This window comes from Lutra lutra, chromosome 4 (assembly GCF_902655055.1).
Source record: "Lutra lutra chromosome 4, mLutLut1.2, whole genome shotgun sequence".
In the NCBI taxonomy this organism is placed as follows: domain Eukaryota; kingdom Metazoa; phylum Chordata; class Mammalia; order Carnivora; family Mustelidae; genus Lutra; species Lutra lutra.
In genome coordinates, this window is record NC_062281.1 from 114,812,900 (window position 1) to 114,957,078 (window position 144,179).

At 34.8% G+C, this 144,179-nt stretch overlaps 1 protein-coding gene across 4 annotated transcripts; it reads right to left on the reverse strand.

The window, feature by feature from the left end:
- Nucleotides 1-1,128: 1,128 nt before the first annotated feature.
- Nucleotides 1,129-90,852, reverse strand: PTBP2 (polypyrimidine tract binding protein 2). 4 transcript variants are annotated; one of them, XM_047724661.1, is made up of 14 exons: nucleotides 90,642-90,852; nucleotides 88,914-88,944; nucleotides 64,255-64,330; nucleotides 40,161-40,333; nucleotides 39,157-39,300; nucleotides 33,392-33,556; nucleotides 33,190-33,300; nucleotides 27,192-27,387; nucleotides 9,947-10,101; nucleotides 8,451-8,484; nucleotides 7,941-8,033; nucleotides 3,011-3,227; nucleotides 2,817-2,894; nucleotides 1,129-2,643 (listed from the first exon to the last, which is right to left on the reverse strand). In XM_047724661.1, exons 1-14 carry the CDS (start codon nucleotides 90,647-90,649, stop codon nucleotides 2,511-2,513), a joined length of 1,614 nt encoding a protein of 537 aa, XP_047580617.1. In that variant the 5' UTR covers nucleotides 90,650-90,852; the 3' UTR covers nucleotides 1,129-2,510. The 4 variants fall into 4 exon arrangements, with proteins under 4 accessions (XP_047580617.1, XP_047580616.1, XP_047580615.1 ...); XM_047724660.1 differs by having other exon boundaries at nucleotides 1,129-2,640; nucleotides 9,947-10,086; nucleotides 90,642-90,774; XM_047724659.1 differs by having other exon boundaries at nucleotides 9,947-10,086; nucleotides 90,642-90,774.
- Between the last annotated feature and the right edge of the window lie 53,327 nt (nucleotides 90,853-144,179).

A 144,179-nucleotide genomic window follows, 5' to 3' on the forward strand; every position in this document is an offset into this window, starting at 1 on the left:
AGTTCTCTTAGAAGAAATTTTGTTCAGTTACTATTCATTAGCCATGGTATTTATTGGTTTTTTATTTTAGGCACATCTGCTGTTGCTTTGAGTGCTTCTGCTGTATAATCCCATTTTAAGAAGAAAAAATACAAGATCACCTAGCTTCCAAAGAACCCCAAGTTGTTGACTCAAATGTAAAGCAATTGTTTTATCTACTAAAGTCTTCTTTCTTGGAGATAATTGAATTGTTGTATTAATATAGCACATTTACAGTTATCGCCTACTCCTTCATTTGTTTTTTTTAATTCTCCTACTATATGAGTTTTGCATAATTCTTAGTTATATCATAGCAAAACAAACCTATGGAACATGTATTAACTCCAAAGTTACCTGACACCAATATATTTTTAAAAAGTGACCAAAAATATTATGAGTTACACATAATAGCACCCTAGATGAACTCCTTAAAAAAAAAAAAAAAAGTGGAAGTTGTAACATCTCAATTACCCTTAAGTTTTAAAATACCTGAATGTATTATCTTCCCACCCATGGCAAAAAACAGACCAAATGTTACCGTTTCTTCCCAATAACATCTAGTACCCTTTGTTAAAACTCACAAAGTAATCTTAAGATTAGCAGGAAATCTTTAGCAGACACAAAAGATGAAAGATGAAACTGCAGCAAGAGAGCATGGCAAATCCAAAAGATCTATTAGTGCATAAATCTACTGGAAAAAAAAAACAACAACAACAAAAGAGATAGAATTAACAAGATACAGTAAAAGTTATGTCTTTAAAGCAGTAGATTATAACAGGGTGGGAAATGTTTAATATGTGTCCTCCTGAAAAGCAGTTACCATCTTTTAAATTAAAAAGAAAACCAGCTGGTATATTTTCACAGCATCTAGATTTATTTATGGTATAAAGCCATAGAATTGTAATATTATTACTCCTTTCCCACCCTGGCAGAGAATAAACATGAATTCAGAAGCACAGTGGAGTGAAAAACAAAGAAGAGGAGAGAGAAAAGGCAGCAGAGAAAGACAGAAAAGGTGAATACAGAGCTACAGAAGTGTTTATTGAGCATGCTACAGAGGTAAGCAGAGTACACACAAAAGGAAATTAAACAACCATCAAACCTCCCAACTTTGTTAGAAAATTAATTTTTAATTGTGCCACTTTCAAACTATACTGAATTTTACATTTCTAAAGATGTAAAAACTCAACTAATAGAAAATATACATGACCATTCTGTCTACATAGATAACAGAATCTATGAATCTTGAAACTAAGTACATCAATTTCAAAAAGTATTGGTCATTTAAACAGAATCAACAATTCAGATTGACAAGAACTGTTCAAATTAATTTGACCTGTAGATTCTGAGCCATGTTTTTATTAAAGTCAGATCTATTCCTAAATACAAAATATTTTGAAGATTTATTAAAACTGAATATTACAATGCAAGGTAAATTAAGACTAAAGGCACATAAACTTTGGTCCCACCTGGTTGTCAGTTTTAGAAAACTGCCACAAAATTAATCTTCCTGCAAATTTTCGCAGTACACTTTCTTTATCTTTGAAAAATACATGCACCAGTTCCTGAACTAGCTAGACCAGTCTGCACATGCTCAGAAATCCACAACCATATTCCAAATCTTAATTACAAACTAAGGATGGCAATATATATTTAAATGCACGTAAGTCATGTCAACTTCAAAAACATCTACGAAAAATATTCAGCCACAAACAAGACATTACTTAGTGCTGACATTTATATGATACGTCCCACAAGAGTGTGTACAAAAAGGTTAAGATTCCACAATGCTTTCCACATAGGGCTCAAACTTACAGAAATCACTTTGTTGTCTTAAGAAATTAATACTCTGCATCTTGTTAATTTTAACTAATGCCTACATTCATAACTGAATCTAGACCAGAATTGTGAGATACAAAAGGCCAATGTTTTTTTAAAGCAATAAAGCCTAAGGTAGTAAAAACTTAAAAAAAAAATGCTGCTTTAATTCTTTCAGTATCATGTATCTTATTTGATTAAATAGAAAGAAATGTGACAAGCCAATAATTCAAAATAAGTTCCAAGCAGGAGAAACAAAAACTTAACCTTTTTACACACCCCTGCCTAAACATATTGTAATTCCCATATAACAATGTGCCCTAGACAACCAATTCCTTTTTCCTAGTAAATGCACAATAGCAACACTAGTTTTCCTTTTTAAGGCACGTATGTCAACTAAGTTGAAAAAGGAAAGTATAATTAAACTAAAATCATAAACAGACAATAAAAATGGCCTCCCTATAGAACAGATGAAATACAGCAGTTAACAACTCTGCCTTTACGTATGCCATTTCATTTTATAACCAAGGAATGATAACAGCATGGGGAAAAAAAAAAAAAAAAAAAAGGAAACAACAACAAAAAAATCAAACTCTGGTCCCCACTTTTCTGAACAGTCAATAGGTGATGACACCAAACAATGTGATACACCCTCAAGCTTCACCTCCCCCTTTTTAAATTGTTGACTTAGAGAAAGACACTCTCAGATGATGGTTTTCACCAAGGTTGTAATTATGAAGATCAATCAAGGCCTGGATAGCTTCTTCCACTGTTGCCATCTGAAGAAGGGCCATTTTGTGATCTCTTCTGAAACAAAATTATGAAATTAGATACTTCATAAAAATTAGGAAGGGCTTAAATACCTGAATTTTTACCCATTCTAGAATCAATTTCCATAAACAAAAAGGGTAAAAATTACTATGAAGACAGTTTTTAACTTCTATGAAGTCACTAATTTAAAGACAAGAAAGCTTGCTTACTGAAAAAACTTAAATGCTTTCACAGTGCCCCCAGTGTTAGCAAACAGTGTTCGTAGATCCTCTTCTGCTACTGAAGGACTAGGAAAATAGGATGGAAAAAAAAAAAAAAAAAAGTAAAGATTAATAATACATTTTATGTTTTACTCTTAAAATGTACTCCCTAAAAAAAAAAAAACTCCAAGTTTCATACTTACGGGATATTGGATAGGTGAAGGGTTGCAGAAGGAGGAAAAATGTTCTGAAAATTTTTGGATCCAGGTTTCTTAAAACGATGCAATGGGGAATTACCAAAATCCTTTGTTAGCCCTTGATCATCAAGTCCCTCTCGAGGTAGTTGTACAGTCTGATGTTTAGACAGAGTAACACGAATAATTTTGCCATACATTTTCTGTCCATTAAGATGGTTCATGGCTATAAAAAGAAAAAATGCTTATTAAAAAACAATATTAACAAAGTCCAAAAGCAAAAAGAATTCTGTAGAATAGCAGAAATAACTGAATTCTATGATTTTTAAAATAAATCTTAAGTTTACAACAGCCCTTGGGGACAAGATGATTTAAATTTATTTGCACTAGACAAGCATTCTGGCAAAAAAGCCTGTTTTCTGTCATAGGATGAAAATCCTAATTATGAATCTCTCTTTTCCTTGCCAATCCTGCTAAGTCATATACTTAGTTGCTGCAGAAAGAAACTTCGTACTCATCTATAACTTTTTCTCTTCTGCCCCACAACCTAATTGCCAAGTCCTAGAATACCCTTCTTCCTAATTATCCCTCAATTCATCTCTCTATTCTCCACTTTTCACTGTCACAATGTTTTGATCTGTATAACTCAAGTCTCCTAATTTATCTTCCTGTTGGATTTTTTCTACTTTTCTCCAACCCATTCTATTATACAGCAGCTAGATGAACTCCATAAATTCCGAATCTGATGTCATTACCTGCTTAAAATCCTTAAGGTCAGACTAGGAAAGGTATAAGCCATATTAAAGAATGAAATCTCCTCAGCTTCTCTGAACATATTTCCTGATGATGTAAAACAATACCCACTACTTTGTTAGCACTGATAATCAAGACAAAAACCATACTACCCCCCTCATGGAACTTGTGGTATTTTAGTACCATACTTCCTTGCACTTTAAGCTTCAGCTATATTAAACCTATCTCCTTGACATGCTAGTTTTTCTCACCTTTAGCCTTGTGTGTATGCTCTTCTATGTATAACAATTTCCCAATCATCTAAAATCATCTGAGTCCCGAATTTTCTCACTAGTTCCACTGCATTTCACATACTTTTAATTTTCACTTACAAAATCATTATTCATGAGATGGTACATACAACTATTAAAATTTACTTGAATTGCAAAACATTTTTAAAGTTCTATCATTCTGTTGCTTATGATAAAGTGCTATTAGCTCACACAAATGTGTTTTAAGGAATGAATCTGGGGTATGAAGTGGTTTAAAGAAGTAGATTAAGGCTGTTATAAAGAAAGCTATCTTAGTTCAGCTTTGAAAAGTTATGAAAAGACTGCACAAACAGCTGAGTTTTGATATAATGAAGGGCAGAAATAAGAAGACAATAAACTCCTAGGCGCAATACCTCTACTATGTACCTATACCAAGAGGAGATGGATGATAGAGAACTGGGATTTAAATAAAGCAAAATAACCAAAGAGCTAACTAACTCTGGAAGTAGTCAGGTAGTGAGAGGTATTCTAGTCCGTAATCTCAAGTGGATGAGGGCTGAAGATGAGGAGTCAAGCATCACGGTTTTTAAGTATTTTTAAAAAAGAAGCTTGTCGGGTGCCTGGGTGGCTCAGTGGGTTAAGCCGCTGCCTTCGGCTCAGGTCATGATCTCAGGGTCCTGGAATTGAGTCCCGCATTGGGCTCTCTGCTCAGCAGGGAGCCTGCTTCCTTTCCTCTCTCTCTGCCTGCCTCTCTGCCTACTTGTGATCTCTCTCTCTCAAATAAATAAATAAAATCTTTAAAAAAAAAAAAAAAAAGCTTGTCAAAAACTGAGGCACAATAATAATTATCAAACAAAAAGCAGATTACTTGAATTACTAATGTAAGCTGAATCCAGTTTAAATAACAGGATTCTACCTTGAAATTGGTTATAAGAAATATGGGGTAAATGGGCAAAGCAATCAATGATAAAGGAGGAAATGGCCAATGTTGCACAGTGGAAATGGCACTTTCGGTGGAAAATAATCTTTTACTTTTCCCTTAATCTCTGAAGAAGATATTAATAACAAATTCAAGAGATGGTAAAAAAAATTTTTAAATTTATACAGGAGTTTATAAAATGTGGAACTGGAGTTTAACAGTATCTCCTTTATAATTCAAAGTATTATTTGTGTTGCCTCTCATTTTTAAAAAAATGAATCTCAACATCCACTTCTCTATTTTATTAACTACTCAAAGATCCAGCTTTTTTTTTTCTCTCAACTGTCTTTTATACCAATAATTTCTAGTCTTGTCTATTATTATCATCATCTCCTTTCCTTGGGTTTATACCAACATATAAAGTTAACCTCCTGTTAAAACACCACTTTCACGGTACTATACATATCTACTTTGTATAGTACTTTAATAATTTAGAATACTTATAACTAAAATGATAAAGTAATTGAGAAATTCTAAATATAATCTTTTTATTATCAACTCTAAATTGTGCAACAGAGAATAGAGTCTACAGGATACTTACTCTTTGCTTTATTGAAGCCTGCTTTTGTAAATATTCCTGTATGTACTTAAAAAACAAATGCATAAATCTATATATGTGTAATTCTGTTAAGGTAATTGTGTCATACCATTTGGAAATATTGTTTCATGATATAAGTAGATTTTTTTTTCTTTTTTAAAGATTCTATTTAATTGACAGACAGAGATCACAGGTAGACAGAGAGGCTGGCAGAGAGAGGGAAGCAGGCTCCCCGCCGAGCAGAGAGCCCGACGTGGGGCTCGATCCCAGAACCCCGAGATCATGACCTGAGCCGAAGGCAGAGGGCTTAACCCACTGAGCCACCCAGGCACCCTAAGTAGATTTTTTTTTATGCTTAGGAAGCAGTATGAGGGAAATACAGAGAATTAAGAGATAGTAGTGTTTAAATGTGAATGAGATTGTTGCAAATCTTAGAGGCCATGTTAAATCATTTGAGACCACAGTTTAAAGATTTGCAAACATTAAGATGTTTTTTTAAATAAACATTCTACCATGCCTATTTTAGTGTTTTCTTAAATTGGATGTTTTAAGAATAATTTGTATATGTTATCCTTAAGTGGTATTCTGTTAAAATTCTTCTACTAAAGTTCAAAGAGTAGTAGCTCCTTCATGTTGTATTTCTAAATAGAGTCCTATGAAAACCAAAAGGAGAACAGTGCCCAGAAATAAAGCATATTAAATTTTTAAAATTCTCACTTTTTTCAATATTAAAGGTATTAATGGTGTGAGTAACATATTTATGGTCCTCTACTTCGGAAAAGCAAAATCTAGCAGTGAGAAATATATTTACTATGACATATAGTTCAAAAAATATAATTTGTCAAAGCTTTATTAAAAAGGTCTTAAAAGAAGCAGGCATAAAAGATTTACAAATGCTAAGTACTGTTATGCACTGAACTATATTCTCCCAAAAGTCATATATTGAAGCTCTAATCCTAGAAGACAGGGACTTTGAAAGTTAAATGAGGTCATAAGGATGAGGCCCTCATTCAGTTAGAATCAGTGTCCTTATAAGAGGAAGAGAAACCCAGAGAGCTCAGAGGAAAGTCCATGTGAGGACACTCGGAGAAGTTAGTCATCTGCAAGCCAGGAAGAAAGCCCTTAGAAACAATCTGCTGGCACAAGTTTCTGTTGTTTAAGCCACTCAGTCTGTGATATTTTGTTTTAGCAGCCCAAGCAAACTAATACAATTATAGTAAAAATTAAAATGCTACTTATTTAAAATAGTCCTTATATAAAAAATATCCAGAAGAGTTTGGTTAAATTTTACATCAGGTACTTCTCAACCATGATGCCTGTATATCCTTTGTATGAAGGTTAATGCCACCCACAGCTCACACAGTGATGGAAAAAATGAAACATTTGAGAAAGCTTTTAATGTTTTGTAAAATGCTTCTTACAAATGGCCATGACTACCCCTACCAGAGCACAGATGTACACACAGCAGAAGAAGAAAGAAACATTTACTAGGCATCTAGGACATGATTTCAGCACTTTTATAAATCTTTCACTGAAGATGGAGATCTCCATTTTAAAAAGTAGAGAGCCAAATGTATAGTTTTATATAGCTGGTAGGAAATAATGAAATTCAAATTTACTTTTCTATCTGCTTCCAAAGGCCAAATATATCACACTGTTCAAGTTTATGAGTTTTACTGGGTGTTAAGAGCAAAAATACATAGCCCTCATATGAAAAATGACAAATTTCAGAATTAACAATGTGAAAACCACCAACGTGAGGCATCATCATCCCTGAATCTCAACAGAATTATAAGAACATGATATTTAGTCTTAGCACATTGTGAGTATGTAGTTGTAGTCCAGATTCATGTGATCTGACTTTGTATATAAAGACAAATGAGAAACATTATTTACCTAAGTAGAGAATATATGTGTAATTTGACTCAAGTACATTTTAAAATTCCAAAAGGGATTAACAATGGTATATGTGGCACAAGTTTTTCATTTTGTAAAAACCCAGTATCTCTAAAATACACTTTACATGTGACTCTCTCTGTTACGAAGTTTAGACAAATACTTAGAATAATTAAAAACAGGATTCCATAGATTATATGAACAGTTAACTTCTATTATAGAGAGTAACCAGGAAAGAAAAATACTAAAGATCTTTAATAGAAGTGGTATCATTATTATGTGAAACTGTTACTGCAATTTTGGACTCCAAACCTTTTTCCATTAGATTGTACTTAAGGATTGGTAAGAGGACAGCAGAATATGCAAACATGCTCATCAGGTATAAATACATTAAAATAAGAAAATTAACATGACATTTTGAGCTCAGCTATAAAAAATGATTTTCTACTTCCATAAAGGGGTTTGTTTTTATTAACAGATTCAGATTTAAAGATGTATAGCTAACACACAGTTTAATCTTACCAAGTTGTGATTGGTTTCCATCAGCCATCTGTATCAGAGCACTGTCTTTCTTATTGTACAAAATCTTCACACGCTGCACATCTCCATAAACACCTTTTTTGGAGCCACAGAGAGGTAATCCAAAAATGGAATTAATTTTACATGCAAGTCAGCTGAAGATTATCTTTCTGACATATTAATGAAACATTCAGACATCAACATGATCACTCATTCAAACTCATCATTCTCACAAATGAATAAAGAAGATCAAGATTTTGAACAGTGAATTTTGAAAAGAATAATTTTTGATAAACCCTCAAAGCTATGTGAATGATATTAAATTAAAGACCATGCAAAATAAATCAGCATGCATTAAAACAAATTTTGTGTCTATGGAGAGTTTTAAATAGCAAAGAAAAATAGCAAAAGATTTACTATTCAACTTTAAGCCAAAGTGCTAGCTACAAATAAGAATTAAGGTGAAACAAAAATCAAATCAATAATAAAAGTATAGTGCTAACAATAACATACCGAAGAGGGTAAACAGACTTTGGGGCGTAACCATCTTTAGAAGGAGAGAAGAGCAAGCAGCGTAAGACAAGAAGAGAGAAGAGTCGAGGAAGAGCGGAGATGAACAGATCATCCATAACGAAGGGTGGTTCCCGCAGAATGGTGAGGTGGTCATGGATCATGGTTCAAGGCGGTTAATTGGGGCAAGTTGGTCCGAGGAACATTTGTTCAAGCACAGAAGCATGAACATAGGGAATGGAGACAGGGAATGAAGACAAGGACAAGGAAAATAAAGGATAAGACAGGGAAGGGAATGGGCATTTGGGAAAAGACAAGGAAAGGGAAGGTGAACACACAGGGGAAAGGATGAAATGGGGAAGGGAAACAGCAATGCAGAAGAAAAAAATAAGGAATTGGGGAACAAAAAAAAAATAAAATATAGGTCAGTACATAGGAAATGCAGGAATTTGGTCAGAAAATGGTTGGTTTATGTACTGTACAAGAAAAACTGAGTAAAATGTAGTCATCCAAGACAAATATGGGTAAAGTACATCTATATCAAAGAGTAAATTACAGCATTTCATCTCAACATAGGGAAGGAAAGCATGCACAGGAATTTTAAACTTTGAACTTTAACTGCATAAGCATGGCTGGTTATGAAATGCAGGCAAAATTCTTAAAAGAAAAACAAAGGCACTCTGATTCAAACATTTTAGCATGCAGAACTGTGAATGACAATAGTATTAAATGATAAAATAAGCTTAATGTTCGTATTAACAGAGGCCAATTAAAAATGAAACAAATATTAAAATTGGACATTGTAAACTGATACATTGAGCTTCCCACATTTCATACCAGCTTTCATAGCAATCAAAATAAAATATACCGGACATAAAATGTACAACTAAAGAAAATAACTCAGCAATAAATTTTATTTAACGGGGGGGAATAAAGTTGAAAATTATTTTTAGAAGACAATGACTAATAACTGCAAAGAAAAAATTACTAAGAAAGACTGGAAGAGTGCCTCGTCAAGATCTTTGGAAGAACCTTCAAAGAAAAATGTATTAGAGTAGTTCACATAAAATAAGATTTAAAAAAATGCAATGACACATAAGCATGAAATGAACAAGCAAATAATTAGAAAAGGCAAAGAACAAAATTGTTTTACAGTTAAATCTGCAAATTAGATCACATTTGCCTTTGAGAACAACAAAAAGAAAAAGCCATACTATAGTACTTCACCATATTTTTCTTAGGAAAAATAGGTAGTTAGGTTAAAAAATAATAATAATAATAATAATAATAAATATATATATATATATAGATATGACTGTCTAAGGAAATATTACCTAAACAAATACATAGATTTTATTCAGAAGTAGAAACATACAGAAAATACTTTGACTAATGAATGTACATAAAAAGAAAGGCAAGTGCAAAATGAAATAAACATGAGAAACTTTCACAAATGAAATGGAGTTAAAGAATGAACATTAGAAAATTATTTTACTAACCTCTTCATTTAAATTGCTAACCAACAGGACTGTATTGCCACCAGCTGAGACTCCAGGCATACCCACTCGGCCAGCAGCAGCTGCAGCAGCTGCTGCAGCAGCATTTGGAATAGCCAAAGGACTCAGAGCTCCTGGAACAGCTGCAACAGGAAGCCCTAATTTTAAAATAAAGCATATTTTACGAAACACACACAAGTCGTTTACAAAAACCAATTTAAGCACGATGGCTGCGTGGCTTAGGGCTGACCATTCCAAATGGTTCCTGAAAGTTAATTTTTATAACATTTAGAAAAATGTTTTGCTGATAATGAAGCAGAGAAAATTAATTGGTTTCAATGAAATCATTAAATATTAGGGCTAAGGTACATACCTGTAGTATGCTAAAAAATTAAATACACAATATTCCATTTCCTATGGAAAAGCAAACAAAGCATAAAGAATATGATATTTCTAAGTCAGAAACCTGAAAAATTCACTTCCATGGTTTATAGCAAGAAGGCAGATCTAAAGTATCTTCAACAATAACTCAACATATTATACAAATGCTATCTTCTTCATAAATTCATATGTGAAATCAGATGATTACAGCTTATGAAACAAATAAGTTCTTCAGTTCTTGGAGACATATCACCTGGAACATCATTATTTAATTCATTCAAATGACCTAAAGAAAAACTTAACAAAGTTTACTTGCCTTAATTTCACTCAAGTAGTTATAATGAACACAACAAATTTCTCAAACACATTTCCCCAGTCTATAAGTACACAATCTTTCTCTTTCTTCCTATCTTTAGCCTACCAGTTTTAACATTTCGTTATTTCTATTGCTCTACTTTCCAGTCTTACTGTTGTTCTATCATCTTTAAAATGCTCCACTTATTCTAGAGAGAATTTTGTCTCATCCTTTTTTATCCACATTATAATTAATAAACTCAAAATCCTTCCCTCCCTTCAATTCTTAGACACCAGTTTATATCTCAATAAATACTAGTTCACTAATGATTTATTTTTCTCCTTCCCATGAAAGAGGAAACATCCAACCTACGTGAAGTTAATGCATGACATACCTGGATAGACATGGCCCTGAGTACTGTTGTCCCGTTAAGTTCATGTTTTATTTCTTCTTTTCTCTTTCCACCAGCCTTCTTGTATATGTCATAGGGATGTGCTGTCGCCTTTGGTTTCAGATCTCTTTAATATTTTAGCCAAGTTTTTTTTTAAATCTTTTTACTTTATAGAAACTACGATTTCACTGATAGTCTGAAGGGTTAAGATTCACAATTCCTAATCTCTTCATTTCCGGACTTACAAATTTTTCCTTCCAAATTCTTTTTATCTTTTCTTTCTAAGCAGTTCAACAGTGGAATAATACTTTTTTCAATCTTTTTGTGGATGAGTTTTAATGCCTTTTGCCCACTTTTCCAGATCCCCCTTTTTTCTTATTTCTCCATTTTCTTTTTTAGATTTTACTCTTTGTTATGGGAATTATCCAACATTAGAGAGAGAGACAGAGAGAGACACACACTAGAATAACAAACCCCACATACCCATCACACTGGTTTATCAAGTATTAACTCATGGCACTCATGGCCAATCTTGTTCTATCCACTCATCCATTTTATGTATTTATTATTTATTTTTTCATCCTTTTTATTTTAAAAGTAAATCCCAGAAAAATTTTAAAATAAAAACTTCTCATGTCGTTAGTAGTTTTTGATGCCTTTTTGGATTCACTAGTTTGAATCTTTGTAACCAACTATTCTACAGCATGTCAAACTTCTCCATTTTAAATACTGTAGACTCTCATTATACCTTACAGGTTGCTTCCATTTAACATTCAATGTATATCTTAATTTGCTGCCAATGACAAGTATACAGATATATTACCAATTCTTACACATACACTCACTGTAATTTTGTTTTTGAACACTCTTAGAAAATGACCCCTCCCCCTCCTCTTTTAATTATCATTCCTTGAAAATATTTTTCAGATAGCTGTGGCTGAATGAATGTACACAGCATTCAACTTAAGTTGGTAACACAATTATTCAATAGTGGCAGAAACTCTAGATGTAGGCATTGCATTGTCAAATCATTCCCTTGTTTCCCTGTGTTTAATTGGCTACTCTTCAGTAGAAAAAAGTAACTTAAAATTCTGTTAAATTCCTTGGTCTTAATGGGATCCACTCAGTGGCCTAAGACAAACACCAGCAACAATACATGGCATGCAGAAGAAAAAAGTTCAGTATTAATTCTCAAATTTTGTTAAGAATAAAATATTTTTTTAAAATCCATCAAAGACACCTAAGCAGCTCTTTTCCACAACCAAAAATTAAATCAGTTTAATTTCTGGTTTCATTTCCAACTCTACCAAACATTTTTTAGGTCTTCCTAAACCAAAATAATTTACTGAACTAATTATAATTAGATACCAAAATTAATATTAAAAAATTCCTAAATCCCTAGCATTTTCCCTGTAAATCTCTTGACTCTTACCACCATCTTCTATTAAAACAATCCTATTTATCGAATAGAACTGTCTTCAACTTTGTATCCCCACACTGAGAATGTTCTCAATCTTTTAGGTCTCAGGACCCCTTTACACTCTTAGAAATTACTGAGGAACACAAAGACCTTTTGTTTGAGTTATATCAATTGATATTTAACACATCAGAAATAAAAAACCAAGAACTGTTTTAAAAAGAACAAGAACACATGATCATATATTCTATTAGCCTTCAGAGAAATGTATGCTAGGTGAGATTAAGAGTCAAAAGACAAATAATATTTTGGTATTATCATGAATATAGTTTTGACTTTGCTAAGAGTCTGAGAGATCTCCAGGTATTTCGTGAACCACTGCCATATATACTTCATATGTTGTTTTATTCATATGTGGTTCTCAAGAAATACAAGGGAATTAAAAAGATACATTTATTCATTTCGAAGAAAATGCTGTAATAGAGTTTGGGTATATAAAAAAAAAAAAAAAGAAAAAAGAATGTGAGACACGCAGATAGATTACAAACTACTGACACTTCCAGAATTAAGTTCTAAGTCATCTATTACTCGTCTTTCCCTGTGGACATTTCAAGGAAAATTATTAATTCATGAGATATAAAATACCAATCTACCTAAATTTGATTTATCAATCTAAACAAGACAGTCTAAGCTTAATACTTCATTTTTGCAGAAAGCTTCTTCTGAAATACATCTCTACAATGTCAATATACAATTCAACAATTTCATGAAAATTTCACCAAAATATTCAAAGGTAACAGAAAATTTGTTCAAAGAAACTTTAAATATTCAAGATAATTGTTTTTTGAAATACATTTTCTGTTGAAATTTGGGTTTCATAATGAAGATAGGTAACTTGGTGGCACAGTATTTTTTAAAACATTAAGATTTATGGAACAATGATCACTGAAGATTTAAAAGAGAACTGAAATTAATTTAAAATATTAACTAAAAAATAAAAGTCCAGGCTGGAGCCCTTTTTAGTGTGACAGACTGCAAGACTATTTTTTAAATGCCACCTTTAATTAAACAACACTGCACTTTAGTAACAATAAGACTGCAAATTTTCTAGTGAGAAAACGGGCTCAAAGGAGATGCAATTTACCTCCTTCCTATAAGGAGATAATGGGAAGCTTAGCAAAAAGTGGATATGTAAGCTGAGAGAGCGCCACTGTTGTTACTACAATCCAAAAGCTACTTCAATGTCTCCCCACGTTTTCATTTATTATCACGGCCACTGTGCTAGTATGTTAGGTTATGATATATTCTTCTACCAAGTCACATTTTTTTTTTTTTTTTAAAGGAAGCCCAAAGTATGGTGTAAGAGTACTTTAAGAGATCAGGGCAGTCATTGTCCTTGATGCCATTAGCATGTACTTTTCTTCCACTATTTCCTCCCCCAGGCTGAAAACTTAGAAAAGCTATTTAAACCATCTTTACACAGTTCTAAATCCCTGGAATTAGTCTTCAGTTTTTACTGGACTTTTAAACCTCTAATGAATGATTCCACAATTTCTCTCAGTATGCTCTTTTCTGAAAAATTATTGTCAATCAGAAAATTTTTTAAAAATTAGGTTTAACCTAAATGTCTTCTGCAACAAAAACAACCTACAAAATATTTCATGGTGCACTATTTATACCATAATGATAAATTCTGAAAAATTCTGTATTGTATTTTTCATATTAACTCCTAGCTATTAAGTCAATAAATTTACCATCTTCCCTTTGTAAAAACTGTTTAAAACATATTATATACATTGCCTCCAATGAAATTATTTTTAGCTCTAATTTCAATGATTTACATCTTTAGCTAAGACAGTATGCTGGAAAAAAATTATTAATGCATTTTGATGATGAGAGATTAAAAACGCCTATTCTACTTCCAGGATTATTAGAACAATAAAATAATGTTGAAGAGCTTCATAAACTGCTATACAAAGGTATCACAGGGTTAACTTTCCATGGGAAATGATCTTCATTAGGTGGGCCATCCAGCCATTTTGAGTAATTCAGCAAGTTTATAAATTTCTCATTTTAGTTCTGACACATTGTTATTAACCCTTCCTTCACTGAAATGGATGAACACACAGCCATGTATATGATATGAAGTCCAGTGGAATGAAGTGATTTAACTTACTTATCCCTCATTCCTTAAGGTCACATAAACATTTTTCTCAGAAGAATTAAAGAATTAAACTCTTTGTTAACTTACTTTAAACCATTTACAAATTTATCTATGACTTTTAATAAAGTTTATTATTTTAGATTTACAGAAAAACTGAAGATTCTACAGAGTTCCTATATAACCTGGGTACTTCCTTTTCCCTCTATTATTAACATCTTACATTAGTATAGTATAGTTGTTCCAATTAATCAGCCAAGATTGATATATTATTATTAAAGTCCATACTTCATCAGATTTATTTGGTGTGCATCTAATATCATTTTTTGTTCCAGGATCCCATATTACATTTAGTCATGTCTCCTTGGGCTCCTCTTGACTATGACGATTTTATCCATGATTTTTCAAGATACAGAATTTGTTTTATCCCTTCATTTCCCATTCTAAAACTTCTATCCAAAGTTGATTACATTTTCTTTGGCCTTACTTCTTTAATCTGTTCAAGATATCTAGTAGCTGACTCACATACTACTAAATACAGGATTGGGGACAGAACTCAGAGGCCCTTTCTAATTCATAAATTATAGGGCCTTGGGTGGGGAGGGCAGTTTTTACATTTTATTTTCTGATTTGAAACTGAAACTTTCACTTTTGACAAAAATGACAACACTATTCTTTCCTGAAACAATCCACTCCTCCTCTTCTACCACCTTCCTTTCAATTCCTTATTTTGTCTGCTGGAATCCATTCTCCTCTATCATTAACAATTGAATTTTTATTCAATGTGTTCCTTAGGGAAACTTTTAAATTAAAAGCTTGCTTTATCCCAATGAAACTTTTCTTATAACTTTCTTGAAAAGTCATTTTTATCTTCCTAAACCCTTCCCCAAAGGAAGGAAAAAGGATGCATTATTCATCATTCTACCCTACCACCCAATGTTGCTTTCATAACTGCAGTTCTACCACCATCAATTAAGACAGATTCTGCATCCAATCATTTCTCATCAAAACAACCATCAGGCCACTAGAACATTTTCTCTCATCACAGAAAGACTTCAGAACCTGGCTTTATTTCGTCCTTCTCTCCCAGCCCATCATCATCTTGTGATATGTCAAACACCCTTAGTTCATAATTTCTTTAAAACTTCTACTTTGGGGCACCTGGGTGGCTCAGTGGGTTAAGCCGCTGCCTTCGGCTCAGGTCATGATCTCAGGGTCTTGGGATCGAGTCCCGCATCGGGCTCTCTGCTCGGCAGGGTGTCTGCTTCCCCCTCTCTCTCTGTCTGCCCCTCTGCCTACTTGTGATCCCTGTCAAATAAATAAATAAAATCTTAAAAAAAAAAAAACTACTTTGACGATTTTTACTACATTAATCCATTTTAGCAACTTCTCTTGCCACATCTTTGATTTTTCTTTCTCTTTTTTGTGTTACACCATTCATTTCTAGTATTTAAAATCCCCTCTCCTGACTTCATTCTTCCTTCTTAATTCTCCTACTCCATAAAAATACTGAACCCACTTTTGGCCTCTACGTTGACTAGTTCCCTTTCTATTTTGCCTTGGCTTGATTTTACAGTATAGACCAAGTATTTTTTTTTTTTTTTTAAATGTTCTTCAATGCCAGACATGGATAAATCCAATCTTGTATTCTGGCTAAACTTTCATCAGGGTAAGAACTAGAGTGAAAACATTTCAATTTTAGTATATGTGCTACCCAAGTGAGCACTAGAGTGAAAAAACACAAACACCCCAAAATTGATTCCATAAACATTTTGGTATTTAACACTAGCTGATATCCAAGTCTATTTTCAGGTCCCCTATAAATCCACCAGACTCAAGTGCCACATCCTAGTCTCAATCTTGTTATGTTCAGAAAGTCTAAGAATGAGATCAGAATTTCAAGTTTTGGGGCACCTAGGTGGCTCAGTGGGTTAAAGCCTCTGCCTTTGGCTCAGGTCATGATCCCACGGTCCTGGGATCAAGCCCCACATAGGGCTCTCTGATAAGCCTGCTTCCCTTCCTCTCTGCCTGTCATCTCTGTCAAGTAAATAAATATAAACTTTAAAAAAAAAAAAGAATTTCAAGTTTTTCAACCAACTTAAAAAGTACTCCCTTCTTTAATCTGTTTCCCCTTTCTCCCTTTCTTCATAAAAACAAAGAATGGTGAGAAGAAAGAATATGGACTACATAGCTGATAACTTCAGATCTGGCCCTCGCTCCACCCTTGCATTTCCCCCCGACAGTTCTATGTGAGCTTGATAATAATCCCTTCTAGTTCTCAGGATGATCCTAAGCAAGCAAGTACTTGTCTATTTTTTAGGCTCCAGCATTTAAACTATATTCTAGAACCAATCCTCTACAATCAGTTCTAGGACTTATGCTAGCCTTAAAAACAAATACTAGAGGTGCCTGGATGGCACAGTTGGTTAAGCATCCAACTCTTGGTTTCGGCTCAGGTCATGATCTCAGGGTCTTGAGATCTATCCCTGTGTCAGGTTCCGCACTTAACATGGAGTCTGCTTAAGATTCTCTCTTCCTCCTCTCCTCCCCCTCCCATTCATGTTCTCTTAAATAAATAAATCTTCAAAAACAATCCACAAAAAAACAAATACTAGTTTATACGATGAGCAGTCATTGTATGCCAAGCACTATACAAATTGCACTTATTAACACATTTAATCTTCACAATGGCCTTGTAACACTGCTATTATATCCATTACAAATATGGAGGCCAAGACAGTGAAGCTGAGACAGATTCTGAACTCAGGACATCTGGATTTGGAGCCCCTATGATATATATAGTTCCTCATCTCCTCCCACCCTGCTTTACTCCTCAACTACCATTCCATTTCTTTTTCCTTTTTTATAGCACACTTCTTCAAAGAGTAATAAATGCTTTCTTATCATACTTATATCCTTAATCCATTTTAATTTGATTTATACCCACCCCTCATGAATAATCTTATGGGAACTACTGAACTGAATAGGAACTTGAAATTTTAATCCTATTTATTTCATCCCTCAAGTTCTTGCTTATTTTTTCCCACAATATAAATGTGCACTGCTTAAGTCTCAATTTTAATTTCAAGTCATTAATCCTCTTGCCCTCTTATACCTGAAGAATCTTAAGCCAAGCTTTTAAAATATCACACATCTGTTCTCCCAATTCACAAGTTCATGGAACTATTGTCCAAGTTGTAGGCAGAATTTCCTACTGTTTAGTGGACTTCTCCCCTAGTTTAATTTTTTGTAAGTACTCATATCAATAAGATGTCAAGTACTATTCTTTTATGTTTACTTTTTTCCATATTTGGTTTTCATTCACATTTCATGTCCCATCATTGACTCACAATGATATCTTACTTAGAGTCTCCAGTCTCCAATATGGCTTATTAATAACTGAATGCTTGTCACTTTCTAAACAGGATATATATTTTATCACATCTGCTCGTGTTCTTTTTTCTTATTCATAACCAAATCAAATGGCCTTTGGCCCATTAAACCCTCCCAATTTCTCCTTCAGATAATGAATCTCATCATGCATTTCATTATGCTCTAATACCACACCAACTGTATTACAGATTTCACTTTCCCTCACATGAGAACTATTCATATGTTTGCTGCCTCCACCAGATTGTAAACCAGATTACAGAACAGAAACCCTGTATTTCTTCTGAATTCCTGCAGTGCCTAGGATAGTGCTAAAATGAATGTGAATAATTCAATAAACGAATTAACCAGGATGCCACTGAGGTGAGGCAGAATCCTATCAGGGATATGGAAGTGGGGCATAGAGGAAAGGTAGAAGAATAGTATCTTCAATCTGAAATCAAGATCAACAGGAAAAATAAAGTATAGAAGATAAAAGGGAAGCTAAACATGAAGTTAGAAAGAACTCAGAGGGGGAAAGATCAAAAAAAGAAGAATCCAAATGAGATTTCCTATGTGTTTTCTATTGTTTTCTTGGTGTATCTTTAAAGGAATTAGTGAAAATCTTCTAATTTTTACCTGCTTGAGATAGAGGCACATTTTACACTGTGGTCACGAACACAGTTATTCTTCTATTAATTACAGAAACAACAGTAACATACTTCAGAAAGGTTTTTCTTTGGTTTAGCCATACAATACAACTGTCAACTCTTAAAAACCAACACTTTTTCATTTGAAAATCTACAGTCTGATTTAATTTAAACCTACCTTTTATATCCAAAGGCTAGCATTGATTACTAGCCTGAAAAATATGAACAATAACACTAGGATAAATTCAAATATCTGACAGACTGTCTTGAAAATGAAGGTAAATAAAATTTCTTAAAACTATAGCCAAGAACAATACAATGGGTGAACCCAACAGATTAGTTCAAGCGAAGATCATCCATTAAGAACTTTATATGAAATTTTTACCTCAGATAGTTAAAAGGCAATCTATGAATAACATTTCAGCCCTACAAGAATAAGCTTATCCTATTTGAGAATGCTAGCAAATAAGTAAATATGCACCAACATGATAATGTTATTTCTTCTAATGTTCATATCACATCTGTGGCCTGTTATACCTCCAAAGCATGCAACTACTACTAACACCTTTCCCTTGCCAAGAAAACAAAAATAATTCCAGATTTAACACACATTCATTCAAATATTATTTTAAAAGGGCACAAAGAGTTAAACTCTCTAAAGGTTATTGTTTCAAGTTAATTTTTGATTTAGAAGTTAAAATTTTATCCACTGACAGGTATTTAAAATAAACAATTCTATTTCAGCTCATTACTTATTTTCTAAAGTAAACAATTTAAAGACTGAGAAATCTTTTTAAAATTTAGCCACAGCAAAATGGAGGATAGGTCAATAATCCAAAGAACTCAACATCATTTTCTAATAATGCAAACATAGAGAAGTTTCTACTCAACTTCTATAGTTTCTTCATATATGTTAACATAGAAATAAATGAGAAAGCCGAAGTTATGGGACAGTGAGTTACTACAAGTATTTTCATGTGACTTCTGACCAAAAGTATGATATCTACTGAACATGATAAAATACTGCTTTTCTAATTATATGGCTTTTAAAATTTTTCTTAATGTTATGGCATTCAGTGATACACTCTAAAAATCTATGTAGTTTAATATTTCTAGGAAATATTTCTAGAATGTTTGTGTATCTGTAATTTAGATTTTGTTGGACAATGACTCGCAAATGTGTAACAGATGAATTATTCAGTCTGATTTTATGACCATAATTTTCTTTGCTATAATGCAGTCTTATAATGGGATATTATAGATTAGGCTTTTGCAAAAATTAGGATTTTGGTTTTCAAGTTTTAATGTACATTTTGTGAAAACAAAAATACAAATTCAGTTTACTATATTTTGGTTTGCATTATATATATATATATATATATATATATATTTTTTTTTTTTTTGGATTCAATTTTGAAGGGACATATGAACAATACCCTTGGTTTTACAATCATATAATAACCAGGTTAAACATGGGCTGGGCAACAAAAAAAAAATCTGTCTTAGCAACAGAAAATACCTTAGTATATGCGGGAAAAAGGGAATTAGTATATGGGGGAAAATTAAAATTATAGGATTTACATATATACTACATGTATATCACTGTTCTATTATTAGCTCCACGGAGAAAAGGAGACAGGCTAAAAGGCCCAGCTAATCTATAGTATATTTTATTCAATTGTTTGTTAGGAGCATGAACTTTGGAGCCAGACTGCCAGAATGCCTAACTATCTCAGCCACTCACTAATTATGGGACTCTGAACAAACTGTTTATCTTTTTGTGTCCCACTTCCCAAATCTATGAAGTGGGGGACAATATAACTTCTTTTAGGGATAATGTAAGGATTAACTCATAAGGGCTAAGAATGATGCAGGCACTTAATACATAGCCAAGAAATGGCTAGTGATTAGTATCCATATGTATCAGACAAACTTTTGGTTCCAGGCATTGAGACAATTTCATTCTAAACCATATATTTTGTTTTTGCTACAAAATATATGAAATGAAGAACTGTAGCAATTAAGGTGGCACCTAAGAGTAACTCCTTTCAAACTAGTAATTTTCTAAGTATTTATTCCTATCACAGGAATTACCCCAAAAGACAGTGCAGTTAAATTTTTATAGGCAAAACAAATAGTGGTAGAAAAACCAGCTAATTCCTTCCACTAACACCAATCATCTAAAAGACCCCACTTTTTACAAGCTGGTATAAAGTACTCTTAAAACTCATTTCTACCAGTGTTTCTTTTTAGGAAAGTCTACTTAATGGCCTACATATCACAATAATTAACTGAAAGTAGCCTTACAAAATACTGAAAAATACTTGAAAATACCAAGTGATAATTTTGTTTTCCTAATCTCTGTGGCTACTGAATGGTTCAGTAGAAAAACAAGTAAGAATTTCCAAATGATATTCAACTTGGAAGATACTGAAACAGCTTAAATTTACTAAATACCTAATAAACAATGAATGTTTTATTTTCTAAAAATACACACATGGGAAAACATAGGAATCACTTAAATATAATATATGAGTATTGCTCTATTAGCTCACTGCTACATACTAATTAAGTTCCAATTAGTCTAGCTTTTCAGTATCCTCACCAATCTACTGAAGTAGCATATACTAAGACAGCGATGTTTCACAAAAGATGTTTGCTTTTACTGCACATCCTACAGAATATTTAAAAAGTATAAACAGACTACACATACACATGAATACAAGGAAAAACACCACCTGAGGTATTTTAATCCTTTGAGAAAACAACTCACACTGATCTGTAGATCATTTTTTCTCACATTTAGCTACAAGAGAGAAGAGATTTATATTCTATTGGTATTTGGTAAGGAAATACTATTGCTTCCTGGTTCTTTATTTTAGGGGGATGAATTCCTTCCTGAGAGAAACATACTAAATTTTAATTAACTTTGTTTAGTCCCTTATCTACCACCCATTCCCTTTTTTGGACCACTAGTTAAGACCAAAATAAAAAATAATTATTACATTAATAAACAAAACTACTCACCTCTGGACTAAAGTCACTATCTCAAATTACTCTGGGGCTACCAGAACCTGGAGGCAACCTGTAGTCTCTAAAGTTTAAAGGAGTACTGGGAAGAATCTAGGATGTACCAATTCACACACTGGTTTAAATAATTAATGAAAAACAAAAAAAACAAAGCTGGGCATCAATTTCTTCCACCAAAAACCAACAAATAAATGCAACAATTTAATTGTCCTGTACAAATTGTATTACAAAGTAAATAGACCTAGTTGATGAAGGAAAACTCTATAAAGATTTTCAACTAATTAATGTAGAGAAATATGTGAATTAGGGGGAAAAGCAACATTTGCAACTTCCAAATGAAATAAATTAAGGCACAAATCATTGTTGCATACTCAAACCATTAGTAGAAAAATATAATGGAAGGATCAGAATGTCACCACCTGAACCACAATCCATCTTAAAGCATCACTAAACATGGGATAACCAGATGTTTTATGAAACACAAGAATACCTATAAAGTATTCTTGCTTGAAAAATATGAATAAATAACAGAACCTAAATCTAATGAGGCTTTTGGAGCTAAATTCCGGTTTACATAAAAAATGCCAATGGATAGAGGAACAGGTTAAGATGACACTACAAAGAACAGCCACACCAATCAAGACTAAAGGACTTTTTCTCAAAATAACTAGGTTTCTTCATTAAGTCAGTGGAAATGAGGGTGAAGATGGAGAGGACTACCTCAGATTAACAGTCTTAGGAGAAATAACAACCAAATGCTATCTAGGGCCCTTGAGAAGATCCTATTTTGAACAACTCAACTCTTAAAATACATTTTTTTGAGACAACTGGAGAAATTTGAAGATGGATTGGGTATTCAATGACATTAAGAAATCACTGTCAAATGTGATGGGTATGATAATCATATTATGGTTTGATAAGAAAATGTCATTATTTTAAAGATATTATGATGATGTTTGAGATGACATGACATGATGTCAAGGATGTGCTTCAAAACACAATAGAAAAAATGAACAGATGAAACAAGTGTAGAAACTACTAAATCAAGATGATGAGAATGTGGGATTCACTATATTGCTATATAATGACTGAACTCTGACAGTAGAAACTTTTTAAAAATTACCATGTGAATAACCCACTCAAAAGTAACAAGTTTCAGAAATCACTTAAAAATAGCTTTCAAAGAAAATTTCAAAGCTTATTTGTTAATTTTATGTATCACGAACACAAAGAAAAAAACATTCAATTTATCAGCTAAACAATTAATCAGAACAATTATACCAAGATATATTTATTTGGCATGAATAAATGTGGAAGTATAAAATACTGTTCAATAGCTATTAAGAAGTTTCTTTTGAGAACACCCTTAACTTTGCTAAAAAGCTAAAACTTAGGATCTAAAAATTACCAACTTTTCTCTATAGCAGTAATTATCAATTCACATTACATAGTAAAACCATCTTGAGATCTTAAAAAACTACAAACTCCTAGGAGACTCTATTCAAGATTCTCAGTCTAGGGTAGGGCCTAGTGATTTCAGTGTGCAGAAAAACCTGAGACACTATTCAATGGAACTACAGATTTGCCTTTATGAACAAAGGTTTATTATACTTTCTCCATTATCAATTATTTTAAGGTCAACATATTTCTCATAAAAAATTTGTTTAGCCTTTCTGTTAAGGACGTAAGATGGCTGACTGCTACTTTATTCAACTCAAAATGCACAGAAAGCTTTAACATAAGTATCCTCTGTATATATTATCTTCCCTAATTTTTAAAAGGTAGACAACATGATCATGAAAAATTACTTCTAGAAATTTTTTCTAAAAGTGAGCCACCCCTTAATAAATTACTACACTTCTTAAACATGATAAAATGATCATAGTAACAATGTCTCAATTTATAAATCTCAAGAATTTTTATCATCTTGTTCTATGAAGTAGAATATGTGAATAATTAATAGTCTGCCAGGTTTGTGATTATGTATTTAGATGTCAGATTTCCAATTAATTACAAAGCCCTCCGTCTTCCTTCCTGGAAAAAATTATATTTTCTGAGACACTATAATCCTTAGTTACCAAAAGAAAAAAGAGAAGCTAAGTATAAAAGCTAATCTTAAAAAAATTACTTTGTAAAATAAACCAATTAAAATGTATGATTGTACTGATTCCAAATTCAGTCAAGTTCTTAGATATAAAAATTATACAAGGTAAAGTGAATCCCCCTAAATATTTGCAGAAAAGAAGGATCACCTAAGAACTTGTGTTCTTATACAATCTTTGAAACAAAGGGAGATCTATTATTTCATTTTGAACAACTACTGTCTGAGAAGACTCAGCAGGAAATGGATCCCATCGATACTAGTGAGTTGTATGCTGAAGTCACCTGACTTATTAAATTTCACTGGAGGCAGTGAAATTTAATTTTTAAATTTAATTTTTAAATTTAAAAAATAAATAAAAATAAATAAATAAATAAATTTAATTTTTTAAATTTAAATTTAATTTAAATTTAAATTTAAGCATAGAGAAGATTTAGTTACCATTCCAGAAGACATGACCTCACTAAGGTAATACTGGATGTTACTATAAAGGGTGTTTGAAAACTACTTTAAAAGGCAAAACATAGATGGTTCCTTATAAAGATGACAATATCCACAAATGTATGAGGCAAAAAAGTTAACTTCATGTTCCATAAATGGATATTTTCAGATTGAGATAAATTATTAAAAAATAATTTTTCTATAAACTGGCTAGTCTTAAATATTGTGATATCAAGTTGGAGACTCAGCTTATACTAAGTATGAATACCCTTAATACACACTTTACATGTATTGTACATCCCAACAGAAAGAACCTAGACAACCAATTCAGAGACTTGGAAAATGTCTAATAAGCACTTAAAAATTGTAAGTTGGCTCATAAAATAATAAAAATTAAAATAATTTGACACATTCCTCTTCCTATCTAATTAATATCCTAGCAAATCCAAAAAATAATACCCAATGCTGGTAAGCAAAAAAGTGGAATAGCCAGTCTCATATACCATTCATATTAGTTTAGTATCATCTTTCTAGAAAGAAATTTGCAGTAAGAATCAGGAGTCTCTAACATTTTCTTTGATCCAATAAATCTAGCTCTAGAAATCTAGTCTCAGGAAATAATCTGAAAGATAAAAATGTTATGCACAGATGTCTGCCACGATGCTATGTATATATTAATAAAAAGTATGGAAGTAAATTAAATGTCCAATAAAGGTACTTTCAAAAGTACTACAAATCCACTAGCATGCTAGACAGCTATTAAATTTTTTTTAAATTCTTAGTAAAATAATAATTACAATAAAATAAAGAACTGCACATACAGTGATTTTAATTTTGTACAAAAATATGTATTTACACAGAAAATGAAAAAAAATTGTTACCTCTTATAAATTACCAAAACTACCACAGTCCATACTATTATTTGAGTTTTGAAACTTTCAACTCATCTAACATTCAAAAACTATCTAAGGATACTTAATATAAAAACCAAATTATAACAAGATGCAAAACCATTAAAACATATAAACAATAAAGTCATTTAGTAAAAAAAAAGGTGAATTCACATATATCTTCACTTTCATCTTTCTTATCAAACAGAATGAAGAAATAAAGATATACTGAAATATTTAAAATAGAGCTAGAAGACGAAGACAAATTTATTAAGTAGTGGGCAACTTTACTCATATGCTTTTAAGGCAAAAAATGCAGAACACCTGAAAAATGAATAATAAAAGTATAGAGGAAGATAAAATTATGCCAGGGACTCATAATCTTTAATGAGCAAGACATTTCATTATTACTTAAAAGGAATTTCACCGGGGCCATGAGGTTACAAGGAAAACAGTGATGAACTCCCTAGAAGAATCAGGTGACTTCTAACCAGGACTCCACCCAGAATCCAAACACACACAGACATGTCTAACTATACCCAAATGGGCAAAATGCACAACTCCTTGAGTCCAAGGAAGCGACTCTTATGGTCTGTGCTTGATGGTAACTGGAATTTCTTGATATTCTACACTTAAGTTGTTTAATGAGCTGCAGGTGAATTTTTAAACTTCTCAGAAACTGTATGTAAAATCTTGATGTTACCTATTTTGTGTTAAGGATTAAATAATGTATCTGATCCAGTAGGACTGTTGTGTCTAGCAGAATGCCTAGGACCTGGGAATTATTAAATAAATGTAGATTTTTTTTTCTATAAAATAATTTCTATCAGTAAATAATTTAAGAATCTATAGTAATAATTATAACCTTGTATCACACATTGTCTCACTCTTAACTTTACCTTTAAAAAAGTGGTACATTATGAAACAGTCAACTTAACAAGCCAAGCTGAGGAAATAAAGGTTTAAACTAAGCCCACACAGTGATAAGAGATTCTGTCAGAAAAGAATGTTATTAACCTAAAGAATCTTCAAAATTATGATAAACAATTATGGCTTGTGCTAGATGTATTAGAAAATTAGAATTAAAGGCAAATTTTGTCTATTACCAGAATTAATTTCAAATATCAATTGCTTCTCTTGTGCATAAGGTGTCTCTATTCATGGAAGTATCACTTACATTACTACATATTTATAATGGATAGTACAACTGTTACATATCTACAAAAAATATATACTTGCAAGAATTACTTCATTATCATTCTTTTTCTGAGGGGCATAAACTGAACTCTAAGAACTAGTTTATAACTCATTAATCTTGGGTTCCATATGGACAGAAATGCTGATTTAAAGATAATCTTACACATATATAAGAAGTCAATTTCCCAAACACAGCAAATAGAACTGTAAAATTTCATCTTAAGTTATAGATCACTTCACTCATTTTATTTGCAAAATAACATTTTCCCTTATTTTTTCTTCATCTTGACTCCATCTACCAGTAGTTGCAAATTTTTGCATTTTCTTCTGTGTGTGAGGTGAGTCAAATCCATCGCAGAATGAGGTGAAATATAAATGAATAAGATGAAACGTAAATGCCAAAATAAATTTTATAGAAAATTCTTCCTAGTTTACATTGCTTTTTAGGAGACAGGCTATAATATATTGAAAAAAGTCCATATGACTACTTCCGTTACGTGTTTTGCCTATTCACTTTTCACTGTTTCTATGCAGTGCTAAATTATAACATTCAGATTAGCTCTGAAGAATATGCACAAGGACTCTAAACCTGGGCTTAGAACCTAGACAGTGTGACATCAAATTTAAAATGAAATAACAACTCTACAGTATAGTATCTCTTCATTAGAGCTTTTCTTCTCTTATTTTGGGAAAGAAAATGAGGATGGTGAAAGGAATACAGCTGATAGAATTTTCATAACACTTTAGGTTTTTCTCCCAACAGCATTCAAATGCCCCTTATCTTAAAAAAAAAAAAAAAAAAGTAAAACCTAACACAATTTCTTAAATTCCAAAATGGGGTATTCATTATACTTACTGGAGTTTAACGGGCACCTTTCCACTTGGCAAAATGGGAGAAAAGTGGTATAGACAATAAAAATCATACCTAAGAGGGATGTCTCCTTGGCAAATGCTGCAGCAATAGCTGGGTCCAATGCAGGCTGTCCATCCCCAGATGGAAGATCAGGTCGAGTATAATCCCTACTTTTATCATTGTTGTATTTTACATTCAAATTCACAAGTTTGGAAAAATCAATCCTTAGGGTACAGCAAGCATTATAAATATTCTGACCATCTAGGGCCTGTAAAAGTGAATAAAGTATATCAGCAGTCTTAAGGAATGAAAATTAGTAAGAAACAGGACTTCGACAACAAAACCCAGCAATGAAGACCTGCATATAAAAGACACCAGGAAAGGGATCAAATATCATACATTATTCTTTGTTATCCCAGTTGTACATGTATTTGTTTCCATAAATACTATCTTTTTAAAACAGAAAATGTTACTTAAATCTAAAATACAACTAGTTAAATATATATGCTAATGCTTTTAATTCAAAAAAATCTGCAAATAATTCAATTTAAAAAAATAAACAAGGATTACAAATATAGTCAGTCCTGCCAAAAGTCGTACCATAACAGCCTGCATAATACTTTCTTATACATACACATTTTTTGCTGGATGGTAGTACTTAGAAGAATTGGTGTAATTTTATAACGTAACTTTTGTTTGAGGTCACATTTTATAAAATGCCTCAAGCAAAATAAGTATCACTATAATACATAGTAATAATGCAAACACTATTATTTCCTTAACTTGAGGTGTTCAACCTGGATCCAAATAGATTGTTGAATTAGAAAATGCAACATTATCCCAGGAAAGCTCAGGAATAAAGAGTGCAAGCTCTAGATCTGAAAGCCTACACTCAAATCAGGTCATCTTGAACAAGTTACTTAACCTCTTTGAATCTCAGGATCTTTCTTAATCTGGAAAACACAGAAGATAATGGCTGCCAGGATCCTCACAAGATTACCTTGAGGATTAAATAAAAGATCACATATGTGAAAATACAATGTGAGTTATAATTGCTGCTGTTATGATCATTATGAGTTTTTTTTCCTGGTACTATATAATCACCATTTCTATTCCAGCTGGATAGAACTAGAACAAACTAAGGAACAAGGGAATATATTGTTAATTTTTTATTAGAAGAATAAACATTTACTGTATAAAATAATGGTTCAGAAATGAAAAATATGTTTACCTCTATAAATCACTGTGAAAATGACAGTTCTTCTGATAATACATCAATAGACTTAAGCCTGTTTATACAGACCAAGATCCATTAGGTATGTAAAGCTAGAACTATATGATTTTAATAGTAGACCAATATGTTTTTGCATGACCTTTTTAGAAATGGGACTGAAATATACATGAACCTTAGGACAAATTCAAGAGATTGTTGAATTTTCCCCTCAACCCTCACTACTAATACCTCCATTGTTAGTCTTTTTCTGAGTTGTTCTTCTCTTATAAAGCAAAATGTTAGGGGGCAAAATTTTCCAATTAATTGAAAATAACTGCCAAAATTTTTAACCAGTGTATAAAAATTCGTTGGCTCTATCACTCAAGCTGCCTTTACATAGCAGTGGTACACAGAGCTCTCAAAAACAGAGTACTGAGCTGCCATCCCCAAAGATTATGATTTCTTAGTTCAGGATACTGAAGAGTCCCAATGTTTTTTGTTTTTTTTAACAAGGAATCTACATGACAAGAACCTAGGTGGGCTCTAGACCATAGTCAGAAGAAAACTATAAATTCTCTTAAAACCTAAAGATACACTTTGCCGGCTAACTGAATTCCCAGTGCTTAAGATGTATTTTTCATCTCCCACTCATATGAACTGTCACTAAAAGATGAGAAGGTAGGCTTGAGATCCTCTTTCTAAACTTGTATTCTTTGCCCATAATTATATATAACTTCTATTGTTTTAACAAGCATAAAAATGTAGCAACTGAACTACAAAGTTTAGAACCAACTCATTCCATAACATACTGAGATATATAAGGATGACTGTAAAATGGGAAGAGATTTGTAACACAGCAGATGCTGGGAGAGTTGTGACATGAGAGGAAAGTTCTAATACCAACAATGTGCCATATATTGTGTTGTGTTCTAGAAATACAGCAGAGAAAAAGACAAGGTACCCACTTTTATGTGACTTACAGTAAAACTTGGAAATACAGACATCTAACAAATACAAATTTGATTTGTGGTAGTGAGAACTAAGAAAGGAAGAGCTATAATGTAGATTGAAGTTTATGGAAGACCTCTCTGAGACCTGCAAACCTAAAAGACTCTGGAAGAGTTGGACATAAGACAAAGAGAAAGCAGTAGAAGCAAATGGAACATCCAGCTGTTAAGCCTGAGAAATCAGAGAAAATGCTGCACATGAAAGCTATTTTTAAAAAGTTCAATATAGTAAAAGGCAAGACAAGCTGTGGACTGATTAAGAGTTTTGTAAGCCACGTTAAGTTCAGCACTTTATACTAAGGACGAAAGTCAGTCACTGAAGGGCACTGAGAATGGAAGTTATAGGACTTTAAGTTGAGATCATTCTTAGTACTCTGGGAAAACAGGAGTGGGGGAAGAAGTCAAAGTTGTGAGCTGAGTGAGAAGGCCACTGAAGTAAGGATTTAAGAGATGACAGCTTGGATTGGTGCTTTACTCAAGCTGTATATTCATGGACTAGCAGCCGAAACCTATCGGCCTAAAGATAAGGAGTCTATGTCAGAATCTGTATCAATATCACACTAAACACATTATAGCTAGAAGTATGTTGACTTGTATTTTGGCAAAAGCTCCTGGTAACATCAGAGACCAGCACTCTGGGTAACACCTGGCTTAGACTAGGGTGGTGGCGAGCTGGGAGACAAAAGGATAGGTGCGACAGAAATTTAGGATGAGAATCAGTAAGATTTGGTGATAGACTGAAAGTAAAAGGAATAAAAGTCATGTTTTCTGGCTTGTTACTGATGTCAAATTTGGTACCTGAGACTTACTACCACAGTGAACAACACAAAGGCAGGGTTCTTTTGGGGGGGAGGGAGCGAGGTGAGGGGGTGGCCAGGGAAGGTAAGTTACAGGAGTTGAACTGAACACACTAATCTGGAAGGTTCCTGATGGTCCACTAATTTCCTAGTCTGGGTCTCTAAGAAAGGATCTGATGCTAGAGAGCCACATGGACACTGTCAGAGTCACAAAGGTATAATTCAGCTGTGGGAACAGATGAAGTCCCCCCTGCAGAAGGGAAGGGATATGATAAGATATAGTCAGAGAGGTAGAATAGAATCTAAGAGAGAAGTGTTAGAGACCAGGAGAAGAGATGATTTTAAGAGAATGGCTCAGAGTCAAATGTTACCTAGAGGATGGGGACAATAAAGACTGGATAACGCTGTTGAGATTTAGCACTGTGGCAATCGCTGGTGACAGTAGGAAGAACAATTTGGGTAAAAGGGGGTCGAAATCAATATGCAAGAGGTAGAGAAATAAAAAGGAGATAAGTATAAAAAGCAAACAAAGGGCCTATTTAGTAAATCTGGCTATAAATGACAAGAGAGAAGAATAGGGGAATAGCTGGAGAGTTACGTGGAGTTCAGGGTAAATTCACATACAATGAGAGATTTAAGGATGTTTGAAACACTGGTGAGAAGTAGCCAACAGAGAGAAAAATATGAGAAAGAGCGGATGACAGTGCAAAGTCTCTTGGAGGGCAGAAAAGGATAGGATGGGGTGTTTACTGATCTTAGAAATATCTATGTCTTAAAAAAAAAAAAAAAAAGAAAAGAAATATCTATGTCTTTTATTAGAAGAGAAAGATAGGTGTGGTATAAGTAGATTTTGTGAGAAAAGCTGATGGGAGTGTCCACCTATTTTTCCTAAGAGGCAGGAGGCAAGGTCATAAGGGGGAGTAAGGAGAGACTTGGTGGAATGAGAATTTTCTGATACAGTCACTGTGAAAAATGGGACAGCATGCTGACTGGAGAAATAGGGTAAGATTTTTTTTCAAGTAGAGAGCTTAGTCTAGTTGTAGTTGATGATGATGAATTTCGACCAGTAACAATTGCTAGATCATATGATATTCTCTAGGTATACTCAACATACAGGCATGAAAAAAGATTACTACAGTCAGGTGTCAGGCTTATAATATAATGGGGCAAGCAAGTTTGGGAAATAAACTTTTTTCCTTCTCTAATAATAGTGAAATGAAGTTAAGATACCAAAATAGTTCATTAATAATTAATACTAAGTAATTACCTGCTCTCTTAGAATTGCAATTGTACACCTTTGTGGAAAAGACCTGAGTAAGTGTATTCAATATTCACAAATACCTGATGCTTATTATCTGTACATAGAAGATTGGTTAAATGAAAACTTCAAATATCTGATAACATTATTAAAGGATAATCTTTTGTCATGATTATAGATTATTTCAGGTGAAACACACACATAAACTACTTTCCCCTTGAATTATAGCCCAAATGCAGTGTAATTTCAAATCAAATTCCATTTCATTGGTCTTTTACCAAATACTCTTCCCTCTGCACCAGAAGAGATGATAAAAAATATTCCACATGCACTATATTTAAATATGTTGTCAAGGTGGAAAAAAAAATGCCATAAAGATCATGGCTTCTAGATTTTCTCTGCTACTGACCAAACCTCATACCACATGGATTTTGGCTACTCTCTAAATATAAAATATCTCCAAAGTTGGAGGGCTGGGACATGCAAAGAGAAATCATTATTTTTGGAAAAAAGAATTCCAAATGTTAATGTGTGCCTGAAAAGGAAAATATAGAAGATTAGGTAATGTAACTTAAGAACCAGTAAGTAGCAACATATTGGAGAAAAACAGGCTGAAAATATGTCTATCTCAAATAATTTACCTCTTTAAGTTCAAGTTTTTACCTCTTTAAATATTAGCCTCCCCTTGTAACACGGGAAAAATTCCTGTTCTGTTTACAACATAAAATATCAGAAAAAAAATGAGAGAACAGCACTTGCTAAGCCATTTCAATTATGCCAATTATTAACAGTACAGACTTTGTGCTACTTGAAGCTATATCTGCTCCCCAAATGAGATCTGAGGATGGAAACACAATGAAACAATCAAAAATGGTCTAAGTTCCATACAATCTATCTTAATCTAGAGGAAGCACTGAAGTATTACACAGCATAGTTGGTTTAAAGTAAGAGTAAAAGGGAGAAAAAGAGGCAAGACAGAAGGTAAAGGAAGGTAAGTAAAGACAGTTGATGTAATGGTTTAATAATGAATATGTAATGGTTTAACAACAGAATAATAATTACAATGAGATAATATGACCCAAGAAGTTAAAGAACTAGAGCAAAGGTAGATTTAAATATGATACACAAACAGAAGATTAAGGCATTTAGAAGCAAAGATATGATATGTAGTTTTCAAGGGTGGCCATGATACGGGAACATACTTTACTTCTTTTAATAGTTTCTTACCCTCCATATATAACAATAAAAATATAAAGGATGTAAATAAGAAGTAGACTAGGAACCTATTTTAAAAAGCTATCTTTTTAAAACAATCTTCAAAAAGAATATTAAATATACTATATAGTCTTACATACTCTGAGAGGCTATCATAACATCTGAGCCACATGTGTGATGATATATTTTAGCTAAACTCTCTTGACAGCTAAATTAATTACTCTGAAACTCCCACTGGAAAACATTTAAAATCTTTACTGGTGTGCATGTACAATTTAATCCTGCTATATCCTCAAGAGCTTAAAACTTTGGACCTATGTCAAACAAAACATGCAAAATAACAAAAGTATGTATTATAGATAACTACACATATCATTATCCTTAAAAAGAAACACTTCTTTATCACAAATTTAAGCTTTCCTAATAGTATCTAAATGACACCAATTTGTGCCATCTATAATGCTATAAGGTATTGCCAAGTTATGTCAGTATTACTAATGTTAGCTATATATATGTGTGTCTATCTGCCACTGAAAAATATCGCTATATCCAAAAGAAAAAAGAAATGCTCCAGACTTACTAGTTTTGCTTGTTGAGCATTTACTGGATCACCATACTGGAGAAGAGCTTGAAACTGGTTATTTTTTGTAAATGTGATTATCTTCAATACAGCACCAAACTTAGAAAATATCTGTTAAAAACATTAAAATCAAAGTATTATTTATCTACTGTACATTATTTCTCCAGTTTGTAGGTAAACATGAAAATTAAGTTAAACTTACTTGGTGAAGAACATCAAGTGTTACAGGGTAGTACATATTGTCAATAATTATTCTAAGCACTGGACTCTGGGCTGGAGTCACTGCACTCTCACTAACTGTGGTGCCACTAAGAGGAGTATTTGCTGTCTGGACAGCTGTCACAGCTTGAAGAACTGCTTGAGCACGCTGAAAATTCAAAGATAAACAAGTTAGAAACATATTCAGTATTTCCACTTATACTCTGCTGTATGTTATACTACTAGCTCATTTCTTTTCTAGAACATATACAGAGTAAACGAAATTTAATAGTCACTCAATAAATACTTCTGAGCATCTGCCATGAGCCAGGTACCACCTGTTTATAATTCAAGTATTCTACTAGTATTTACTTCAAAGCAATTATCTAGGGTTTGGGACCTATACTGAACAAGCAAAGATAGGCAACGTAATTTATTTTCAAAAGAAGAGAATATAGTTTGGCTGATTCACATAATCAGAAAATGTTTTAAATAGAAAATTTTAGAGAATAAAACTTCAACCTAACATTATTCACTCCATAAAAAAGGCACATGGTAAACCTCAGCAAGATTACTAGATTACCCAAAAAAACTCCTATAAAGCTTATTATTTTTAATACAATCTTTAAGGAGGAATACATATTACCATAACTTCTAAGATACTATTAAATTAAACCAGGAGCGATGTACTACTGTTAAGACACCTCTTAATTTCTGAGTTTTTTTTTTTAAATTTATGAGATTTTAATATGTGAAAAAAAATACAGAATAGAGTATTACTACTGTGACAGATTCCATTAAAAAGAAAATAATTTTTCTATTTATCCGGAGTCAAAAAACCTACATAAAGGCAAATAATTGTTAAATAACATTGACAAATACCGTTATATCGCTTTAGAGTTTAAAAAAGCTATATTAGGGGTGCCTGGGTGGCTCAGTGGGTTAAAGCCTCTGCTTTCGGCTCAGGTCATGATCCCAGGGTCATGGGATCGAGCCCCACATCGGGCTCTCTGCTCAGCGGGGAGCCTGCTTCCTCCTCTCTCTCTGCCTGCTTCTCTGCCTACTTGTGATCTCTGTCTGTCAAATAAATAAATAAAATCTTTAAAAAAAAAAAGCTATATTAGCAGATGAACAGAAATATCAACTGAACACCTTGATAAATGAAAAGGAAGGAGAACACAAAAGAATTAGGCCAACACTTATAAGAATAAACAAAAATAATCAGTGCTCCCTCTAGCAGCACATTTGCTATGGCGGTAAACATTCTGTAATATATGTGTATCAAATCAACACATTATATATCTTAAATTACACAATATATTCATTATATCTCAATAAAGCTGGAAACAAAAAAGAAATAGTTCACTGAAATATCACATAACCAGGAGATCACAGAGTTTGGAATTCAAAGGACCACATGCCTATATGGTTAAATCTCACTATTTAAATGCTAATGAAATAATATGGCCTATAAATTTATATACTGGCTAACGTGACTCAAAGTATCTTAAGTAATGTACTGCAATATTACTTCTTTCATTAGTAAACCATGTCCTTGGATATATTTATGTTATTACAAGCAAAGAAATATCACAATGTGGGAAAATACTAACATCTCTTCTTTCAAATAATGGAATGTTCTTTTTAAAATAGGAATCATATGATCATGATATACTATCCAAATGGTACAAATGGTTAAGTTTCCTCTGCAACCCTATCACGCTAGCTGCTTTCCCCAACCCATTCCTCACCAATATTATCATGGGTATCCTTCCAGAGATACCATCTACACACACGAGCATATATGTATCTAGTCTGTATAAGTACACAGGTGTATGTCTACTCCATACATTCTTCCCCAATACTATTCACTTTTCTCCATCTTCTTTTTATAGCTTAATAATTAGCTTCTCCATTAACAAATAACTTTCTGTATTTTTTTAGTTGATGAAACAGTGCTTGCCAACCTAAGTTTTAATTAAACTTAGTGAACCATTACATACACACATAAAAGGACACAAATCAGAAGTGTATAAGCTCAATAAAACATCACAAGTTGGACAGATCTATGAAATGACTAGATAAAAAACAGAACATTATCAAAGCTCCAAAAGCTACATTCATGTTTTCTCTCAGTTATATAAATTGTATCGTAGAATACATATGATGTGTTCTACTTAGTTTTGGCATTTTTGTTTTCTGCTTTTTTTTTTTTTTTTTTTGGTTTGGCTTCTTTCAGTAAATATTACTTTCATGATGTGCATCCATGTTTTGCAGATACCAGCAGCTTGGTCATTTTTTTGTATTCTAACAAATTCCAATGAATAAATATGCCACAGGATATTCTGCTGCTGAACATATGAATCATTTCTATCTTTGGACTATTATGCATTAGTGTTCCATGAACTTTCTCATACAGATCTTTTGATGTACATACAATGTGTTTTCTCAGGTATGTAACTAGGAGTAGATTTACTGAGTCAAAGAATAGATGGATATGCTCAACTTAACTACATATTTCAAGTTTTTAAACATGATTCTATGAACTTACATTCCCACACATATATACGAAAGTTCTAGCTTCTCTACTTTGTTACCAACACTCGGCTCACTCATCTCATTAATCTGATGGTACATGGTAGTATCTCACTGTGATTTTAATTTGTGTTGAAGTTTCTTAATGCAAACCTAAACCACTCTTTATGGATCAAAAGATAGCCTTCTGGAGGAAACTAAGGTGAGACGTGAAGATGTGTAGCAACTGGCCATGTGAAGTGTGTGCTGGAAAACTAGTACAAAAGCAGGAAGGCCATAATATTCCAGGCAAAGTAACATCACAGAAACACAGTGGTTGGAAATAAGAGAAAGCATGAGAGGTTTACAATTACTTTTGGGTAGAAGCATAGGCAAATACATAGCCAGTAAAACAGAAATAGTAGCCACCTCTTCTGAGGCCCTTTATCATGAACATGAAAAGAATCTGCTGCAGGGTAGTAACCTAAGTCAGATTTGTTAGACAGGGAGAGAGAAAATGAGAAAGGGGGGGAAGGGAAGGAAGAGAAGGGAAGTACTAGGGAGAAAGAATTCAAGAGGGGAAAGTAAAAAAGTAGATCAGTAAGAGAGCTATTATAACAATATAGCCAAGAGGTGACTGTGTGTGTTTGAGCTATTCAAGTAACAAGAAAGATGATGAAAACTAGGCGCCTGGGTGGCTCAGTGGGTTAAGCCTCTGCCTTCAGCTCAGGTCATGATCTCAGGGTCCTGGGATTGAGGCCCACATCGGGCTCTCTGCTCAGTGGGGAGCCTGCTTCCCCCTCTCTCTCTGCCTACTTGTGATCACTCTCTGTGTCAAATAAATAAAATATTTAAAAATAAATAAATAAATAAAGTATACTGAAAAGAGTAATCTGATGAATGATCACAGAAGAATTCATTGTTGACTCATATTCATTTGCCTCTATTATGAATGCCCATGAAAATGCCTATAAATGAAGTGATGGGGATGAAAGAGTACACTGATCATGATGAGCAATGAGTAATGTATAAAATTGTTGAACCACTATACTGTACACCTAAAACCAGTATAATACCATGTATTAACTATACTGGAATTTAAAAAACTTAATTAAAAATGCCTATAAATCAATACAAAATGGAATAAACCCAAATACTGAATAGAGAGAATGTCATCATTGGCTGAGAACACTTTCATCAAATTCCTGGAATACACAAAATTAATAGAAACGAATGACAAAGAAGACATACTGAACACATAGCAAAGAGGATTTACACTGACAGCCACATAAATCAGAGAAACAGGGAGAGTTACAGAGGGTGGGGTGGGGGGAATAAAAGGGTTAAAGTAAAGTCAGACTAATGAACAAATAATTAAACTCCTCTTCCTCCCCTCCCCCATCATCTCTCTCCTTTAACCATTAAAAAACAAAAATAACAAAATGCTCCCTTAAACAAAGAGGAATTCTAAAGAGAGTTCTATTGGCCCAGACCTTTCTGGGGAATCCCAGCTTAGCATCCAAACTCATTACTTAATCTGAAGGAAAGCATACCAGTATAAACAGTAAAACCTAATTCTGAAATATGAATAGACTACTGGGGGAGGAGGGGCAGACAGATGGATACACGATAAACATAACAGCTAACAGTGAAGGAAATTCAGTAATTTACACACAGTGAAGTATTTTTTTTAATAGTGTTAATTAGGGGCACCTGGGTGGCTCAGGTCATGATCTCAGGGGTCCTAGGATTAAGCTTGGAATCAGGCTCCTTGCTCAGCAGGGAGTCTGCATCTCCCTCTGCGCACCCCCCGCTCCACCTTCTCCCTCTCAAATAAATAAAATCTTTTTAAAAGTATGTTTTTTAAAACAAATAAATAATAAAACAAATAAAGCACTGTTAATTCGAATCCTTAAAGAACTGTGAAATCATAAAACATGATCAATTGCAACATTAAAAAAATGATCAGAAAAGATTAAAGGGCTTCTGAAAACTAAATATATGGCTGCAAAACCACGTTCTTTTGTTTGTTTTTTTTTCCCCCAACAGAAGCAACTTTGCATTGATTGTTCCCTTTATCTATCTGGAATAACCTAGACCAGAATAAGTACATTTACTTCCTAACCACTTTTAAGTTTGTTACTTAAATGTCCCTTCTTCATGGGGCTTTCAGTGTTTATCCTATTTAAGATCATAAATAAAGATGCCTTATCTTTATCCTTTTCATGTTCCTTGCATTGGAAGCTTTTAAAATGAGAATGCCTTCATGAATTACTTTACTAAAAATACTAATAAATAAAATTGATATATAAATACCATTTTAAATTCTAAGTAAATGAAAACAGAGTATTTTCTTTTAGAATATTTCCAATGTAAATTTTTAGAAGTACAATTTCTGGTTCAAAAGTAATAAAAATTAATACCAAATTAAAACAAAGAAAAAAACAGCAGAAGATTTAGTCTTATCTTCAGACAGAAAGTTTTAAATGCTTATTTACATATAAACTATCAAAATGATCTTGAAAGGTCACTTTTTATGATGGTTAAAATCTATGAGGAATTATTAGTCCATTACATTTTCCGTAAGACAAAGAGTAAGACATAGTTTAGATCTTACTGAAACAGAAAAGATATAATTAGCTAAAAACTGTATTAAAAGAGCTAGTTTTTAGACCATCCCTGTGATGCTATGTATTTAGGTATAAAGCCATTCCTATATTATTTTTTTTAAATACTGATTTTAAATAATTAGTATCTTTTACATCACATTTTTAAGAAATAAATCAATATATTCTCAATTCTTACATTCCCTCCCCAAGGAAAACCATTAATAGATCTTCAATAAAAATATTTCGATGAGAAACCTGAATCCTATAAAAAGTTATAATGTAACTAAAGGCATTAAACATTATACCTTAAAAATCTAAGCAGCAGATTTCTACAGTTTATGTTAATAGTGAGCCCAATCTCATAAACAGTTTCTATACAGAAATCTGAACTTGCAACATGAAAATGAACATTCTGACCAGAACCTTAAGGCTTTGAAAAAATATTTAACTAATTCATCAGGTACCAATTTAAAACATGAAAATAATAGACTGTACATACTTTTTGTAAATTAACATAATATTTAATATTTAGGGACATACTGCAAGAGAATATCTTAAAAATAATAATACCCATAATTACATCTTTCTGTTATAAGTTTGAGTTTCTTAATATGTCCGTTTTATTTATGTACCTACACATACTCACTTGGTTTAATGTATTATCTGTTTTTAGTTCTTTGTGATTGGAGTACTGGATATAAATTGGTTGGTTACGGAGATGAGGTGTCACAGCAGAATAGTAATTAACCATAGTAATAGCTGCTTCCTCTGTTGCTAGTTCCAAAAATGCCTGAAAAATGAAGAGCAAAAATTGGAATACTATGAATTATATTCAAGTAAACCTCAATATCTGTGTAATCTATTCAGCTAATGAGAAAAATCAGTATCTAGAGTATAACCTTCCCAGTTACATTTAGACACCCAAATAAGTTATCTTTATTTTCCATACACCACAAATGTGACCAAACAAAAGCTAGAGAAAATAAAATCCAAACATTTTTCAGTATCAGAATTTTACCATTCCGATACTAGAGAACACAAAAAGAGATTTCAAAGTCATTTTTAAACCAGTATAACTCAGAAAAGGGAAAAAATTAAAAATTAAATATAAGATTAGTGACATTAATTATATTTAAATGAATGTTGAATTTCATAATTTCTTTTAAAATGGTATCACTAGAAATTTTAAAAACCAACTCTCATTTTTAATATTCCTGCATCTTTCTGCCACAGGTACATTTATTCAATGAAGAATACCTAGGATTAGTGACTATTTTCTTCTAATGCTATCAGATAAATATTTCCATCTGATAAACTTAAAAGACAAGATGCTACTAGTGCCCCCATTAGTTTGTATTATTACAAAGTAGAGCCACAGTAAAAGAAATCCTTCATTTGTATTTTCCACAGTCTCATTATAACAATCCAAAAGTGAATTCAAAAGGCAAAATGTGTACATTGGCTCATTTTGGCTCCCTAGCATTAGTTTCTGAAATAGCATTACCAGGGAAAGTCAAAATAAGACTTCTGTTATGTTCTTTTAGAAAAGTTAAGACCTACCATATTCTATCTTTTTATTAGGAGTAGCTAATCCCCTCATACGGGGTAGTTTGGGGCTTAACATTTTACAGGACCTGAAAGAAGCATTACCTGATTTTTTCCTTTCAGCATAAGGATGTTGGTCACCTTACCAAAAGGTAAGCCTAAAGCAATAACTTCAGTTTCTGTCACTTCACCAGGTAATTTTCGAATATGAAGTACACGAGAAGGAGCACCATCCATTTTATCTTCTCCTTTAAATTTTTTGCTATCATTACCATTGGCTGAAAGACATTTTTAAAAGTTTTTATTAATTTTCCTCATTTGCATAAAAAACCCACACAAAGTTTAAAAAAGAACTTAAGAACATAGCTGAGTAAACCTGAATATTTCCTAAAATTCAAAAGCCAGGCTTCTAAAGGAATAGAGAAATCATATTCACCAATTATTATTAAATAAAATTACATTATCAATTAAGATAACTATTAGGTAAATGTTTCTGAACAGAACAGTTTCTGTTACTGTCAGAGTAACAAATGATAAGTAAAAATATTAAAATGCAAATTTCATAAAGAAATTGTCCAATGCCTAAAGAACACAATTATCTTATAATTTAATCATTTTATTACCAACTAACAGAAATGAAAAAAAAAAAAAAAAAAAAAACAGTAAAACTTCTGACCTGGCAAAAATTAAGGAGATTGTAATTTTACCTGGGATAATTATAAATGGTTCAATTTAGAAAATATACTCAAAACTGGGAACAAAGAAGGCAATGCTATAAAAATAATTATGCAGTCAATCCACAGGCTTACCTACAATGAGCCTCTCCTAATTTATTCATAATACCACTTAATCTACCTAAATATTTTGTCACTATCAACATCTATATTCTATAAAACACTCATGGACTTGATTAACTTTTTCTGTTACTCTCACCTTAAAGTAAACTGATACATTTTAATCAAAAAATTAGTTATCTGCCTTGATTCCAAAGCCTCACCAAAAATAAAAGTCCTACTAAAGACATAATAAAATAGGTCATGTTTTATGTTAAAACCATTTGAAGACCTTGCAGTCTATCCACTATTCCATATCAGTGGTTCCAAATAGTCTATGGACTAAAAGATGTTTCTGAAACTAAAACAAAGGATACTTAATAAGCTGAGAAATATACATGTACACTCCACTTGTGTGTAACTTTAGGTACTTCAATGTACTCCCCAAATCAAAACTAACCATAAACATATGTGTGCTGTGTGTGTGTGTGTGCGTGTGTGTATATATGTATATATACAACAACATCTATAAAATTCTAAGATCAATTTGATTCCTAAGTGTCTTTAAAGTTCATTCACACATTGATTCCTTACAAGTTACTGAGTACTGGGGCACCTGCGAGGCTCAGTCGGTTAAGCATCTGACTCTTGATTTCAGATCAGGTCATAAGATCCTGCCCCAGGTCAGGCTCTGCACTGGGTGTGGAGCCTGCTCTAAGATCCTCTCTCCCTCTACCTCTGCCACTCCCCACCACTGGAGTATGCATGCTCTAAAAATAAGTAAATCATAAACAGAAGAGTTAATTAGTATCGAGAACGTGTTTGGCACTGTTTCAGGCTCTGGGGGTACAGCAGCGAACAAGATAATTATTAAGATCCCCAATGTTCTCTTACAGTCTATTGGTAGAGGTGGACTAACTAGTACACTACACTACAGGAGGATCTCCAAAACAAATATCACATTAGATACAACTGCCAACAAAGATTTATACTTTTCTCCCAAAGATCATGTAACATCAAAACCTACATTCTCTTCATACTCTGTTACTCCCTCAGTTGGTGACTATTTTTAGAAGGGGTGGCTAATAAAAATTTATATTTTAGTGCTAAATATTATGAAAATTTTCATTTCAGATGAGAATATAAGAACATGAAATGAGGGGAGGGCTAGCAAGATGGTGGAGGAGTTAGAGACCTAGATTTCATCTGGTCCCAGGAATTTAGCTGGAGAGTTATCAAACCATTCTAAGCACCTACGAACTCAACAGGAGATCAAAGAAAACAACAGCAGCAATTATGAACAGAAAAGCGACCACTTTCTGGAAATCATATTCTATCCCTTCACTGTATTTAACCTTATTTTTTTTTACATAAGTTCTTCTTTCTTTAAAATTTTGGGATACACTTTCTTCTAACAGACCAAAATATACACTAAGTCTAGTGTATGGCTTTGCTCTATTCACCTGTCTGATCACATTCTCTTTTTTTATTATTAAATTTTCCCTTTCTTTTTTCAACCAACTTTTTATCTTACCAATTCTTTTTTTAAAATCTTTTCTAGTTTTCATTTTTATAGTCATATTCCATCCCTTTATTGTATTTACCCTTATTTTTGTTTATCTATGTGTGTGTATATATACACACACACATATACATGTATACACACACATACATTTTTCTTTCTTTTAAATTTGGGAGGCAGTTTCTTCTAACAGACCAAAATACATCCCAAATCAAATCTAGTGTGTGACTCTGTTCTATTCACTAGCCTGATCATATTCTTTCTCCGCTCCCCCACCAAGTTTTGGGTCTCTTATTTGTTAAGTGTGTATTTTTCTGGGGTCACTGTTACCCTTTTAGCATTTTGTTTTCTCAATCATCTATTCTTCTCTAGACAAAATGACAAAACGGAAAAACCTAAAAAAAAAAAAAAAAAAGTATGAGGCAGTACCTACTGCCAGGGACCTAACCAACATGGACTTAGTAAGATGTTGGAAAGCATAGAAGAAACTAGAGAATCCCTTTCTGGAGAAATAAAATCTAACAAAGTTGAATCAAAAAGGTTATTAATAAGGTATAATAAAAAATGGAGGCTCTAACTTCTAGGATAAATGAGGCAGGAGAGAGAATTAGGATAAAGAAGACCAAATGATGGAAAATAAAGAAGTTAAGGAAAAGAGAAATGAACAACTACTAGAACACGAAGGGAGAATTCAAGAGAAAAACTGAAACAATTTTAGAATTGGGATCCCAGAAGAAGAAAGAGAGGGGGACAGAAGGTATACTGAGCAAATTATAGCAGAGAACCTCCCTAATTTGGGGAGGGAAACAGGCATCAAAATCCAGAAGGCACAGAGACCTCCCTTCAAAATCAGTAAAAAAAATAGGTCAACACCCTGACATCTAATACTAAAACTTACAAATCTCAGAGACAAAGTGAAAATCCTGAAAGCAGCTTGGGACAAAAGGTCTGTAAAGCTACAAGTGTAGAAACATTAGATTGGCAGCAGACCTATCTAGAGACCTGGTGGGCCAGAAGGGCTGGCATGATATATTCAGGGTACTGAACAAGAAAAATATGCAGCCAAGAATACTATACCCAGCTAGGCTGTCACTGAAAATAAAGAGAGATATAAAAAGCTTCCAGGGCAAATAGAAACTAAAAGAATTTGTGATCACCAAACCAGCCCTACAAGAAATATTGAAAGTAGTCCTCTAAACAAAGAGAAAGTTGAAAGTACCATAGACCAGAAAGGAACAGAAACAATATACAGTAATAGTCAACTTACAGGTAATACAATAGCACTAAATTCCTAACTTTCAATAGCTGCCCTGAATGTAAATGGGCTAAATGCCCCAATCAAAAGACATAGGGTATCAGACTAGATTAAAAAAAAAAACAAGAACTATCAATATGCTGTCTGCAAGAGACTCATTTGGACCTCTAGATTTCAAGTGATGGGGTGGAAAACCACTTACCATGCTAACGGACATCAAAAGAAAGCTGGAGTGGCAATCCTTATATCAGATCAATTAGATTTTAATTAAGCCAAAGACTATAATAATAAAAGATGAGGAAGGACACTATATCATACTTAAAAGGGTCTATCCAACAAGAAGATCTAACAGTTGTAAATATTAATGCCAGTATGGAGCAGCCAATTATATAAGGCAATTAATAACAAAATCAAAGAAACACATAGACAATAACACAGTAATAGTAGGGGACTTTAACACCCCCCCCCTCACTGAAATGGACAGATCATCCAAGCAAAAGACCAACAAGGAAATAAAGGCTTTAAATGACACACTGGACCAGATGGACATCACAGATATATTCAGAACATTCCATCCCAAAGCAACAGAATACACATTCTTCTCGAGTGCACATGGAACATTCTCTAGAATAGATCACATCCTGGGTCACAAATCAAGTCTCAACCAGTACCAAAAGACTGGGATCATTCCCTGCATATTTTCAGACCACAATGCTTTGAAACTTGAACTTGATCACAAGGGGAAAATTGGAAAGAATTCAAATAAATGGAGGCTAACGAGTATCCTACTAAAGAATGAATGGGTCAACCAGGAAATTAAAAAAGAATTGAAAAAATTCATGGAAACAAATGAAAATGAAAACAGAACTGTTCAAACTCTTTGGGATCCAGCCAAAGCGGTTCTAAGAGGAAAGTATATAGCAATACAAGCCTTTCTCAAGAAACAAGAAAGGTCTCAAATATACAACCTAACCCTAAACCTAAAGGAGCTGGAGAAAGAAGAGCAAAAAAACCTAAACTCAGCAGGAGAAGAGAAATCATAAAGATCAGAGCAGAAATCAACGAGACAGAAACCAAAGAACAGCAGAACAATCGACAAAACTAAGAGCTGATTCTTTGAAATAATTAATAAGATGGATAAACCCCTAGCCAGACTTATCAAAAAGAATAAAGAACCCAAAAAACTAAAATCTTGAATGAAAGAGGAGAGATCACAACCAACACCAAAGAAATACAAACAATAACAAAACTTATTATGAGCAACTATATGCCAACAAATTAGACAATCTGGAAGAAATGAATGCATTCCTAGGAACATATAAACTACCAAAATTGAGTTAGGCAGAAACAGAAAACCTAAACAGACCCATAACCAGTAAGGAAATTGAAGCTGTAATAAAAAATCTCCCAACAAACAAGAGCCCAGGGCCAGATGGCTTCCCAGGGGATTCTACCAAACTTTTTTTTTAAGATTTTATTATTTATTTGTCAGAGAGAGAGAGAGCGAGCGAGCACAGGCAGACAGAGTGGCAGGCAGAGGGAGAAGCAGGCTCCCCACAGAACAAGGAGCCCGATGTGGGACTCAATCCCAGGACGCTGGGATCATGACCTGAGCCGAAGGCAGCGGCTTAACCAACTGAGCCACCCAGGCGTCCCTCTACCAAACTTTTAAAGAAGAATTAATACCTATTCTCCTGAAACTGTTCCAAAAAAATAGAAATGTAAGGAAAACTTCCAAACTCATTTTTTTAGGCCAACATTACCCTTGATCCCAAAACCAGACAAAGACCCCATCAAAAAGAAGCACAGACTAATATCCCTGATGAACATGGATGTAAAAATTCTCAGCAAAATACTAGCCAATAGGATCCAACAGTGCATTAAAAGGTTTGTTCACCACGACCAAGTGGGATTTATTCCTGGGCTGCTAGGTTGGTTCAACATGCACATATCAACCAACATGCACATATCAACCAACATGATACGATATATTAATAAAAGAACAAGAAACATGAGATACTCTCAATTGATAGAGAAAAAGTATTTGACAAAGTACAGCATCCTTTCTTGATTAAAACTTCACAGTGTAGGGTTAGAGGGAACATACCTCAATATCATAAAAGCCATCTAAGAAAAACCCATATAATGAGAATATCATTATAAATGGAGAAAAACCAAGAGCTTTTCCCCTAAAGTCAGGAAGATGGCAGGGATGTCCTCTATCACCATTGCTATTCAACATAGTACTAAAAGTCCTAGCCTCAGCAATCAAGACAACAAAAGAAATAAAAGGCATCCAAATCAGCAAAGAAGTCATGAAACTCAAATTCTTTGCAGATGATATATCACATTTTATGTGGAAAACCCAAAATTCTCCACTTCAAACCTGCTAGGACTCATACAAGAATTCAGTAAAATGGCAGGATATAAAAATCAATGCACAGAAATCAGTTGCATTTCTATAAACCAACAAGACAGAAGAAAGAAAGTAGGGAGTTGAACCCATATACAATTGCAATTGCACCCAAAATCATAAGATACCTAGGGATAAATCTAACGAAAGGGGAAAAGAATCTGTGCTCACAAAACTATAGAATACTCATGAAAGAAATTGAGGAAGATACAGAGAAATGGAAAAACATTCCGTATTCACAGATTGGAAGAACAAATATTGTGAAAATGTCCATGCTACCAAGAGCAATCTACACATTTAATGCAATCCCTACCAAAGTACTATCAACTTTTTTTACAAAATGGAACAAATAATCCTAAAATTTGTATGGAAACAGAAAAGCCCCTGCGTGGCCACAGAAAGGCTGAAAAAGAAAACCAAAGCTGCGGGCATCACAATGCCCAACTTCAAGCTCTATTACAAAGCTGTAATCATCAGACAGCATGGTACTGGCATAAAAACAGACACACAGATCAGACACACAGATCAATGGAACAGAATAGAGAGCCCAGAAATGGACCCTCAACTCTATGGTCAACTAATCTTTGACAAAGCGGGAAAGAATGTCCAATGGAAAAAAGACAATCTTTTCAACAAATGGTGTTGGGAAAATTGGACAACCACATGCAGAAGAATGAAAATGGACCATTTCCTTACACCACACACAAAAATAGATTCAAAAATGGATGAAAGACCTAAATGTGAAACAAGAATCCATCAAAATTCTTCAGGAGAACACAGGCAGCAACCTCTTCAACCTCAGCCATAGCAATTTCTTCCTAGACACATCGTCAAAGGCAAGGAAAGCAAGAAAAATTAACGATTGGGACTTCATCAAGATCAAAAGCTTTTGCACAGCAAAGGAAACAGTCAACAAAACCAAAGACAACCAACAGAATGGGAGAAGGTATTTGCAAATGACATATCAGATAAAGGGCTAGTATCCAAAATCTACAAAGACCTTATCAAACTCAACACCCAAAGAACAAATAATCCAAGGAAGAAAGCAGAAGAATGAACAGACATGTCTCCAAAGAAGACATCAGATGGCTAACAGACACATGAAAAAGTGCTCAACATCACTCGGCATCATGGAAATACAAATCAAAACCACAATGAGATCCACCTCACACCAGTCAAAATGGTTACAATTAGCAATCAGGAAATGACAGATGTTGGCGAGGATACAGAGAAAGGGGAACCCTCCTATACTGTTGGTGGGAATGCAAGCTGATGCAGCCACTGTGAAAAACAGTATGGAGATTCCTCAAAAAGTTGAAAATAGAGCTACCCTCTCATCCAGCACTACTGGGTATTTATTCCAAAGATACGATGTAGTGATCAGAAGGGGCAAGTGCACCCCAATGTTCACAGCAGCAATGTCCACAATAGCCAAACTATGGAAAGAGCCTAGATGTCCATCAACAGATGAATGGATGAAGAAGATGTGAGATAGATAGATAGATAGATGAAAAGGAATATTATGCAATCATCAAAAAATGAAATCTTGCCATTTGCAACAACATGGGTGGAACTACAGGGTATTATGATAAATGAAATAAGTCAATCAGAGAAAGACAATTATCATATGATCTCACTGACATCAATGTGGAATTTGAGAAACAAGTCAGAGGAGCATAGAAGAAGAAAGGAAAAATGAAACAAGACAAAACGAGAGGGGAGACAAACCGTAAGAGACTCAATCTCAGGGGTGGAGGATGGTGGGAGGGATGGGGAGTCTAGGGGATGGACATTGGGGAGGGTACGTGCTACGGTGAGCGCTGCGAATTGTGTAAGACTGATGAATCACAGACCTATACCCCTGAAACAAATAATACATTATAGGTTAATAAAAAAATATATAAATAAAAACCAAAAAAGAAAAGAATATAAAATGAGGGAATGTGGACTTTTTAATCATATGACTAAGCATACTTCCATATATAAAAACACTCCATGCTGTGAAGTGTGTAAACCTGGTGATTCACAGACCTGTACCCCTGGGGATAAAAATGCATTATATGTTTATAAAAAATTTTTTAAAAATTAAAAAATTAAAAAGAAAAAAACACTCCATACCTGGAAAAGAAAAAGGACACAAGAAAATATATAGCCCATATTAGTTCATGAAACACATAGGCCATATTATTAGCCTATCAGAGAAGTAAGAAAGTCAGGGTGTCTCTGGGTTATAGATCTGTGATTTCTCAGAAGACAAAGTACAATAACTTGGACTTCTTTCCATGATCTTTTCCCTTCCACTCCCCAGGTAAACCCACAAACTTTTGGTTTGTGAATGTAAAACCAGTAATAATTAAAATGATTTCAAAGAACCAAAGCAACCACAATGTAGTAATGCTTTTATTCATGCATATAGGTTGTATATAAATTATAGAAATCTCTAATCACATTTTCCATATGTTATTCAGCCTTCTTAAAGCCTTATGCTTAAGATGTTCTTCCTAAATTCAAAATATGTTTAAAAAAAAAAAAAAAAGTAAAAACTATTTCTATTTGAATACTTCCCGAGTGGTTTTCTACCTCAATTCTATAGTGAACATCTTCACCTCTGATCAGTCTATCCTTTCCTTGACTGACCTTTGCTCTTCAGTGGTATTTACCTACAGTTTTGACATAAACGGTCTAATTTGTCATTTGTTAAATCCATCCATGATCAAAATACTGTAAGCCCTTTCACACTTACCAATCTCTCTGTTCTCACAACATCCTTAACAATTCATTTCTTGTTTTCTTACTTCCCTGATTCATTTTACAGCTGCTTCAAACCCTCTGCTTATGTACTCATTCCCAGTAATAGCTGGGAGTTCCTCAAGCCGTTTTGGCCCCCAAGTCTTAGCTTCACTTGCTCATATGAACACTCTAGCACTTCTGTCTCAAAACCCAACTTCTCATTTAATTTGTAAATCTATTATTTTAGTCCCACTCATTCACCAATATTCTAATTCTATGCTTCCAACTATGTATCAACCTGAAGTACAACATTTCAAAACTTTATACTTCTACTTATTTATATAGTAGAAACTAACAAAATGTAAGTACATTCTCAATCTCTTAAGTCTTTCACACTCAAGCATTTATAAAGAGCACTGGTAGCATCCATTATCAAATGCGAAACTGAAAAGAAAAACAGTTTCAATTCCAAGCAGTTTTAAGTTAGACTTCAGGGAAAAGCATAATGTTATAGAAGCTGTTGGCTTTAGAAAAAATAAAAAATCAAAAGAATATGAGTTATGAAAAATGAGTGTCTGTACATTTTACTTTCCTATTTGGGAAAGCAGAAATTTAAAAAAGGGTTAACTAGAAATGCAGGTATATTCAGAGAGAGATTTCTGTTATTCTGCTAGTTGTTTAGTCAAGACTACTAACAGCCACCACACAAAAAAACCTTAGGTTTACTGTAAAAACTGGCTGTAAATGCATTTTTAAGAAGCTGCACAGCCCACTTGTCAAAAGCACCTTATGCGTGAGCTAGAAAAAATAGACACCTAGACTAAACTAGAAGTCTCGTGCTGAAATACTTTCAAACCATTATAACAAAATGAGATGACATTACATAAAAATGTCTTCACAAAGAAGTTAAAATGAAAACCCCAGAGTTCTGAGTACCATATATCAGAATCCATGGAATGATTTCAGTTCTTTCACATAAAGCAAAATGTCACACTTTCAGCAATAATAAATCCTGCTATTATAGAATAACAATTAGCAGCACTGACAGAAATATATGTGACTTAACTTAAAGGAATATTACATATCCACAGCTATAAAGAAATGACTCAAAAAATTTTACAGTTGTCAAGGCTCCTTCCCACTAACAAATAGTTACAAACTCCTTTCAATAAAATCCAATCTCAATACTAGTTGGAGCTAGTTGTTTTCTTTTTTAATGTTTCACTTTTATTTCTGAAGGAACTAATGCTTTACAATTTAATCTTAATACACTAACTTAGTAGATATTTACCTGAGACTAAGGTTCTAATGACATTAACTTTTGTTACTTCTAAAATTATTTTTTTGACACAAAAACTAGGTAGGTATATACTGAGAAAGAAAGTCTAGACAGATAATGGAAAGGCCACTGAGATAGATTTTTTTAGAAACAAAATTCTATAGTAAGGTAAATTTGAGGAAACATTTTGAATAAATCTGGAATATAACAATGAAATGCTGTTCTGTATCTGATAACCATAGAAGTTTCTTTATAATATGGTCTATAAAAGTACCTTTTTTGAGACACTTAGAAGACAATAGCATATTTTTCCAGGCAAGTGTAATCACTAGTTCTTAAAGGTCTTTTTTGCCATTTGCTCTTATATGCGACAATATTCAAATCAGATGCTAAGAACATAAACAGATTCTCATCTTTTTATGTTAAGGGGAAAAAAATCTTAAAACTCCATGTTTCCAGTGTGAATAAAGGTAAAATAAATTGAATGCATATAAATTTATGTTAAAACAAGGCTTTAAGGAATATTATTCCATCATTCCAAGACTCAATTCATTTTTTGGTCATAAAATACATTAAGTATCATTCCTAAACATGCTTTTAACAGACAGTTCTTTCCACCAAAAACAAATCCCCTTTTCCACTATCTTCCCTTTGTTAATGGGACTATCATCCATCAACCCATCAAGTCTAAGCCCAAACTAATACTTCTCCCAAACTAGTCTATTTCCAAATAACTCAGAAGTTATAATTTCTTGATACATCATTTCCTCCATATTCTAAGAACCTAAAACTGAGGACACTTAATATCTCTGGAGCAGATTATTGTTAAAAGTGTTTAACTGCCCTATGTACAGCAGTGACCCCCCACCCCCCACACACACACACGAAATACAGATGGAAGAAAAATCCTTTCTAAAATGTAAATCTGGTAAAGTTTAAAGTCCTCAACAAATCAAATCCTATATCCAAACCCCTACCTATCTGGACTCAACTTCAGTCATTCCCCCCCTCATATTTCACATTCCAGCCAAAAAAACCCAAAAAAACAAAAAACAAAAAACTAAGGGTAGTTCATGATTCCCAGAGATAGCCTACTGTTTCAAATTTTGGATTGCACAACTTAGTTAATTGATATGGAACATGTCCAATACTGCAGAGAATTCCCTTGTACTTCTTGTTAATCCCAACACCCACCATAGGCAACATTTATACTTAAAATGGATTATCTGTTCTTTATAAAACTTTATAAAAATGGAATCACAGATTCATTTCAGTGATTTCTGTTTTCTGTCTGGCTTCTTGTGCTTCATATATTGTCTTAATATTCACTCATGTTTTTGTGTTTATTAATAGTCATTCCTTTGTTACTAATTAGTACTCTACTATATGATTATACCACAATTCATTGACCCATCTTCCTATTCTGTGTCACAGACATTTGGTAATTTCAAGTTTGGGACCATAATGAAGGAAGTTTTTTATATACATATTGTACAAGTCTCCTTCATTGGGTAAAAACCTAGATGTAGAAGTACTGGATGATAGGCCATGTTTATGTTTAACTTTCTAAGATACTGCCAAGCTGTTTTCCAAACTATTTTACACTTTTACCAGCCATGGTGAATTGTTCCATTTGCTCTATATCTGCATCATTTATGTTGCCAATCTGTTTAACTTTTGCCAAGATTCTAGTTGGCGTGACAAGATACCTCATAGCAGTTATAACTTGTTTTTTCTTGAGGACTAGTACGTATTTTCATGTGCTCATTAGCCAGTCATATACCTTCTTTTATCTATTTCAAAAAGTAGGCTATTTGTATTTTAGATGTGAAAGAATTATTTCAAAGAAAGAAAGAATTCTTTATATACTCTGCAGAGAAGTCCTTTGTCAAAAATATGTATTAATATGTGAATATTAGTATCTTTTCCCAATCTGTGACTTGCCTTTTCATTATCTTAACAACATCTTCTGATGAGAAGGTTTTCATTTAGGTAAGATGTGGAGTTTATAAACTATTGCTTTATGGGTAGTGGTTTTCGTGTCTTCCCTAATAAATCTTTACCTCAAGTTGTGAATGTATTCTATAATTATTTTTAAAAAGCTTTTACATTTCATTTTTTAGATTTAGGTATATATTCATCTATTATTTCTGTACTGTATTAAGTAATTTGAGTTTCTTTTTTTCATATGTGTTTCCAACTTTCTGGCACCATTTCTCCAACTGAATGACCAAGACACCTTTGTAAGTAATCAGTGGACCTTAAATGTAGGTGTTTACTTCTGCACACTATTCTGTAAATACTCATCTTGCTAATATTAAACTGTTTGCTTACTACAAGTCTACTGTGAATCTTGAAATTAGATCATGTTGACTTTTTTCTTTTGGAAATGGTTTTATTTAGTTCATCTAGATTCTTTTTTATTTCCACATAAATTTTAGAATCCACTTGTCAATTTCAATTTAAAAGCCTGTTGAGCTTGACTGACTTTAAGATTCAATTCCATTCAATTTAGGAGAAAATGGCATTTTAACATATTGAGCTTTCTGATTCATGAACATGGTTTCTTTCTCACTTAGGTCTCTAATATCTCTCTGCCATGTCTTGTATAGTTACTGGTGTTAATGTCTCCCACATTATTTGTCAAATTTATTCCTTAATATTTTGTCTCAGATTTTTGTAAATGCATTTTTAAATTTTCATTTTCCAATAATTAGCTAATAATATCAGGAAACTATTTTTGTATAATGAACTTTATTATGTAACCCTTCTAAATTCAGTGATCAGTTCTATGAAATATTTTGTAGATTCCTTTGGGTTTTTTATTTTAAAAATCATGGTGGCACAACACTAATGGACTAGAGTGTATTATGCTAAGAAAAGTAAGTCAGAGAAAGACAAATATGTGATTTCAATCATATGTGGAAGTTAAGAAATGAAACAGATGAACAAGGGGAGGGGAAGGAAAAATAAAATAAGATAAAAACAGGAAGGCAAACCATCAGAGAGTGTATAGTTAAGAGAACAAACTGAGGGTTGCTAGAAGGGAAAAGAGTAGAGGGATGGGATAAATGGGTGATGAATATTAAAGAGGACACTTACTGGGATGAGCACTGGGTATTATATGTAAGTGATGAATCATTAAATTCTGAAACCAATACTACACTTTATGTTAACTAACTTAAATTAGTTGAATTTAAATTTTTAAAAAACTACATAGCAATAGTTGAATGGCAAGTTTATACAAAGTCAGATATTTAAAAATAGTAACCAAATATCATATGCAGTATTGTGAATTGCCAGACTTACACTTCTCTGTAATTAATAAACAAATGTAATAAATAAATATAATAAAATTAAACTCAATTTCAAAATAAAAACAAAAATGCTAACTGTGAATAAGATAGTTTTACTTCTACCTTTTTAAGATTTATGGTTTTTATTCTACATGCGCTTATGTAAGCAAAAAAGCTGGAAAAATTGTGAACACAGAAATCCTTACTTCATTCCTGTTTAATTCAAGAAAAAACATTCAGTATTTCACTATTAAAGAATGGAATTTGTTTTAGGCTCTTATTAGACCTTTATTCTCCTTGTGGAAGTTCCCTTATCTTGCTAGTTTTCTAAGATTTTTATCATGAATGAATGTTGTATTTTTCAAATGCTTTTTCTCTATTGACATGAAATTTTTTTCTTCTTCATTCTATTATTGTGATAAATTATACTGAGTTCACTTGCAAATGTTAAACCTTACAATCCTCCAGTAGGCCTCAATTAATAATTATGGAATTATTATTTACATATTGCTGGATGTGATCTGCTAACATTTTGTTAAGAATGTCTGCATTTGACCAATATCCTTGATGAACACAGATGCAAAAATTCTCACCAAAATACTAGCCAATAGGACTCAACAGTACATTAAAAGGATTATTCACCACAACCAAGTGGGATTTATTCCAGGGCTGCAGGGTTGGTTCAACATCCGCAAATCAATCAATGTGATACAACACATTAATAAAAGAAAGAACAAGAACCATATGATACTTTCAATAGATGCTGAAAAAGCATTTGACAAAGTACATCATCCCTTCCTGATCAAAACTCTTCAAAGTGTAGGGATAGAGGGCACATACCTCAATATTATCAAAGCCATCTATGAAAAGCTCACCGCAAATATCATTCTCAATGGAGAAAAACTGAAAGCTTTTCCGCTAAGGTCAGGAACACAGCAGGGATGTCCATTATCACCACTGCTATTCAACATAGTACTAGAAGTACTAGCCTCAGCAATCAGACAACAAAAGGAAATTAAAGGCATCCAAATCGGCAAAGAAGAAAAACCATCACTCTCCACAGATGATATGATACTATATGTGGAAAACCCAAAAGACTCCACTCCAAAACTGCTAGAACTTGTACAGGAATTCAGTAAAGTGTCAGGATATAAAATCAATGCACAGAAATCAGTTACATTTCTCTACACCAACAACAAGAAAGAAGAAAGAGAAATTAAGGAGTCCATCCCATTTACAATTGCACCCAAAACTATAAGATACCTAGGAATAAACCTAACCAAAGAGACTAAGAATCTATACTCAGAAAACTATAAAGTACTCATGAAAGAAATTGAGGAAGACACAAAGAAATGGAAAAATGTTCCATGCTCCTGGATTGGAAGAATAAATATTGTGAAAATGTCTATGCTACCTAAAGCAATCTACACATTTAATGCAATTCCTATCAGAGTACCATCCATTTTTTTCAAAGAAATGGAACAAATAATCCTAAAATTTATATGGAACCAGAAAAGACCTCGAATAGCCAAAGGAATATTGAAAAAGAAAGCCAAAGTTGGTGGCATCACAATCCCGGACTTCAAGCTCTATTACAAAGCTGTCATCATCAAGACAGCATGGTACTGGCACAAAAACAGACACATAGATCAATGGAACAGAATAGAGAGCCCAGAAATAGACCCTCAACTCTGTGGTCAACTAATCTTCGACAAAGCAGGAAAGAATGTCCAATGGAAAAAAGACAGCCTCTTCAATAAATGGTGTTGGGAAAATTCGACAGCCACATGCAGAAAAATGAAATTGGATCATTTCCTTACACCACACACGAAAATAGACTCAAAATGGATGAAGGACCTCAATGTGAGAAAGGAATCCATCCAAATCCTTGAGGAGAACACAGGCAGCAACCTCTTCGACCTCAGCCGCAGCAACATCTTCCTAGGAACATCACCAAAGGCAAGGGAAGCAAGGGCAAAAATGAACTATTGGATTTTATCAAGATCAAAAGCTTTTGCACAGCAAAGGAAACAGTGAACAAAACCAAAAGACAACTGACAGAATGGGAGAAGATATTTGCAAAAGACATATCAGATAAAGGGCTAGTGTCCAAAATCTATAAAGAACTTAGCAAACTCAACACCCAAAGAACAAATAATCCAATCAAGAAATGGGCAGAGGACATGAACAGACATTTCTGCAAAGAAGAAATCCAGATGGCCAACAGACACATGAAAAAGTGCTCCACATCACTCGGCATCAGGGAAATACAAATCAAAACCACAATGAGATATCACCTCACACCTGTCCGAATCGCTAAAATTAACAAGTCAGGAAATGACAGATGCTGGCGAGGATGCGGAGAAAGGGGAACCCTCCTACACTGTTGGTGGGAATGCAAGCTGGTGCAACCACTCTGGAAAACAGCATGGAGGTTCCTCAAAATGTTGAAAATAGAACTACCCTATGACCCAGCAATTGCACTGCTGGGTATTTACCCTAAAGATACAAACGTAGTGATCCGAAGGGGCACGTGCACCCGAATGTTTATAGCAGCACTGTCTACAATAGCCAAACTATGGAAAGAACCTAGATGTCCATCAACAGACGAATGGATAAAGAAGATGTGGTATATATACACAATGGAATACTATGCAGCCATCAAAAGAAATGAAATCTTGCCATTTGCGACGACGTGGATGGAACTAGAGGGTATCATGCTTAGCGAAATAAGTCAATCGGAGAAAGACAACTATCATATGATCTCCCTGATATGAGGGAGAGGAGATGCAACATGGGGGGGTTAAGAGGGTAGGAGAAGAGTAAATGAAACAAAATGGGATTGGGAGGGAGACAAACCATAAGTGACTCTTAATCTCACAAAACAAACTGAGGGTTGATGGGGGGAGGGGGGTTGGGAGAGCGGGGGTGGGGTTATGGACATTGGGGAGGGTATGTGCTATGATGAGTGCTGTGAAGTGTGTAAACCTGGCGATTCACAGACCTGTACCCCTGGGGATAAAAATATATGTTTATAAAAAATAAAATTTAAAAAATTAATTTAATTTAAAATTTAAAATAAAATTAAAATGTCCATACTCAAAAAAAAAAAAAAAAAAAAAGAATATCTGCATTTATGGCCACAGTGGCCAAGTTGTGGAGGGAACCAAGATGCCCTTCAATGGACGAATGTATAAGGAAGATGTGGTCCATATACACTATACACTATGGAGTATTATGCCTCCATCAGAAAGGATGAATACCCAACTTTTGTATCAACATGGATGGGAATGGAAGAGTCAAGCAGAGAGAGTCTATTATCATATGGTTTCACTTATTTGTGGAGCATAAGAAATAACACGGAGGACATGGGGAGATGTAGAGGAGAAGGGAGTTGAGAGAAATTGGAGGGGGAGATGAACCCATGAGAGACTATGGACTCTTGAAAAATCTGACGGTTTTGAAGGGGCGGGGAGTGGGAGGTTGGGGGAGCATGGTGGTGGATATTATGGAGGGCACATATTGTATGGAGCACTGGGTGTGGTGCATAAACAATGAATTCTGTTACACTGAAAAGAAATTAAATTTAAAAAAAAAAAAAGAATGTCTGCATTTGAGGGTGGTGGGGTTATGGACATTGGGGAGGGTATGTGCTATGGTGAGTGCTGTGAAGTGTGTAAACCTGGAGATTCACAGACCTATACACCCAGGGCTAATGATACATTATACATTAATAAAAAATTTAAAATTAAAAAAAAAAGAATGTCTGCATTTATGTTAATAAAATATATTAGTTTGAAACCTTGACTCCTTACATCTTCTTTGTTAGATTTTGGCATCAGTTACCAGCATCATAAAGTAGAATTTGCAGTATTCCCTGCTTCTCTATTTTCTGAAAAAGTATACTGAAGAAAAAGTATACTTTGAAGCTTCATACCTGACTGAAATCACCTATGCCTGGAGTAATCTTCATGGAGAAATTTTAAGTTCAATTTTTGTAACAGACACAGAGCTAATCTGTATTTATTATGGAGTTTATATCACCTTTGATAAATTAGGTTTCTAAAGGATTTTGTCTATTTCACCTAAGTTGCTGAATTTATTGGCATTGTTGCTGTTTGTAATATTGCCTTATTTTCCTAATAACATTCTGTAGGATCTGTAATGGTACCTCTACTTTCATTCTTGATATCGGTATTATAGTTTTGATAGAGGATTATTAAACTTTTTGCCTAATATAAGCCTTTTCTAATATAAGTATATAGGTGTAGACATATTTCCCCCCACGTACTTTCCTGCATTATAGCTAACAAATTTGTTTTTTTTAAACATTTTATTTATTTATTTGACAGAGAGAGAGATCACAAGCAGGCAGAGAGAGAGGAGGAAGCAGGCTCCCTGTAGAGCAGAGAGCCTGATGCGGGGCTCGATCCCAGGACTCTGGGATCATGACCTGAGCCGAAGGCAGAGGCTTTAACCCACTGAGCCACCCAGGCGCCCCACCAACAAATTTTGATATATTTTCACTTTTATTCAGTCAGAAAGATACCCTTATCCTTTCTTAATTCATGTATTGTTCAGAATTACATAGTTCAATTTCTAAATTATTTTGCAATTTCTTAGATCTCTTACTGTTTTTGATTCCTACTTAAATTTCACTATAATCAGATACTACATGAGCTCTCAGCCATTTGAAATCTATTGAGTTTATTTTATGTCCTAAAATATAGTCAGTCTATCACAGTGCTATGTACACTTGAAAAGTTATTCTGAAGTCAGGGTACAGTTTCCTGAATATGAGTTAAGTCCAGCTAAAGGACAACACTGTTCAAATCCTCTATGTATCTATTTTAAAGATCTACTTGTCCTATCAATTACTGTTAAATCAACTTATTTTAAAATATCCAACAATGATTATAGATTTCTCTCTTTAGCTTTATATATTTAATAAATGCTAAAGTTCTGTTATTACAGTATACAAACGTTTTCCAATATATTAACCCTTTAAACACACAAAAGATGCTTTTTTAGTGTCTGGTAATACTCCTTGTCTTGAATTCTACTGACTGAAGTTAAAATAATCTCAACTTTCTTGTGCTTGTTGTTTGCACAGATATTACTTTCCACCCTTTTTACTTTCATTCTGTGTCTTTCTACCTCAGTCTGACTCTAGTAATAGGTACTACAGTTAGCACCAGTCTGACAATCCAGTCTGACAATCTCTGCCTTTAATTGGACTTCTTAGATCAGTAATGTCTGAAAGAAATGTTCAGCAAATCACAATCTTAAATATTCTATTAACCACATCAAAAAGTAAAAAGGAATAAAGTTAATTTTAATAATATATTTCAGTTCAATATATCTGAAATACTACCATATCAACATACAATCAATATTTTAAAAAATGAAGTATTTTGCATTCTTACTACTTCTGATTACTACATCTTTGAAACACACATGCACCAGACATACATCTCAAGTGGGAATAGCACATTTCAAGTGCTCATGGCTTCATATAGCTAACTAGTGATTACTACACTAGAATAAGATTTGGGGGGGATTTTTTGCCAGTTTACTTTTAAACATTAGTTTTGTGTTTAGAGATTAGTTTAACATCTATTTTTTAAACTACCCAGTGTTTTTGGTGGTGTTCTTCTTTTGCATTTTGATAGTATTCCATTTTAAACTGTCTATGGGCTTTTTCTTTTTAAAGAACCCTTTTGAGGTTTATTCACATACAATAAGCCACATATATTTAAGACATACAATTTGACAAGTTTTGATATATGCACACATCCATGAAATCTTCTCTAAGAAATACTAAAAGTATACATATCCCTCACCCCCAAATTTCCTTTTACTCTTCGCAACCATGTCCCCCTTGCACTTCCCCACACCCAAATCCAAACTGCTTTAGTTTGCATTTCCTTGCATTCTTTATAAATGGAATCATACTCCTTTTTCCCACTTCTTTCACATAGCACAATTATTTGGAGATTTATCCCTCCTACTACATATCAGTAGCTCACTCTAGGCGAGTCTGGCTGGCTCATTTGGTAGAGCATGAGACTCTTCTTGATCCTGAGGTCATGAGTTCAAGCCCCACGTTGGGCGGAAAATAGATTATTCTCTAGGATTGAGTGGTATTTCATGATATACAATGGAATACAATGCCAAAACTACAATCTATTTATTCAGCTGCCAGTGGACATCTAGATTGTTTTATTTAGGCTTTGGGTATTACAAAAAAAGCTACTATGAACATTCATCTTAGTTTTTTAGTTTTTTTTTTAAAGTGAACATATGCCTTCATTTCTCATGCATAAATGCCTAAGAGACAAACAGCTGGATCATTTCATAGATGTTTAAATTTTAAGAAATGGCCTGATTATTTGCCCAAGTAGTTCTACAAGTTTACATTTCCAACAGTATATGAGCTATGGTTCATCCACATCCTTTCCAATACTTTTAAATCTTTTCAATCTTTTAAATTTTAGCATTGTATTAAGGGGTAATGTTACCTCACTTAAGTTTTAACCTACATTTCTCTAATGATTAATACTTGAGCATCTTTTTCATGTGCTTATTTGCCATATGTTTTTGCTGAACTATCAAGTACTTTTGCCAATTTATTACATTGGATTGTTTAGAGTTTTAGAGCTTATACAGTCCAAATTTATATATACCCTGGATCAAAGTTCTTTATCAGCTATATGCTTCAAAAAGATGTTCAGATATTCTATGGCTTATCTTTTCATTCTACTATCAATGTCTTTCGAAATACTTCAAATTTTAGAAACTCACAAAGTCCCATTTGTTCTTTTTAGATTACACTTTTAGGGTCCTAACCCAAAGTCATAAAGATTTTCTACTATGTCTTCTAGAAGCTTTATAATTTTAGATTTTATTTACATCATGTATGGCCCTCTTAGAGCTAATTCTTAACTATGGTATGAGATATAGATCCAACTTTGTTTTTTTGTTTTGTTTAAACATATGGCTACCTTAGTCAAAAACTAACTGTCTATAATTATACAGGTTTATTTCTGGATTCTGTTCTGTTCTATTTATCTTCTTTATGCCAATGTGACATTGTTTTGACTACTCAGCTTTATAATAACGTTTGAAAATAGAAAATCAGTCCTCCAACTTTCTCTCTATTCACGTTTTTCACATTGAACTATACTTCGTTGTATTTTTTTTTTTTTTTGGCGATTATCTCAATATACAACCTTAACAGAATCTACATTAGAGTTAATATTCTATCATTTCATATAAAAAATAAAAACCCTATAACTGTAAAATCCTATTTTCACTTAGTGCTAACTGTTGTCCTAAGAACATCTACATATATAAATAAACCATATAATACAAAGGTTTTTTTTTTAATGTACATAAATAGTCTTTCAAAGAAATTTAAAGGAATAAAAAAGTCTTTTTAATTTACACACACATTTGCCATTCCTGGTACTCCTGGTTACTTCCTGCAAATCCAAGTTTTTACATAGTGTCACTCTATTCAATCTAAAGTTAGCTCCCCCCCTTTAGTAAAGGTGTTGGTCACCTGTGAAATGGCTTTTTCCTGACTGTAAGATTTGCTCTTTATCATTAGTTTTCAATATTTTGACTATTACATGCCTAAGTATGGTTCTTTTTATTTATCCAACTTGATATTTTTCTTAAAATTTTAGAAGTTTTCCACCATTACTACTTGAACTAATATACTTGGCTGCATTCTGTTTACTTTCTCACTGGAACTCCAATTATACATGTATTAGACAGCTTATACATGTATTAGACTGATTCATTTTCTTCTCTCTGGGAAACTTAATTTCTATCCATGTGTATTCAAGTTCAATAACTTTTTTTCAGTTGTCTCCAGTCTGTTAGCCCCAGTGAGTTTTTTTTTTTTTTAAAGATTTTATTTATTTATTTGACAGAGAGAGATCACAAGTAGACAGAGAGGCAGGCAGAGAGAGAGAGAGAGAGAGGGAAGCAGGCTCCCTGCTGAGCAGAGAGCCCGATGCGGGACTCGATCCCAGGACCCTGAGATCATGACCTGAGCCAAAGGCAGCGGCTTAACCCACTGAGCCACCCAGGCGCCCCCCAGTGAGTTTTTCATCTCAAATATATTTCAGAGATTTCTATATGCTACCTCTCTTTTCTCTCTTAACACATCCCTCTATGTGTTCACTCACTACATAGTATTTTCCTATACAGCTTTAAAAATATTTATAGTCCTTGTCTGTTAATTTCATTATCTATCATTTTGGTGTCTGCTCCTATTTAATGCTTCTCTACTTTATGGAATGTTGATGCTTTCCATAATCTGTGATTTTTAATGGTGGATATTGTGAATGACAATGGTGGATATTATGAATGACAGTTCACAAAATGAAGACTGAATTATGTCTTCCTTAGGGGGTACTGTTTGGTTTAGGCAAGCAATTAAAATTACTGGTGATCCTTAATGTGTTGTCAGGCTAAACTATCTCAGTTTCTTAACTTAGTCTTAAGGTTGGCACTTAATATAGCGTGTGATCCATTCTCTACAAGACTGGGCTTTCTGTAGTCTAAATTAAATGCCTGAGTTTCTCGCCAAGATGTCTGCATTCTGACTTTCTAGAACTCTAAGGTCTCAGAACACTAAACAACCTTTTGGAACCACCATTCTAGCTCTCAGCCCCAAAGCAGCTCAGTTCTGACAAACCATGCGGAGTTCTCAACCTGCACACAGGCAGCCCAGCTATTATTCAAAAATGCTCAACCAAATGAATCCCCACACTGAATTCTGATCCCTGCTCTATGCTTAAACCTCTGGACAGCTACCTTTTCTAGGACCCTTCTCCACAAGTCCCAGATGTCTGAACAGCTCTGAATTCCAATCTGTCTTTCTGGCTCAGTAAGTAAGACTTCCGTACTCTCCTTAGATTCCCCTTTCCTGTGCTATATAACCCAAGGAAGAAAGCCAAAGTGATTATGGGATTCACCTCATGTGATAATGATCTTATTCCCTTCTTTCAGAGATCATTATCTACTACTGTCTGTTCATTAATTCCAGACAACAGTTTCCCAATATACTTTATACAATTTCATAGTTTTTCATTTTGGAGGGCATCTCAGGGGGAGAAGGGAAGGCTATTACCAGTTATTCTGTCATAGCCCTACATATTAATTTTTAAAATGTTTCAACTATTCATCACTACATATATTGTTTTAAAAAAATGAAACTAGCAAAACAGCATTATAGACATTTGAACCTGTTTAATTATTTGTATACCATACTTTGACTATCAAAAAACTATGGCCTAGTGACTTTGTTTTATAATCATGGAAAAGTCAATAATAATGATGTGTGGGCAAATTCATTTTCACACCATTATGACTGTATTTGGTAAGTACTTCATTAACTGAACTGCCAGGCATGTGCATGTGCGTGCCGAAGTGTACATAACATAAGCAATAGCTACCTAAAGTAAATCAAAATGCTTCTAGTCTTTTACAACCCTTTTACTACCCAATACAATTAATTCCTCAAGCAAGTAATTCACGAAAGGAACTCTGATTTTAGGTAAACAATGTAAAATGCAGGGTTATAAGGTAAACTAATTCAGTTGTTGTTGTCGTCGTCGTCATCATCATCAGATTCAAATTTTGGTCCATAAAACTAAACTAGAGTTTACATTTGTTTAGACAGACATTACAAACAACTAACAATGTTATTTCACACATATACAAGAAAAATATCCTAAGTATGGAGATCATAGGGAGAGAACATTAAGGAACTCAATTCAAACAATTAAAATATTATTAGAGCAAAGAAAAAAGAGTGAAAACACACAAAAAAAGACAACTATGTAGCTGAATCTTTTTATTTTTATTTAGTTGGGCTTTAGAGCTTGTGGGATGCAGAATACTTAAAACACAGTAATTCCCTTTATCTGCACTTTTGTTTTCCATGGTTTCAGTTACCAGTTGTCAATCACAGCCCAGAAGCAGACCTTCTGAGATACTGTACCTTAACACCGTATCACAATGCCTGCATCATTCACCTAGCTTCATCTTATCACACAACCATTTCATCATCTCACATCATCTTAGGAAGACAAAGGGTAAGTACACCCTTCATAATACTATACTGTTATCACTGTTCCATTTTTAGTTGTTGTTAATCTCTTAATATGCCCAATTTATAAACTAAGCTTTATCATAGGTATGTATGTATAGGAAAAAGCATAGTATATTTAGGGTTTTATACCACCTGCAGTTTCAGGCATCCACTGTGACTCTTAGAACATATGCCTCAGGGAAGTGGGGCGGGCAGGGGGGTGGTGAGGACTATGTAAAAAATATTCTAAGACACGCAAACACAAAAACTAAAAACAAAAGTACAAAAGGGCAAGAATGGGAGGATTTAGAACATGAAAGAAAAAGGTTTATATTTTTGTGATTAAAAAAAGCAATAAGGGGCCGCCTGGGTGGCTCAGTGGGTTAAAGCCTCTGCCTTTGGCTCAGGTCATGATCCCAGAGTCGTGGGATCGAGCCCCACATCGGGCTCTCTGCTCAGCAGGGAGCCGGCTTCCTCCTCTCTCTTTGCCTGCCTCTCTGCCTACTTGTGATCAGTCTGTCAAATATATAAATAAAATCTTAAAAAAAAAAAAATAAAGGCAATAAGACTTAGGTACTTGCCCACAGAAGTCACCAAGTTTAGGTTTTTTACTTTAACACATTCTTTACACACTTTACACAATTTTTTACACATATATACTCTATTAAAATTTTACTCTGCAGCATTTCAACAGAAACATTTAAAACGCTTAACATAAATTAGAAAAGGCTATTCTCATAAAAGACTATAAATTTTAGTTTTAATATTCTGCCCCATAAAATGGCAAATAATTAAGCAACACTGTTGAGAAAGAAACACTTACCTGTAACCACCATGCTGCTCATATTAGAGTTTGGACTACTGAGAACACTGCCTGAGAGTAGTTCGTCAGATCCTCTCTATAAAAAAACAAAAACACATTAGCATAAGACATCTTTAATTTTAAAAATATGAACCTGTGGGGCGCCTGGGTGGCTCAGTGGGTTAAGCCTCTGCCTTCAGCTCAGGTCATGATCCCAGGGGCCTGGGATTGAGTCCCGCATCAGGCTCTCTGCTCAGCGGGGAGCCTGCTTCTCCTCATCTCTCTCTGTCTCTCTGCCTACTTGTGATCTCTCTCTCTCTGTCAAATAAATAAGTAAAATCTTTAAAAAAAAAATATGAACCTGTCACTTATCTGTATTTTTCAAATATTCACTGAAAAACAAATGTGAGCTGTTATACTATTGGGGAATAGCTTAAAATTTCAACCCCTAAAAAAGAAAAATTAACTCTACGTTATTGTCAATCTTTCTCCCTTTTCCACAAAGCCAAAACTTTTTCCTTCTTTCCTTTCACCTAAGTATTGGTTCACTATCAACAAGAAAAATGTTTTCTTTTTGTGCTTTTATTTTTTAAGAGCAGTTTTAGGTTTACAATAAAAATGAGAAGGCAGCAACAGATATTTCTATATATTCCCGGTCCCCAAACATACATTGTGTCCCTCATTATCAAAACCTCCCAGCACAGTGGTACAGTTATTACCAAGGATCAACTTGCAATGACACATCATAATCAATGAAAATTCAGTTTACCTGAGGGTTCACTCTTGATCTGTACATTCAATGGGTTTGAACAAATATACAATGACATATTTCTATCATTACTGTGTTGTATACAGTGTTTTCACTGCCCTAAAAAAATTCTCTATGCTCTGCTCTATTCATCCTTCCCCCAACCCTATCCCTGGTGAGGGAGAGTTACTTTAGAAAATAGTTTGGAAGTTTTATAAAACAAATATACTCTTACCACACAATCCAACAATTGTGCACCTTGGTATTTACCCAAAGGAACTGAAAATTCAATGTACACACAAAAACCTGCACGGAGATATTTATAGCAACCTTATTCATAGTTGTCAAGACTTGGGTGCAACCAAAAGTCTTTCAGTAGATTGAATGAATAACTAAACGGTGGTACGTCCAGACAACGGGATATTTTTCTGAAGTAAAACAAAACAGGCTATCAAACCATGAAAAGATAAGGAGAAACCTTAAATCCATGGAATTAATTTTTCTTTAGAGCGTTAACTGTGTCTCAATTCATTCTTTTGCAAGTGGATGTCCAATTGTTTTCAGCAGCATTCGTTAATGAGACTGTATTTGCTCCATGATATTGCATTTGAGCCTTTGTCAAAGATAAGTCAACTGTATTTACAGGGGGCTCTACACTGGGCTCTCTATTCTGTTCCACTGACCTATTTGTCTATTTTTTCACCAGAAAAAAAAATCTCTTGATTATTGTAGCTTCATGGTAAGTGCTGAAGTTGAGTAGTGTCAAACCTACAGTCTTGTTTTTCCTCAATATTGTGTTGGCTATTCTGTATCTTCTGTGCCCCCCGCAACCTGCCCAGAAACTTCAGAAACCACTTGCTGATATCCACAAAATAACTTGCTCTGATTTTGAATGGGACTACATTAAATCTATAGATCAAGATGGAAAGAACTGACATCTTGACACTATTGAGTCTTCTTATCCACAAACATGGACTATCTCTCCACTTATTTTGGGTTTTATTTCATTCATCAGAATTTTGTAGTTTTCCTCACAAAGATCTTCTATATTTTGTGTTAGATTAATACCCAGCTATTTCATTTTCTGGGATGCGGTCAAGAGTATCGTGTTTTAGGCAATGCTGTTGGGACCCCTCTCACTCTTGAGAGCTTTTTCTGTATCTTCACTTAATACACTTCAATCACTTTAAAAAAAAAAAAAAGTATTTTTTTCATTTCAAACTGCATTTGTTCACCACTGATACATAGAAAAGCAACTGACTTGTATATTAACTTTGTATCTTGCAATAGTGCATTAGTTCCAGAATTTTTGTCATTTCTTTCAGATTTTCTACACAGGCTATCACGTCATCTGCGAACAATAATTTTGTTTTGCTTCTTGATCTGTATACCTTTTGTCTCCTTTCCTTGCCCTACCACATCAGCAAAAACTTCCAATAGAATGTTTAAAGGAACTGATGAGAGGGAATGTCCTTGCCTCCTACCTAATCTTAGTGCTGAGTTTCTGCACATTAAGTATGATGTTAGCTGTAGTTTCTTTGTAGAGTTTTTTAAAGATTTTATTTATTTGTCAGAGATCGCTCACACACAAGCACAGGGAGTGGCAGGCAATGCAGGCAGAGGGAGAAAACAGGTTCCCTGCCAAGCAGAGAGCCCGATGCAGGGCTCCCTCCCAGGACCCTGGGATCATGACCTGAAAAGGCAGATGCTTAATTGACTGAGCCACCCAGGTGCCCCGTAGACGTTTTTTCATCAAGCTGAGGAAGTTCTCCTAAAACTGGAAACTACTTCTAGCTTTTATAAATGGATGCTGGATTCCGTCAAATGCTTTTTCTGCATCTATTGCTATTATCACGTGATTTTTTTCTTTTTCTGGACTGTTGATGTGAGAGATTATCCTAATTTTCATTGTTTTTACAGCCGAGAATGCCAATACAGCATTAAGAAAAGGTGCTCATAGTTTAGCTTCCACCTACCAGCTATGTAACTAGGAAATTACTTAACTATCCTAAGCTTCCTCATTCATAACATGGAGAGAACATTTATATCAAAATCCTTGGGATTAAATGTTATGATACACAAACATTGATTACCAGACAGCATGCCTGGCCCACATGGGCAGTGTTCACTATAATATTCCCAAGTGCCAACCAAGTACAGGGCGCACATGTAATTGTTGACTAAATAAGTGAATGAATGCTTATTAACAATTGCCTAGTTCTCAAAAAACAAAGACTCCCATACTTTTCAAAAGTATACCTGAATTCTTTTCAATACATCTTATCAGTTTGCTTTTTAGATGTGTGAGTCAAAATGCTTCCATCCCAGTGGATTCCTAAGTCTGGAGATGAGGAGTGAGGAATCTTAGATCTACTGAAGTATAAAAGAAAGCTTGTAATCCTGATGTGATGCATGCAGGACACCCTCTCCTTCCTACAATGCATGTAGGAAGTATGTAGGAAATAGGAATGACAAATCTTGTTGATTTCTTAAAGAAAAAGAAAAAAAAATCCTTTATTTGTGGGCTTTTTTTCTCCCTCAAATGATTTCACACATGCTGCTACAAGAGCAGGTTTAACAGCCTTCATATCTGAGTCAGCAGAATATCAAGTTATTTGAAATTCTGGATATTACCAAAATTACTGAAAATGTTTATAAACTTTTTTTTAAATTATGTTGGGCTTTCCACTGAGTATAATGCTCACCAGTTTTATGCTCAAAATAAGTGATTCTATTGTACTGAAAATATTAATGTTTCCACATTAACTGATGGCACAGTTTTACTTGATCTATCTTGGCATAGACACTTAAACTGGAAGAGAGATAAAAATCGAATGACTCAGGGCTCCTGGGTGGCTCAGTTGGTTAAAGCCTCTGCCTTCAGCTCAAGTCATGATCCCAGGGTCCTGGGATCAAGCTCAGCATTGGGCTCTCTGCTCTACAGGGAGCCTGCTTCCCTTCCTCTCTCTCTGCCTGCCTCTCTGCCTGCCTGTGATCTCTGTCTGTCAAATAAATAAATAAAATCTTTTTAAAAAAATCAAATGACTCAACAAAATAGTGATTGATAGATGTTCCACAGTAGTAACAGCTGAAACGGAATTAAAACTTAAATTTGGGGGCGCCTGGGTGGCTCAGTGGGTTAAGCCACTGCCTTCGGCTCAGGTCATGATCTCAGGATCCTGGGATCGAGTCCCGCATCAGGCTCTCTGCTCAGCAGGGAGCCTGCTTCCCCCCCTCTCTCTGCCTGACTCTCTGCCTACTTGTGATCTCTCTGTCAAATAAATAAATAAAATCTTTAAAAAAAAAACAAAACAAAACTTAAATTTGGATTAACAATCTCTACTAAAAATATGTATTCTCAAAATTCACCTAAGATGGATGTCAAGTGATGGTAGATTCAATTAAAAAAGGAAATTAAGTGTTAAGATAGACACTGGTGTCCCTTTTTAAATCTGACCACGATACTTTTTCTCCTGTGTAACAAAAATAACCATTTCGTGAGAAGTGAACATCCCACAAATCAGGAAAATGTTAATATGCAAAGATACGATCTGCATGTAAAAGAAAAAAAATAGGTGTAAAAAATAGTATGAGTAGAAAAATTAAATGACATTTTATATTCATTCCAGTATTTGAAAGGTTTCTAAGTACCATCTACCACTCCCAGGTAGAAGGCCTGCTGAAGCTACCTGGAAGGCAAGCAAGAACTGAAGACTGAGGTATGTTGACTAGAGTCCCTGGGCTCTGCTAGGTTTCAGGACTGAGAACTGCCCAAAGACTTTCTTCTCTGGAGAGCTAAAAGTCATGGGGGCAAGGATGCCAACCAACATCAAGTTCATGAGAAAAGCTAGATTCTCAGAAAAGCAGGTACTCAGTGAGTATTTCTTTAAACACAGAGGTGCTGCCAAGGAGACGTGCACTGGGTGCTAGCTACCTACCAGAAGCTGTGGGGAAGCATTAACTCATACAACGCAATAAAAATACAGACTACGGATGGCAATGATACACTGAAAGGGTCAATAAAAAACAAAATTGAGTTTTAAACAAAAGAACAGACAAACCTCAGTGTGAGAATAGCCAAAGGAAAAAATAAACAGCACAAATATATATTATCAGACCATGCAGACAAGAACAAAAGCTTAGAAAATAATGAAGCAACAAGGTGAAAGAAAGCTGGAGCAGTGAATAACCTCATCAAGGAGACTGATACCATTTTCTTAAACCAGCAGGACTTTAGCTTATGAGAAATAAACTTGTCTATTTATAACACTATGTTCTGCATTTAATACAGTAACTTAGCCTTCACCCTAACATATATTTACCTAAAATGTAAAGAAATGGCACTGTAATTTTAACTGGCTATCTTTATAAAGGGGGAGGGGAGGAGGAAAGAAAAAAGAAAAAAAGAAATTGGATCCGTAATACAATACACAAAAAATAATTTTCTGATGAATTAGAGACCATTGTAAAAGGCAAAACTTTAAAAATTTTTGTAATGTATGAAAATATCATCATGATCTGAATATGTGGGACTTTTTAAATTAAAACACAAGAAAATGAACCATGAAAACTACTAATAAATTCTCCTACAGGGTGGCCACAAAATCTCTGTAAAAGAAACTGTATCCCAACAAGAGATAAAAACTTAAAAACCATTATTAGAGACTGCTTTAAAGATTCCCAACAATCAACAGCTAAGATTCCCAAAAGAACAAGGGAAATATTTAAATGGGTAGAAAAAGAACACATAAATAATTTTAATTATGATGGCACAGAGAATTGTAACCATATTAAAACTCTATCCATTAAATTAGCAGCTTTTGTTCATCAAAACACAGCATTAAGAAATGCCAAGGAAAACTACCAACTAGGAGAGAATATCAGCAACACATATAACCAATAGAAAATCAGTAACAATAATACATTAAAAAAACTACAAAACTGGTTAAATTCAAATTTTTATTAGGTAAAGATACAAGTAGGTATTTGACAAAATTTCACAAAAGTAGAAACACTAACGGCCATAAACATATTGAGGGAAAAATAAAGATGTAATACTTCACTAATAATTAGGAAAATATAAAGAAAGACCAAAGAAAATATTACACACTAAAATGTTAAAAATTAATGAATTTAATGCTTGACCAAGGGATGATGAGAATGTGAAATGGCAAGAACTCTTATATACTAATGTTAACATAAATTGGAGCAATACTCTGAAAAAAAATCTAGTATTACCTTGAAAAGCTCAACATACTCTACACATTGTAGCACTATTTATTCTTAGATATATAATCTCAAAAACTTGGCGACATGCACCAAGTAGTACAAAAGTGTTCAGAGCAGCACTATTCTTAAGTCAAAATGGTATATGAGCCTGGTGAATTCCAACAAGAAGAGAAATACATCAGGGTATTTTCACAGATTAATACTACACTGCAATGAATATTACATAACTACAAAAGCATAGCTAATAACGAAAAACATCGTTAAAGTTAAACATAAGTCACAGAAAACATAAAATGGGCATACCATTTTCATAAGACTCAAGAAAACACAGAATAATATATTTTTGCCATATACATGACAAAATCATATATAAAAAAGATAAAATAATTCCTAGCAGTCACTACTCATGGAAGGGTAGAAGGAAAATTAAAAAGAACACAAACCATATGCAATAGCATTGGTAATATTCAGTTAATTAATTCCAAATAGTTAGAAAATTCAAGTCCAAAAAATTAGTTCTCCCCAGCTCAAAAATCATTAAATTTATTATAATTCCTTTTCAAAAACTTATGTTTCTAATATTCATAGAAGAGAATCACACCACAAATGCTGCTTCACACCGTCTTCCTTTCATTTAACAAAACAGTTTAGAGATTCTTTAAAAACTCAACACTACCAATATACTTCATTTTATCAACATTTTCATCGCATTCTAGTATACTGGTGTACAATAGTTTTTTAAGTTCTCAAGCTGTTATGTTTCAGTTACGTGCAATTCATCCTTGTATTTAAATACCCATGAAAGTCACAAAAGCAGATCATAATCTATATAACCAGTAACTCAATAAATTCCATAAGGAAGGAATTGTACAAACCATATTTGCTCAAACACAGTAAGACATTTTGTTTGATGAGGAAAAAGAAAAATAAAAATTCAATTGTTTTAGCTTGATTAAATGAAATTTTGAAATGGTTCCCAAATAACTTGGATCAAAATGAGCATATAAACTTAAAATACAGACTTGAGAAAATTTAGAAAGACATTACCCCCATTAAAAAAAATAGGCAAAGGATTAAACTAAAAAGCTATTTCATCTTGCTCACAATAAAAACCAATTCAAATTAATACATTTAAGTGCCATCTCATGTATCAGACTAGCAAAACCCCAATATACTCAAAATTGGGCAGGCTACTGGGAACAGAGACACTCATGTACTTTCTATATAGTGGTACCAGGAAAAAAAAAAATTCCATGTATAACCATGGAATGATTTCCAGGATACACTTATCATTAAAAAGGAAGTTATAGCTGTTATAGTCTGTATACACTGCCACTTTCTCTCTAGGGTGATGGGAGGGAGAATGTAGGAAGCAGTTCACGTTTGTTTATATTGGATAAGAGTATAAACCAAAAATTAATGAAAATGGTATCTATAATGGGATAGAAACAGCAAATTAGAGTAGACAGGAATTTAAGGATCATTATAAATGTAGTTTTACTTTCACTTGGGAAAATTAAGCCAAAAATGGGAGGATCCTTAAGAATCGAAAGCAAAATGAAACCATTAAACCTAACTATCAACTTGGTAGTACAACCACACATAGAATTCTCTCAATAAACTTCAGAATTCTCTAATTACACTATAAGGACAAAAATAACTGCAAAGAAACCTCAAACTATATTCAGTAATTACAATGTCTGTAGTACTGATGTTCCTTTAAAAAAAACTAGTATACATATGTAGTATTTTGTTAATATTAGCAAGCAAAAACATTCAATGTACAAGAGGTACAAATATAAAATCAGAAAAGTAAAAATTATAAAGTTAAATATGAACTGAAAATAACAAATAAGCTCACAGTATTTGTCTTCAAAACACTACTAGCTCTGTCCACTAAAAGACCTTTGAAGTAATAACAACCTAACAGCAATTAACACCTTTGCTCTCACATTACTGTGGTCTCTAAGGACCACTACCCACCCAAAGGAACCAGAATTTTCATAAAGAAATGGCTAATAGGGGTCTGGACCAAGAAATGGTACTTCAAGCAAGTTAAGTATCAAAGCTATTCGTGTTATGAGTTCTTACTGGCTCAAGATGAAACAAAGACTCTAAAGAATGATCAGTGCAGTAAGACTGCAAAATAAATGTAAAAGTCCTTGCCACCGCAATGATTTTAACAACAAAAAAAACTCACAGTGGCTAAACTGGAGATTACTACAATACCAACTCATCAGGAAATGTTTTTAAAGTCAAAATCTAACCTGTTTCCTCATAAAAAAGGATATTCCAGTACGTCAAAATCTAACCTGTTTTCTTATAAAAAAAGGATATTCCAGTATGACAAAGTAAAAAGTTAACAGAGGAATCTGAAATATGCAGGAGTAGAAAGAGTAACCATATTTGCAATGCCCAATGAACTGCAATCGTTAGCTAATAAAACCAAGGTGAAAGAATGACGAAGCACTCTATATTGGATGCATCACACCGACAAAACCCAAACCTACTGATAAATGTTGACATCACAAAGATAATTAAACGTATTTCTCCTGGTGTGATACAATAGGAATTACAAAAAGCCCATCTACAAGATATCCTTGCTAAAAAGTAAGCCAGAATCTGATCAAGCCTCATCTCAAGAAATAGGGCATGAGGAACATATCAAATGACATGGAGGTATAATCACCGAAATCAACAAAGTAGAAAATCACATAGATGACCCAGTTTCTCTAATAATCAATAAAAGAAAAAGTGATAAAGGGAGAGGGGAAGGTAAACTGATTTATAAAGAGACTTAAAAGGCATTCACTAGGGGGGGCCTGGGTGGCTCAGTGGGTTAAACCTCTGCCTTACATTCAGGTCATGATCTCAGGGTCCTGGGATCAAGCCCAACATGGGGCTCTCTGCTTGGTGGGGAGCCTGCTTCCCCTTCTCTCTCTCTCTGCCTGCCTCTCTGCCTACTTGTGATCTCTGTCAAAAAAATAAATAAAATCTTTAAAAAAAATGTTTAAAAAAATTTTTTAAAAAGGCATTAACTAAATCAACATATCAACTTCCCTTGATTCCTGATTTGAAGGGGGGGGGGGAGACATTTTCAAGGCAACTGGGAAATTTGGACTACTACTGGAAATTAGATTATATTAACAAACTATTTTATATTTTATTTAAGTATAACAATGGTATGAATATCATCCTTAGGAGATTTTATCTGTTAGAGACACACAATAAAATACTTAGGGATGGTATGAAATTATCTAGATTTCCTTTAATATTCTCCAAAAGGAAGGATTTGTGTATTACTGTACCAGTCATACCACTTTTATGTTATCTTGAATGTTTAAAAATGAAGTTTAAAAAATTAAAATGAAAAAAATTGACAAATATATGGAAAGACATTTTGTGCTCATGGATTAGAAAAATCAATACTGTTAAAATGTTCATACTACCCAAAGCAATCTACAGTTTCAATGCAATCCCTATCAAAATTCCAGTGGCATTTTTCACAGACATAGACCACACAATCCTACTATTTGTATGGAACTGCAAAGGACCCATATAGACAAAGCAATTTTGAGAAAGGACAAGAAAGCTGGAGGCATCACACTTCCTGATTTCAAAGTAGTAATCAAAATAGGATGGTACTGGCATAAAAACCAGTTACACAGATCAATGGAACAAAAATCCCACATATTTAGGGTCAATTAGTTTATGACAAAGAAGCCAAAAACATAAAATGGGGAAACAAAGTCTATTCAATAAATGATACTAGGAAAACTGAACAGCTACATGCAAAAGAATGAAACTAGACTACTACCTCATACCATACACAAAATTTAACTCAAAACAGATTAAATACTTGAACATAAGACCTGAAACCATAAAACTCCTAGAAAAAAAACATAGGTGATAAGCTCCTTAACACAGCCTAGGTAATGATTTTTTGGATTTGACACAAAAGCAAAGGCAACCTAAAGACCTCCAGAATGTGAGGATATATTTGCAAGTCATAAACAGCTGTCCCCTCTTATCTATAATTTCAGTTACATATGGTCAACCGCAGTCTGGAAGCAGATGATCCCTCTTCGGAAGTACTGTCAGAAGGTCAATACCATCCTAATCCTACATCACAATGCCTATGTCATTCACTCACTTCATCTCATCACGTAGCCACTTTATCGAATCACAAGAAGGGTGAGTAAGTACAGTACAATAAAACATTCTGAGAGAGAGAGAGATCAAATTCACCTAACTATAAATGGTACTATTTTATTAGTTATTGTTGCTAATCGCTTACTGTACCTCATTTGTAAGTTAAAGTTTACAAGTATGCATGTACAGCAAAAAACTCAATATATATAGAATTAGGTACTATTTAGTTTTAGGCATCCACTGGATAGAATGTACCCCCTGGGAATGAGGAGATATTATGGTACTTGATAATATTCAAGAATTATAAAGAACTCATATGACTCAGAAAAAAAGTAAAACAATTAAAAATGGGCAGATGATCTGAATAAACATCTTTCCAAAGACAGGTATATGGCCAATAGGTATGTAAGAAAGTGCTCAACATCACAGATCATCAGAGTAATGCAATTCAAAACCACAATGAAGTGCCACCTCACACCTGTTAGAAAGGCTATTATCAAAAAGACAAGAAATAAAAAGTGTTGGTGAGAATGTGGAAAAAAGAGATTCCTTGTGTATTACTGGTAGGAATGTAAACTGGTGCAGCCACTATGGAAAACAGTAAAGGTCCTTTCCACCCACGAATTTTTTAAAAGTATCATTATATAATCTAGCAATCCCACTCCTGGGAATTTACCTGAGGGAGAGGAAATCACTATCTCAAAAAAGATACCTGCATCCCCATGTTCACTGCAGAATTTACAACCAAGCCATGGAAACTAACCTAAATGTCCTTCGATGGATGAATGGATAAAGACAATGTGGTGTGGAATTATTCAGGCATTAAAAAAAAAAAGGAAATCCTACCATTTACAACAACATGGATGGACCTTGAGAATATTATGCTAAGTCCGAGAAAGACAAATACTGTTATGTATGATCTCACTTATATGTAAAATCTGATTTAAAAAAGCAAAAACAAAAAACGAAAAACTGAACTCACATATACAAAAAACAGATGGGTGGTTGCCAGAGGTAGAGGATAGACAAAATGGATGAAGGCGGCCAAAACATACAAGTTATGTTTTGTTGGCAGTTACAAGATAAATGAATCCTGGGGATGCAATGAACAGCACTGTTACTGTTTACTGTATTGTATGCGTTGAAGAGCTAATAGAGTAAAATCTTAAAAATTCTCATTATAAGGAAAAAAATTTTTAACTGTGTGTGGTGATAAACCTATCACCACACACAGTTAACTAAACCTACCCAGGTAATTGTTTTATAACATACACATATATCAAATCATTATGCTGTACATGTGAAACTAAGAGCATTATATGTCAATTATTTCTCAACTTAAAAGAGACCTCTAAAAGCAAAAACTTATTGCCAAAAGCATCACCTAATCTTCCTTCATCTTGAATGTATTTTTTAAACAAGAAAGTCAATGAGTTCAGGATCTAAAGTGGACTAAAAAGTCTGGCATGAAGCAGAAAAATAAGGATAAAAACAGAGATTAATGAATTATGGAAACAAAAAAAATAGAAAAGCTGGTTCTCTGTAGAGACTAGTAAAATAATGTCTCTGACAAGAGAAATAAACAGAATATAAATGTTTAATATCAGCAATACAAAATGCTATACAATTCTGAGAAATCAGTAAAACCTAATTTTCTAGGAATTAGGAAATTCCTAGAAATTCTAGGAAAACACTAAATAAACCACTAACTTTGGAAGAAATTGAACTATTTGTCAAAGAAGTATCCCTCTTTCCTCACCCTTTACATATAAGCTGCTTAAAATCCTTGTAATACACAGGGGAAATGATGGAAGTACGTATAGTGCTGATTAACTTGGGTAAAATCACTGCTGATTTATTTTCCTTTTTGCCTAAAGCATTAAGCACAACCTCTATAATTAGAGAAAATGTTATACGGAAGAAAGAGTTAAATTTTTCAAAGAGATGTTAAAGGTCTCTCCCTTTGAGTTCAAGTATTGCCATCTTATTGTATTGGTAATGTAAATACTCCCCCCCACCATTATCTTATAAACTTAGTGCAATACACTAGAAACCCAAAGTCTTCATGGAACTCAGCCAAATGATCTTAAAATACACATGATAAAGAAAATGTTCTTCAAAACAATTCTGAAGAACAAAGTTGTGAAATTCACCCCACAAGATTCCAAGATGCTTCAGTAAATTAAGACACAATGGTACAAAAACAATGAAACAGAATAGATAGTCCAGAAACAGTTCCATGCATGTATGGGAACTTGAGAGCTGACACTGCAGATCACTGGGGAAAAAACATGAACTATTCAATTAAGCTGATACTAAATCTGTTACCCATAAGGGGGAAAAAAATCATTTAAACCTTGATAATACACTATACAAAAATTAAATTCCAGGTAGACTGAGGCCTTAAATGTGAAAACCAAAAATTTCAAAAAAACTTTCAAAATAAAGTCACTGTATTTAAGAACCCAAGTTAAAGAAAAATTTCTTAAAACCAAAACATAAATGTGATGTTAAAATTTCCAAATTCTATTCATCAATTAAAAAAAACAAAAAACAAGCCATAGACATGAGTCAATTACAGTATATGTAAGCAACCTGGCTTTAGTATCCACAATATATAAAAACTCCCAGGAAAAAGACTAAAAATTACATTAAAAAGAAAATGGACCGACTGTATAAACAGGTATTTAACAGAGTAGAAACATTAGTGGTCTATAAACTAAGAAAATGTATCATTCATACTCAGGGAATTCAAGCTTAAACAAGACACCATTAACATGTTCCTTAGACGGACAATTGAAAAGTCCAACAATGCCAATTATCAGAAAAGATGTGCAGAAACAATTTCTCATACACTGCTAGTAGAGTATCAATTAGTACAACCACTTAGAAATGCAACATGTAACTAAATTGAAAATAGACACACACTATAATCCAGTGATTCCACCTCCAGAGAAACTTGAATAGTAACATTTATTGATATATATACAAGAATACTCACAATTTTGTAACACGAAAAATTTAGAAACAACCTCAGTATTTATCAATAGGGTAATGGTACACGCATATAATCACATACCATATGGCAATGAAAGCGAATGAATTAGAGCCATATGTAAGATTAGGTTCAAAAAATAAAAATAATACTAAACGGAAAGGACAAGTTACAGAATACACACAGTATGTGGCCCACAGACATAAGCTAAATATGTAAAACAAAACCATATTTGCTTAACATACAAAAAGATAAATAACACACACAGGGAAAGTATACACAGGAAAGGTAAACACCAAATTCAAGATAATGGTTACCTAAGGTAAAAATAGAGGGAAAGTATATAGAGGATGTAATGAACTGAACGTTAATGATGCCTAAAATTCACATGCTGAAGTTATAACTCCCAGTGTCATGGTATTTGGAAAATGGAGACTTTGGGAGATAATTAGGGTTAAATGAGACCCAACTCCATGCCCTCCAAAATTCTACATTTTCAAAGGAATCCTCCACAGAACCTTTAATACCATTAAAATGAATTCACTTTGCATCCTATTATTTTACCTTTATTCCCCCAACTTCTTTTGGATGTCTTTAATTTTAGTCACCCCCATCCTCCAATTATCTTAGAAGTTATATGCCCTTATCCCTATTTTTACTATGCTGACCCTTACAATTTTAAAATGTAAACTTAACTGATTCACTTTGGACTTGAAATTTCCATCCTCCAGACTGGTAATGTCCAAAAGAAATGTAAGATGAGCAACACTTAAGATCTTACAAATGTTCTAATAGCCATATTTTAGAAAGTAAAAAGGATACAAATGATATTTAATTCAAAATATTGTCAATATGGGGGCGCCTGGGTGGCTCAGTGGGTTAAGCCTCTGCCTTCTGCTCAGGTCATGATCTCAGGGTCCTGGGATCGAGCCCCGCATCGGGCTCTCTGCTTAGCAGAGAGCCTGCTTCCCTCTCTCTCTCTCTCTCTATCTGTCTCCCTGTCTACTGTGATCTCTCTCTGTCAAATAAATAAATAAAATCTTAAAAAAAAAATATTGTCAATAATGTAATGGGTATAAAAATTACATTCTTGGGGCGCCTGGGTGGCTCAGTGGGTTAAGCCGCTGCCTTCGGCTCGGGTCATGATCTCAGGGTCCTGGGATCAAGCCCCACATCGGGCTCCTTGCTCAGTGGGGAGCCTGCTTCTCTCTCTGCCTCTGCCTGCCTCTCTGCCTGCTTGTGCTCTCTGTCAAATAAATAAATAAATAAATAAATAAAATCTTAAAAATTACATTCTTTTTTTATCATACTAAGTTTTGAAAATTTTTGTGCATTTTACAACTGGAGATTAGTTTAGACTAGTCACACATCAAGTGCTCAATAATCATGTACGACTAGTTGCTACTATAATGGACAACAGTTCAAAACAATACTACAATCATCAGAACTTAAACATCAGCTACTCGATACTCCCTTTTGTGTTATTATGATTTAATATTTTTAGTCCTATTTTTTAAAACCCAAATCAATCACTGCCATTACTTTCTTATACTGCAATTAAATTTACCCACAGTCCTACCAATTTCTTGGTTAACCTTACTTCTCCCACCTCAAAACCTCCTTTCCGGAGTCATAAACCTACTTCCTACAGTACAACCTCTAGAAATTCTTTAGTGGGTATGTTGATCAATTTCCCCAATTGCTTTTCTTGGCAGAGAGGAGGTGGTTGAAGTGCTTCTGACAATGTCACTATTTTGTCTTTCTAAGTGATAATTAAGCTGATTATAGAATAGGTAGTTATTTTTATTCAACACCTTGAAGATACTATTTCACTATCTTCTGCACCCCTATGTTGAAGCAGCATGTCTTTCCAGTTTTTATTCTTTCTTAAAAAATCTGAATTTTCTATGGCTGCTTTAAAGAGCTCTGGGTCTGATGGTCTGCTCTTTAACTATGATGTGTCGTAAGTTTTCTTATGCTTCCTAAACCTAAAAATGCATAAAGCTCATCAATTCCAGAATATTATGACTCTTCTATTTTAAACTTTCATATTCTGCTTCTCTTTGCAATCTTTACTTTCTCTTTCTGGTACTCTAATTAGATACTTGTTAGAATTCCTCTTCCTTTCCTCTGTATCTTTTAACCCCTCAACTATTTTCATCTTTTTGTTGCTCTTTGTTAAATCAAGTAATTTTTATCTTTCAGTTAACCAATTCTCTCTTTAGTGTTATGTGACTAGCTGTTTTTAACACAGACTCCAGGTTCTCTTAAAAATTTAAAATGTACTCTTGAGAGGGCACCTGGCTGGCTCAGTGAGAGGGGCGTGTGACTCTTGATTATGGAATCATGTGTTTCAGCCCCACACTAGGCACAGATAGTACTAAAAAAAAAATAATAATTATAGTAAACTTTTTAAAAATGATGTACACTTGAAACTAATACTATAGGTTAACTATACTTCAGTTTAAAAAATTTAACTTTTAAACAAAAAATTATCTCTAATAGCTATGTAAAAAATTTATATTATTTGGCATCCAGAGGTGGTGCACCTTCCCAATAAGGTATATAAAGAACTATAGTAACAATCATGATCATCATTTGAGCATTTATGTGCCCTTCTGTGCTAAATTTTATGTGTTATCTCATCTTCAAAATAACTTCTGAGGTAGGTCCTATTAAATTAAAACCATTTAAAAATTTGTTAAACTAAAGCTTAGAGATTACCTTCAATGTTATAGAGGCCAAACCCTAGCTTACTAGCAAATTCTAGATCACATGTTCTTAACTTGACAAAACCTCCACTGAAAAAACATTCTTGTCCACCATCAATAACTTCAATTTACATTAAATATTATGCTTCTATTATACAAATTATAAGTGAACTTTAAGATACACTTCTTTTACACATTCTTTAAGAAAACTGATGAACAGATGTTTACCGCGCAGACTATGCTGACCACAAACAAGGAGAAAGAACTTATTACAAGAAATATTACTGGGAATAACACTATACATACACACACGCACACACATCATGCAACACATGTCTTCTAATGAAAAAACATACCACAGCTTATAAAATATTACCAAAAAACAAGCAAAAAGAATATGATAGTCTCCAGATCCAATACCCATGATACATGAACATTTTAAATTACAACATCAGAACACAATCAGTAGATGCAGACTGGGGCAACTCTGTGGGACCAACAAGTTTTCTTCAAAAATAAAATGCAATGTAAAACAAAACAAAACCAAAAAACCCACAGGGGTGAAAGGAGAACTTGCAGATTAAAAGAAATAAAACAGGCATTTATCAATATACTGAATGTGTTCATCTTACTTGATCCTGATCTTCCCCTCCCACTAAAAAAAAAAAAAAAAAACTGTAAAAATACTTTTATGAGACAAGTAAAATTTTAACACAGATTTGGCACTTGATAATGTTAAGGAACTGTTCATTTTTTTGGAAATCCTAACAGTACTGTGGTTACATTTTTTAAAAAAAGGAAACAGGAGAGAAAGAGTCCTTTTCTTTTAGAGATGCACCAAAACGTTTACAAATAAAATAATACAGGAGTGCCTGGGTGGCTCAGTCAGTTAAGCATCTGACTCTTGATTTCAGCTCAGGTTATGACCTCAGGGTCATGAAATCAAGTCCCATGTCAGGCTCCATGCTCACCTTGGAGCCTGCTTAAGATTCTTTCTCTCCCCTTCCTTATCCTATGCCCCTCCCCACCCACTGAAGTATTCTCCTTAAAAAAAAAAAAATAGTAATAATGAAAATACAGTATTTGCAACTTGTCTCAAAACATACAGGAACAGAAAAGTAGAGAGGATATCACAAATTTTACCAATGGTTTATTGATGATTATTGGGACTAAGTGACAGGTAAATATTGGCTCATGGTAATTATTGCCTTTTTCTATGTTCAAAATTCACAATATATTAAACGAATTATTCTTCAAAAACACTCATCTATCGTAAGTTTTTGTGACACTTTATTACTTCTAAAGTAAAAATATTACTTAGCCACGTTAACCCCTACTGAAGTACATCTAAAACTAAGAAAGCTATTACAATTTAGCAATACAAATCGAGCAAATAAGAGATCAAAATATTAACATTTACAAAGACTTATTATTCTAATTCATAGAATTCCATGTAATACCAAAACCAATCTTCAGAGTTCATTCCCCAAATTTCAAAAACAGCATAATAGTGAGCTACTTTTATGAATGGGAACTTAAAGGTATACAGAGTAGTGCTTACCAGATGAAGTACAAATTTCATAACCTGCACTTGAGGCTTTCTACAACATATTGCCATCTTCTCTTTCTCTCATATCCATATGCAAACCCTTATACAAACCTATTGCTACAGAAGCTACTCAGTGTTTGTGAATTTATGCCAGCCATCAACACAACTTTGGCCATGTCATTCCCTCAACATATATTACTTACCTCCTATCCCAAATTATTTACAATGCATGTATGACAACTCACTACTTTTGTGAACTCTACTCAGATCCTACCAAACCAAACCAATCTCTCCTATCATGGCCATATGGCACATGCTTAAAAGTTAGGTACTCATCTCTCCAACTACACGAGGTCCTAAAAGACATAGCTCTTTCTTATTTACAGCAAAAAGGAAGAAAGTTGTAAAATAAAACTGGTGTCTATCTTTTTATTGATAAGTGGCTTACAAGATTATAAGACTCCTTTAGGAGTCATTAATTATTTACTGAGTATGTACTACTTAACACGTACTATTGATGACGGAGGAGCAATAAAACAACTTATTGTTGTTGAATACCTCTACCCTTAAGAAGCATATATTCTCTCAGCCTTTGAGTTACAAATTAACAATGTTGTCATTTAGTAGACACACTAAAAAAGTCTGCAACTGGAAATTCTAATGTAAATATCTAAGCATGAATATCTATACAGCATTTTAAGAAATATCAGAATCTAAAATCCTTAATAAAAGTTTTCAATAACATACCTATTATAAACAATCACTTATGTTCAATTGTTAACAAGTAACAGCTGGCATTACTTCATTGCAACTATCTAAACAGCCAATGTTGATAAATTCAAGAGCTATACCAAAACTTATGCAGTAAGTTCAGCACTTTACAACCAGTGCTTTCAAAATACTAGTGAAATCCAACTTGGAAAATGCTAACAACTTACTTTAACCACTAAATTCTTTATTAATTGTCCAGTCCTTTTTTTTTTAAGATTTTATTTATTTATTTGACAGAGATTACAAGTAGGCAGAGAGGCAGGCAGAGAGAGAGGAGGAAGCAGGCTCCCCGCTAAGCGGAGAGTCCGATGTGGGGCTCGATCCCAGGACAATGGGATCATGACCCGAGCCAACAGAGGCTTTAACCCACTGAGCCACCCAGGTGCCCCCTAATTGTCCAGTCTTAAAGGCTTCCTTTAGTTCATTTAGTAAGAGAACTATAACAAATTTCACTATTTAAAATTTCCATCCAAAAAGTTAACATTTTACTATACTGAGTATCATCTGGAATTACTATGCAATCACTTCAGGAATTTTTGTTTTCCTACACATAACAGTCCAATTACTTTGCAAAGATTTCACAGTGGCAAATGGTTACGGGTATAGAAATGAAACCCTGAAATTACAAATTACAAGAAATGTAAAAAACCATTTTAAAGAAATGCAAATCTCTTATTAAAAATTTATAAGTTTCCTTTTATACTCTCACTAGGCTAACCAAAAAAGGAGTCTCAAATCAACGGAGTACAACAAATTTATAAAGATAATGAAAAATGAAATTTCAACATATTCTAAAGCTATAAAATTTGAATATTCTATATGTAGTGTAAATCCGTTAACATTAACTGAAGACCTAATTGTGAAAAATACTTTTTCTACATAATCAGATTTAATCTTCAAAGCTATTATAATCCTATTTAAAAGATGGAAGAAGCTAAAAACGTTTAAGATTAAATAAACTAAAAAAAAGAAGAAATTATACTACTTAATAATACAAATAAATCTATATGCCCAAAACTACCTGAGGAAACCCAAAGGAAAAAAAAAATCCAATTAGCAATAATAGCGCCTTGGATAAACCTCATTGGATACGATACCGTCACTGCACAAAGCTAGGGAAAAAAATTCAAATAAACCAGAAGAAAATGTACCTACGATGAATATGGTATCAGTCAATTTTTACACAGAAATCTAACAAATAACAAAGATGAACATTAAAATAGGCCAGGTATATAGAGGCAGTTCACAGGACAAGAAATATAAGGTCAAATTCTTAAAATCTCATCCATTTCAAAAATGTAAATTATAAAAAGCACTCTTTTAGCCTAAAATTAACTAACATTCTAAATCTTTCTAAAACCCAGAATTTCATAAGCGTGTGGAGAAACAGATACTCCCATACAGAAATCACCTCAATGTTATCAATAAACTTAATCTAATTGAGATTTATAGAACACTACCCAACAGCAGAATACACATCCCTATTAAGTGCATGTAAAACTTAAGATACATATTTGGGTGATAAAACAAGTCTCAACAAACTTACAAACGATTCAAGTCTTACAATATGTTCTCTAGCTACAATGAAATTAGAGTAACAGGAACATCTATGGAAAACTCCAAATATCTGGCAATTAAATAAATAACATACTTCTGAATAATACATGGGTCAAAAGTATATCAGAATGCATTTGAGCTGAATAAAAAGTATGCATGTCAAAATTTGAGAGATGCCATGAAAGCTGTACTTAAAAGGGAAATACAAAGCAGTAAGCCTCTATATTAGAAAAGGTATCATATTAATGATACCAGCATCAACATAACTAAGTTGAAAAAGAACAACTAAATGGAAAGCAGAAGAAAACTAAAACAGCAGATCAATAAAATAGGAAACAGAAAACTCAGTGAAACCAAAAGATGATTTTTGGAGAATATTAACAAATTAATCTCTAGCTAAAGTGACAAGGGAAAAAAAAAAAAAAAAGACAAATTATCAGTATAAGGAATGAGAGAAGTGACATCACTACAGATTCTACAGACATCAACAGTAGAAAAAGGTAGTATCATAAATGACTCTATGCAAATAAATTCAGTAACTTGGATGAAATGGACTAATTCTACGGAAGGTACAAATTATTACTTAAAGCTCACTTAAGAAGAAATAGATAACCCAAATAGTCCTATATCTAATTAAATAAATATATCATTTAAAACTTCCACAAAGAAAACAAACATCAGGCCCACACAATTTCACTGGTGAATTGCCCCCAAACATTTAAGAAATAATATCTTATAGGGGTTCACCCTGACATAAGGAACATAGTAAAGATGCTTGCTCTCATCACTTCTACTCAGCACTGTACAAGATGCCACAGGCAGGAAAAAAAGGCATCCAGACAGGAAATGAAAAAGGTAAGTGTGTGTGTAGAAAATCTGATATCTACAAAAAATGGTGGTATCTACAAATGAGTTTAGCAAGAGTAGAGAATACAAGAACAACATGCAAAAATATTTGTATTTCTTTGCACTAGTAACAACTGGAAACTGAGAATTTTAAATCATCATCATTTACAATAGCACCAAAAAACAAAATAGGGATAAATCTGACAAAAATGTACAGAAACTATACAATGAAAACACTTCTGGAGAAAATTAAAAGATCTAAGTAAACAGAAAGGTGAGTTGTGTTCATGAGTGAGAAAATTCAAGACTGTTAGGATGTCAGTTTACCTCAAACTGCTTTACACATTCAAGTTAACTCCAATAAAATCCCAGCAAGCTTTTTTGTAGAAATTGACTCATATAAAAAAGGACATGGGAAGAGCCAAAACAACTTTAAGAAAGAACAAAGAGGACCATGACTGCTGGATTTCAAGACTATTTAATATAAAATCATAGTAATTAAGACATCAGGTTTTAGGCATCTGGAAAGACAAAAATGGGTCAATAGAAAAGGATACAGTACAGAAACAGAATCATGCATACAAAGATAGCTGATTTTTGACAAAGGTGCAAAGCCAATTCAATGAACAAAGGACAGCCTTTTCAACAAATGGTGCTGGAAAAAAGTTTAAGTCCATACCCTGAAACAAAAAATGCTGACTTATTTTTTGCACATATTAAAAAAAATTAACTGGGGCACCTGGGTGGCTCAGTGGGTTAAGCCTCTGCCTTACACTCAGGTCATGATCTCAGGGTCCTGGGATCAAGCCCCACATGGTGCTCTCTGCTCAGCGGGGAGCCTGCTCCCCGTCAAATAAAGAAATAAAATCTTCAAAAAAAAATTAACTCAAAAAAACTTAAATACAAAACCCAAAACTGTAAAACTTCAATCACAAATCAAAGGAGAACATCTTGTGACCTTGGGTTAGGCAAAGATGGCTTAGATATGACAAAAAAGCACGAGACATACAAGATAAAATTGGCAAACTTCAGTTCATTAGAATTGAAAACTGCTGTTCTTCAAAAGGCATTACTGAGAAAGCAAACACAAATAGTAGGAAATATTAACCATTTATCTAATTAAGGACTTATAACCAGAATGAAGACCTCTTAAAACTCAACAGTAACCCAATTCAAAAAGTGGACAAGTGATACAGAGACACATCATCCAAGATGATATATAGCTGGCAAAAAGTACATGAAAAGGGGTGCCTGAGTGGTTCAGTGGGTTAAAGCCTCTGCCTTCAGCTCAGGTCATGTTCCCAGGGTCCTGGGATCCCCGATGTGGAGCCCCACATCGGCCTCCCTGCTCAGCAGGGAGCCTGCTTCCTCCTCTCTCTCTCTCTCTGCCTGCCTCTCCATCTACTTGTGATCTCTGTCAAATAAATAAATATTTTTTTTAAAAAAGTACATGAAAAGATAATCAACATCACAGATATTAGAGAAATGCAAATTAAAACCACAAGGAGATTACCACTTCACACCTACCAGAATGTCTATAATCAAAAACAATCACAGGTATTGGAGAGAATATGGAAGGACTGGATATCTCATACCCTACTGGTGGCAATGTAAAATAGTACCACTTTGGAAAATGGTCTGCCGTTTCTTAAAACTTTGAAAAGTTAAAAGCATATGCCTACCATATGATCCAGCCATTCCAATCAAAGGTATTTCCCCAAGAGATATGAAAGTTCCCCCAAAGACTTTTATAAGTATATCCACGCCAGCATTATTTACAATATTCAAAAACTGGAAACAACTCAAATGTTCAAGAGTTGAATGGATAAACAAACTGCTGTATATCCATAAAATGTAATATTACTAAGCAAGAAAAGGTAATGGACTATTGATAGACAACGTAAGTAAATCTCAAAATAATTACACTGAGGGAAATAAGACCAAAAATGGGGGGCGGGTACATTTTGATTCATTTAAAACTCTAAAAAATGCTAACTAACCTGTAGTGACAGAAAGCAGATCAATGGTTGCTTGAGGAAAAGCAGGGCAAACAATACTAACAGGGGTGATGAATGCTCATTATCTTTGTTGCAGTAATGGTCTCCTAAGTGTATTCACATGTTAAAAAATTGTACTTTAGATATGTGCAGTTTATTTTATATCAAATTTTATCTCAATAAAGCTATTTTTTTAAAAGCTCCATTTTTTGTTGCTGTTGTTTTTAAATCTTTTTTTTTCTTAAAGATTTTATTTATTTATTTGACAGAGAGAGAGATCACAAGTAGGCAGAGAGGCAGACAGAGAGAGAGGAGGAAGCAGGCTCACCGCCAAGCAGAGAGCCTGATGCAGGCCTCGATCCCAGGGCCCTCAGACCATGACCCGAGCTGAAGGCAGAGGCTTAACCCACTGAGCCACCCAGGCGCTCAAATAAAGCTATTTTTTTAAAAAGGCAAGATGTGAGCCAGGACACATGGTATGAACTCATCTGTATAAACAAGCAAGGATGCCACTGTTTGATAATATACAAACTAATAACAGTTCAGGAAAAAATTGCACCAGAAAAAAATTAGCATAATTAACTACACTTGAGAAACAGGACTAGGACCCAGGGAGAAATATTTACCACTATGAATTTTAACCATGCACATTAGAAAAAAATACATATGAAAACTTAATTACTAATACACAGGCTTGACTCCCAAGCAAAAATTCTTAACCACTACCTCAGAAAAGTTCATAAAACAAAACTTCAGTTATTCAAAGTTTTATGTTAAACAATGGATTAAAAAAAAGGTTGGCAATTATTTTCACATCATTTTCCAATTTTTTCTCCTCGAACCACTAACAAAGAAAACTGGTAAAACCAATAAACCGTACCTGGACATCCAATTCTTTTTCTCATTTTTCTTGCCTCTTGTCTGACTTCCTTCTCTCCTCATCCACACTAATAGTGGGCAACTCAGACTTTGTATCATTCATTCTTTTACAAAATTCCAGAGGATACCAATTTGGATGGTAAGTGTACATTCTATATCTTGCACTTTTGGCCTATTCCAGATTTCAAATCCTTCAACTACCTCAACTTAGAAAGTATCATTGCCAAATAAGAATACCTTCCCCCGAAAAAGCTATTTCTCCCCCAATCTACGTAATATGAACTAAAAAAATGAGCCTAAATACTAAAGTATAGACAAATATCTAGTGCATTACAGGGCAGAGAACAGAAAATAAGAAAAAACAAAATATCTCTTAAAGTATTCTAAAGAATACCACATTGTAGCAGATGAAATTTTAAGAATTCCAAAAATATTATAGTCACCATCCTCTCAAGACTACTCACACTTGAAAGGGGGAAATGTCATTGCATCAACAAGTATTTGTGTATAAGGCCTGTAAGAATGTGTCAGGTTTGAAAAAATTTTTAAAAAGGGAAGACAAGGACCATGCCCCAACAAGGTAGACAGGTTTGCAAAAATTATAGCATATTAATCTGTTAAAATATGCAAGGATTGAAGGAAATAAAAGACCTAAGCATTAGAACTAAGGTCTAAAGGAGTAGTTTTCCTGGCCAGAAAGTGAGGAAAGATTCCAAATTATCTGTACCATAAGGCCTATTTTCCTTTAATGGAAAGCCAAACCAGCTTTTAACTTCCGACTCTAATTTGAAGCTAATTGCCTAAACAAGTTTAAGTATCAAGATAACTGATTTCTAATGTAGCTCATTGTTGACATACATATTTTAGTACTCATAATCAAAAGTTAAAAAAAAATCTTAGATTAACAAAATTACATGATTTAGGTCAAATCATGTATCTGTCCATTTAAAACCATAATTTTCCCTCAGAAAACTGGGATATCATTTATATATTCATAAAAAGCCATGTCTGATAGCGTTTTCAACCTTAAACAGCATTCATAACTACTTTTTAAAATGTTCTCAGACTGCTTTTCTAGAAAAACTTAGTTTCTATTTAGATTATAAACTATATAACCCAACTTTTTTAAAATTCAACGAAGCACTTTACACTTTCATTAACTGTAACTTCAAAAGCTAACTGAAAATTTCCATCAATGGTAACAGATTCAGCAATTCAGTTTTCATTAGTTTCAATTTTTTCCTACCTTCACGCCAACTGCAACCTCAGTGACAATTCTGTGAAGAAAAAAAATAGTTTCAACCTCATTATTTTTCTAATGATCACTGTTGGACTCTAAAACTTTTTAGGGTGGTTCATCATTCATAAATCATCCACTCATCATGCAAATGGAAAACAAGTCAGTGACACTTCCTTGTACTATTTTCAACTGTTTTCTAGAAATTACTTTCAAACTTGAGATGAAATTCACTAAACCTCCTGTATTTTTTAAACAACCCTTTAAATATTAAAAAAAAACAAAACACCAAACACTATAATGCCATTTACTCAAAGCTTGTACACTTAAATTATTAATTTAAAACTTAAACCAACTCTTTATCTTGATAGAATCAGGAAACATTAATTCCACTGCCAAGTTCTGTCATCAATTTCCATGTTTATCTGGTGAAATGGTGAACTTCTCTAGATTTACGTTTCATGTGGAAAACAATCTCTAGATAACCTCTAGGATAATGTAAGTTTTGTTACTCTTAACTTTGATATGGTCTATCCTTAATATCTTTTTAAAACACTAAACTCCAAACACTTTATCAAAATAAATTTATATTTTATTTGGCTCTTCGTATGTTATCACTGATTCTAATAAATGTGCTCTTTAAATGATACGGTTTTTACAACCCCCAGAAGGGCTGAATACAGCTATATTTTCGCCCTCAAGGGTGCCTCTTTTCTAACAATTAGCTAAATCACTATGAGTCTTTTCAGATGTAGAACATTAAGTACCAGGGAGACCCGGGTCAGTATCATTTCCCAAACCCCTTGCCTCACGTCCCTCAGCATTCTATCTCCACTTGGGCTCTCAAAGATGCAGCACGGGTCTTGCTTTTTGTAGTTGTTTCTGTTTTTCCGGAAACTGGTCAAAGTGACAAAAAAAAAAAAAAAATGGCCCTGTGTTGACTTATCTGCTCTTGTTTCTGCCGTGGCTGTTGGCCTTTGCCCATGTGACTGACGTCGACCACAAACACTTGGTTTTTTAAGATGATTTAATTTCTGGGCCCTTTTGCCAAGCCTTGAATGTTCTTGGGCCCCCACAAAAAGGCATTTTTTCTGTCTCCCGCCCCCACTACCAGACTCAAGTGAAAACAAAGGAGTATGACATCTGCCTTCCCCCTTCCTCGCGCCGCCGCACGCCCTCCCCGCCCCCCGCCCTTCCCCAGCGGCTCCCACTTAGCTTTCCCCCGAGCTCCCGCCACCGGCATCTCCCCCTGCCAGGGCGGGCCGGGCGAGGCCGGGGAGGCTGGGGTGCATACAGATGCCGCTCTTCTCTCCCCTAACAATCCCCACACAGGCCTCTGTGGCACTACACTCGCTTCCACAGGCGCGGCTACCCAGGGTTCGGGTCCCAGGTTTACGGATCGAAATGGCTCCTAAGAGGGGGCAGGGACGGGCCAGGCGTTCTGGGGTTCCCGCCCCATCCCCCGCCGTCAAGCCGGTGCCTACTCCCCCTCCGAGGTCGTCGCCCCCGCCATCGCCCCAATGCCTCTCCAGTCTACAAGCCCGCTTTCTTCTCATTTTCTCGACCGGAGCCCGCCGGGGGAAACGAAGGGAGGGGTGTGTGCGATGGGGCGGGGGTTGGGTAACGGCAGCCAAGCCCAGGGAGGGGCCGCCGGAGGATTTCTGGACGACCCCGGACCCGGCCGAAGAACCGTACAGCTCCCCTCGTACACACCTCCTCGCTGGCCCCATTACATACCCGTCCATTGCCGAACCGGACAAAGCTTCGCTCACAAGAACCGAGCCACGCAGCCAGCGAGACACACAAGCGGCGAGAAAATGGCGGCCAGGGCCTGACGGAAATTGCCGAAGGTGCCGGAGCGCACGGGGCAGCGCGCGGCCGCGGCAGCGGCGGAAAGACCCGAGCGCGCCGGCGCCCGGCTGCGGGAGGAGAGCGGCGGGGCGCGGGGACGAGGGGGAGTGGGCGCCGCCGCCGTCGCTTCCTCCGCGCCGCCGCGCGCTTGGGGCCCTCCGCCCTCCGCCCTCTGGGCTCGGGCCTACTGCTGTAGAGCGCGGCGGCTTGCCTGCCTTTTGCACGCTCCTCTGAGAAGTCCCTGATGTCTTTCCTGAGAGGCGTGGGTGGTGCACCTCTCAACCCTCCACACCCACTGCCCCGCACCTTAGGAGCGTGGTCCTTGAACCGCGGGACTACCACAGGCAGCCTCCACTTTTCACTCCAAACCAGGTCCTAACTTGGCTACCCTCGATCTACCCGAGCCAAGGAAAAACTATTCGATAGTTTTCCTTTTACGCCATCTTTTATTTGCAGACCCTCTCCATCCTCTAAAACAAAAACAGATAGAAAAAACAAAACACCTTTACCCCATTGAATGAGACCACTGTTTATTAGGTATAAGACCCAAACCTAGGCTTTTGCTTCCAGACACTTCCACGCCAGCTGGAGAAAAATGTGATTCTCACCTCAGCTGATGATTAGTGGGCACCTGTAGGAAATAGTCACAATGCCCTAGATGGAGAAGAAGACCGGTTGAGCCGTGTGATAAAGAGTAGGTACGAAAAATGCTATGATAAGTTAGGATCTATCATTTGGGGGCTTCAAAGGGAAAGTAGGGATGGGAGTGGTACCTCAGTCTTCACCATTGGTTAGAGATGAAAGGAACGTAAAATGGGCTACACAAATTAACTCCCTTTTCCGTGTATCTCAGTCCCCATTTTAATTCTAATATCATATTGGACCTTTTCTTTAATATGTTTTTCAGAGGTTCAACAAAGTTTGAACAAGCATCCCTTTGGGGGAAATTTGCTCAGTGGGTGACTACTTTGCCAGCAATTTGCCCTCTTCCCCACCCATCACCCCCAACCACAACACAAATAGAAATGTACTTAGAATCCTGAGAAAAGAAAAATATCCCTATATTTCTCCAGTTACTCTCAGTGTCCAGTCTGGTTTTCCTGTGCATCCTTCATGTGACCCTCTTACCCCTTTATTAATTGGAATTTCGCTGTACTAAATGCTACTTTCTATATAATTCATAAAATTATATTATTTTTAAGGCGGACAAACCTTAAAGAGCATCTTGTCCAAATATTTTGCTATGAAACTATTCAAAGCACACAAATGTTAAAAATTCTTGACTTACCTCAGGGATTGGCCATCCTTAAAAATATATATTTCCACAATACCTTCCCTTTGCCTTCACCATTGACTTAACAATACATAAGGGGCCCTTTATATGCCGTTAATAATCACTTTTCACCTATTTGTGGTTTTGTACATGTATTTTCCTTCAACAATTAATATGTAAGCTCCCAAAGGGCAAGAACTCTAGCATAATTTTCTGTATTCATTGACTCAATCAATATTGATCTATTGGCAAAGACAAACTATCTTATGAGGGGAGGCCTGTCCGTAGGTGCCAAAAGAAGTTACAGTATTCACAAAAACACGTTTTTCTTTGCTTTTTCTCCTAATAAAGTGCAAGACTATGAACAAACAATAGTCATATGCTTGCTTATTTAAACCCATCACCAAGTAGAAGAGATTTACGATTCTTTACAAGTCAAGTCATATAAAATACTAGATGAAATAACAAAGTCAAATAAGAGGGAATAAGATAAAAGGACAAAAGTATAGTATGGAGTCAGGAATAAGGCTAATGCAACAATGTATATCACAAAAGCACGTTGATTAAAAAGTGGGTTCAAATTTGAGCTCTTTTATTTAGCAGCTGTGTGACATTAGGCATGTTCATTAACCTCTCCAGGAAAAAGATTCCATTTCTGAAAATAATGGGATTTACTTTACTAAAAATGAAAATAAGGTTAAAAATAGGACCTTTATTCTAGATGGTGGTGAAATCGAAATGTCTTAATGTATGTAAAGCACCTCTCTAGTTCAGTGATGGGTTACAGTAAATAATAAAGGGTGCTATAATCATATTTATTATTTTTGTTATTAACTATTATTATTCACTTGACAAGAAACTGGTAACAAATTTAGCTCTTGGATTGTTAACAGCCAACAATATTGGTATAAATAAATCTATATAGAGATTTTCACAAAGGTTAAACATGTCACTGAAGTAATTAGATTGGCTGGTATCTAGTGAAATAAATCTGGGAAAATGTCATAGATAAATTTCGGAAACCTCATCGAAATCTAAATTTGTATGATTTTATGAGTTAACTATGGGGCAGATTATTAATCTCAACATTAGCAGATGGCCAACCTTTGTAATATATGACAGGATTATATTAGTGTTTATGGATTCCTAACAAAATAAGGCAATAAAAAGTGAAATGCCTGTACAGTATTTTTTTCATACCCATATCTTTTTTCAGTGTAATGATTTGTTCTTTCCCTTCTGAGTGGTAAATGTTTTGACCTTTTACAGAGATTTACACTTATGTGAACAATGATTAAATCTAAATTTCAGTGTATGCTAAGCCAGAATGAGATCTAATAGGGATGCAATAAAAGTAGGAAATAGGATCTTGTTCATAAAGTTCTGATTTTATTCCTATCTCCACCTTTCATCTGCTTATAGTACCAAAGACTTCCTTTAACTTTTTCATAAAGCAGTTTCTTCTTATGAGAAGAAGGAGTAATAATATGATCAATTAGATCAGGGTTTTTGGTATGTATTTTTGAATAGGTGATATAAATTCAAACTAGGGAAAGTTAATTCAAAAGATATAAAAGCCTATATAAAATGCCCAGAAAGGGCAAATATAGAGAGGCAGAATTAGATTAGTGACTGCCTAGGACTGGGAGTGAAAATAGGGACTAACTATAAATGAACATAGGTTTATTTTTAGGCTGATTGAAATTTTCTAGAACTAGATTGTAGTGGTAGTTGTACAATATACTAAGTATACTAAAATTCATTGGCTTATACAGTTAATATTGATGAATTTCATCATATATAAATTATATACCAATAAAGCAGTTACAAAAAGCAAAAACATATATCTTCTACTCCTGCTCCTCAGCCACTGTATTCCAGAAGCAACCCATGTTACCAGTTTACTGCATAATGTTCTAATGCATAAGTTGATTACATATATAGTTTTAGTTTTTATTTTCAAGTAATAATTGCAGTATACACTTTTCTGCAACTTACGTTTTAACTTGAGAAATATGTCATAGAGATCTTCTTTCCTTATCAGTATATTTAGAACTGTCTCATTCTTTATATATAGCTACATAATATTCTACCAAATGAGTAAATCATGATTTATTTCACTGGATCTCATTGATGAACATTTAGGTTGCCCCCAGTCTTATTTTTTACAAGCAATTCTGCAATCAGTATTCTTGTTGCTAAGTCATTTTCCATATGTGTGAATATATTTGCTGGAAAAATACCACATACTAAATTCCTGAGTAGAATGCATTTTAATTTTTTTTAAAGATTTTATTTATTTATTTGACAGAGAGAGACACAGGGAGAGAGGAAATGCAAGCAAGGGGGAGAGAGAGGGAGAAGCAGGCTTCTTGCTGAGCAAGGAACCCAATGCGGGACTCGATCCCAGGAACCTGGGATCATGACCTGAGCTGAATGCAGACACTTAAATGACTGAGCCACCCAGGTGCCCTAGAATGCATTTTTAATTTTTAAAAAAGCTACCAAATTGTCTTCCAGATCCTTGAGCCCTTGTGAGAAAATACTAGTAATTCCTATTATAAAAATGAGGACTGATTTCTTTAATATATAAGGAGTTCCTACAAATAAAAAAGTCAACTAGGAGAAGAGTAAATGAAACAAGATGGAATCGGGAGGGAGACAAACCATAAGTGACTCTTAATCTCACAAAACAACTGAGGGTTGATAGGGGGAGGGGGGTTGGGAGGGGGGGTGGGATTATGGACATTGGGGAGGGTATGTGCTATGGTGAGTGCTGTGAAGTGTGTAAACCTGGCAATTCACAGACCTGTACCCCTGGGGATAAAAATATATTATATGTTTATAAAAAATAAAATTTAAAAAAAAAGTCAACAATGAAATAGAAAAATAAGCATACAAATAGAACATGAATAAATACTACAGAAAAGTAAAAACAAAAATGTTCAACCTCACTTATAATAAGAGAAATTCAAGATAAAACTGTACTAAGATACCCTTTTTCACTTGTCTCCCTCCCCAGCAGACATAGCACAAAGCTTCCTAAGTACTGAGAACAAGGATTCCTTTCCACACTATCAATCTGTATAAAATAGAATAAACATACTTCTAAATATACTATATTTGTATGTCAAAAAGTTTGTTCCCTATGCATTCTTCTTGGAAATCTTCTGGAAGATGTATTTCCCAATGAGGGAATACATCAATAAAGAACGTATGATATCCATGAAGCCAGAGGTCCACCATATAGAGAGGAAAAATAAATCAGGTATTGATCAAAGAAGACCTAGGCCAAGAGCTCTACTGTGGTACAGCAGTCCTTGGGTTGCAATACAATGTGAGACCAGAAGGCCACAGGAAAGATCTCTCCAAGGAAAAGTATGGAACTTATACAGACCAAAAATGTCTGACTATATTGAGCAGAGTTTTGTAGTGCTGTTGGCAAGCTTAGGGGGAAAAAAAATTAACTCAGATAAATAAAAAGTTGTAAGTGAATAAATCACAATGCACTCTATGGATCAATAGTAAAAAAGTTATATCTTCATAATAATGTAAGCACTGACTATTAATAAAATTAAGGTTTTGAAATAGTTTCATGGGAGGATAGAAGAGACGTATGGATGTATGCAAGTGTGTGTGGTGGAAATACAAATTCTCACATTCCAAAATAGGAAGTCAACAGAATATGTCTAGAATTGATAGGTGAGAAAATAGCAAATGATCATATCATTCAGACACATAGAGGTAAATACCAGGAGAATCAGGGAAAAGAGTTCAAAGTGGTTTTTTCTGGGGCATGGTACTTGGGGATAAGAAAAGGGTGAGACAGAAGAGTATAGTTTGGGTTTTGTTTATTTCATGATAAATCTTCCAGAACTATTTACTTGTTAAGCTTTGTGCATGTGCTACTTTGATAAAAATACATTTTACATTAAAAAAACGAAAGGATTAGATGGCAGCGAGCAAAGGACTGTCTTAGCACAAACATTGCCTCTTTTGTATTCAGCGAAAGTGACTGCTTATCTACATGCTCACTGAAAAAAGCTCAGCATAGCTGGCTGTCCTTCCTATACTGTGCATATAATAGAGATTATTCTTGGAAGAGAACACAATAGTTTGAGTGGATCAGCAGTTTTTAGAATGATCATGCATAAAGGACTAAACTAGGAAAGAGAATGAGGAAAGTAAAGAAAAATACACAGAAAAATAAAAGATGAAAAAAATCCTACATACAAAGGAAACAACACCATTTAGCTTTAAAATATTATAAATTATGAAATGTTATAAATATATTATAAAATCCATGTTATAAGTTATATGGCTCTATGATATAAATGACAACTGACAAGCAATTTGCAAATAAAAATACAGGTTATACACTCATTCCTGGAATGAGTAACTCAACTCAGATGAGTTCTTCTTTGATAACTTCACAAAGAAAGGAACAAAATAACAAATGAAAACCATCAGCCTTTTCAAAAATCTTTCAATATTTCAAAAGTTTTAAAAGTAGTTTAGATACATTTGCTCCTTAACACTGGCAATGAAAAACTGAGAACTGAGAGGTGAAAAAAGTTCAGAGTTGGTTAAGTCTCTTAATTATTTTTGCAATAGATGTCTCTCTTAGAGTGTTGTCATCTCTGTCTATGATTCCCCGACCCCCATACCCATATTCTATTAGGGAAAGAAAGTGTCTTCTTAATAAAAGAAGAATATGATTTTGTCACTTAATATTTACAATGAAGTATGTTTACCAAATTTGCAAATCACAGATAACCTATATTAGGAAGATAGAATCAGCATTCGATGATATTGAAAGGAATCCAACAGGAATATAGATGTGAGGTCTCCTTTTTAGGTTAAAAGAAATATCTGCAAAATACTCTACACATCAGGGGATACATGGTTTGATGACAAATCCTATAAAGAAATCATAAAGGGGTGCCTGGGTGGCTCAGTGAGTTAAAGCCTCTGCCTTTGGCTCAGGTCATGATCCCAGGGTGCTGGGATTGAGCCCAGCATGGGGGGGGGGGGCTCTCTGCTCAGCGGGGAGCCTGCTTTCCCCTCTCTCTGTCTCTGCCTGCCTCTCTGACTACTTGTAATCTCTGTCTGTCAAATAATTAAATAAAATCTTAAAAAAAATCATAAAGTATTGAACCAAAATAATCTTAGGATTTGTTAATGAGATGAAAGTATTGTACTCAAATTTTGCCAGCAGATTATGTTTAGTTAGAATAAATGTTAAGAAACTGTTAGACCGGAATAATTATAGAGGGCGTAATTGTTGGCAGCTCAACGTTCATTCAGTTTTCCACTGTGGAGTAGTTGAACCATCATTCCTAGCTTCATGGATAAGCCAACAAAGTAATCATTCCCCTTCCATCCTGATAGTTTCAGGTAATTCAGAGGTAAGGCCAATTAGAATATGATGTTCCTTTGAGCCCAGGGATTGGTTCAGGGGTGAGTCAATCAACATGAAATTTGCCATCATTTGATGGTGGTAATAATCATCATCTCCGGCTTGATGGACACAACTGTGGGAGCATATAGCTCTGATCATTGCAAGCAACCACACTATAATCACAAAAGAAGCTAGTTACGGTAATATAAAGACTACAGAAAAACAGAAAGAAACTCTTATCTCCCAAGAATCTATTTTGAATAGGAGCCAGGGAGGGTCTTTTAAAATGCAACGAAGATCATGTCATTCCTGGGCTCAGAACCGTGAAATGGAAACTGATTTCATTCTGAGTAAAAGGCAGGGCCCTTACAAAAGTTTATAATCCTATGTGATCTGTGCACCTGTCCTCTGTCTTCAATCCTGATGACTCCCCTTCACTGATTCTTTGCCATGTACTGGATTTTTTTGCTGGTCCTAGAACATGCCAGGACTTGTCTCATTTAGGGCCGTCACTTAAGCTGTTTCTCCACTCGGCTGTTCTTGCAAATACGTTTGCCTACTTCACATGCACACCCCCGCCCCCAACTCTCTCCTCTTTAAGTCTTTATTCTAATCTCAATGAGCTCACACTACTAAATACGGCCACCTGCCACCCTGCTCGAATCATCTCAGTCCCCCTTTCCTTGCTCTATCTACTCTTTTTATTAAAGGCACTCACCACATTCTAATGTACCATATAATTAACTTTTATTATATTTATTTCCTACTATATGTCTCCCTCTGTTGGAATATAAGCTCTAGAACCAACAGCTTGTTTTGGACTTGATGTATCTTAAGTGCATAGTACAAATGCCTAGCACAAAGTAGATGCTCCCCAAGCATCTGCTGAAGGATGAATGAGTAACTGAGCTACTGGATCACCTACATTCTGAAGACTGATTCTGCAGAAGCCAGTGATATGAGCCAGGGAGATTCCTTTACTGCTTTATACATTTGGAGTAGGAAAATCTTTTCGAGACAGTAAAAAGCAAACTAGCCACTAAAATAGGGAAGGATGAGGGATTCATATCAGAGAACGTTTGAAGGAGCTGGAGATGTTTACCCTGGGGAAAACCAGTGAAGAGCATGTTAGTCATCCTTAAATAAGTAAAGGGCTGTCATGTAAAAAGAGGAATTTAGTGTATTATTTATTGTTCCACAAAGTAGAATGGATTAAAGTTATAGAGAGGCAAATTCCAGCTCAGTACAAGAACGAACCTTCTAACAATAAAAGTGTCTCACATTGGAATGAGTGGTCTCATGCTTTAGTCAGCTCTCTGTTATTACACGTTCAAGCGGAGGCTGAATGCATCCATCAGAGACAGGATGGAAGAGATCACTGCACAGGGCAGTGGATTGAACTAGGTGATTTTTTTGAGTCCCTTTCTATTCTTGAATTTGCTATGAAGTATTTTGATGTGAGCACTTATAGTATGTTTGCTTAGCCCATAAATACATGTTTTTTCTCTGCAAAATATCTCTTTCTCAATTCCTTGACTCTCTTCACATGATGGGCTTTTGGCAGCCATATTTGTAAGGTGAGAACCCAGTTCCTTGGGACATAGCTGGTTAGACCAAGCATGGGCAGCTTAGCAAAGTGTGTCAATCGGATTCTTTAAGCTAGAAACTTAAATATAGGAGGAAAAACTCTAACTCGGTGTTCTTAAGTGATTAGAAAGGTAACATCTTAACTCAGAAGTAATGGACAATTATATTCTACCATGTGAGCTAAGGGGTGGAGGCAATTGGCCTGCCGAAGGAATAAAGGATTGAAGCTGAAACAAAGAGAGAGCAACACTAAGTAACAGAGACTATACTTGCACAGCCTGGCTATCAGGCTTTCTAGTTCCTAGTTCCAGTATTTCCTAAGGTCGGTTGGTATGCTAACTCTTTCCCTTTCTCTCTTTCTTTTCCATAAGTCAGTCAAGTTGTTTCTATTACTTGCAACCAAAGAGTTACAATCAAGAACACTTTATTTTGCTTTTAACTATTGTTTATGTGTATAGGATCTGGGTTAATTAAATCCTCTATCATTCATATAAAATGGGCAAAGTAAGATTCTTTCTCACATTAAATGGAACTGCATACACTATCAATTAATTGGGAAAAAATACGCTGACTTTTTTTGCAATGTATTAGTTGCCTTACCTTCATTTCCACCATATTAATACTTGAAATAAAGTCCTAAAAAATTGTGATAACAGTTCTAAAATGTTGAGTATTTTGGGGCTTCACAAATGTATTTTATATTTTTATTTAGGTAACTTAATGCGTTATGTCCTGCTTGCCTTTGGCGGGAGCAGGAGGTAGTAGTATTTTCCGTTCGGTCCTCCACTTAGCTTTTTGATTCTTTCAGGTTTAGTTGGTGGTGGTTCTGTGAACATGATAAAACAGGTGTTATGGACTAAACATTTAAAAAAATTGAAAGTGGCACAGAAGTGCCAGGGTAGAGAGGAAGAGCTTTTTCATTGATATCATTTACCAATTACTCAGAACAGCGACTACTAAGTTTACTCCCTGACCTCAAACATTGGGGGCCAGGAAAGGAAAAATAAAGAAACAATCAGAACTTTGGCTAGGTCTCCACCAAGAGAACTGGTCTCACAGAAGTTGGATCTGGCCCCTAAGGAAGCTGTTTCACCTCTACCACTCTCCCCTCTCTCAGTACTTGGCAACAGTCAATGATATGCTAATAAATGTTTAACAACTGGCTCTCTGGGAGAAAAACTCTGATTTGTTGTGTTTGTTGATTTGCATGACATAAATACTTCCACCTTGGTCACTTCAAGCTACAAACATGACTAAACACGGATTAGCATAATCTATCCAAGCACAGTTGGCTCTTAAGGGCATACCCACTGTTAAAGGCTGCCTTGTGTCTAGAACACATAGCCAAAGAAAGTCAGGCTGTGCTTTCTGTCATGAATGCTCTTCTCCACATCTGTACAGGGTTTTCTCCTTTACTTCATTCAAGTCTTGCTCAGAAGAGACCCTCTCAGATGGGCCTCCTTGGAGAGTTTTATTTAAAATAGCAACTCTATCCCATCACTATATTTCCTTCTGTATTTTATATCTCTTCTTAGGAATTAACAGCCTAACATTATATCATGTATCTACATGTTTTGTTGATTATTATTTGTCTCTCCTCCCAAAATGCAACCTACATGAGAACAGTGAATTTGCATTTTTTTGTTCTTTACTGCCCTCCCAACACCTAGAACAATGCCTGACACAAAGAACATAGTCAATAAATAATTATGGAATGAATTAATGAATAGACTTTGTTAAATAAAGTGGTAATATTTCTATATCCTAAGTGCTTAGCACAGTCCCTGGACCAGAATTGGCACTCAATAAAAATGTTTGAATATATGAATAAGTAATTACATAGATATATAAGACAAATGAGCTAGAGTGGGAAGTTAGTAGAAAGTTCATTTAGGAACATTATATTTCTAGTGATATGCCTGCATACCAGATGGCAAATCTTTTCTCCCTTATCCTATTTCATAGCTCGAAAGACTGAAATACAGAAAAACAAGTTGACTTTACCTATATACATAAAATGTGCTATCTTTCTACAAGGCTAGTAGGTCAACTCGGAAATGAAAGTTTGGATTTGAACAAGTTTGATATAATGGAAAAAACAATGGACTGGCAATTCATGAGCATTTGCTCTTCCTTAGCTGCCTAAACCAAATAGGATGAAACATTAAGGATTTTTTTTTTTTAACATTAGGTGAAATATCCCATTCAAACAAAATAATTTTCTATTCCAAAGGTTTCCATTCATGTTGTGGTTGTTAGTGAGCTGAAGTTATTTAACTAATCCAAGTTTAAGTATATATAAAATAGCTGACCATATGGAATAGTAGATATTCATTCATTCATTGAACAAAATATGTATTATTCCATAAACATTTATTTATTCGTACATATTTATTTGACCACCCTATTTAATAGTGTAAATTGCCCCCTTAGCACACCTGATCATCTTCACTCTATATTCATTTTCTCATAATATCTTCCAATATAGCAAATATTTTCCTTATCTTATACTATGTTCATTTTTTATTGGTTTTTTTTTTTTTCCTCCCTCACCACTCCCTCCCCCTGGCCACTCACAAGGGAAAGAGCTTACTTTGTTCACCAGTGTACCCTGAGCACTTAGGAACAGTACCTGGTGCTCTATAAGTATTTGTTAAATGCATGAAATTTATACTTTCTATGTTTCAGACACTATTTTAGGGACTAGAGATACAGCAGAGAACAAAACAAAAACTCTGCTCTCAAGGAACTTACATTCCAGTGGGAGAGACAGAAAAAATATTTATGCATGTATGTATGTATGTCAGGAGATGATAACTGCAATATTGAAAAATAGCAAGGCAGTGTAGAAAGAGGGTAATAGATGAGAATTGAGTGATGGATTTCAATAGGGAGATTAGGAAAGGCCATCCTGATACCGTGACATTTAAGCAGAGACTTGAAAGAAGATAAAGAGAAGAGAATGAGACTGCAGGTATGATAATCCAGGCGGTAAAGATACAGAAATATACTGACTGTGTCTGCTCAAAATTTTTGAAAATTAAGGCATCTAACATTTATTTATTGAAAAATTATATTTCAATCCCTGTGCAAGGTACTGAAAACAAACAAACAAACAAACAAAAAAAACCCCAATTGTCCTCAACCTGAAGTGATTTGACTTCTGGTAGAGAGAAGAGATGAGAAAATCAATTATTAAAATTCAGTGCAAAAAAAAAAAAAAAAAAGTAAGTGCAGCACCAGCACAACCAGGAAAAGCACAGAAAACGTCTCCCACACAATGTTTTTTTTTAAATGTAAGCTGGAGAAGATTGAGGATACATGATCAGGTTTTCTGGGTGGTTGAAGCTTTAACTGTCAGGTTGCCAGGAGGTGAGGCAGGAAACCAGAACCTGTACACAGAGAGATATTAATGGTGGTGAGGATTTTGGTATAAGGAATGGAGAATGAAGAGGAAACCTGATCCTGAAATGTCTGCATACACCATCCTGATGAGTTTGGATCTTAACTTAAAGGCAATGCAATAGGAAGTTGTTGGAAGGTTTTAAACAAGGGAAGACATGAGGTCCTTATAAGATATTCTGGTAAACGTTAAGGGTAGACATTGAAATTTTAACTTTTTTGAAGTAATAAGGCTATTTCACAAAATTGTTACCTATTTGTCTCTTTTGATATCTCAGAAGGGATAAAAGTCAATACAATGAATTTATAGTTTCTCTTTACATTGAAATGCATAAAGGATATTTAAGCAAGATATTTATGTTAGTTGTTCTTTCAGGATACAGTATTGTCTGGAAACTATCTTTGATTTAAAGCATCTACAATAGGCAAAGAGGATATTTTTCCCACCGATATTACTGCTAATAATCTGATAATATTGCTTTGTTTTTACCTTGGTAAATGCAATGGACTGATGTACTTTCTTTTGACATTAATGAGAAAAACAATTTATTTGTATCTCATCAAAAGCTATCCCTTTCTCACATTTTCTACAAATACAGCGAGGTTTGTGAAGTTTGTGCAGGAATAAGCAAAATCTTGTCCTTTAAGTGTAGAATTTGCCACTCAAAATATGCCATTTTGGCAAAAGGATGATTTTGAGCTGAAAGCAGTTGAGACGAAGCAAATATATAAAATGTAATCTGCTCCCCTCCTATTTGTCTACAAGCAGGATGTAAATTTATAAAGATGTTCTTCCTTCCCTCCACTAGGAACAAAAAAAGTGGATCACTGGAGACAACTTCAGACCCTTATCAGCCTGGAAACAGCAAGTGAAAAATCTAGATAACAAACTTTACTAAGCAGACTTTATCTATGGTTAGTTTCCCAGATATTTGCCTTCCCATGATTTGAGCCTTAGAATCTTGAGGTACTTTCCCTTTGTCTTGCTACCTCTTAAAAAATATATATATACATGATATATTATATATATTGTGTGTGTGTGTATATATATTTCGAGGTACTTTCCCTTTGTCTTGCTACCTCTTAAAATATATATATATATATAATATAATATATATAAGGAATTATATATATAATATAATATATATAAGGAATTATATATATATAATTCCTTTGTTATAAAGCTATATAGGCCCAAGACCTAGCCACCCATTTGAGTTACTAATCCCTGAGTTTCTCTCATGTATAGGTGTAATATGCATGCAGTAAGCTTCTTTTGGTTTTTCTCTTATTAATCTTCTTTTGTCAGTCTAATTTACAGGGTTCGAATTGGAGAACTTCAGGTAGGCAGAGGAAGAGATTTTTTTTTTTCTTCCCCTGTATCCCATAGGGGACAAGGATATAGTTAAAAAGAAGATACCAATCTGGCCACTCAAATGTTATATAGGCTGTGGAAGCAATGTGACCAATTAGGGTATATTTTAAGATAAGGTTTTAATAATTTATAAAATATGTCTTTAAACCTTTTTTTTACTCATGTCAAGTATGGGTATATCTTCTGGAACTCCCTCCCGGTATCACTACAAAGAGAAAAAAAAAGAAAAGAAAAGAAAGAAAGATAATTTAAAAACTACAATAAAACCATACAACATGCTCCATAATATTCAGATTTTGTGTAATTTACAACATGAGCTTGAGTTAAATTTAAATAAAGTTCATCTTTGTCAAAAAATTCCTTGCTTACGAATAGTACAATTTAATTGTAGAAGAGTAAGCAGTGTTTAAGATAACATAGACTATCAAAAAAAAAAAAGATAACATAGACTATCAACTGTTTCTAAGCACCTTCAATACACTCAGTGCTTCAAAAAAGTAGTTAATTTACATTCAGTTGATATGCTAATTATAATTAATATGTGAATAGTTCTTATCTATTCATTAAATCAGTCCCCCAAGGATTTTTATTAGTCAACATATTGTTAGCTGTAAGCTTGAATTGCTTAAGACTTGATAGCTGAATGAGTAAGGCAAAATCTAACATTTTCTGCCCCTTATCTTTGTCAAATGAACTTGGATATTTTCTTTTCCCTTAGCGATTATCCCAATTTGTTTGGTACTTCTTTGTTTAGGATGCAATGCCATTGTGTCTGCTGAAAATATCCACCTACAGTATACTTTTTGAAGACATAATTACTAACAAAACTAACAAAAGTATGGTTTCCATCTTATGGGGTTCAGGACATGCTACCCCAAAATATGGAAACTTAGCATGTTGAATGTCTCAAGCTTGAGAAAAGGGCAGAAGCAGGAAGATCACTTTGACCTCCCACCATCCACCTCACCCCTATTCCTTGAAATAAATCATGAAACTCCCATATAAAAGATACTCTCCCTGTGTAAGGAAGAAGGATGACATTCTTATCACCAAAGATGGAGAATTTGTCATTGAGAAATCTATACAAACAAACCTTGTTAAACTCATCCTTATCTTCCCAGTGACTACTTTACCACTTGCTACCCTACCTCAAACCCCTCTGTTTTATCAATTCTTCACAAATGTATTGTTTCTTTTCCTAAAAGGAACAACAGCTTCCTACTCTGGTCACTTCTTCAGGTCTTCATTCTCTTGTGAAGGCTTCCATGTACATGTAAAAAGTCAATAAAATGTGTATGCTTTTCTTCTGTTAATCTATCTTTACCAGTTTAATTTTCAGACCCAGCCAAGGATTCTAAGGAGGTTGAGGAAAATTTTTCCTCTCCTACACATCTCATCAGCTCCCAATATACTCTATAAAACAAAACAAAAACAAAAAGTAAACCTTGCCCAACAAATTTTCCTATACTATACTTGGAAGCCTTTCATTAAAAACAAACAAACAAACAAATAAATAAATAAATATGATGTCCTAGCTTTGCTGGCATCCCAAACACAAACTTAACCTGATAATTGGTTAATCCAATACTAACCGCTGTACTGACCAACCTTACAAATTTTTTCCAGACAATGACCTCAGTCAGAGAGCTGAGAGCCAGCACTTACCTGCAAGAACAGATGTCTGTGGCTTTTGGTACAGAGTTGTTATAAGGGTGGCTTTCCTTGTAGCCTAGTCACAGGAATTTACAATAGTTACTGAATGCACATATGTTTCTGGTTATACAGTCTCTCCTAGAATATTTACATGTGCTATCAGAGTGTTCCAATGTTTGAAAATGTCGTGCCCTTGTTATTTGAAAATGACAGGGCTGAGCTGTGCTTTGAGTTGTTTATTTGAAGGCAGTGAAAGGTCAGAGAACCAGTCACTTTTTTTCCTTCTGTTCCTCTTATAAAAGGTAGCATTCATCCTTGAGAAGGATGACTCAGAATAGAGTTTATCTACTGAATGCTTCTTCTGTATAAAGCATATGCTAGACAGTAAGGAGTTACAGAGGGATCAGTTTGAATCCTGTCCTTCAGAAGCTGTTAGGGGGCTTTCCTGACACTGTAGGTAAACTTGTCTTGGATCACCAATGTCCATTCTTGGGAGCTTGAATTCTCATCCACTCTGCCTCTTGTTCCTATGTTTGTATTTCTTGCATTTGTACATTTTGCACTAATCTGTATGTGAAATTCCATCCCTTATCTAATGACATGATAAATTAGTTTCTGCTAAGTATTTGTTACATTGTCCCTGAATATTTAGAGGTGACAATGAGGAGTTATATTGTGCAGGTTAGATATCTGCAGCCCCTCTCTCTTCCTTCTTTCTTCTTGTTTTTGTACTCTCTCCTCTCTCTGTTAAAGCAAAGCAAAATTTCCTCCCTCTCTCATGCTTATCATTTCAGTGAGCGTCATTTATTGCTTCAATATGCAATTGGAGGTCACGCCAAGAAATAATTCTTCCAAATAATACTATACTTTGTTCTTCCCAAGAGGACCCCTGATGAATACATTTTCTTCCCTCCTTATAGGAGATGAGAGAGAAGTTTTAAAAGGTAGGTTTTGATTATCTAAGCTTTTAATTGCTACTTAGAAAAACTCTGAACCCCTACCATCTCAACTCAATGCAACAAAAACCAAATCAGAGCTTTAATCTATCATCTCTTTCCTACACCTGAGCAGTTGAGTGCCACTAGGCGAAAAATCTCCCAGTCTTATAACTGCTGCCACCATAAAATCATAATTTCAAACTGCAGCTAGATCCTCAGCTTCTTCTACTAATCCCTTGAGCTGTATTTTGCTTCCTCTCCCTCAACTACTATTCCAAATCTGCACAAATCTCATCCAATTCTCCACTCACTTTCAGGCCACTTTCATTGACAAAATAAGGCCATAATACATAATCTCCCTGAATTTGCTGATCTCTCACCTATGAAATAATTTACATACACCATTCATACATATTCCTTTCCTCTAGTTTTGAAGGGGAAGGGTGCCTTTTCCAGTTCCTTAATGCTATACTCTCTGGGCCCTTGATCTGTTAATTACTCCCTCTCTTCTATCAATTTTTCCCCCCAAAGGGCAGGCATTTTTTTTTCAAAGATTTTATTTATTTATTTGACAGGCAGGGATCACAAGTAGGCAGAGAAGTGGGCAGAGAGAGAGAGAGAGGTGGAAGCAGGCTCCCTGCTGAGCAAAGAGCCCACTGTGGGGCTCCATCCCAGGACCCTGGGATCATGACCTGAGCCCAGGGCAGAGGCTTTACCCCACTGAGCCACCCAGGTGCCATGGGGCAGGCATCTTTTAACTCAATTACTATAATAATCACTTGGATTTTCTAACAACTGTTCTTATTTGTATCAATGCTATATTCCATGACATCTGTGCAAAAATAAGTCTGTATATGGAACTAACTTTCTTAAAATCCTCTAATGGCTCCTTTTCACTATAGGTGAAGTCCAAGTTTGGTTAACATAGTATACAAACTCTTCATACTGTTGAGCCTCATTTCTAGGCACTGCCATTCTCCCCCTTTATGCTCCAGACAAATAGAACATCAATATCCTGCACCTATCATTCCATTTTTGCTTCAGTTCCCTTGTTTATGTCTGTTTATGACCTTTCCAACTTTCCCACACTCTACCACACCACACCGCATATGCCCTTTCTCTATTTTAATTTCTGCTTATTTTATAGGAGTAATTTATCACTTCAACACAGAATCTCTCCCTTTGTGCTGTAATATTCTGTGGTTCTCCCTCACCCATTCTTATCTATTATTTTTGAATTATCTCTGTAAGCTTGGGGCTCCCCAAATCCACCACAACATACAGCCTATAGGTCCTTAAGTTGTAGAAACTACGTTTTTTCACCTTGATCTACCAATTCTTCTTACCATACTGCAGAATGAAATATATTTAATCAAAATCATCATAATAATTAAAAATTTTCTCTGGATGCTTTTGGAGTTCATGGTCCATTGGCAAGTAAATTTTTATTTCTTGGCTTGTTTCTTTGCTTGCTTGTTGTTTTATGGTAGTACTGTGCCCACCAGAATGTGTTTATCTCACAATGGTTAAAATACAAATTGTGGACTTCATAATTTCAACATTTTATCCTTACTGTAAGCAAAAGTCTTAATTTGTATTGTGAAATATTTCATACATACTGCATGCAAATGTTCATAAGCAGTTTAGAGAGTGTTAATGGAATTAACCATTAATACCATTTGGGTTAAAAAATAATGACGGAAGTCCTGAGTGAGTCCCTGGTAGCAACAAAGTTCACCAGTCTGGGCACTTGGCTTAGCTGTACTGGGGAGAAGATCCTTGAGCTACAGCAGAAATAATGGCCACAAGGAGTAGGTCACTCTGTTTTCTTTTTTTTTTCCCTAAGATTGCTATGTTCCATCTCCAGCTCTGATGAGTAAATCAAATTGAGCATACTTCTATATGATAAAATCAGGGTTCTCAACAAATATAGCAGCATGCAGAGGAAAACAGAAACTTCCCTAACAAAGAGTCAAGACATTTCAACCATAGATAAGAATCTGAGCTAGGCTCATTAGCATCCTTAGCCATTAAAGAGTAACTGGGACCTGACTTGCCCTTCTACCATTAAAATGAACACTAGAGGGGCACCTGGGTGGCTCAGTTGGTTAAGTGTCTGCCTTCACCTTAGGGCATGATCTCTAGGTCCTGGGATCAAACTGTGAGCAGGAAGTCTGCTTCCCCTTCTTCCTTTGCCTCTCTTGCTCTGCTCATGCTTTTTCTCTCTCTCACTCTATCTCAAATAAATAAATAAATAAAATCTTTTTAAAAAATACAAAAATTAAATAAAATGAACATTAGAAAACTTGAAAAAATATAAAGAAACAACTGTTTTCATACATTGGACAACAGGCAATGCATAATTGAGAAAAAAGAAAATAAATGAGATGAACGTTATGAATTCTTTAGCTTTGTGCCTGAAGATAGTTTGGAATATGGTAAGAAGAGAGGTAAGCAAAGCAGAATATGACACTCTCAATAAGTTGAGGTGACAGATATGAGACTTAAGAGAGGCTCAACACCTGAAATTTGAACTGATGAGAACTGGAAAGAAAAGAGAATAGAGAAAGAGCTCCAAAAATCTGCAAGAGTTATTCTTGAGTCTGCTGATGAAACTGAGCTACACGTGCATAGGGTGAAACTCCATAAGACTCATCAAAAATGACTGCGGAGCTATAAACTAAGCAATGTCCATTACTCACACAGTGCCAAGAGATACACAAGAGTGGGAGATTATTCGAGTTCTAATAAGCCATAGTACAGAGCCTTTGTTGAACTCCTTGGACATTTAACAGAAACCCCTAGAAAGTTCACATCTTAACAGTAGAGCCAACTAGCACTAGTGTTAAGAATGGTCTTGACCATCCTGACCAAGTTACAAAAAGAAAATCATGAATACCTCACATTGATCTAAAAGTAACTTAAATGCCTACCAAACTGAATTCAACACTCTTTAAAGACAACAAAACACAGAAACACAGCAACATAAAATTTGCTGTCTAGAACTCAATACAAAATTACAAGACATGTAAAGAAGCAGAAAAATGAGACTCATATTAAGAGAGTTATCAATCAGTAGGAATATACCCAGAAACTGTAGAGATAAGGGGTTTTGGCACATACTTTAAATAGCTTTAATAAATAAAGTCAAGTGCTTAAAGAAAAAACATAAATGTAATGACAGAGATGAAAGCATAAAGATTATTATATATAAAATCATTATTACATAACATATATAACAAAAAAAAAGTCACATGGAACTTTTAGCACTGAAAAAGATAATATTTAAAATGAAAAACCTGGTAGATGGGCTTAATGGAGGTTTAAGAGACTGCATAAGTAAAGATCAAAGAACTCAAAGACATAGAACTCATTAGAAACTATACAAACTGATACACAAAAAGGAAGAAAAGACTGGAAAAAAATGAAGTTTCAGAGACCCATGGTACGATATTAAATAGTCTGAAACATGTGCAATTGAAATTTTGACTTGGAGGGAAAGAGGGGAATTTTAATGACTAAAAACTTTTCCAAATTTAATAGAAACTATAAAATCACAAATCCAAGAACTGAACAAACACAAGCAAGATAAACACACAAAAACCCACATTAAGACACATCAAAAGCAAGTTGCTAAAAATTAATGATAAAGACAAAATCTTAAAAGCAGTCAGAAAATAAAAAGAATGATTGTGGACTTTTCATTGGAAAAAAAAATTTCAATTCAAAAATACAATGTCATCTTTCAAGTGTTGAAAAAAATTGTTATCAAACTAGAATTCAATATCCAGAGAAAATATATTTCAAAAATTAAGGGAAAAAAATCTTTTTCAGACAAAGCTGAAAAAATTTCTCAGCCAATCTATACAACAAGAAAAATGTTTCTCAGATAAAAAGAAATTACACTACAGAGAAATTGAGTCTCAATAAAAAGTTTTGGAAAAGGTAAATATGTTGGTATGTTTAAATTTTTCTATTTTTAGAATTTCTTCAAAAGATAATTCACTGCTTAAAGCAGAAATTAATAACAACTTATTCTGTTAAAAGAAGATAAAGTCATTAATATTGGATGAAATGTTATATGAAATAAAATTTTGTGTTTTCATGTATTTTATTTCAATATATTTTATTTCTTTCAATAATAAAATCATTTTCCAATATTTTAATAAAAATATCACATGTAGAAGTAAACATATGACAATAATGACATGTGGGATGGAGGGGGAAGAAAGGAAGAATGATGTGAACTTTTTACATTATGCATAAAGTGGTATAATACTTAAAGGGAGATTGTGATAAAGATGAATATTGTAAAGCCTACAGCTACTCCTATAAGGATATAACAAAGAATTATTGCCTAACAGTCAGTAGAAAAGATGAAATGGTGTCATAAAAGTACTCAGTCCAAAGAAGCAAGGAAACTAAAAGGCAGCCTATGGAAAGGAAGATATTTGCAAATGATATATCTGAAAGGTTTAGTATCCAAAATATACAAAGAACGTATAAAGCTCAACACCCCCCAAAAAGAAATGATCAATTAAAAAATAGGCAGAAGACATGAATCGACATTTTTTGGAAGAAGACACAGATGGCCAAAAGATATGAAAAGATGATCAACATCACTCATCATCAGGGAAATGCAAATCAAAACTACAGTGAGATATTACCTTATACCTGTCAGAGCAGCTAAATTCAATAACACAAGAAACAACAGGTGCTGCCAACGATGTGGAGGAAAGGAAACCCCCTGCAGTGTGGTGGGAATGCAAACTGGTGTAGCCACTCTTGAAAATAGTATAGAGGTTCTTCAAAAAGTTAAAAATAGAACTACCCTGGGGCACCTGGGGTTAGTTAGTTAAACAGCTGCCTTTGGCTCAGGTCATCATCTCATGGGTCCTGAGATCCAGCTCCCTGATCAGTGGGGAGTTAGCTTCTCCCTCTGCCTATCTCTGCTCATGCTCTCTATCTCTCTCTGTTGCTCTCTCTCAAATAAATAAATAAGATCTTTAAAAAAAAGTAGAACTCCCTATAATCCAGCAATTACACTACTAGGTATTTACCCAAAGTTACAAAAATACTAATTCAAAGGGATACACTCACCCTGATATTTATAGCAGCATTATCTACAATAGCCAAATTATGGAAATAGCCCAAGTGTCCATGGACTAATGAATGGATAAAGAATATGTAGTATATATATAATGAAATATTACTCAACCATAAAAAAGAATGAAATCTTGCCATTTACAACTATGTGGATGGAGCTAGAGCATATTATGCCAAGTGAAATAAGTTAGTCAGAAAAAGACAAATACCACACAATTTCATTCATATGTGGAATTTAAGCAACAAAATGAATGAACAAAGTTGAAAGAGAGAGAGAGAGAGGCAAACCAAGAAACAGATTCTTAACTATAGAGAACAAACTGATGGTTATAAGATGGCGGGGGGAGATGGGTGAAATAGGAGTGGGGATTAAGAAGTACACTTGTAGTGAGCACTGGATGTTAAATGGAAGTGTCGAATCATTGTACACCTGAAACTAATATTGCACTGTACATTAACTAACTGAAATTTAAATAAAAACTTAAAAGCCAGCAAACAAAAACCAAAAAGAAGGCAAAAAAAGAAAAAGGAAATGATGAAGCAGATAGGATAAAGGTAAAGATAGGATAAAGAGGAAGGAAAACTAAGGTGGTAGATTTAAATCCAATTTTATCAATACTAACATTAAGTATTAATGGCCTAAATAGTCAATTAAAAGGCAGGTAGTATCAGTTCTGGATAAATAGCAGAACCAACTATATACTGTCTGCCAAAGATGTAGTTAGGTTGAGAAAGCAAAGAAAAGAAATTAGTTAATATAGGGGAGCCTGGGTGGCTCAGTTGTTAAGCATCTGACTTTGGCTCAGGTCATGATCCCAGGGTCTTGGGATCAAGCCCCACATTGGGCTCCCCACTCAGCAGGAAGCCTGCTTCTCCCTCTCCGACTCCCCTGGCTTGTGTTCCCTCTCTCATTGTCTCTTTCTGTCAAATAAATAAATAAAATCTTAAAAAAAAAAGAGAGAGAAATGTTTAAAAAAAGAAATTAGTTAATATAGATTGAAATGCTTCATAAAAATGATAGTATTCGATCTTTTTTAAGGTCCACTTTATTTTCAAAGTAAAATTATTTCTAATATTGTAATAAAGAAGTCTAAAACACCATTATTATTGTCATAGTTAAACTACCTTCTCATTTCTCATTCACATAGATGAGAAAATTTCCCCCCATTTTCATAGAATTAAAGCAGTAATAAGTATCTTCTTCACAAGAAACTGTTAATTCTAATTAATAGAAGAGGCAAATTCTACCCTGTGTTTGACTGGCTGTTAGAATACATAGGTCTGGTTTTAGTCTGCAGTATTTTGTAGAGACTCTCTCCTGATATACTGATCTTTAATTCATTATTGTTTGATATCTTTTGAAGCACTAGCCAGAAGAAACAATTACTTTTGAAGAATTGACTGAAAGCTATGTCATCCATTTCTTTCTTTATATACTATAAAATCTGTCCCTATAGTATGACAGAACATCCAAAAACATATACACCTGGACACATTACATTAGCGCCATGCTATGTTGTTAGTTTATATTAAGGCACATTGTGAATTATGTACAGAGTGGCATATAGCCTGATTTGTTTGGGACAATTCTGGATTCCACTCTCCCACTGTAATTGTCATTAGTGTCCTTTTCACTCTCAAAAGTGTCTGTATTTGGACAATAAATTATATGCTGATCCGGTTATAGCTAACTTTTATTTTCCTCTTTCCTTTATTGTCAATTTTCTCTAGCATTCATGTACCAATCTTAATGCAGGGAAAAAAGTTATTAATGGTATTTTAGAAAAGGAAAAAAATCTTTTATACAATTTGTATATCCTCACAAAATATCAAAGTTCCTACAGAATTTTTCATCCTTCTGGCAAAAGTTACTAATTACTTGCAATCATAAAACATTAGTTAAGAGTTTGTTTAAAAAACATTTTGTCTGATCACTTCATCAAATAGGTAAAGGAGGACTTAAGACTAGAAAGTTTATATGACTGACCCATAGTCATTCAGCTAGCCTGGGGAATAGGTGAGATTATCAGTCCAGACCTGTGCTAATCATTAGCCACATGTGTCTATTTAAACATAAATTTTAAGAAATTGAATACTATTAAAAGTCAGTTTGTTGTACAAATTCGCCGCATTTCAGTGCTCAATAGCCACATATAACTAGTGGCTACCATTGGACAGTCCTGATATGATATTTCTTCCACTACAGTAGCCTAAAATAGTAAACTTCTCAAACACCTATTGAGAGTAACTTTGAGGGACATAAATGTATGTGACCTTCACCCTATAGGAGCCCCAAATATGGCTACAATGGGAAGGCAATCACTGTATCATAAGTTAAGACTCCGATAGACATGAGAGATAGGAAACTAGACTTAAATCAACTTTACTAAAAAAAAAAAAAATGAATTTATTGCTTCATATAACTGAGACATCTGAGTAGAACTCAATTTAGGCCCATGTGTAGATTTCTTTAAAAACTGTCTCCAATTCTTCATGCCTCCTTGTATGCACATTTGTTCTGATGGGAATTCTATCAAGACAGAGTTTATTCCCTCCCACTTTTATCTGGGTTTACCTTGTGACTTGTTTTGGCCAGTAGCGTTTGGCAGAAGTGATGGCTCTTATACAAGAGTAAACAGTCCTTGTACAGTCTACTCCCTCTTTTGAAATACTGTCATTGCCATGTGAGTGAACATAGACTAGCCTGTCAGACAATGAAGGATCAGTTGTAGTTCTATTTAGCTGCAACCTATAGACAACTCACCACCAGGTATGTAAATGAAGCCATCACAGACCAGTCAGTCCCAGACAACCACAGACACATAAGTAAACCTAGTCAAAATGAACCAGCCTGACCAGAACAACATAAGTATTCAGCTGATGCATGGACTCATGAGCAAATACAAATGCTTATTGTTTTAAGCCACTGAGCTTTGCAGTTTTGTTTTGTTGTACATAGTGGCAGATAACTGATACAGAACATGTGAAAACTTTGAGCAGAGGAACTTAAAACGATTATGTTAAGATCTTCTTTTTCTTTAACTTTTAAGCTCTGTTTCTTCTGTGTTGGTCCCATTCTTAGCGAGGACCTTCACTGGGGCACCCGAGTAGCTCAATCCCTTAATCATCTGCCTTCAGCTCTGGTCATTATCCTAGAGTCCTGGGATGGAGCCCAGCCTCAGGCTCCCTGCTTGGCGGGGAGTCTGCTTCTCCTCTCCCTTTGCCTCTCCCCCCTCTCATGCATGCTCTCTCTCTCTCTCTCAAATAAATCAATAAATCTTTTTAAAAAAGAGAAAGAGAGGACCTTCATCAAGTGCGTGAAGATGATTCTGGCCTGTATTCTTTCAACTTCATGTCCAGTGGGAAAAAGTAAGCCTCTTTTCCTATAACTCCTTGAAAGTTTTGAGATTCACTCTGGATGGCTTGGGTCATATGTCCATCCCTGAACTAATCATTATGGTTATTGTAATTTGATGTGAGAATTAAACAAAGAGGTACATGCATGTCAAATCCTTAACATTGCCTGGTATAACTAAAATGATAGCTATTATTAAAAGTAATATTCACCAATTCAATCAATATTTCTTATACTCCTATGTGCCATGATCTTTGGTAGGCACTTTCACATATGTTACTTTTGACTCCTCAAAAGAGGTATTTTAGCAAAACAAGGCACCTTCCAGTGAATTTTCTTATCTTATGACTGGATTGGTGGTTTCATTAAGACAATTTAACAGAATACTTTCAAATGCAAATAGCAGAAAACTAAATTCAGTTGGCTTCAACAATAAATAGAACATACTGGTTCATGAACTAAAAAGTCCTGAGGTAGACTAAATTGATTAAAGATTAGACTTTACTTTTTTCTAATTTTCACAGCTTTGTCTTCCTCTTTGTCTTGACTCTTTCCTAGGCTGGTTTTCTTCTTGGTGGCAAAATGGCTGCAGCCAATCCAGGTCATAGCTGCACACCACGTTCACTCAGAAGGGGGATTTTCTTTCCACAATCATTGAATGAAAATTCTGGTTTTCACTCTGGTTGGATCAACTAAGGCCACATGCCTATACTTAAACTATCACTGTAAGCCAGGAATTTTAAGAGTTTAGATTACCACAGCAGGAGGTTAAGTTTGATTCTACTGAAAGGCATGGCTAATTTGCAGTGTGAAGCTGTGGAATATCTTTGGGAGAGGACACCAACGCCCTCTCCCAAAACTATATGGTTAACAACAGGCAACTTTGAGAGTTATTTAAAATTAACTCCACAAAAAAAAAAAAAAAAAAAAAAAAAAAATTAACTCCACAATGAGAAATTTTGCTCATAACTACTATGGGTTTTCAACTGGACCATCTACTTAAAACTGCTATTTCAGGCAAGATCCTTGTTTGCAAGTGACAGAAAATTCAAACACTTAAACAGTGGACTGGAACACGTTGGCTCATGAAACTGAAAAGTACAGAGATAGAAAAGATCAGGCAGTGTTGGATTCAGGTACTCAAGGTTTGTCAGGAAGCATCACCTTTCTCTGGGCCAACTCTGCTGTCCTCTATGTTGGCTTTATTCATAGGGAGGCCCCTTGAAGTTTTAGGCTTATAATCTATTAGTTTAGTGACCCAGAGGAAAGAGGGTTTCTTTTTCTCTAGGAGTTCCAGGAAAAATCCAAAGTTGATCATGATTTGGCCACATTTGGGTCACATTCCCATTCCTGAGCTAATCACTTAGGGTGAGGGTCAGGATGACCATTGCCCAGTGCTAGATTGCTTGCATAACTGATTGTTGTTTCTAGATGAAAGAAAAGTACATGCAAAGTTGAGGAAAAGCAAAGAAGCTGCTATATTTATCCAGCCAGTTTATTCCTTTATTCACTTAAACCAGAAGTATTTATGGAGAGCCTACAACAGGTCTGGCTAGGTGTGTGGCCCCGGGAACTGGAGACGGAATAAGAGGGAACACAAAGCAGTCCCCATGTAGTATGTATATAGCACAGCCCAGAGGAGAGATGTTAAACAATAATTATGAGTATCAAAAGAGGCAAGCACAGGAGCCATGGTTGATTCATCTTGCACAGGAACAAAAGGAGACTTTGTAATGTCTCTCTGCATTTTCAAGTGGGAAAAAAAAAAAAAGAAAAAGAAACCACTATTATCTTCCTCTGATCTCTCAAATTTAGCTCTTTGCCCTTTGAAGCACAAACCTGAATTACTTGATATTTACATTGAATAGTTCCTTAGCAACCATCTCATATATATGGAAAATGGTACAAAATTGCTTTAATAGAGCTAAAAATTAAACACATCTCAGCTATATCAAAATATTATTATATAAACATATTTCCAAAGATTTTAAAAAGTTTTACCATGGAGTTAAACGTATAGTCAACCAAACATCATTTCAAATGGCCAAAGATGTGTCAATGATTGTAAACTTTTCAAAATAATAAAAAAGAATTCACCTTATGCTAGCAAATATTTACTAAAATTGCTTACTGAATGTATTGTAATGAACTATCTCCCTGTCTACAGAATAGCAGTTGGAAAGAAGGTTGTTAGGGATTTATGGTCAGACAACGTATCAGGGGTTCAGGAAATTCAGCCAAGCTAGAAAACACAGGTGGCTGGTCTGGAAGAATTGGGTGATAAACTACAGAGTCCAGAAAATGAAGATATAATTGTTGAAGGTAGGAACACTCAGGGACAGAAGAAGGGAATGAGTTTGCTGAATGTTTCTGTTATAGGTGGTGTTGACCTCTGACCCCACTTTGTGCTTCTGGCAGGGAGTGGAAAGCTATTGAGCTATAAATAAGTGATAGGAAGAATCATCACTCTGGCCCTCAAAGTGCTAGAATTGGGGAAAAGCTAGAAAGGCTGTATGAGGATTATAGGGTGGCCTTTATGTCAGCATTCTAAGAAGATACTCTAATAAAAACACATATATTCAACCTTACAAAGGAAAGAAATTTCTGATACATGATACAACATAGGTGAACCTTGAAAACATTATGTTAAGTAAAATAAGCCAGATGCAAAAGGGTAAATATTGTATGATTCCACTTATTGGAGAGATCTAGAATAGACAAATTCATAGAGACAGAAGGTAGAAAAGTGATTACCAGGGGCTGAGGGAAGGGGTAATGGGCAGTTATTATTTAATGGGTATAGAGGTTTGTTCGGTTTGAGATGGTGAACAAGTCTGGTGATGGATTGTGGTGATATTTGTACAACAATGGGAGTGTACTAAGCACCACTGAGTTGCACATTTAAAGTGGTTAAAACCGTACATTTTATGTTATATATATTTTGTCACAATAAGAAACCCCACATATAAGCATTCACTCATTCATTTAACATTAGTGAACACCTGTTAGGGTTGCCATAGATAAGGTAATGGCTTTCAAGGGGTGCCTGGGTGGCTCAGTCAGTCAAGTGTCTGCCTTTAGCTCAGGCCATGATCTCTGGTCCTGGGATTGAGGCCTGCATCGGGCTCACTGTTCAGCGGGGAGTATGCTTCTCTCTCTCTCTTCCTCTGTCCCTCCCTCCTGCTTATTCTCTCTCTCTCTCTCAAATAAATAAAGTCTAAAAAAAATGTGCTGGCTCTCAAGTGGTTTTATTTATTTGTTTTGTTTTACTGAGACTCACTGTATAAGAAATGTATTTTACATTACAACTGATACAAGCACATATATGTAATACAACACAATTTTCACAAAAGCATATTTCTCCCTTACTTTGAATGGTGTAAAACTTCTTTTTTATTGTACTGTATTCTGTTCTCTACCATTCTATTTCATTAAAAGAGAATGCTAGTGTTACCCCATCAGATTGTGTCTTGACCGAATTATGGGTTATACTATTCTCCAATTGAAAATATTGCTTTAATGCTTATCTGAAATGTTCATTCCTGTATGAAGACTGTTATCCCCTAATCACCAACAGCCTTTCCTTTCCCTAAAGTCTGATAAGGGCTTTTTAGTATTGATGCACTTATTAACACAAGCCCTGAGGTTATAGCTATTTTCGTGCATTTTATGCTTTCTTGTAAGATTGTAAACTTCTTTAGAGTAATGTTGATGTCTTATTTATTCCATGTCCTCGTTGGCACCTAGGATATGGTAGAGTCTCACTGGAAGTTAGTCAAATGAAGGAAACCTAGTATTGGTCATGATATGCCTCATCTGATCTACCCCAAAAGATTTTTTTGTCTTTTCTTTGGCTGTATCTGATTTAGGGATATTATGGGGAGATTATTCTTCAAAGTGTCCTCTATTACCTATTACCAACTTACAATGTTCTTGAGTAATTCATCCAGACATCACCCATTCTTATAAAATCTCCTATTATGAGGTCATATTTCCATGTTGGTTCCTTAAATGGGGTAGTAATTTTTATAGTACTTCCTTTTCTGATCTAATGCAGGATGAGACTGGGAAGTTCAATTCTAGTTTTATAGCATGTAGGAGGAGCCCTGGTAGAGTAGCATCTTCTATCCCTCTTATTAAACCAAAATAATAAAAGGTATGGTAATAATGGGGAAAAAATGAAAAGAAGCAAACTACTTGAGTGGAGAGTAACATTTTTCAGAAGAGCAGTGCTTAGTAACAAGAAAACATTCAAAGGGGGAAATCCTTTCAATATTGTTTTTAAAAAAACTTCAAAGAGGATACCCAAGTCATGCAGCTGTTTTTTAACATGAAAATCTTCAAAGCATACATTTCCGATGCAATGTTTAAAATTCTCAAAGGGGGCTCCCTCTGGAGTAAAACTCTTTGAAGGTGAAATCTCTTCAATCATATGAGTTTTTTCAAAGAGAAAACCTTTTCGAAATTTTCTTTAAGCCAGGAACATTCTTTAAGGAGGAATTATTTCAGAAATAGAAAAACTGCCTTTTCAGTGTGTGCATTTTTAGATTCCTCCAAGTGAAATGCTAAAAATAATAAAAAATAAAATACTACCAACAGTATATACAACAGTTAGGTTTAGCAAGAGAAAGGAAACTCTGGCCGGCACTGACCACAGTGTACTTTATTTCAATGTCAGACATGTAAAGGTTTTAACTTAAGGTTGTTATATACATAGATCTAATTAAAATGGGGAAACAAGAATATTTTTTTCCTAGATCTTTCTTTTGGTTCAAAAAGGAAGCAAGAAGAAACTTACTATGTGTGTCTCAACTTAATTTCTAGCTTTTATACTCAATGTAATCTTTGATGAGATCTTTCTCAGTTTCTCTTCAACTACCTATTATAAGGCTAATTTTTCAAATCACTATGACCCCTGAAGAGAAAAATTAAAAACACATTGGTTCACATCCATTGTCCCCAAAGCCCAATATTCCAGTCATAGGTACCAGGAGATGTGCTTTTGTGACCTGGCTGTTAAGTCATTTACTTATTAATTCAACAAAAATTTATTACAGTTATTGTGCGTCAAGTACTATACCATGTCACCCCCCATAACATCAATATAAGTAACTTGATATATGCCCACCAAATAGTCTCTTTCTTATTTCCTCTTTTCTAGCAGCTGCTGAGATCAGCAACTAGAAGGATCAAAGCAGGAGCAGGTGTTTTCACCCAACCATTTAATTTAAGCCTTGACCTCCACTCCAGACTAGGCTTCCAGCCTACCTTCGTACATCCAGAATATGTATTAAATTGTCTTGGTACACAAAAAAAGCTATCTACCAGGATTTCTAGGCTTAGCAAAACCAGAAACTGGCATCAGTTTTGACACATGTTGCAAATGATGCAAAATGCTCACATTGCTTTGTAAAATAGCAATATCATTTGGAATAATAAAAAATTAAATAAAAACTAAAAAAAATGGGGTGCTTGGGTGGCTCAGTTGGTTAAGCATCTGACTCTTGGTTTTGGCTCAGATCATGATCTTAGGGTCCTGAGACTGAACCCCAAGTCAGGCTACACGCTCTGCCCAGAGTCTGCTTGTCTCTTTCCCTCTGCTTCTCCCCTGCTCTCTCTCTCATAAATAAATAACATCTTTAAAAAACAACTTAAACAAAATTAATGGGCAAATATACTTCACCTTTGTGCTGATCTTTCTCCAAATCTATAGTATTAGGTCTAATCATGATATAATAGATATACCCAAATTTAGGGACATTCTGTAGAATACCTGACCACGAATCTTCAAAAGTGTCTGTCAGTCAAGATTATGAAAAAACGATGAAAGGCTAAGAAATTGTCCTAGGTTGGAGGGGACTAAGAAGACATTATGATTAAATGCAGCATGGTATTCTGGACTGGGTCCTAGAATAAAAAAAGGACATTAGTAGAAAAAGTGGTGAAATGCAAATACAGTTTGTAACTTAGTTAGTAGTGTACCAATGTTAATTTTGTAGTGTTGGCCAAAGTACCATTGTTATGTAAGATGTCACCACTGGGGGACCTGGGTAAAGGGTGCATGGGAACTATCTATACTAGCTTTACAACTCTTTTGTAAATCTAAAAATTATTTCATAGTAAATAATTAAAAAATATATTAGTGCAGCAGAGGTGCAGGGGAAGCAGCAGCTCTAGAAGTGATATTTAAATGCTTGAGTTCTGGGAAATGCCACCGTTGGTCATGCTCTGTCCTGAGAATTGCATTGGCTTCTGTGCGGATACCATAGAAAAATGAATTACCTTCTCATTCTTGTCCTTGAAACTCACCACTGGGGCTTCTGAGTGACTCAATTGGTTAAGCGACTGCCTTTGGCTCAGGTCACAATCCTGGAGTCCCAGCATCAAGTCCCGCATCGGGCTCCCTCGCTTGGCAGGGAGTCTGCTTCTTCCTCTGACCCTCCACCCTTGCATATTCTCTCTTTCATTCTCTCTCTCTCAAATAAATAAATGAAATCTTAAAAAAAAAAAGAAAGAAAGAAAAAAAGAAAAAGAAACTCACAACTGATTAGAAGAGTTTGCAGGACACCTGATAATCAAAAGCCATATATGTGTGACTCAAAGGCAGCTTCCAATGTGCTATCTCTGAATTGGGAAGAAAAGTTTTTTTTCTATTAATTCTACTTCTAAGTAATCAATCAGTTAATTCAACGTGTATTCATTGATGCTGAAAAAGTCTCAGTCAGTGAACTGGATGCTGGATTTATAAAGCCTGATTAAACATGATTTTTACTCCCGAGGGTCTGACAGTATCCCGAGGGAGAAGACCTACTCATTCAATACAGTTATTTTTTGATGCCTACTCTGTACCTGTCAGTATTCTTGGTGCTTGGGTGTATAAGTAAACAAAATCTGCAAAGACTCCTGCCCCTGAGGGGTTTATATTCTCTCAGGAGTGGTTTTGGGGAAAGAACCAATTTACAGGGAGGGAAATATATTAATATATGATGGATCTTCTGATTAAGACCCAGGGTTTGTCTTAGCCAGCAGTCTTCGGAGGGGGATGTGGCTAACCTGTGTCCTAACTCCCCCTCACCTACTGGGGTTCCATTATGTCATTTCTACTCATACATGGCCAAGAAGAGGTATTAAGTGGGTACATTTATGATATAGGCATGATTGTATATCCTCCAAAGTACATTCCTGTTGGGACAAGGGAACCCAGCCTTGCACTTGAGAAATAGATACTGATGTGGCTGGGACCTAGATATTTGTTGCCTTGGTGGGTCTTTGTCCTGTTTTTTTCTCCAGGCCAGCAAACTGCATACTCATTCTAAGCAACACTAGCTGGCCTTTTATTTATTCACATCTTTCAAAATTCTCAGCACCATTTATTTTATTCTTTTCTTAGATGTCTTATGGAGGATGTCACAGTAGTGTCCCATGATAGTTCATACTAAAAGAATTTTTCTTTGATAGCCTTGCTTTTTTGTAGGTATGCAATTATAATGACTTCAAATAGTGTGTTTTTTTTCTGTTTTGTTAAGCAATTCAGGTGTTTATATATTGTAATTTTTATGTTATGTTTTAATGTTTTTACAGGTTATGCAACTTATTGCTCTCCTCTTCCAGGTATTCTTTCAAAATTATTTTCATGTTTATAATAAAAAATAATAATATAGCAATACAATGAAACATGTTTGATTTAAGTTATTAAAAAAAAAAGAACTGTCACATTGGATAGACAAAGTGCATCTGAAATATTGCTGCCATCCTAGTGAAAATTAAATTGGAGTAAACTGCAGCTTTTTTTTATCTTGTTTTATTTAAATTCAATTAATTAACATATAGTGTATCAGTTTCAGATATAGAGTTCAGTTATTCATCAGTTGCATATAACACCCAGTGTTCATTACATCACGTGCCCTCCTTAATGCCCATCACCCAGTTACCCTATCCCCATACCCCCTTCCCCTCCAGCAATCCTCAGCTTGTTTCCTATAGTTAATAGTCTCTTAGGGTTTGTCTCCCTCTCTGATTTTGTCTTATTTCATTTTTCCCTCCATTCCCTCATGATCATCTGTTTTTTTTTCTTAAATTCCACATATGAGTGAAACATTATGATAATTTCTCTGACTGACTTATTTCACTTAGCATAATACCCTCCAGTTCCATCTACATCATTGAAAATGGCAAGATTTCATCCCTTCTGATGGCTGAGCAATATTCCATTGTATATATATATATATATACCACATCTTCTTTATCCATTCATCTGTCAAAGGACATCTGGACTCTTTCCATAATTTGGCTACTGGACATTGCTGCTATAAACATTGGGGTACAGATGCCCCTTCAGATTACATTTGTATCCTTTGGGGAAATACCTGGTGGTGCAATTGCTGAATTGTAGAGTAGCTCTATTTTTTTTTAATTTTTAATTTTTTTATTAACATATAATGTATTATTAGCCCCAGGTGTGTGAATCGACAGGTTTACACATTTCACGGCACTCATCATAGCACATACCTTCCCCAGTGTCCATCACCCCACCACCCTCTCCCTACCCCCCTCCCCCGGCAACCTTCAGTTTGTACTGTGAGATTAAGAGTCTTTATGGTTTGTCTCCCTCCTGATACCATCTTGTTTCATTTATTCTTTTCCTACTCCCCCAACCCCCCCATATTGCCTCTCAATTTCCTTATATCAGGTAGATCATATGATAATTGTCTTTCTCTGATTGACTTATTTTGCTAAGCGTAATACCCTCTAGTTCCATCCACATCATCACAAATAGCAAGATTTCAATTCTTTTGATGGCTGCATAGTATTCCATTCCATTCCATTCCATTCCATTCCATTCCATTCCATTCCGTTCCATTCCATATATACCACTTCTTCTTTATCCATTCATCTGTTGATGGACATCTAGGTTCTTTCCATAGTTTGGCTATTGTGGACATTGCTGCTATAAACATTTGGGTGCACGTGCCCCTTCGGATCACTACATTTGTATCTTTAGGGTAAATACCCAGTAGTGTGATTGCTGGGTCATAGGGTAGCTCTATTTTCAACTTTTTGAGGAACCCCCATGCTGTTTTCCAGGGTGCCTGAACCAGCTTGTATTCCCACCTTGTATGAGAGTTCCCCTTCCTCCTCATCCTCGACAGCATCTGTCATTTCCTGACTTGCTAATTGTAGCCATTCTGACTGGTGTGAGGTGGTATCTCATCATGGTTTTGAATTGTAATTCCCTGATGCTGAGTGATGTGGAGCACTTTTTCATGTGTCTGTTGGCCATCTGCATGTCTTCTTTACAGAAATGTCTGTTCATGTCCTCTGCCCATTTCTTGATTGGATTATTTGTTCTTTGGGTGTTGAGTTTGCTAAGCTCTTTACAGATTTTGGATACTAGCCCTTTATCTGATATGTCATTTGAAAATATCTTCTCCCATTCTATCAGTTGTCTCTTGGTTTTGTTGACTGTTTCCTTTGCCATGCAAAAGTTTTTGATCTTGATGAAATCCCAATAGTTCATTTTTGCCTTGCTTCTCTTGCCTTTGGCAATGTTCCTAGGAAGAAGTTGCTGCGGCTGAGATCGAAGAAGTTGCTGCCTGTGTTCTCCTCAAGGATTTTGATAGATTCCTTTCTCACATTGAGGTCCTTCATCAATTTTGAGTCTACTGTTGTGTGTGGTGTAAGGAAATGGTCCATTTTCATTCTTCTGCATGTGACTGTCCAATTTTCCCAATACCATTTGTTGAAAAGATTGTCTTTTTTCCATTGGACATTCTTTCCTGCTTTGTTGAAGATTAGTTGACCATAATATTGAGGGTCTATTTCTGGGCTCTCTATTCTGTTCCATTGATCTATGTGTCTGTTTTTGTGCCAGTACCATACTGTCTTCATGATGACAGCTTTGTAATAGAGCTTGAAGTCTGGAATTGTGATGCCACCAACTCTGGCTTTCTTTTTCAATATTTGTCTGGCTATTCGAGGTCTTTTCTGGTTCCATATAAATTTTAGGATTATTTGTTCCATTTCTTTGAAAAAAATGGATGGGATTTTGATAGGGATTGCATTAAATGTGTAGATTGCTTTAGGTAGCATAGACATTTTTGCAATATTTCTTCTTTCAATCCATGAGCATGGAACATTTTTCCATTTCTTTGTGTCTTCCTCACTTTCTTTCATGAGTACTTTATAGTTTTCTGAGTATAGATTCTTAGCCTCTTTGGTTAGGTTTATTCCTAGGTATCTTATGGTTTGGGATGCAATTGTAAATGGATTGACTCCTTAATTTCTCTTTCTTCTGTCTTGTTGTTGGTGTAAAGAAATGCAATTAACTTCTGTGCATTGATTTTATATCCTGACACTTTACTGAATTCCTGTACAAGTTCTAGCAGATTTGGAGTGGAGTCTTTTAGGATTCCCACATATAGTAAAATATCATCTGCAAAGAATGATAGTTTGACTTCTTCTTTGCTGATTTGAATGACTTTAATTTCTTTTTGTTTGATTGCTGAGGCTAGGACTTCTAGTACTACGTTGAACAGCAGTGGTGATAACGGACATCCTTGCTGTGTTCCTGACCTTAGCGGAAAAGCTTTCAGTTTTTCTCCATTGAGAATAATATTTGCAGTGGGTTTTTCATAGATGGCTTTGATAATATTGAGGTATGTGCCCTCTATCTCTGCACTTTTAAGAGTTTTGATCAGGAAGGGATGCTGTACTTTGTCAAATGCTTTTTCAGCATCTATTGAGAGTATCATATGGTTCTTATTCTTTCTTTTATTAATGTATTGTATCACATTGATTGATTTGTGGATGTTGAACCAACCTTGCAGCCCTGGAATAAATCCCACTTGGTCATGCTGAATAATCCTTTTAATGTACTGTTGGATCCTATTGGCTAGCATTTTGGTGAGAATTTTCGCATCTGTGTTCATCAAGGATATTGGTTTGTAATTCTCTTTTTTGATGGGGTCCTTGTCTGGTTTTGGGATCAAGGTAATGCTGGCCTCATAAAATGAGTTTGGAAGTTTTCCTTCCATTTCTATTTTTTGGAACAGTTTCAGGAGAATGGGAATTAGTTCTTCTTTAAATGTTTGGTAGAATTCCTCCAGGAAGCCCTCTGGCCCTGGGCTTTTGTTTGTTTGGAGATTTTTGATGACTGTTTCAATCTCCTTACTGGTTATGGGTCCGTTCAGGCTTTCTATTTCTTCCTGGTTCAGTTGTGGTAGTTTATAAGTCTCTAGGAATGCATCCATTTCTTCCAGATTGTCAAATTTGTTGGCGTAGAGTTGCTCATAGTATGTTCTTATAATTGTCTGTATTTCTTTGGTGTTCGTTGTGATCTCTCCTCTTTCATTCATGATTTTATTTATTTGGGTCCTTTCTCTTTTCTTTTTGATAAGTCTGGCCAGGGGTTTATCGATCTTATTAATTCTTTCAAAGAACCAGCTCCTAGTTTCGTTGATTTGTTCTATTGTTTTTTTGGTTTCTATTTCATTGATTTCTGCTCTGATCTTTATGATTTCTCTTCTCCTGCTGGGTTTAGGGTTTCTTTCTTGTTCTTTCTCCAGCTCCTTTAGGTGTAGGGTTAGGTTGTGTACCTGAGACCTTTCTTGTTTCTTGAGAAAGGCTTGTACCGCTATATATTTTCCTCTCAGGACTGCCTTTGTTGTGTCCCACAGATTCTGAACCGTTGTGTTTTCATTATCATTTGTTTCCATGAATTTTTTCAATTCTTCTTTAATTTCCTGGTTGACCCATTCATTCTTTAGAAGGATGCTGTTTAGTCTCCATGTATTTGGGTTCTTTCCAAATTTCCTCTTGTGATTAAGTTCTAGCTTCAGAGCATTGTGGTCTGAAAATATGCAGGGAATGATCCCAATCTTTTGATACCAGTTGAGACCTGATTTAGGACCGAGGATGTGATCTATTCTGGAGAATGTTCCATGTGCACTAGAGAAGAATGTGTATTCTGTTGCTTTGGGATGGAATGATCTGAATATATCTGTGATGTCCATCTGGTCCAGTGTGTCATTTAAGGCCTTTATTTCCTTGTTGATATTTTGCTTGGATGATCTGTCCATTTCAGTGAGGGGAGTGTTAAAGTCCCCTACTATTATTGTATTATTGTTGATGTGTTTCTTTGATTTTGTTATTAATTGGTTTATATAGTTGGCTGCTCCCATGTTAGGGGCATAGATATTTAAAATTGTTAGATCTTCTTGTTGAGTATGATATAGTGTCTTTCCTCATCTCTTTTTGTAGTCTTTGGCTTAAAATCTAATTGATCTGATAAAAGGATTGCCACCCCAGCTTTCTTTTGATGTCCATTAGCATGGTAAATTGTTTTCCACCCTCTCACTTTAAAATTTGAAATTGTCTTTGGGTCTAAAATGAGTTTCTTGTAGGCAACATATTAATGTGTTTTGGTTTTTTTTATCCATTCTGATACCCTGTGTCTTTTCATTGGGGCATTTAGCCCATTTACATTCAGGGTAACTACTTAGAGATATGAATTTAGTACCATTGTATTGCCTGTAAGGTGACTATTACTGTTTATTGTCTCTGTTCCTTTCTGGTCTACTACTTTTAGGCTCTCTCTTTGCTTAGAAGACCCCTTTCAATATTTCCTGTAGAGCTGGTTTGTTGTTTATAAATTCTATTAGTTTTTCTTTGTCCTGGAAGCTTTTTATCTCTCCTTCTATTTTCAATGATAGCCTGGCTGGATATAGTATTCTTGGCTGCATGTTTTTTTCATTTAGTGCTCTGAATATATCATGCCAATTCTTTCTGGCCTTCCAGGTCTCTGTGGATGAGTCTGCTGCCAATCTAATATTTTTACCATTGTATGTTACAGACTTCTTGTCCAGGGCTGCTTTCAGGATTTTATCTTTGTCACTAAGACTTGTAAATTTTACTATTAGATGATGAGGTGTGGACCTATTCTTATTGATTTTGAGGGGGGTTCTCTGTGTCTCCTGGATTTTGGTGCTTGTTCCCTTTGCCATATTAGGGAAATTCTCTACAATAATTCTCTCCAATATACCTTCTGCTCCCCTCCCTCTTTCTTCTTCTCTGGAATCCCAACTATTCTAATGTTGTTTCATGTTATGGTATCACTTATCTCTCGAATTCTCCCCTCTTGGTCCAGTAGTTGTTTGTCTCTCTTTTGCTCAGCTTCTTTATTCTCTATCATTTGGTCTTCTATACTACTAATTCTCTCTTCTGCCTCATTTATCCCAGCAGTAAGAGCCTCCATTTTTTATTGCACCTCATTAATAGCTTTTTAAATTTCAACTTGGTTATATTTTTGTTCTTTTATTTCTCCAGAAAGGGCTTTTATTTCTCCATACAAATTTCTCTAATATCTTCCATGCTTTTTTCGAGCCCAGCTAGCACCTTGAGAATCGTCATTCTGAACTCTAGATCTGACATATTACCAATGTCCATATTGATTAGGTCCCTAGCCTTCAGTACGGCCTCTTGTTCTTTTTTTTTTTTTTTTTTTTTTGTGGTGAGTTTTTCTGTCTTGTCATTTTATCCAGATAAGAATATATGAAGGAGTGAATATGATACCAGAAGGTGGCAAAGACCCCAGGAAAATGTGCTTTAACCAAATCAGAAGAGACCCCAAATCATGGGGGGAAGAAAGAGGGTAAAAAGAAGTTCAGAAAATAAAAAAAAAAAAAATAAAGAAATAAAGAAATAAAGAAAAAATATAAAAAAGAAAATTATATATATTAGACTGGTGAATAGAACAGTCACCCACTTAATTTTGGGAGTATTTTGGTCTCTTAGAAGAAACTACCTCCCAAAATTTTAAAGAATTATATATATATATATATATATATATATATATATATGTGTGTGTGTGTGTGTGTGTACATATATACACAATAAGGGTAAATATGATGAAGGGATGGAATATGACTATAAAGATGAAAATTTTTTTTAAGATTTTATTTATTTATTTCATAGAGAGAGAGATCACAAGTAGGCAGAGCAGCAGGCAGAGAGAGAGAGAGAGAAGCCAGCTACCCACTGAGCAGAGAGCCCACTGTGGGGCTTGATCCCAGGACCCTGAGATCATGACCTGAGCAGAAGGCAGAAACTTAACCCACTGAGCCACCCAGGCACCCCAAGATGAAAAAAAAAATTTTTTTTAATTTCTAAAAAAGGAGTTGATAAGTTGGTTGGGAGAATAAAGAAAAAGAAAGTGGGGAGAATTTGCTCAGGCTGGAGACTAGAACAAAGCCCTGTGCTAGATTTAGGGTATATTTTGATATATTAGAAGAAGTTGTATCCCTAATTTTTTTAGAAGAAAAAACCCTATGTGTATACAAAAAATAAAGTTAGATACAATGAAGGATAAAATATAACTATAATAATGAAGGTTCAAAAAAGATTTTTTTTAGGAAAAGTATTTTTAAGATAAACTAGCTTAAAAAACGTTAAAAGAGGAAAGAGTAAAAGTTACAAAAATTTTAGTATAAGAAAAAAAATAAAATTAAAAAAATTAATTAACTTTGCAAGACTAAAGAATCATGGGCAGAAAGCCATGAATTCCATGCTTTGCTTTCTCCTCCTCTAGAATTCCACTATTCTCCTTGGTAAGTGAACTTGGTCTTGGCTGGATTTCTTGCTGATCTTCTGGGGAAGGGGCCTGTTGTAGTGATTCTGAAGTGTCTTTGCCTCAGGTGGAATTGCACCGCCCTTACCAGGGGCCAGGCTAAGTAATCCGCTCGGTTTCACTTTGGGAGCTTTTGTTCCCTGAATGCTTTCTGTAGAGTTCTGGAGGATGGGAATGAAAATGGCGGCCTCCCAATCTCTGGCCCGGAGGAACCGTGAATTCGGGGCTCCACTCCTCAGTGCGCCCTTGGAGAAAAGTGCTCAATCACTCCCATCTCCCTGGCCTCAGGCCGCATTCTGAGCTCACCCAGCCGGTGACCAAGCATCTCTGTCTCTGGCACATAGCCCTGCCTGGAGTCTCCAAACCCAGCAGATCCCTGCGCTCTTCCAGAGTGGTCTTCCCAGATCTTGTGGGGTCCCTGCTCACAGAGCATTGGTCTGACTGTACCACGGATCACAGTTTAAGGTAACCCCGAGTTGAGAGCTCACTTCTTGGTTCTGTCTCTGTAGCCGCCTTTCCCACTCTAATACCTGCGAGCTCTGCAACACTCAGACACCCCCGACCTTTCTGTGGTCCTGTGGGACCTGAGACCATGCTGTCCCCCGCATGGGCTTCACCCCAGCTTAGCCTCTGGAACAATGTCCCTCAGTGGAGCAGACTTTTAAAAGTTCTGATTTTGTGCTCCATTTCTCCACCACTTACTGGGAGTGGCCCCTCCCCCGGCAGTCTATCTTCCCTTTGCTTTGGATTCACTTCTCTGTAGGTCCTACCTTTCAGAAAGTGGTTGATTTTCTGTTTCTAGAATTGATGCTCTTCTTCTCTTCGATCTCCTGTTGGATTTGTAGTGTGTTTAGAATAGTTTGATAAACTATCTAGATTATCTCCTGCTACCTGATATCATCTCAGCCTGCCACTTCTCCACCATCTTGACTCCTTCCTCCGAATAGCTCTATTTTTAACTTTTTGAGGAATCTCCATACTTAAACTGCAGTTTTTATTTTTTTTAATTATTTTTTTTAATAATATCTTTTTTTTAAAATTATTTATTTATTTATTTATTTGACAGAGAGATCACAAGTAGGCAGAGAGGCCGGCAGAGAGAGAGGAAGGGAAGCAGGATCCCTGCTGTGCAGAGAGCCCGATGCGGGGCTCGATCCCAGGACCCTGGGATCATGACCTGAGCCGAAGGCAGTGGCTTAACCTACTGAGCCACCCAGGCGCCCCTAAACTGCAGTTTTTAAAATCAATTAACATAAGCATATATTTGAGAGCTCCTTAGGCATAAGAAATACTACTTTTTTAAGAAAAAAAAGTCACATCTTGACTAGTTTAATTTTTTGTGACTCCTACTCAAATAGGGTCATTTTATAAGGTCTTTTAAGATAAACTTCACTTTGAATTTCACAAATGAAAAATGGTTAATCATTAAATTTTTAAAAACTATACTTAAACTCTCTTAATAAAATAACCATTCTTGACCTCAGAGACATAATGGCAATATCTCCTGGGTCTGGTTGTGTTAAAAAAAACATTGTGTTCAACAACTTGAACTCACTTTGTAAGTATTTTGATTGAATTAGCAAGTGAAGGTCTAAGCAGGGACGACAATGGGCTGAAGAAGTAGACCATATTTCTCTATTTCATCTCCTTTCTTCATATTCAAACTAGGGGCCTAACATACATATGCAAACTTATATACCTATTTTGGGTTTGCCTTCTGCACTTGCCTTTGTAAATAAAAGCTCCAAACTCTTGAATCCTATACATATTTTAATGGTTAATACTAATATATTATCTGTATGGGATAGAGTAAGAGTTCTATAAAAGCCTGCATGATCTTCAACCCTAAAGAAGATGTTAAAGAGAAGAAAATCAATAAAATTTCAACTAAATTGAATTATTCAGCTCTGTTAGAATGGTCTGGGAAACAAATGATATGGTAGGATTGGAAGTCCAAGACATGTACTGGGGGAAAACTATAAAAGATAAAGGGGACAGAGCCAGACAAAGTGGGAGGAGCATTCAAGCTGCCTTGAAAGTTTGACACCTATGATAGAGAGAGGAGGAAGGAAGGAAGAATCAGCAGGCAGAGTCTCAGACCAAAGCTCAATTCTAAGAAAGTTGTGGTCAGACTAATAGAAAGTCCTTGAGTCAAAGCCACTCATTAAAGTGGTGCCTAGTCTTATCCCATAGTGAGCTTATCCCCTTCACTATGTTCAACCTTTGTCTAGGAAGCATGGCCATGGTGTGACTGGCCCAGGGATGGGGTAGATCTAGACGGGGAGCTGAGGCCTTCAGTGAATTTTGCTCTTCACAGCAAGAGGAGCACATTTTCATGACCACATCAGTAAAACCCCTTCATAGAATATTTCAAAAATAAACGAACTCATTTACATATTCATAAATGCATAAAGAATACTATTTTGTGATTTTCTCATATAAACATTTCTCACTAACCTATTTTATTTTTTATTTTATTTTGTCTTTCATCAAACTTACTTTAAATGTACTCCTGACTTATACTTTAATGATGAATCAATAATTTAAAGCAGTGGTGCTGGTGGGGAAAGAAAAGATTGTTGAAGAAATAATCCAGGACAAATTCATCTTATAAATCAGTATTTAAAACTTTTAAGCATTCATGCAAGGGAATTAAATACAGATACCCACTTTCTCCTTCATTCAGTGACAGTTCCAATGTTTTTGAGTTGAAATTTTGTGAAATAAAGAAAAATGAGCCAAATTTGTCTTTCAGTTCCTGGTTTTATAGAATTTGTTCATTGAATCATTCAACAAAGACTTAGTGAGTACCTACTAAGTGTTACTGTTTGCTAAGCATTTCACTTTCCTTATTTGTGTACCAGGAATTTTTTTCAAAGATTTTATTTATTCATGAGACACACACACACACACACACACAGAGGGAGAGAAGGAGAGAGGCAGAGGCAAAGGGAGAAGCAGGCTCCCTATGGAGCAGGGAGCCTGATGTAGGATTCGATCCCAGGACTCTGCAATCATGACCTGATCCAAAGGCAGGCACTAAATCGACTGAGCCACCCAGGCACCCTGTGTACCAGAAATTATCACCAATTTGGCTTGGTTGTGGAAGACATGGCCAATTTGAATTAATCAAGTGTTTAAATTATTTACTTATTTAAAAGGTTGCAATTATAGGAATGAGAGATTTGATTGGTAGAGACCTGAAAAACCACTGAAGACAAAAATTTGACTCAAAAACTGAAACACTGCTTAGTAAAAGAGAAAGTAAATGTCTGCATTTAATTCCTTCCTCAAAAAAATTAAATAAAAATTTATAATTTTTGGATATATTTCTTGGACAATCTTTTTTGCCCCACAGATACTGCTGCCCTATGTTATTGATTTATTATTAAAATATAACTTAGGAATACAATTTTTAGAGATCTTATTTATTTATTTGAGAGAGAAAGGGTGAAAGAGAGCGAGCAGGAGGAGGGCCAGAGAGAGAAGCAGGCTCCCTCGTTGTGGGACTCAATCCCAGGACCCTGAGATCATGACCTAAGCTGAAGGCAGATGCTTAACTGACTGATCCACCCAGGCATCCCAGTCAGGGATGCATTTAAGGTAGGTTTAGTGAAATGTTTTCATGCAGGAACATCATGAAAATAGTGAGCTGCATCTACATATGTTTATAAGGATAAATATATACAAAATATATATAAATGTATATATATTATACATATGTATAATATGTACGTATGTATGTGTACATACATATCTCTATCTCTATACCTATATGTCTATCCCCCTCTCTCTTATCTATCTATCATCTATCTATTAACTAGCAATCACCTATCTCCCCATCTATACATCTATCTGTATGTATTTGCAGCAAAGGACCTTGCTGAATTATTCAATTCAGTGGAAATTTTATTGATTTTATTTCCCTTAATAGGTTTTCTAGAGTTTGAGGATTATGCAAGCCTTTGTAGGTCTCATTCTTTCCATTGCAGATAAATTAATCATTTAAATATGTGTAGGTCTTAACAATTTGGAATACTGGGGGAGTTGGGAGGTCCAGGAAGGCATGCCAAGACCACAAGAACTATTCTGCAATGTTTGCATGAGGACTTAACTTTATTTCCTGGGCTGGAAATGGAGAAAGAAGGCGAAAAAGAGAAACAAAGAAACATCAAGAGAAAAATGGCCTACTTCTTAGTTAGCTTCTTGTTTCTGCTTGGAGTTTTACCAGCTGATTCATTTAAAATGTTTCTAAAATGAATTTAGATTTTTGAACATGCTGGCCAATCAACGAAATCCATATGTCTCTAAGCCAAAATTAATGTTCTTTTTAGCAGTATCTAAATAATAAAAAGAAATCTTAATGGTTATCCCTGCTTCATTTTTGAAATTCAAATCAATGTTTATCTTAAAAGACTATAATGTTTCTCCTTTTAGATCATAGAGAAGATAAGTCCCTATATAATATTTTTTTTCTTAGTGGTCAAAAGTAATGTTTTTATGTTTAAAAAATTTTTGAATATATACTAAGAAATTCATATAAGAACTGCTGTTACTTTTAGTCAACCTTCACCAGACTATGTTGTGTCCAATGTGCTAATTTGTTATTAATATTCCAAGTGATAGTGCTATTCAACAGAACAAAGTGAGCATTTCCTATCAAATGCTATACAAAAAATGCTATACATATTCTATTCACACAAAAGATGAATGTTATGTTTCTAGAATTACTATAATGTATACATAAATGTGTATGCTGAGACAATGAACAAATGATACTTTCCCTTTTTGGGAATAATTTACCACGAAATTCGCTTTAGTGTCTGCTTATAGTGAGATGATAAATAATGGCTTGGTTATGTATTACTCTATTAATGTAGTTTTTATTGGCGGCTTGACTAGCAAAGCTTTTATTGGCATTTTTATACTCGAGAAACACATAATAGGTAAAGTCTGGTTGGAATAATAATTTCCTAAAATGTATTTCTGAATGAAAGCAGCAGTGCTCAATAGAAACAAACTATTTCATCTATGTGTATGTGGTAGCTTAGATTACTGTTCAGCAAATATGAGAAGTATATTTTCCGCTCCATTGATGTTGAGATTGGGCATGTGATATGCTTTGCCTAGTGGTATGAAGGTAGAAGTGAATGTATAAATTTTGAACCTAGGCCTTAAGAGACAACATGTGTTTTCATGCATCCCTGTAGAAACTTCCAACTTTTATCATGAGAAAAGCATTCTTCAGAAAATACTGCCCTGATCAGCCTGAGTTCCTGAACTATGGAGCTCAGTCTTTGCTGCAGAACTAAAAGCTAAAAAAATTGTCCTAGCTGAACTGCAGTCCCATAAGCAAGTAATGTTAATAATAACAAAAGTTTATTGTTGAATATCACTGAGATATTTTGGTTAGTTTTTATTCAGCAAAACCTAATGTGTTTGTTTAAATATGTTTTACATTTTATTTATTCATCATCGTTTATCTTAAATTCCTTGCCCTTTAGTTGAACTAAGAAATGATTATAATTCACATTAAAGATTAATTTACACATTTCATATATGTCATTCTTTAAAGAATATATACTTTTAATGCTTTATCATTTTTCAGCCAGATGATGTAAAGACTAATTCACTTCTCTGGGAAATATTTTAACTAATGTGTTATTTCATAATTTTCATATGGCTAATTAATTTTGATAAAAATTGGTTCTTCTGAAGATTACCATTATATTTCTGGGTAATATGTATGTGCCAGTGCTTGTTGACTTAGACAATATTGGCTGAATCAGTGTTGCAAGTAGAAAATGATTGCAGTTACATTGTCTTCTGATTTCCCCTCTTCCTTCCTCTACCACTCTGTTTCTGAGTTTAATTACTCAAGTAGCTATTATTGTAATATTAAATATCTAAAGTTCCATATCTTAACACATCAACTTTAGGCAGAACCTATTGAGTTCTCTTTATATAATATGAGAAGTTAGTTTCTTTACGTGTTTCTCTACCTCTTGTCATGCCATCTTCCAGTTTCTGTCATTTTTGTCATTTCTTTCACATGTTAACTTAGATAATTCTATAACATAATCAAAGCTTTTGTGATCTTTGACAATAGTTGATCTAAAAATAAGAAACTAAAAACAGTATTTATAATAATTATAAAACATCATTCACTGATATCCAAATTGTGTGGTTTACCTGTAAAGAAGAAAATTTAATCATAAGTGATTAAAACTGTGCTGTTCAACATTGAATGTTTTTAGATTAAGACAAGTGGTATTTTTCTTTTTTTTTTTTTTTAAAGATTTTATTTATTTATTTGACAGACAGAGATCACAAGCAGGCAGAGAGGCAGGCAGAGAGACAGGAGGAAGCAGGCTCCCTGCTGAGCAGAGAGCCCGATGCGGGACTCGATCCCAGGACTCCGAGATCATGACCTGAGCCGAAGGCAGCAGCTTAACCCACTGAGCCACCCAGGCGCCCCAAGTGGTATTTTTCTTACAGAACATAAACTACTAAAAATCATGCCACGTTTTAAAATTCCATTTTAAAACCACAGCTTTCTTGTATAGCTATTTGTGTTTCCCTGAGTTTCTAACTGCCTTTCCTTTTCCTTACTGTCAGAAGAAATTCACATTTTCAGTCACATTTTTGTGAAAGAAACCTACTATCTTTTTGAGGTAATGTCTTCACAGAGCTCTCTTGACTTCTGTTTTAATTTGGACCAGTAGTTTCTAGTCTTACTACATAGATGTCATCTATAATTTTCTTACTTTTACATTCTTTATTAATTCCATAGCTCCTCAAAGCACATTTATAACTCTTTGTGATATATAGATAGATATAGATTGTTTTGTGAAATATATTTTTCAGTAGGTTCACCAAAACATCTGTGAGAGATAACGTTTTTGAGTTCTTGTGTGTATCCAGTCCTTGGTTAGATTTAGAATTCTAGTTTCTAGGGGCTCCTGGGTGGATCAGTTGGTTAAGCATCTGCCTTCAGCTCAGGTCATGATCCTAGTGTCTTGGGATCCAGGCCAACATCAGGCTCTCTACTCAGTGGGGAGCCTGCCTCTCCCTCTCCCTTTGCCTACCTCTCTCTTTGCCTGCCACTCCCCCTGCTTGTTTTCTCTCTCTCTCTCTCTATGTCAAATAAATAAAATCTTTTAAAAAAAGAATTTTAGTTTCTAATTTTAGACTTTGTCAAGAACTCCTCTATTATTCTCTAATATCCAAAATTTCTGAATTGATGCAATTCAGAAAAATATAATGAACACCACAGAAGACCAACTAATGATATAGAAGATAAAGTAAAGAAATTTCAAGAAACATAATTCTAAAAATAAATAAATTCTAAAAATAAATAGATTAAAATATGATAAAAGTAATTAATTAAAAAATTGATCCAGAAGGTCCAGCATGTAACTACTGAGAGCTCAAGAAAGAAACAGAACGCGGTTGAGAAAAGGAGGCAGAACAGGAGGGAAAAGAGGAAATGAAAGAAAGAATGATGGGAAATGGAAGAAAAGATACATTATTAATGGAAGACAACTGGAGAAATGGTATAATATAAGCAATAATGAGAATTGAGTTTATATTGGAAGGGCTTGAATTTTAGTAGGAGAAAATGTTTTAAAAACACATATGGAGAAAAACTCATGAAATATTAAAAAAATCCAACTATCAAGAGAAAATTCTAATATCTTAAAGACAGAAAAAGTAGGTGACCTACAAAGAAGTGAGAATTTGAATTGTGGTCAACACACTTCTCTACTGTCTTTATAGAAGAAACTCATGTCATTGCCCTGTGTTAATCAACTCTGTTCTCTGTTCCATAACAGAAATGAAAACTAAGAAAAACAAGACACTTGAGATAAATATACAATGCAAAAAAGAACTAAAGGAGAAAACAACAATTAATGCTATGGGAAAGAAGATTAATTTAGGATGCTAGTAAAATTCTAATAGTATCCTTTAAGGGATTCAAGAAGCTGTATTCATAAGACATGATCAGAATGTTTTGAAACACAGGGAGTGAGAAATATAAGATATTGTGGCTAATTTTTTTTTTTTCTGCAACAATAGAAACAAAGGGAAGGGGTAGGAGGCTATTTTAGGAGCCTTGAAGAGAGATGGTAAACTGTTTTTTTAGGCACAAGAATGTAAAGGCCTTCAGGGCAGGTTCTCTTGAAACTGCTGTTTCCTTGTTGCATAAAACAATCTATCCTATGCGAGGTGCTCAATAAAAATGAGTAGCACGAGTGCATGAGTGACCAGAGCAATATTATGATCCTAAAACAGAAACGAGCCTGACCTTTTTGAGAAAGATCCAAAACGCCATTAATAAGAGGCTGAGAACAAGATGTAGAGTGTTTCAGATGAGGTCTGAGGTCTGAGAGGTAGAGAGTGACCAGAGATATAGAGCCTTGCTCGCCACAATAAGAAGTTTGGATTTTATCCTAACTCTGACAGGACTGTTGGAGGGATCTGAACTATGCAATGCCATGGTCTGACTTATAACTTAAAAAGGTAACTTCTGTGTTGAAGAGTGAATTGTACAGGGAGCAAGAATAAAGACCAGAAGTGTTAGGAGGCTGTTAGAGGAGTGGTGTTGAGAGATGGGTGGCTTGTCAGAATAGAGGGTGTGAGAGTGGCTTGAACCAGGATTTAAAATAAATATAGAATTTAAGAAATAAGGCAGAGGATCATGGGGGAAGAGAGGAAAAAATGAAACAAGATGAAACCAGAGAGGGAGAAAACCATAAAAGACTCTTAATCTTGGGAAAAAAACTGAGGCTTGCTGGAGGGGAAGGGGTGAGAGGGATGGGGTGGCTGGGTGATGGACATTGGGGAGGGTATGCGTTGTGGTGAGCACTGGGTGTTGTATAAGACTGAAGAATCACAGACCTGTCCCCTGAAACAAGTAATACTTGAAAGAAAGGAAGGAAGAAAGAAAGAAAGAAAGAGAGAAAGAAAGAAAAAAAAGAAAGAAACAAAATACAAAAACAAAAAACAAAATACAGAGCCAGAACATGCTTCAGGGTTGCAGTAAGAAATGGGAAAAGAATTGAGGATGATTTCTAGGAATTTGGGTGAAATATACGCATGAAGTGTAGTGTTACTAATTACAGTGAGAAAGACTTAGGGAAGATCAGGTTTGTGTAAGGGTAAGGGAACTGAGAGTTATTTTTTGGCCATGTTCATGTTGATGATCGACTGGATATCAAGGTGGGTATGCTGAGTGGACAGCAGATAAAGGAATCAAGAGCTAAGGCAGGCAGATGGGGCTGCAGTACAGATCTGGCTGTCAGTATTAAGATGGTATTTAAAGACGAGAACTTCCTAAAGAGTAAGGGTGGAGAGAGATCAAGGACTGAATGGTGGAGCTCCTCAACATTTAGAGAGATGTGAATGCACCTTCAGGGCTCTATCCCTTCCAGAGGTGTCCTTCCCTAATTTTCGCCAAGGTGCTCTGTGGTTAGCCCTCTCATATGAGCTCATCCATGTTTCTCTCTGAAATTTATTGAAATCTCCAATCTGCAAAAAGGACTTTTAACCACTTCCCGTGCTGATACGGATCTTTTTGTTTTACTATGTGGAATTCAGGAAAGGATACAATGAATACAAAATTGTGAACTCAGCAAAAAAATAAATTTTTTTTTGATAACTTGAACACTCCAGGAACTTTTACATTTTGATAAAAAAAAAAGAAAGACTGCAATCCAGGTCTAATATTTATTTGGGAACCTCTGAATATGCTTATGACACTCAACATCTTTACAAATCTGAAGAATTTTCATCTCCATAGAAGACTCACATTTCCCTGTCTGAGTAAACGGTTAGTGACAGTTTTTAAGAAATAGCCAAGCAACTAGAGGGTATTATGCTAAGCAAAATAAGTCAATCAGAGAAAGACAATTATTATATGATCTCTCTGATATGAGGAATTTGAGAGGCAGGGTGGGGATCGTGGTGGGTAGGGAGAGAAAAAATGAAACAAGATGGGACTGGGAGGGAGAAAAACCATAACAAACCCTTAATCTCAGGAAACAAACTGAGGGTTGCTGGGGGGTTGGTGGGGAGGGATAGGGTGGCTGGGTTATGGACATTGGGGAGGGTATGTGCTATGGTGAGTGCTGTGAATTGTGTAAGAGTGATGATTCACAGACCTGTACCCCTGAAGCAAATAATACATTATATGTTAATTTTTAAAAATCTACAAAAAAAGAAAGGAAATAGCCAAGCAGGTTGGAAATTAATTAAAACAAATTTAAGGGTGATAGTGTTACTCAGGTATTATCCACAAATACTAATCAATAGATAGTAATAAACTCATAATTTTAAGGTGCTGAGAATCAGAGGTTTAACAACCACAAGAAAACTGAAGAGGGTGTGTTATACAATATTTGAAATGACAAATCTTTATTAAGTTATTTTATGGGGATCACTCGACCAACCTGTGCTTCCCTTTATACACTTATTATCCTTGCAACTTTATTCTTATGTAGTGTTACTATCACAAAAAAAAGTAGGAAGGGATAAGCAAGACATACTACTCCAGATGCCAATGCTCTAAGATTATTATCAGTTCCATCTGACCATCTCAGAAGAAGTGGGTGGTCATTCTGGTCTTCTGCTGGCTTCTTGGGAGGGAGGAACTAAAACACAAACAAGGAGCCGTGAATCAAGGCAGGCTTCAGTAGCTTCAAACAGATGTGGATCAGGGTAGTATCTTTGTACTAGGCTGGCCATTGCTGTGCCAGGCTTCACCGCAGTGCTAGGGAGTCAAACTTTGAAACTGATCCCTGCGTGGAACTACAGCTGCAAGTTTTTTGACATGGACAGCACAAAAAAGCAGCAGAACTACCAGCCACCCACCTCACAATCTGGCTCTGGTCTCCAGTTCCACTCCTAATTCCAATAATCAGACATCTTGGCAGTACTAGACGGGACCAGAGTCAGGGACATGCTGCTGAAACAGAAGTAATAATACCCACATCACAGGCAAATTTCACATATTATTATTAGTAGTAAAGTACTTTGAGAATAACAGATGACAGGCATGATAAATTCAAATAATTCTGTTGTTGGAAGGAGGGTTTTAAATATATGTATATATATGGAGGATTCAATAAGGAAAAGAAGTGGATTCTAAGATAATAAATTCTATACTTTGGGGGGAATTTGACCCTGTCACTACTTGCTGGCATATATTGGAAATATTTAAGGGGTTGGGCAATTATTTCAGCAGCTGACAAGTTACGGGACTTAATGCATAATAGGTAGATGATAGGTTGTTATTGTTTTCAATTTGGTGGAACAAACAAAAGAAAATTTATGGTTGTCATTGTGACATTTGGAGTTTTTCCCACCCCTTAACATTGTTGCCTTTTGCTCCACAGACACTATTTAATCAAATTGTGCTTTAAATTCAGATTTGGCTCTCTGTAGAACCATGGTAAGCCCATCCTTAGAACACTAATGCTTCACTAATGGTTTCAGCATGTCATTATAAACATCCATAACCCAGACTAACTGTGGCACTCTCATTGAATTTCTTATATATATGATTTTTGATTCCTAATAGAAATTTACTAAGGCTATCATTGTAACCATAGCTAAAAGACTAGTGGCATTTGGTATTCTAAGAAAAAGATATCTTTTTTTGAAAAGTAAAGCTACTATAATTATTTTAAATTATAATATTGGCACAGAAAATATAGTGCCAAAATATCCATATTGAAAATGTACATTGTTGTATAATTAAGTCAGTTTAGAGATTTTCGTGTAATACTCTGTACTTACACAATATATCTCTCCTCTGAGTTTCCCAGAGTGTGCTACATACATTAATTAATTATACCTCACAAAGTCCTCGAGAGAAAAGTGTTATGTTCATACTCATTTTTATAGTGGGGAAAAAACATGGAATAGAAAAGCAACATAGAATTACAAGGCAATTTAGTGATACAACAGGATAAGAATTCACAGCTTCTGAGAACATTTGTAGGTGTCTAAATATATGGGTTCCTATTTAATTGCATGAGGGAGCAGGTAGCTCCAGGAACTATTTAGAAGTTCATTGACCTGGAATGATTTGTGATGAGAGATAATTCATACCCTAGCTGCTTCATAATTAGTCATAAAATTAGGCCTTGTGTCATGGTCGGTTGACAGTTGGTTCTAAATATGGAATTAGACATTTCTAATATATTTTAAATTTTTTGTTCTCTGATACTTCTCTGAAATGATTTACAAAGTCATGAATAAAATATGTAGAATATGCAGCAGCAACTCACAGTCTTGATATGTCACAACTGTAACCTTAATAATCTAGTAAATATGTTTTCACATACAAAAATTTTTTCTTAGAAAGAAAACATTCACTAGCCTTATTTTATATGACCATTAACTTTGCAAAAACAGTTTACTTAAAGTATTGTTGCTTACCATTAAATGTACAACATGGTTCTAGAATTCCTGAGAACTGAAAGGCCCCCCAATGATAGGTCCATGATCAAAGAAGTGAGACTGATACAAAGCGAAAGTCAAGCAAAGCTTTATTTTGCACCAAGCATCGAGAATCAAACCAACCAGTCGGGGCCATCTCTTACAGAGAGTGCGACCCCTCCCAGCCTCGCAGACTAACTTCTATAGAGCAAAGGCCATGTGATTGAGCCTGGCCACACACAGGTGGCCAATGAGATTGCAACACACAGAGAAAGTTGCACAGTCATGCTAGATCACACACGGGTGGCCAACTGAATTACAATTTACCCCATAGTAGCTATTTGAACTAGCCTATCATCTTGGTCAGAATTGGTGCCCAAAAGGCGGGGCCCACACTCCTTGGTAGCTAGGGAGACAGTATGCACGCCCCACTGATTGGATGTCTCCACCTGGCCCGACTCATCCCTGCATTCGGGCTCTGTTATCTCCACCTGACCTGACCCACCCTTGTATTTGGGCTCTGTTATCAGGGACTGGTCGACCATATTTTACTGGTTTCCCTGGACTTGCTTTTAAGTAAGTTCCCCTGGGGGGTGGGCAGGGTCAGTTTAAGGTTTACTGCATAAACAACAAAATCACTGTTTAACAGGATGGAATCACTCTGGCTAAATAGGCCCTTATAAGACCTATGTAGAAAGTCCCAGTAGTCACAACATGCCCTGAGTATTTTTTCTCAGAAAGGAAAGCAATTGGATAACACTATTTAAGGTTATTGAAATTTAATTTATACTTTTTAAGAAAGTGAACCCCAAACGGATGTTCCTAGAAGTTCTGCCCTCTGCAGGGAGATCATTTTGGTTGGGCAGTCTTTTGGATGACTCAAGGATGTTTAACTTAAAAGTGCTAGAATTTTGCACCAGGATGCCTCTGAGAAGACACTCTAGAAGGTCCTGGCTGGTGATCCGAATTCAGGTAATGGTGAATGGGAAGAGCAAGCGAGGCCCTTTCAGAATTCACAGGCAGTTTGGCACATGTGTAGATGGCTGGGAGACAAATGGAACCACCATTCAAGTCTGAACTTCTGCTATAAGGAAAAGGATTCTTCTTTTGGAAGGAGAAGTTTAGATTCACAATGACTAAGAAGTGGACCAGAAAACAGAAACAGACTTTTAAGATGAATGTCTATTTATGCATTCCCCACATGTTTATTCAACACTTACTATGTGCCAGACACTAAGTTAGATGCTAGCAACTGAGAGGAGAAGAAGACAGACCCATGCTTAGTTTCCAGTCTTTAACCACAGGCTACAAAGAAGAAAGGAAGCAATCATCATATTTGGTACATAGCAGGTCCCTCCAAAATTATGTCAAATGAATTTAAAATTAAAATGCAACTCTTTATCCTGCTGTGATAAAACATTAAATACACTCATGAGATTTCTATTAATGTATTAATTATAATACTGACATAGTCACAATTGTAGAATCAAGATATATGTACAAATATTAAAAGTAGATTTTGATTTGATTTGATTTTCAATGTTGTTGAAAATGAAAACTATTATTATCATAGTAAGATGTTAAAGACATATGTCCTAAATGTAAATAATATTTTTTGCAACGATTTTCAGTCTCCATAAGAGATGAGTGGCAAATGATATCTGCACTTTTATGTACAAGGGTATAAGCTAGGATAAAGAAGAAAACCAGACAGTGGAGGATGTTAGTGCCATCCTATCTTGCCTAATTAAAAGGAAAAAAAAGTGACAACCAAAGGTAACAATTTGAGACATTTGTTCTCTTAAACTAAACCATATGCTTTAATATTCTAATAACTTACTTTCATTTACAAATATGCATATTTGTCATTAAAATGTGTTTTTTATTAAAACACTTTAGGAAAATACAATATTATTTGGATAAATTTTCGTGTGTTTATGCATGTGTGTAGGGAAAAAGAGAGCAAGGGAAAGAGAGAATATGAAGGAAGGGTGGAGAGAAAAAATGAGAAAAGTATCTTTGATTCACTATAATTTTACATTATAACATAGTGTATTGTTAGCAAATTTCTTCTGAGTACCTTTTAAAGGCTAATAATTGTTTTGAATTCCAGATAGAAACAACATTTAAAAACCTATGGTCTAATACTTTTATGTAGCATAATAAAATCAATGATCTTTTCTGTATTTGAAAATGATTACATGTGTGTTTTTGTGAAGGCACGGAAGCATCTGATTGTTTCTCACCTGCAGCACCCTCCTCAACAC

Coding starts and splice junctions, on each gene's coding strand:
- PTBP2 (XM_047724661.1), bottom strand. Junction 64,331..88,913: donor AGGTTGCAGTTGGCGTGAAG/GTAGGAAAAAAT, acceptor GTTTTTTTATAG/AGAGGATCTGACGAACTACT. Junction 39,301..40,160: donor TGCTGAAAGGAAAAAATCAG/GTAATGCTTCTT, acceptor TTCATTTTTCAG/GCATTTTTGGAACTAGCAAC.